The sequence below is a fragment of the Bufo gargarizans genome, chromosome 3 (genome assembly GCF_014858855.1).
Source record: "Bufo gargarizans isolate SCDJY-AF-19 chromosome 3, ASM1485885v1, whole genome shotgun sequence".
NCBI lineage: Eukaryota > Metazoa > Chordata > Amphibia > Anura > Bufonidae > Bufo > Bufo gargarizans.
The window spans coordinates 568,029,953-568,171,605 of NC_058082.1; the positions used below are offsets into that span (position 1 = coordinate 568,029,953).

At 49.1% G+C, this 141,653-nt stretch overlaps 2 protein-coding genes and 1 pseudogene across 2 annotated transcripts; 2 read left to right on the forward strand and 1 right to left on the reverse strand.

Annotated features, from left to right (window-relative positions):
- The window catches only part of LOC122931836, a 12,923-nt pseudogene extending 11,031 nt beyond the window's left edge, over positions 1 to 1,892 (forward strand).
- A 6,875-nt stretch (positions 1,893 to 8,767) lies between these two features.
- Positions 8,768 to 26,871, reverse strand: TRIM45 (tripartite motif containing 45). Its single transcript, XM_044284309.1, has 6 exons — positions 26,267 to 26,871; positions 14,289 to 15,025; positions 14,063 to 14,189; positions 10,710 to 10,824; positions 10,488 to 10,614; positions 8,768 to 10,405 (listed from the first exon to the last, which is right to left on the reverse strand). Exons 1-6 carry the CDS (start codon positions 26,668 to 26,670, stop codon positions 10,260 to 10,262), a joined length of 1,656 nt encoding a protein of 551 aa, XP_044140244.1. The 5' UTR covers positions 26,671 to 26,871; the 3' UTR covers positions 8,768 to 10,259.
- A 15,162-nt stretch (positions 26,872 to 42,033) lies between these two features.
- LOC122930735 lies at positions 42,034 to 102,213 on the forward strand. The gene is made up of 10 exons (XM_044284310.1): positions 42,034 to 42,125; positions 45,625 to 45,909; positions 49,262 to 49,504; positions 50,914 to 51,015; positions 62,821 to 62,883; positions 83,372 to 83,578; positions 88,769 to 88,810; positions 91,441 to 91,695; positions 93,458 to 93,721; positions 99,345 to 102,213. The coding sequence occupies exons 1-10, from the start codon at positions 42,062 to 42,064 to the stop codon at positions 99,350 to 99,352; spliced, it is 1,533 nt and encodes a 510-aa protein (XP_044140245.1). The 5' UTR covers positions 42,034 to 42,061; the 3' UTR covers positions 99,353 to 102,213.
- Positions 102,214 to 141,653: the final 39,440 nt, after the last annotated feature.

Consider the following 141,653-nt stretch of genomic DNA (forward strand, 5'->3'; position numbering starts at 1 on the left):
CTGGGCGGAAGTTACCGCCCGGCAGTGTGTTATTGTAAACACAAGAGCCTGTGCCCTGCGCGATCTAGCGCAGGGCACGGGAGCGCATCGGAGCATGAGATGCTCCGATGCCAGGCTCAGGAGGGCTGCCGGGGTGAAAAATAAGGGTATGTCCGGGTTCAGCTCTGAACCCGGACAACCCCTTTAAGTTCTGACTGCTGGAACACAAAGGGGGAGATGTTACCGCTCCTTAAGGCTAAACTGTACGATGTCCCTAAGGGGTTAACAGTGGCAGTTGTGTCCCCGGAGTCGTGCGCCAACAAGATTTACTGCAAACACATTAAAATCTACGATGATAAAGTGCCATTTTTGGAGGGTTTTTCCCATTTTGATGTGAGGTTAAAGAGCCCTCGGCAGAAGTATGAGCTCCTCTGCGCCGGCGGCCATGTTGGTTGTCACCCAGCCTTACTGGCGTCCTCTCGTCTGCAGCGTCATCGTGTCGCAGTGGGACCAGCATGCTGAGGATTGTGGGCGTCCATCTAAAGCGCATCGGGATGTCTCATGCCACCATCGACGGCTCCGTCAACCCTAAGCTCCGGATGGACCTTGTGGAAGAGTTCAATACCAACCCCCGAGGACCACAGGTAGGAATACGCTGCGGAATTCCCAGCCTGCTCTGCAGTGGTCATGTGACCTCAGGATCTGCGCTCTGTGGACGCGGAAGTGACGTCTTTGCGTCTCCCATGCAGGTCATGCTGTGTCGCTCTGCGCTGGAGGTGTGGGGCTGAACCTGATTGGTGGAATCACCTCTTCCTGATGGACATGCACTGGTAACAACCTCTTGACCCTGGGGGGTGTGGTGTACTGTGGGGGGGGTTACATTAGGGGGCGCTGCACAGCGCAGGCTGAGCTTGTCATGTCCAGCACTGAAACAGTGACTGCAGCTCTGGGTTTGACTGGAGACATGATGGAGCACAGCATTAGAAGAAAGAACGCAAAGGTAAAGTGGGATTAGTCACTGGTAAGTTCTGACCCTGCAGTGTCAGTGTCTACTGCAGTTCTGGCATTCTGTTCATCCTGAGCTGTATGTCCCTCCTAGATGGTCTGAAGCTGAGGATAAACGGCGAGCGGGTCTATGGAGGGGGTGCTATGTAGACCCAACCTCCACTGCTCTGACGCAGAGGAGCAGTGGGGGGGGGGGGGGGGGCGGTGATTTTGGGTCCTGAGGTTTCGCTGAACTCAGCTTCCTGTTATATTGTTCCAGGAATCCGGCTTTGGAGGATCAGGCCTGCGACCGGATCTACCGGGTGGGACAGCACAAGGACGTGGTCATTCACAGGTGAGGAGACATCCGGGGACTTACAGCCTCATCCAGACAGCGGAGATCAGCAGCGCCCTCCAGAGGGTGTCCTTCCCCACATCGTCTCTGCGGACGCTCGCCCCTGTCCCGCTGCCCCCGTCTGGTGCGGACGCTCGCCCCTGTCCCGCTGCCCCAGTCTTGGTGCGGCACGCTCGCCCCTGTCACGCTTGCCCCCGTCTGGTGCGGACGCTCGCCCCCGTTCGGTGCGGACGCTCGCCCCTGTCCCGCTGCCCCCGTTTCTGCGTGCGGCCGCTCGCCCCCCGCTCTGGTGCGGACGCTCGCCCCTGTCCCGCCCTTCCTGCCCGTTCTTTTGCACTGATTGGATTAGGGCATTTCTCTTCTTGGCAGCGTTCGTCTGTCAGGGGACCGTAGAGGGAGAAGATCTCTGCAGCTCCAGGAGAAGAAGAAGGATTTGCCCCAAGAAGGTTCATGCCGACTGGAAATGGCAGCAACGTTCACCAAGCTGACACTGACGGACCTGCGTTCTGCTGTTTCGGGGTCTACGTTAATGTTTCAGGCACCTCCACAAGGTCTCGGGGGCTCTTCTGGCTGACGCGTATATACTGTGCTCAGAGACACTTTATATTTATATGTCCATTGTGTGGCGTTTTCTATATGTTGTCGTGTAATAAAGCAATTTTAGATAGGGTCTTAAGCCCTGACAGTACTGTAGTGGTGAGCGGCGCTGCGCACACATTGTGATCCAGTGTATACAGGAGATCCAGAGGTCCCTGAGCAGGGAGGAGGAGGTGAGCTGTGACCATCACCTATAGACGTCTGAGAGTGTAGAGAGCATACCCTGTGACAGAGGTCCCTGAGCAGGGAGGAGGAGGAGGGTAGCTGTGACTGTAACCTATAGACATCTATGAGAGGTGTAGTGAGCATACCCTGTGACAGGTCCCTGTGCAGGGAGGAGGTGAGCTGTGACCGTCACCTATAGACGTCTGAGAGTGTAGTGAGCATACCCTGTGACAGAGATCCCTGTGCAGGGAGGAGGAGGTGGTGAGCTGTGACCGTCACCTATAGACGTCTGAGAGTGTAGAGAGCATACCCTGTGACAGAGATCCCTGTGCAGGGAGGAGGAGGAGGTGAGCTGTGACCGTCACCTATAGACGTCTGAGAGTGTAGAGAGCATACCCTGTGACAGAGGTCCCTGTGCAAGGAGGAGGAGGAGGTGAGCTGTGACCGTCACCTATAGATGTCTGAGAGTGTAGTGAGCATACCCTGTGACAGAGGTCCCTGTGCAGGGAGGAGGAGGAGGTGAGCTGTGACAGTCACCTATAGACATCTATGAGAGTGTAGTGAGCATACCCTGTGACAGAGGTCCCTGTGCAGGGAGGAGGAGGTGAGCTGTGACCGTCACCTATAGATGTCTGAGAGTGTAGTGAGCATACCCTGTGACAGAGGTCCCTGTGCAGGGAGGAGGAGGTGGTGAGCTGTGACAGTCACCTATAGACATCTATGAGAGTGTAGTGAGCATACCCTGTGACAGAGGTCCCTGTGCAGGGAGGAGGAGGTGAGCTGTGACTGTAACCTATAGACATCTATGAGAGTGTAGTGAGCATACCCTGTGACAGCAGGTCCCTGTGCAGGAGGAGGAGGAGGTGAGCTGTGACCGTCACCTATAGATTGTCTGAGAGAGTGTAGAGAGCATACCCTGTGACAGAGGTCCCTGTGCAGGGAGGAGGAGGTGGTGAGCTGTGACCGTCACCTATAGACATCTATGAGAGTGTAGAGAGCATACCCTGTGACAGAGGTCCCTGTGCAGGGAGGAGGAGGTGAGCTGTGACCGTCACCTATAGACGTCTATGAGAGTGTAGTGAGCATACCCTGTGACAGAGGTCCCTGTGCAGGGAGGAGGAGGTGGTGAGCTGTGACCGTCACCTATAGACATCTATGAGAGTGTAGAGAGCATACCCTGTGACAGAGGTCCCTGTTGCAGGGAGGAGGAGGAGGAGGAGGAGGAGGTGAGCTGTGACCATCACCTATAGACGTCTGAGAGTGTAGAGAGCATACCCTGTGACAGAGGTCCCTGTGCAGGGAGGAGGAGGAGGTGAGCTGTGACCGTCACCTATAGACGTCTATGAGAGTGTAGTGAGCATACCCTGTGACAGAGGTCCCTGTGCAGGGAGGAGGAGGAGGTGAGCTGTGACCGTCACCTATAGATGTCTGAGAGGTGTAGAGCATACCCTGTGACAGAGGTCCCTGTGCAGGGAGGAGATCTATAGTCTTGTAGACTGGAACTGTAGTGAGCATTGTGATCATCCCCTATTGGCTTCGGTGGGAGCGTGTAGTGAGTGTAAGAGCTCCGGAGCCCCCCCTAGTGGAGGCTGCAGGCAGCAGGATCTGTGTACATGGTGTTTAGAATTTTGCAAAAAAAAAAAGCACCAACCCGGCATAAAAGAAGTGACTGCGGAGCGCTGGGTGGAGCGGCGTCCCAATTCATCTTCGTTGACCATTTCCTTCCATCTTGCTGCTTCTGAAGGCTCTCTATGCTCTCCCCATCTTTCTGTCAGCAGGGAGGAGGAGGTTGTACTCAACAACTGGGGGGGACACACACGGATCCAGCCTGTGTTTACTGGGGGGGACACACTGAGTCCAGCACTGTGTTACTGGGGGGGACCAGGAAGCGTGTACTGGGGGGGACGCACGATCCAGCCTGTGTTACTGGGAGGGACGCACGGATCCAGCCTGTGTTACTGGGAGGGAGCACGGATCCAGCCTGTGTTACTGGAAGGACGCACGGATCCAGCTGTGTTTACTGGGAAGGACGCACGGATCCAGCCTGTGTTACTGGGAGGGACGCACGGATCCAGCCTGTGTTACTGGAGGGAGCACGGATCCAGCCTGTGTTACTGGGAGGGACGCACGGATTCCAGCCTGTGTTACTGGGAGGGACGCCCGGATCCAGCCTGTGTTACTGGGAGGGACGCACGGATCCAGCCTGTGTTACTGGGAAGGCGCACGGATCCGCCTGTGTTACTGGGAGGACGCACGGATCCAGCCTGTGTTACTGGGAGGGACGCACGGATCTCAGCCTGTGTTACTGGGAGGGACGCACGGATCCATGCCTGTGTTACTGGGAGGGACACACGGATCCAGCCTGTGTTACTGGGGAGGACACACGGATCCAGCTGTGTTTACTTGGGAAGGACACACGGATCCAGCCTGTGTTACTGGGGGGGGACACAACGGATCCAGCTCTGTGTTACTGGGGTGGGACACACGGATCCAGCCTGTGTTACTGGGGGGGACACACGGATCCAGCCTGTGTTACTGGGGGAGGACACACGGATCCAGCCTGTGTACTGGGGAGGACACACGGATCCAGCCTGTGTTACTGGGGAGGACACACGGATCCAGCCGGTGTTACTGGGGAGGAACACACGGATCCAGCCTGTGTTACTGGGGAGGACACACGGAGCCAGCCTGTGTTACTGGGAGGGGGGGGGGAGACACACACACAGATCCAGGAAAGACCTAGCAGAATTGGTAATGGGAAAGGGGCGGACTACAATACCAAGGATTATCAAAAGTAGTGATTTAGTCTAGAAAAAAAAAGACTGAGGGCATCTAATAACCGTGTGTAATATATCAGGGGGCCGTGCAGAGATCTCTTGTCCAGTCCTGGTATAAATAGATGACGGTAGTGGACGTCCTCTGCCTCTAGAGGAAAGAAAGTTTCTACACATAAAGGGGATTCTTTACTGTAAGAGCAGTGAGACTGTGGACTCTTACTGTAAGAGCAGCGAGACTATGGACTCTATACTGTAAGAGCAGAGACTGGACTCTACTGTAAGAGCAGTGAGACTATGGACTCTATACTGTAAGAGCAGTGAGACTATGGACTCTATACTGTAAGAGCAGTGAGACTATGGACTCTTACTGTAAGAGCAGTGAGACTATGGACTCTACTGTAAGAGCAGTGAGACTATGGACTCTTACTGTAAGAGCAGTGAGACTATGGACTCTTACTGTAAGAGCAGTGAGACTATGGACTCTACTGTAAGAGCAGTGAGACTATGGACTCTACTGTAAGAGCAGTGAGACTATGGACTCTTACTGTAAGAGCAGTGAGACTATGGACTCTACTGTAAGAGCAGTGAGACTATGGACTCTATACTGTAAGAGCAGTGAGACTATGGACTCTATACTGTAAGAGCAGTGAGACTATGGACTTTACTGTAAGAGCAGTGAGACTATGGACTCTTACTGTAAGAGCAGTGAGACTATGGACTCTTACTGTAAGAGCAGTGAGACTATGGACTCTATACTGTAAGAGCAGTGAGACTATGCACTCTATACTGTAAGAGCAGTGAGACTATGGACTCTACTGTAAGAGCAGTGAGACTATGGACTCTACTGTAAGAGCAGTGAGACTATGGACTCTTACTGTAAGAGCAGTGAGACTATGGACTCTATACTGTAAGAGCAGTGAGACTATGGACTCTTTACTGTAAGAGCAGTGAGACTATGGACTCTTACTGTAAGAGCAGTGAGACTATGGACTCTTTACTGTAAGAGCAGTGAGACTATGGACTCTTACTGTAAGAGCAGTGAGACTATGGACTCTATACTGTAAGAGCAGTGAGACTATGGACTCTTTACGTAAGAGCAGTGAGACTATGGCTTTACTGTAAGAGCAGTGAGACTATGGACTCTTACTGTAAGAGCAGTGAGACTATGGACTCTTACTGTAAGAGCAGTGAGACTATGGACTCTTACTGTAAGAGCAGTGAGACTATGGACTCTTACTGTAAGAGCAGTGAGACTATGGACTCTATACTGTAAGAGCAGTGAGACTATGGACTCTTACTGTAAGAGCAGTGAGACTATGGACTCTACTGTAAGAGCAGTGAGACTATGGACTCTTACTGTAAGAGCAGTGAGACTATGGACTCTTTACTGTAAGAGCAGTGAGACTATGGACTCTTACTGTAAGAGCAGTGAGACTATGGACTCTTACTGTAAGAGCAGTGAGACTATGGACTCTTACTGTAAGAGCAGTGAGACTATGGACTCTTACTGTAAGAGCAGTGAGACTATGGACTCTTACTGTAAGAGCAGTGAGACTATGGACTCTTACTGTAAGAGCAGTGAGACTATGGACTCTTACTGTAAGAGCAGTGAGACTATGGACTCTTACTGTAAGAGCAGTGAGACTATGGACTCTTACTGTAAGAGCAGTGAGACTATGGACTCTATACTGTAAGAGCAGTGAGACTATGGACTCTTACTGTAAGAGCAGTGAGACTATGGACTCTATACTGTAAGAGCAGTGAGACTATGGACTCTTACTGTAAGAGCAGTGAGACTATGGACTCTTACTGTAAGAGCAGTGAGACTATGGACTCTTACTGTAAGAGCAGTGAGACTATGGACTTTACTGTAAGAGCAGTGAGACTATGGACTCTTACTGTAAGAGCAGTGAGACTATGGACTCTATACTGTAAGAGCAGTGAGACTATGGACTCTACTGTAAGAGCAGTGAGACTATGGACTCTTACTGTAAGAGCAGTGAGACTATGGACTCTTACTGTAAGAGCAGTGAGACTATGGACTCTATACTGTAAGAGCAGTGAGACTATGGACTTTACTGTAAGAGCAGTGAGACTATGGACTCTTACTGTAAGAGCAGTGAGACTATGGACTCTATACTGTAAGAGCAGTGAGACTATGGACCTCTTTACGTAAGAGCGGTGAGACTATGGACTCTATACTGTAAGCGGTGAGACTATGGACTCTATACTGTAAGAGACAGTGAGACTATGGACTCTTACTGTAAGAGCAGTGAGACTATGGACTCTATACTGTAAGAGCAGTGCGACTATGGACTCTTACTGTAAGAGCAGTGAGACTTGACTGTAGGACTCTTACTGTAAGAGCAGTGAGACTATGGACTCTTACTGTAAGAGCGAGTGAGACCTATGGACTCTTTACTGTAAGAGCAGTGAGACTATGGACTCTATACTGTAAGAGCAGTGAGACTATGGACTCTTACTGTAAGAGCAGTGAGACTATGGACTCTTTACTGTAAGAGCAGTTGAGACTATGGACTCTTTACTGTAAGAGCAGTGAGACTATGGACTCTATACTGTAAGAGCAGGAGACTATGGACTCTTTACTGTAAGAGCTGTGAGACTATGGACTCTATACTGTAAGAGCCGTGAGACTATGGACTCTTTACTGTAAGAGCGTGAACTTGGACTCTATACTGTAAGAGCAGTGAGACTATGGACTCTTACTGTAAGAGCAGTGAGACTATGGACTCTATACTGTGAGACTATGGACTTACTGTAAGAGCAGTGAGACTATGGACTCTTACTGTAAGAGCAGTGAGACTATGGACTCTACTGTAAGAGCAGTGAGACTATGGACTCTACTGTAAGAGCAGTGAGACTATGGACTCTATACTGTAAGAGCAGTGAGACTATGGACTTTACTGTAAGAGCAGTGAGACTATGGACTCTTACTGTAAGAGCAGTGAGACTATGGACTCTATACTGTAAGAGCAGTGAGACTATGGACTCTTACTGTAAGAGCAGTGAGACTATGGACTCTTACTGTAAGAGCAGTGAGACTATGGACTCTATACTGTAAGAGCAGTGAGACTATGGACTCTTACTGTAAGAGCAGTGAGACTATGGACTCTATACTGTGAGCTATGGACTCTACTGTAAGAGCAGTGAGACTATGGACTTTACTGTAAGAGCAGTGAGACTATGGACTCTTTACTGTAAGAGCAGTGAGACTATGGACTCTTACTGTAAGAGCAGTGAGACTATGGACTCTATACTGTAAGAGCAGTGAGACTATGGACTCTTACTGTAAGAGCAGTGAGACTATGGACTCTTTACTGTAAGAGCAGTGAGACTATGGACTCTATACTGTAAGAGCAGTGAGACTATGGACTCTTTACTGTAAGAGCGGTGAGACTTGATTTCTTCTTTATGAGTTGTTTTTTTTTCCCTTCCTCTGGATCAACTTTGCAGGTAACAGGATGAGCTGGATCAATGACTGTCCTTTTTGGCCTATGTTAGGCTATGTTTAATATGTACTTGGGGGAATAGTGAGCTACACTACGCTTTTCATCCTGCAGAGTCCAGCAGGAAAAACTATGGGGCACATTTATTAAGACTGGTGTTTTAGACGCCGGTCTGAATAAAGCCTCTGCGCTGACGGTGGATCCGCCGCAGTTATGTTCAGGCGCCGGCCTCTCCATAACTTCAGCGCATCCAGCGCCAGTTCTAAATGTAAGAAGCTTTTGAGTTGTCTTAAAGTTAGACCATTTTCTATGCCTAAAATGATGAATGAAGCCGGCCCCTCCCCCGCCCCCACCATTACGCCTGAAATACGCCTATATGTTAAAAAGATACTTTTTTATTTATTTTTTATCAATGGATCCTTATGGTGACGGATGCTGTTGTATCTGTCGGAGGCATCCGTTTAATGTGTACGTCACATGTGGGACAAGACAACCGGATGATAAAAGGTGGAGATTCGCTGCAAACTCTTGAAATTCGTCTTTATTTTAAACCGTGCAGTTGATGCCTGGGTGTTATTGTCTCTATGAAAGAAAAATTCTGTGAAAACATTTTTATCTAGAACATTTCTGGAGGTTTGACGTGGAGAACGTTGGAAGACGATGATAATCAATGTCTGGACTGTGCACAAGGAATGAATCCTGAAAAATCCAGCAACTTCGAAAGTTCCTTCATGTGCAGCAGAACCTCCGTCGGGGCGGATTGGCCATAGACCTTACAGGGAAATTTCCCGGGGGGTCGCCTGGTCCCTCCTCACGGCCGGCCAGTCGAAGTTTTTGGGGCAGTATTTTGTGATGGACTGTGGTATTTGTCTCTATTGGGCCACAAAATGGTATTGCTGGCTTCCATCAATTTGGACCGACTACAAAACGGGGCCACTTTAAGTTCCCAGTCTGCCCCTAACCTTCGTACATGAGGATCAGCAGACGAAAGGCCAAGCAGTATTCTCCTCATAGGCCATGGAGATGAACCACTGAGTTCACGTCGACCCCAAGGAGCTCAGACAACAGCAGAAATTTGTTCTGACAAATCCAAATGCAAGATCTTTGGTTCTATCTTCTGTATCTTTGCGGGATGAGGAGATGATGCTCAGGATGTGGTGTTCTCTCTGAAGAATCCTGCGTGACGGTGGGGGTGATAGTTGGTGACACTGTAGGTGATTTATTATAACCGGAGGCACTTGCCTGGCAGGACTGCCAAACACTTCGCCAACCATCCCACGTGTTTTCAGCTCGGTCAGTCCGTTTTACAAGAGGACAATAACTCAAAATTGATGGAGAGTAACAGAGGCGGAATCTGATGCCAAACCTAAACCCCACAGAAAAGCAGCCAGAAAGTTCTCCTTGAATACAGGTGACTGTTCTCAGGTGGCTCCTCGCCACGTTGTGGCACAGAGACAGCTACTGAATGACGGTGATTCTGATCCTGGAGCCTTTGTGTGGTCTCGCTCGGAGCAGTTGGCGGGGAGATGACATCTGAAGAGTTACAATATGGAGGTGTCTACACTGTAGCAGCCCCTTATCTCCCGTTATCTATGAAAGCTGCAGTTTTCACATGGACAATGTGACAACTAAGGTATAAAACACATCTGTAGGACACGACGCACCGTGGGACATAAATACTATTTCCAGCCTGGATCACCAACAGTCTTCTCAGGCTGACATTGTGTAAGGGCTCAAGACCCAATTAATATTGCACAAACTATAGGGCACTTTTCATTTTGATGTGAATTGTCGTCTTATTGCCACCACTTTGACCATAAAGCGTAGTCCAGGGTGCAACCGAATCTGACTAGTACCCCAGAAATGTCTCCTACCATCATGAAATGACGGTCCGGAGCAGATTGCAGGTGCCGAGTCCTTCAACATCTCCAATCATCATAAAGCTACAGTGCGCAGCAGATTGCGGGGGGCCGAGTCCTTCACACCGGTGCACTCGGATGTCTCAGAGGTGGATCCACAACATGACCAGTGGGACTGGCCGGGATGACCTTTGTGCCCATGACCACAACCCTGAAAACCACCTGTAGGGGATGAGAAAGATAAGTGTATAACATACAGTTTATAATGGATAGCCGTATGTTTAGAGAAAGTGAGGGCGCTTACCTGGCATTGAACCACCACATCCACATCGGGCATCCTTCTGGCCACCACTGGAGCAGAATGTGCAGCAGTGATAGACCCCACTATGCTGGCGCGATGTCCCCCTCACGTTCACGGTAAAAGGGGAGCCCTGTGGAAAATAAATTGTCAATACTATAGACCCTAACATCTCCAGGAGAATAAGTGGCAGCACTGCTCCTGGGTGGTGGCCTCTCCACTACTTACCCTGATGTGGCGTCCTTTCATACACACACTTATGGAAACCTGACCCGCCTCAGTTGGGGTGTAGGATATGTGGTATGTGCCATCTTGGTTATCCTGGATGGAGACTGGCACAGATCTGTGTGGCATATAAACTGGTAAATATGAACCAACAATATAAATAGTATAATAAAAAAAAATTATATACTGCCTACAACCAAGAGTGGCCACTATCGGTACTGCAGCCACAAAGCCACCCTACAGTATGTATCTGGAAGAAAGGAAACGCAACCCAGCACCCCAGCATCTACGTATTTTTCGCCCTATAAGACGCACTTTCCCCCCCCCAAAAGTGGGGCGAATGCTGCCATTTAACACTGATACATCGCCGGCCATGATGCTGCACAATGCGGCCAGCAATGTATCAGCGGGGGGGGAGGGGCTGGGGGCCGACAACTGATATTTGAATGGCAGTGGGGCCCGTTGCAGTCACTGTATTCTATTACACCGGGCTAACTGGCAGGAGACCCAACCTACCACCAGGCATGTATTCTGAAGAAATTAGACCCAACCTACCACCAGGTATCTATTATAAAGAAAGGAGACTCAACCTACCACCAGGCATCTAGTTCTGGAGAAAAGAGACCCAATCTACCACCATGCATCTATACTGGAGAAAGGAGATCCAACCTACCACCAAACATCTATTCTGAAGAAATGAGACCCAACCTACCACCATGCATCTATTCTGGAGAAAGGAGACTCAACCTACCACCAGGCATCTAATTCTGGAGAAAGGAGACCCAACCTACCACCATGCATCTATACTGGAGAAAGATGATCCAACCAACCACCAAACATCTATTCTGAAGAGAGCAGAGCCAACCTTTCACCAAGTATCTATTCTAGAGAAAGGAGACCAAACCTACCATCAGGCATCTATTCTGAAGAAATGAGGGCCCACCCTATCACCAGGCATGTATTCTGGAGAAATTAGGGCCCACCCTACCACCAGGCATGTATTCTGGAGAAAGGAGACCCACCCTACCACCAGACATGTATTCTGGAGAAAGGAGACCCACCCTAACACCCTGGAATGTATTCAGGAGAGAGCAGAGCCAACCTATCACCAGGCATCTATACTGGAGAAAGGAGACCCAACCTACCACCCTGACATTCATTCTGGAGAGAACAGACTCAACCTACTGCCCTGATATCTATTCTGTAGAAAGAACATTTGTCCAGTTTGCAAAGAAAGAAATGGGGGGTAAGTCAGCACATTCCAGTGCGCAGGTACAAAAATTATTTGTGCCTGTCCGCCAATGACAAGGTGCTCTCTTTAAGACAGGAACATACACTAAATATTACCTCCTCTGGTGCCATACTGGCCTCCACTAAATTCAGGGAATGCAGGTTCCACATGATAGTAGCCACAGCATCTATTCTGGAGAAAGGAAACCGAACAAACCAAACCTGCAGCTACTCTGGAGAGGAAACCCAACCTATAACTCCAGCATCTATCGTGGAGAGAGGAGACCCAACCTGCAACCATGTCATCTATTCTGTAGAGAGGAGACCCGACCTACCACCATAACATCTATTGTGGAGACAGGAGACCCAACCTACCACCCCAGCATCTAATCTACAGCCCCAGCATCCATGCTGAAGCAATGCACAACCTACCATCCGGACATCTGTTCTGAAGGGAGGAGTCACAACCTACCACACTGGCATCTACTCTGGAAATAGGAGATCCAAACTACCACCCTAGCATCTGTTCTATAGAAAGGAGGCCCAAAATACCACCCCAACATGAGGAGACTTAACCCACCACCCTCAGCATCTATTCTTGAGACAGGAGAAACAGCCTACAACCCCAGAATCTATTCTGGAGAAAGGAGACCCAACCCACCATCCCAGTATCAATTCTACCAATTTACCACCTGGCATCTATTCTTAAAAAAGAAGACCTAACCTACCACTCCGACCTCTATTCTGTAGAGAGCAGACCCAATTACCATCTCAATATGAGTGGACTCAACATATCCCCCGACATCTATTTTGGAGAAAGGAGACCCAACCTACCACCCTGCATTCATTCTGGAGAAAGGATACATAACTCACCACCTACTACCACATACCACCCTAGCATCTATTCTGGAGAGAGGAGACCCAAACTAAAACCCCGACATCTCTTCTGGGGAGACCAGACCTAACCTACCACTCAGACATATACGCAGGAGAAAGGAAACTCAACCTACTCCCCCAGCAACTATTCTGTAGAGAGGAAACACAATCTACCACCCCAGCATGAGGAGACTCAGTCTACCCCCTGGCATCTATTCTGGAGAAAGAAGACCCCATCTATAGCCCCTGCATCTATTCTGAAGAAACGTGACCTAATCTACCACCCTGGCATCTGTTCTGGAGAGAGAATACCCAATCTACAACCCTGGCATCTGCTCTGGAAAGAAGAGACCCAGCATCTATTCTGTAGAGAGGAGACTTAACCTACCAACCAAGCATGAGTAGACCCAACCCACCACCACCATCTATTCTACAGAAAGGTGACCCAGCTTACAAACCAGCATCTATTCTGGAGAAAGAATACCATACACAGCACTCCCACATCTATTCTTCAGAGAGAAGACCCAACCTACCACCCTGACATCAATTCTGGAGAAGACCCAACTACCACCACAGCATGAGGGGACCTAATCTACCAACCAGCAGCAAATTTGGAGAAAGGAGACCCAACCTACAGCTTCAAAATCTATTTAGGAGACCCAACCTACCATCCCTGCATCTATTCTGGAGAAAGGAGACCCAAACCAACACCTCAGCATTTATTCTGGAGAGTAGAGAACCAACCCACCTTCCTATCATGTATTCTGGAGAGAGGGGACCCATCCTTCGACCAAGGCACCAATTCTGAAGAGAGTAAACACAATTAAATGCCAGCTATGTAGTAAGAAGACCCAGCTTTCCACAAAGCCATCTATTATGGGAAAGGGAGACCCTATCAACCACACAGGCATCTATTCAGGAAAGAGAAGACCCAATCCACCACGTGGCATTTACGGTATACTTTAAAGTGAATTGGAGACCCAAGTGGAGTCTCAATCCACCACCAGATCATCTATTCTGGAGAAGAGAGACCAAGCGTACAACCTAGGAGACACAGCCCATGACTACATGATTTATTCTAGAGGAAGCAGCCCCAGCCCACCACCCAGGCATCTTTTTTGAAGAAAGGAGAACCAAAACACCTTCCACCAAACAGTTATCTGTGTCATTATGTAAGACAATAACAGAACTCATGAACCAAGTTTGAGAAGATGTTATGCTCTGAATGTATAAACACTGAGGAGACTGACCTGCCCGATTCCTTATGCAGAATGATGACCCTAGGTGGTGCCCCTTTATGTTCCAGCTGATCTCCAGAGTTAGTGTTACAGATGAGGGTAAAGCTGGAGAGATTTCCCTGCTGCACAGTCTGGAGACCTGAGTACATTTTTGGAGGACACAGGAGATCAGGAAACCTCATCTATGTCATTATATCCCATATCATAAAGGTAATAAGGAAGCTTATAAACAGATTACCTTGTCCTCTGACCTGGCACCTCTCGGGATCCACACCACCTCTTTGCACCAAGCCATACATCTGATAGCCTTGGCATAGTGCTGCCTTCTCGGTGGCATTGAAGATAATCCTGTCAGCCTCTGTTTGTTCCATTTGGCTTTTGTCTCCTTGGTTTAGTTCATTCAAGCGACCAATTACCAAGGCCTTGGCTCGGACAATATGAAGGTCTGGTCCATGGTCTAGCAGGTCTCGAGTGAATGTGGTGGCAGTTCGGACGTCCGCCAGCTGCTGATGTATCCGAGCTCTTTGTAGGCTCAAGGCTTGGTCTTTCCGGCGTACTTCCTCCTCTATGTCTTGGAGGAGCCTCACTTTGTGATCCTGAATTGCGCGTATATAGCCCTCCGTGAAAGCCTCTACCTCCTTTCGCAGAAGGTTCGCACTACTCTTTAAATCTTCTCCCACTTCCTGCACGGTACGAAGTGCATTTTCCAGGGCCTCCAGCTGAGGTCCAGACTTTACTAAAGCTCCATGCAACTGTGCTCGATGCCTCCCTGCAACGTCCACGACCAGACGGATCTCATGTCCCAAGTGCTTGACCAGAGCACAGTCCCGACAGGACGGAAGAGCACAGGACTCGCAGAACAGGCGCAGCTCCTCTAGAGGATGGAGGGTGCAGACTGGAGCTGGAGACAGAGAGGAGCCTGGAGGAAGGTCCTGCAGGGGCAGCAGGGAGTGACCGGCCGTTCGCTTCTGTCGTCTGCACAGGATAACAAGATGAATATGTTACTCATCTGCTCATTTCACCTCCCAGGATCATCACAGCTCTACACTCCTGACATTATATCAGTGATGTCATCAGCAGGAGGCGGGGCTGTGACAACCTCTCAGGCAGGATATACAGGCAGGTTGTCAGCAGTAATAGATGTTCCTGTAGTTTAAGGTGTGTGATCTCATGTCTGATCACATGTCATTATATCAGTGATGTCATCAGCAGGGGGCGGGGCTGTGACTACCTCTCAGGCAGGATATACAGGCAGGTTGTCAGCAGTAATAGATGTTCCTGTAGTTTAAGGTGTGTGATCTCATGTCTGATCACATGTCATTATATCAGTGATGTCATCAGCAGGGGGCGGGGCTGTGACTACCTCTCAGACAGGATATACAGGCAGGTTGTCAGCAGTAATAGATGTTCCTGTAGTATAAGGTGTGTGATCTCATGTCTGATCACATGTCATTATATCAGTGATGTCATCAGCAGGGGGCGGGGCTGTGACTACCTCTCAGACAGGATATACAGGCAGGTTGTCAGCAGTAATAGATGTTCCTGTAGTATAAGGTGTGTGATCTCATGTCTGATCACATGTCATTATATCAGTGATGTCATCAGCAGGGGGCGGGGCAATGACAACCTCTCAGACAGGATATACAGGCAGGTTGTCAGCAGTAATAGATGTTCCTGTAGTATAAGGTGTGTGATCACATGTCTGATCACATGACATTATATCAGTGATGTCATCAGCAGGGGGCAGGGCTGTGACAACCTCTCAGACATGATATACAGGCAGGTTGTCAGCAGTAATAGATGTTCCTGTAGTATAAGGTGTGTGATCACATGTCTGATCACATGTCATTATATCAGTGATGTCATCAGCAGGGGGCAGGGCTGTGACTACCTCTCAGACAGGATATACAGGCAGGTTGTCAGCAGTAATAGATATTCCTGTAGTATAAGGTGTGGATCTCATGTCTGATCACATGTCATTATATCAGTGATGTCATCAGCAGGGGGCAGGGCTGTGACTACCTCTCAGACAGGATATACAGGCAGGTTGTCAGCAGTAATAGATGTTCCTGTAGTATAAGGTGTGGATCTCATGTCTGATCACATGTCATTATATCAGTGATGTCATCAGTAGGGGGCGGGGCTGTGACTACCTCTCAGACAGGATATACAGGCAGGTTGTCAGCAGTAATAGATGTTCCTGTAGTATAAGGTGTGGATCTCATGTCTGATCACATGTCATTATATCAGTGATGTCATCAGCAGGGGGCGGGGCTGTGACTACCTCTCAGACAGGATATGCAGACAGGTTGTCAGCAGTAATAGATGTTCCTGTAGTATAAGGTGTGTGATCTCATGTCTGATCACATGTCATTATATCAGTGATGTCTTCAGCAGGGGGCGGGGCTGTGACTACCTCTCAGACAGGATATACAGGCAGGTTGTCAGCAGTAATAGATGTTCCTGTAGTATAAGGTGTGTGATCTCATGTCTGATCACATGTCATTATATCAGTGATGTCATCAGCAGGGGGCGGGGCTGTGACAACCTCTCAGACAGGATATTCAGGCAGGTTGTCAGCAGTAATAGATGTTCCTGTAGTATAAGGTGTGTGACCTCATGTCTGATCACATGTCATTATATATCAGTGATGTCATCAGCAGGGGGCGGGGCTGTGACTACCTCTCAGACAGGTTGTCAGCAGTAATAGATGTTCCTGTAGTATAAGGTGTGTGATCTCATGTCTGATCACATGTCATTATATCAGTGATGTCTTCAGCAGGGGGCGGGGCTGTGACTACCTCTCAGACAGGATATACAGGCAGGTTGTCAGCAGTAATAGATGTTCCTGTAGTATAAGGTGTGTGATCTCATGTCTGATCACATGTCATTATATCAGTGATGTCATCAGCAGGGGGCGGGGCTGTGACAACCTCTCAGACAGGATATACAGGCAGGTTGTCAGCAGTAATAGATGTTCCTGTAGTATAAGGTGTGTGATCACATGTCAGTATATCAGTGATGTCATCAGCAGGGGGCAGGGCTGTGACTACCTCTCAGACAGGATATACAGGCAGGTTGTCAGCAGTAATAGATGTTCCTGTAGTATAAGGTGTGTGACCTCATGTCTGATCACATGTCATTATATATCAGTGATGTCATCAGCAGGGGGCGGGGCTGTGACTACCTCTCAGACAGGTTGTCAGCAGTAATAGATGTTCCTGTAGTATAAGGTGTGTGACCTCATGTCTGATCACATGTCATTATATATCAGTGATGTCATCAGCAGGGGGCGGGGCTGTGACTACCTCTCAGACAGGTTGTCAGCAGTAATAGATGTTCCTGTAGTATAAGGTGTGTGACCTCATGTCTGATCACATGTCATTATATCAGTGATGTCACCAGCAGGGGGCGGGGCTGTGACTACCTCTCAGACAGGATATACAGGCAGGTTGTCAGCAGTAATAGATGTTCCTGTAGTATAAGGTGTGGATCTCCTGTCTGATCACATGTCATTATATATCAGTGATGTCATCAGCAGGGGGCGGGGCTGTGACTACCTCTCAGACAGGTTGTCAGCAGTAATAGATGTTCCTGTAGTATAAGGTGTGTGACCTCATGTCTGATCACATGTCATTATATCAGTGATGTCACCAGCAGGGGGCGGGGCTGTTACTACCTCTCAGACAGGATATACAGGCAGGTTGTCAGCAGTAATAGATGTTCCTGTAGTATAAGGTGTGGATCTCCTGTCTGATCACATGTCATTATATCAGTGATGTCATCAGCAGGGGGCGGGGCTGTGACTACCTCTCAGACAGGATATACAGGCAGGTTGTCAGCAGTAATAGATGTTCCTGTAGTATAAGGTGTGTGACCTCATGTCTGATCACATGTCATTATATCAGTGATGTCATCAGCGGGGGGCGGGGCTGTGACAACCTCTCAGACAGGATATACAGGCAGGTTGTCAGCAGTAATAGATGTTCCTGTAGTATAAGGTGTGGATCTCATGTCTGATCACATGTCATTATATCAGTGATGTCATCAGCAGGGGGCGGGGCTGTGACTACCTCTCAGACAGGATATACAGGCAGGTTGTCAGCAGTAATAGATGTTCCTGTAGTATAAGGTGTGTGATCTCATGTCTGATCACATGTCATTATATCAGTGATGTCATCAGCAGGGGGCGGGGCTGTGACAACCTCTCAGACAGGATATACAGGCAGGTTGTCAGCAGTAATAGATGTTCCTGTAGTATAAGGTGTGTGACCTCATGTCTGATCACATGTCATTATATCAGTGATGTCATCAGCAGGGGGCGGGGCTGTGACTACCTCTCAGACAGGATATACAGGCAGGTTGTCAGCAGTAATAGATGTTCCTGTAGTATAAGGGGTGTGGCATTATATTACAGGGGGCTCTGATTTCAGGGGGACATCTATCTCTATTTTGGGGGGGTAATCTCATGATTGAGCTTTATAGGGTCGTCTGCTGACATAACACTTCTTTTAACCTGCTGTCTGTGTCCCTTCCCCTATAGATGGGGTCTTTTATGGCGTCCCTATACTCTATTCTTGAATCTGATGGGGGTAGTAGTTGTCTTCTGCAGATACTGGGGGTGATCCTGGCAACTGACTGTGTTAGTGAACTGCGCTGAGACTTTCCAATGACCTCCTGGTGATGCCTCCTGCATGTACTGATAACGTTCACCACAGGCCGGCCGGGGGTGACAGATAAGGAGGCACCAGGCTCCAGCAGCCCGCTTCAGGGTATGGACAACCTACAGAGGGAAACTATATTGGAAAGACGCGTGGTCCTCCTGTGTTTTGGACCCACTCCTGATGACGCTCTGCCCTCTCTGAAGCAGCGGTGGGATCCGAGCTCACACACCCCACTCATGAAACGTGCCAGAGAAAAAAGCAGAAATGAAACCAGTGAAGAAAGTATCGGGAAGATTGAGCAATGTGGTGTATAATGAGGAGGGGAGATGTGCGGGGAGATGAGCGGGTAGATAAGCGGGGAGATGAGCAGGGAGATGTGCGGGGAGATGTGCGGGGAGATCTGCGGGGAGATGAGCGGGGAGATGAGCGGCTAGATGAGTGGGTAGATGAGCGGGTAGATGTGCTGCTACATGGTTGTTGTACCATTATATCCCATAATAATAGAAATACTAATAATAACGGCAGAAATCCCCGAGTCCAGACCCTCCCACCGAGATCCCTGCTGCTCCATCAGTGAGTGCTGGACACCACACAGACCCATAGAGAAGACAGAGGAGCCCCACCACTAATACAGCTCACTGCAATCCAGTGGTCACATGACAGATCACATGATCTCTGGGTTTATGGAGAGGGGCTGCTTTACCCCCTGCTGTGACAGTTAATATGTCCTCATCTCCTACTCCTCTAAACCTCGCCCCTCTCCACACCCTGTGCTCCTCTTCCATCCTCTGTTCTTTCCTCTCTTCACCCTCTGCTTCTCAATCTCTACAGTCTATGCTCTAACATTGGCTCCTCCCTTCACTCTGCGCCTCATCCAGTGCTCCTCCCTTTAGGGTCCATTCACACGTCCGTTTTTTCTTTCCTGATCTGTTCCGTTTTTTCAGGAACAGATCAGGACCAGATCTGGACCCATTCATTTTCAATGGGTCCTGGAAAAAATCGGACAGCACAATGTGTGCTGTCCGTTTCCGTTGTTCCGTTCCGCATGTCCGTTTAAATATAAAACATGTCCTATTCTTGTCCTGAAAAATCGGATCCTGGTACAATGCAAAGTCAATGGATCCGCAAAAAACGGATGACATTCGGATGTCATCCGTTTTTTGCGGATTCCGTTCCTGGAAACACATAACAAATTTTTTTTTTTTTTTTTTTTTTCAATTTTTTTTCAAAGAAATCCAAACAACTTTATTTGATTATTGAAATGTATACATGTTTCCGTTTTTTGCGGATCCGCAAAAAACGGATGACATACGGAAACATTTTCAGGAACAACGGATCCGCAAAAAACGGACCGTTTTTCAGGATGAAAAAAAAACAGGACGTGTGAATGGACCCTTACTCAGTACTTTGCTTCTCTCCCTAGGCTCCTCCCATCACTCAGTACTCTGCTCCTCATCCTGTGCTTCTCCCATCACTCAGTACTCTGCTCCTCATCCTGTGCTTCTCCCATCACTCAGTACTCTGCTCCTCATCCTGTGCTTCTCCCTTCACTCTGTACTCTGCTCCTCATCCTGTGCTCTTCCCATCACTCTGTACTCTGCTCCTCATCCTGTGCTCCTCCCATCACTCTGTACTATGCTACTATGCTCCCTATCCTGTGCTCCTCCCATCACTCTGTACTATGCTCCTCATCCTGTGCTCCTCCCATCACTCTGTACTCTGCTCCTCATCCTGTGCGCCTCCCATCACTCTGTACTCTGCTCCTCATCCTGTGCTCCTCCCATCACTCTGTACTATGCTACTATGCTCCCTATCCTGTGCTCCTCCCATCACTCTGTACTATGCTCCCTATCCTGTGCTCCTCCCATCACTCTGTACTATGCTCCCTATCCTGTGCTCCTCCCATCACTCTGTACTCTGCTCCTCATCCTGTGCTCCTCCCATCAATCTGTACTCTGCTCCTCATCCTGTGCTCCTCCCATCACTCTGTACTCTGCTCCTCATCCTGTGCTCCTCCCATCACTCTGTACTCTGCTCCTCATCCTGTGCTCCTCCCATCACTCTGTACTCTGCTCCTCATCCTGTGCTCCTCCCATCACTCTGTACTCTGCTCCTCATCCTGTGCTCCTCCCATCACTCTGTACTCTGCTCCTCATCCTGTGCTCCTCCCATCACTCTGTACTCTGCTCCTCATCCTGTGCTCCTCCCATCACTCTGTACTCTGCTTCTCTCCCTGGGCTCCTCCCATCACTCAGTACTCTGCTCCTCATCCTGTGCTCCTCCCATCACTCTGTACTCTGCTCCTCATCCTGTGCTCCTCCCATCACTCTGTACTCTGCTCCTCATCCTGTGCTCCTCCCATCACTCTGTACTCTGCTCCTCATCCTGTGCTCCTCCCATCACTCTGTACTCTGCTCCTCATCCTGTGCTCCTCCCATCACTCTGTACTCTGCTCCTCATCCTGTGCTCCTCCCATCACTCTGCACTCTGCTCCTCATCCTGTGCTCCTCCCATCACTCTGTACTCTGCTCCTCATCCTGTGCTCCTCCCATCACTCTGTACTCTGCTCCTCATCCTGTGCTCCTCCCATCACTCTGTACTATGCCCCCCATCCTGTGCTCTTTCCATCACTCTGTACTATGCCCCCCATCCTGTGCTCTTTCCATCACTCTGTACTCTGCTCCTCATCCTGTGCTCCTCCCATCACTCTGCTTCTCTCCCTGGGCTCCTCCCATCACTCTGTACTCTGCTCCTCATCATGTGCTCCTCCCATCACTCTGTACTCTGCTCCTCATCCTGTGCTCCTCCCATCACTCAGTACTCTGCTCCTCATCCTGTGCTCCTCCCATCACTCTGCTTCTCTCCCTGGGCTCCCCCCATCACTCTGTACTCTGCTCCTCATCCTGTGCTCCTCCCATCACTCAGTACTCTGCTCCTCATCCTGTGCTCCTCCCATCACTCTGCTTCTCTCCCTGGGCTCCCCCCATCACTCTGTACTCTGCTCCTCATCATGTGCTCCTCCCATCACTCTGTACTCTGCTCCTCATCCTGTGCTCCTCCCATCACTCTGTACTCTGCTCCTCATCATGTGCTCCTCCCATCACTCTGTACTCTGCTCCTCATCCTGTGCTCCTCCCATCACTCAGTACTCTGCTCCTCATCCTGTGCTCCTTCCATCACTCTGCTTCTCTCCCTGGGCTCCTCCCATCACTCTGTACTCTGCTCCTCATCATGTGCTCCTCCCATCACTCTGTACTCTGCTCCTCATCCTGGGCTCCTCCCATCACTCTGTACTCTGCTCCTCATCATGTGCTCCTCCCATCACTCCTGTGCTCTTTCCATCACTCTGTAATAATAATAATATTTATTTATATAGCGCCACAATATTCCGCAGCGCTTTACAAGTTCATAGGGTTCATATACAAAACAAAAATAACTGCATAATATGCAACTGAAACACTAGGAGTCAGGGCCCTGCTCGCAAGAGCTTGCAATCTATGAGGAATTCGGGGTGACACATCAGGTAGTTGATTGTGATAAGTAGGATTTGAGCCATTATTGAAATGACAGTAGTGGTGCCGGCCGATCTGCTTTGGGTTTGGGGGGGAAGTTTAGTTGGGGAATAGTCAGTTTAGGTAGCTTGATAAGCCTGCCTGAAAAGATATGTTTTTAAGGCATGTTTGAAGGTGGAGAAGTTGTGGATTGATCTAGTATTCCGGGGCAGGGTATTCCAGAGAGTAGGTGCAGCTCGAGAAAAGTCTTGAAGACGGGAGTGAGAGGTACGAATTATGGAGGTTATTAATCTTAGGTCACTAACAGAACGGAGAGCATGAGTAGGGTGGTAGATGGAGATGAGGGAGGAGATATAGGAGGTGCAGCACTGTGGAGAGCACGAGTAGGGTGGTAGATGGAGATGAGGGAGGAGATATAGGAGGTGCAGCATTGTGGAGAGCACGAGTAGGGTGGTAGATGGAGATGAGGGAGGAGATGTATGGAGGTGCAGCACTGTGGAGAGCACGAGTAGGGTGGTAGATGGAGATGAGGGAGGAGATATAGGAGGTGCAGCACTGTGGAGAGCACGAGTAGGGTGGTAGACAGAGATGAGGAGGAGGTGTATGGAGGTGCAGCACTGTGGAGAGCACGAGTAGGGTGGTAGACAGATGAGGAGGAGGTGTATGGAGGTGCAGCACTGTGGAGAGCACGAGTAGGGTGGTAGACAGAGATGAGGAGGAGGTGTATGGAGGTGCAGCACTGTGGAGAGCACGAGTAGGGTGGTAGACAGAGATGAGGAGGAGGTGTATGGAGGTGCAGCACTGTGGAGAGCACGAGTAGGGTGGTAGACAGAGATGAGGAGGTGTATGGAGGTGTAGCACTGTGGAGAGCACGAGTAGGGTGGTAGACAGAGATGAGGAGGAGGTGTATGGAGGTGCAGCACTGTGGAGAGCAGGAGTAGGGTGGTAGATGGAGATGAGGGAGGAGATGTATGGAGGTGCAGCACTGTGGAGAGCACGAGTAGGGTGCTAGATGGAGATGAGGGGGGAGATGTATGAAGGTGCAGCACTGTGGAGAGCACGAGTAGGGTGGTAGATGGAGGTGAGGGAGGAGATGTATGGAGGTGCAGCACTGTGGAGAGCACGAGTAGGGTGGTAGATGGAGATGAGGAGGAGATTTATGGAGGTGCAGCACTGTGGAGAGCACGAGTAGGGTGGTAGATGGAGATAAGGGAGGGAGGAGATATATGGAGGTGCAGCTCTGTGGAGAGCTTTGTGGGTGAGAAGTTTGAACTGTATTCTGTGGTGGATGGGCATCCAGTGAAGTGACTGGCAGAGACTAGTAGCATCAGTGTAGCGGTTGGATGGATAGATGAGCCTGGCTGCACCATTTAGTACAGGCTGAAGGGGGGAGAGTTTAGTGAGAGGGAGACCGATCAGTAATGCGTTGCAGTAGTCAAGACGAGAATGAATCAAGGCAACAACAAGAGTTTTTGCCATTTCCACCGTAAGAAAAGGGCGGATTCTGGCGATATTCTTGAGATGCAGACAACAAGACCGTGTAAGTGATTGAATATGGGGAACAAAGGAAAGATCGGAGTCAAATGTGGCCCCAAGACAGCAGGCATGCTGCACAGGAGTTATGATAGTGCTGCAGACCGAAATTGAAATATCAAGTTTAGGTGGGTTAGTAGATGGGGGAAAGACGAGAAGTTCAGTTTTTGAGAGGTTCAGTTTTAGATACAGAGAGGACATGATGTTAGAGACGACTGCCAGACAATTACTGGTGTTTTGGAGTAAAGCAGGGGTGATGTCAGGGGATGAAGTGTATAGTTGGGTGTCTTCAGTATAGAGATGGTATCGAAAGCCAAATCTACTGATGGGGGCTGTATAGAGGGAGAAGAGTAGAGGACCTAGTACTGAGCCCTGAGGAACGCCGACATCAAGAGGAAGAGGAGAAGAAGAAGAGCTGTACTCTGCTCCTCCCCGTTCCAGCCCATCTTCTCCACTGACAGGGCCAAGTGACATGACTATGCAGGAACCTGACCCTATCTATAAAAGGAGAGAAAGAGAAATGAAGGGGAAGGAGCGAGGATGCACAGAGTGGCTTGGACCTGCCCTCGGTGCACTTGCTCATTGGCAGATGGATTAACAGTACTTGTTATCCATAATGAAGCAATAGATTGTTCCGCTGAGCTAGCCCTACGGGCACTGTGCTGGGTGTAACAGGGAATTTCCTGCTGACAGACTCTGTTCACAGAAGAAGAGGAAATGAAATATTAAAGGTGTTGTGTCATCTCAGTCTGTGATGGCTTATTATTACTATAGCACCATATAGGTCGAGGAGGGTAGAGTAATATACTAGATGGAGGACAGCTCCAGAAGGAGGAGGACAGAGTAATGTAAAATGTGAAAAACAGGTCCAAGAGGAAGAGGGCAGAGTAAGGTAATAGGTGAAGAAAAGGTCTAGGGGGAGGAGGACAGAGTAGTGTAGAAGGCAGAGGACAAGTCTAGAAGGAGAGGACAGAGTAATGTCGAAGGCAGAGGAGAGGTCCAGGAGGAGGAGGAGGACAAAGAAATGTAGAAGGCAGAGGAAAGGTCTAGAACAGGGTTTCTCAACTCCAGTCCACAGGACCCACTTACCGGTCAGGATTTGATAATATCCCACTGAATAAATACCTGTGGTAAGTCCTGATGCATGGATACTAATTATATCACCTGCTCAATGCTAAGGAGAGCGCCGAGACAGCAGTAGTGGCATGTACTAGTGATATATGGCTTCCAACCCCAACATTCAACTGAAAACTGCTACTACCAAAGTCGCCAACAACTTGATAACTGCAAAAAGCCAAATGACATTACTCTGTCCTCTTTCTCCTGGAACTTTCCTCTGCCTTCTTCATTACTCTGTCCTCCTCCCTATAGGCCTGTCTTCTGCCTTCTACATTACTCTGATCTCCCCCTTCTGGACCTGTCCTCCGCCTTCTACATTACTGTCTTCCTCCTTCTGGACCTGTCCTCTGCCTTCTACATTACTCTGTCCTCCTCCTTCTGGACCTGTCCTTTGCCTTCTACATTACTCTGTCCTCCTCCTTCTGGACCTGTCCTCTGCCTTCTACATTACTCTGTCCTCCTCCTTCTAAACCTGTCCTTTGCCTTCTACATTACTCTGTCCTCCTCCTTCTGGACCTGTCCTCTGCCTTCTGCATTACTCTGTCCTCCTCCTTCTAAACCTGTCCTTTGCCTTCTACATTACTCTGTGCTCCTCCTTCTAAACCTGTCCTCTGCCTTCTACATTACTCTGTCCTCCTCCTTCTGGACCTGTCCTCTGCCTTCTACATTACTCTGTCATCCTCCTTCCAAACCCGTCCTCTGCCTTCTACATTACTCTGTCCTCCTCCTTCTGGACCTGTCCTCTGCCTTCTACATTACTCTGTCATCCTCCTTCTAAACCCGTCCTCTGCCTTCTACATTACTCTGTCCTCCTCCTTCTGGACCTGTCCTCTGCCTTCTACATTACTCTGCCCTCTTCCTCTTATGGATATTAACAGAGTCTGTCGGCAGGAGATTCCCTGTTACACCCAGCACCGTGCCCGTAGGGCTAGCTCAGCAGAACCATCTATTGCTTCATTCTGGATAACAAGTCCTGTTACTCCATCTGCCAGTGAGCAGTAAGTGAAATGAGGGCGGCCTGCACTGTGTGGCTGGTCTCCACTCACTTCGGGGTTCCCGTTCTGGAGACAGGTGGTGGACCCGTAGGTGGTACCCTCACTTATCTGACACTGGTGGCCTATCCTGGCGATATGCCACCAAAGGCTAAGATAAGACAACCCCTTTAATTCTTGGCGAGGATTCAATACAGAAATCGTGGCAGATGGCCGACTGGACGAGCTGAAATCCAAGTTCTGATCCATGGCATGTCAAACTGAAAATCTGCGGCAGAGATCTGAAGGTCAGCTTCAGGTTATTGCCGCGGATTAAACTGGATTTTTGCAACGGAAAAAGTGGTAGACTGCTCTTGCGGTGTTCCTCCCGTCATCCCTAGCACCCCCGGGTCTCACCTGTGTGCCAGGCAGCAGAACTCGCACATGGTCACCCTGCAGTCCAGGCATCGCCTCTCTCCCTTTCCGTCTCCGCACAGATCACATGGCATCTCATCCCCACCGCGCCGCAGACGCTCAAGCAGCACTTCTGTTTGTGCCAGTAGGTCCGGTATTAAATCTGGGATTCCTCCGGGCGGTAGCGATACTTCGGAGTCGCACACTGGGCATAGGACGCTTTGCTGGGTCGCCGGCTTCTGCCCTCTTTCCTGCATGCTGAAGGGCTCCAGGCTCTGGAGGCAGCTCATACACAGAGTGTGTAGACAGGGCAGGACTCGGGGGTCCGAGAACGACTCTTGGCATTGTGGACAGCGAGACCTGCACATGATGGCCGCAGTATCCCCCACAGGTCCGATCTGCGCCATGAATCCCAAAAACAGCTCCTGAAAGGTCTGCGGTTCTAGACACTCCTAGATCCAGAGCACAGTTCTAGACTGCAGTGGGATCAGAGCCATGAGCAGACACAGGATCACAGGCCCGTCCCGGCCGGAGTGAGAGCAGAGTCCCAGGCCTCAGTCCCTCGGAGCCTCCTCCTCTCCCAGGAAGTGTAAGGAATGTGCAGGAGGCTGGCTCAGGACACGGCTGCACACACTCCTCTGACCGGTGCTGCGGTGCCGCATGGCGGCCAAGTCCTGTGCACATTCCCAGAATTCCAGAAAGTACTCACCCTGCCCCCACCCTGTGCTGGAGGTCACCCAACTGCACAAGTACCTGCAGCGCCCCAGAGCAAGTATACAGAAGTCATGTGACCAGTGAACCCAGAACCGTATACACCATGTATAGATCTATATACACAGCGTATACCGATCTATATACACATCGTATACCGATCTATATACACATCATACAGACACAGCGTATACAGATCTATATACACATCATATAGACACAGCGTATACCGATCTATATACACATCATATAGATACAGCGTATACAGATCTATATACACATCATATAGACACAGCGTATACCGATCTATATACACATCATATAGACACAGCGTATACCGATCTATATACACATCATATAGACACAGCGTATACCGATCTATATACACATCGTATAGACACAGCGTATACCGATCTATATACACATCGTATAGACACAGCGTATACCGATCTATATACACATCGTACAGACACAGCGTATACAGATCTATATACACATCGTACAGACACAGCGTATACAGATCTATATACACATCATATAGACACAGCGTATACAGATCTATATACACATCATATAGACACAGCGTATACCGATCTATATACACATCGTATAGACACAGCGTATACAGATCTATATACACATCGTATAGACACAGCGTATACAGATCTATATACACATCATACAGACACAGCATATACAGATCTATATACACATCATACAGACACAGCGTATACCGATCTATATACACATCATATAGACACAGCGTATACCGATCTATATACACATCATATAGACACAGCGTATACAGATCTATATACACATCATATAGACACAGCGTATACCGATCTATATACACATCATACAGACACAGCGTATACCGATCTATATACACATCATATAGACACAGCGTATACAGATCTATATACACATCATATAGACACAGCGTATACAGATCTATATACACATCATACAGACACAGCGTATACCGATCTATATACACATCGTATACCGATCTATATACACATCATACAGACACAGCGTATACAGATCTATATACACATCATATAGACACAGCGTATACAGATCTATATACACATCATATAGACACAGCGTATACAGATCTATATACACATCGTATAGACACAGCGTATACCGATCTATATACACATCATACAGACACAGCGTATACAGATCTATATACACATCATATAGACACAGCGTATATAGATCTATATACACATCATATAGACACAGCGTATACCGATCTATATACACATCATACAGACACAGCGTATACAGATCTATATACACATCATATAGACACAGCGTATATAGATCTATATACACATCGTATAGACACAGCGTATACAGATCTATATACACATCATATAGACACAGCGTATACAGATCTATATACACATCGTATAGACACAGCGTATACCGATCTATATACACATCGTATAGACACAGCGTATACAGATCTATATACACATCGTATAGACACAGCGTATACCGATCTATATACACATCATACAGACACAGCGTATACAGATCTATATACACATCATATAGACACAGCGTATACCGATCTATATACACATCATACAGACACAGCGTATACAGATCTATATACACATCATATAGACACAGCGTATACAGATCTATATACACATCATACAGACACAGCGTATACCGATCTATATACACATCATATAGACACAGCGTATACAGATTATTATTATAGCGCCATTCCTTCCATGGCGCTGTACATATGATGAGCGGTGCACATACATAATACAGACAATTGCGCTAAGCAGGAACAAGAGGAGTTACAGACTGGTACAGAAGGAGAGAGGGCCCTGCCCGCGAGGCTTACAATCTACATGGTATGGGAGAAGGACACAGTAGGTGCGGGTGAAGCGGGTCATGGCGGTATAGAGGCAGCAGGGTCTATATACACAGCGTATACAGATCTATATACACATATACAGGGCACAGTATATAGCAGTATGTAGGGGGCACAGTATATTTCCCTTATCGTCCTCGGCAGCACAGAATGGGTTAACGTTGACCTCTTTTAGTTTCATAGGACCGCCCACCTAGATTTAAACAATCAAACAATTAGTCAATCACATAATCAGTACACCTATAAGGTCTGGTGAATGCAACTGCCCCTTGTATTTTTTTTATGTCCTCATTTCTGAGGAATCTGCCCACCTGTCTGGTGTGTGAAGATCGGCCACCTATGCCGTGGGGTGTGTCCCAGGCTCCAGGCCAAGTGTCCAGCAGTGCCACGGGTGTGTCCTTGGCGCTGGCACTATGCCGCATCCACGATGTGCGCGCCGGCAGGAGGGATCCATTGCGGTCTGATAGCCGCTACCCTGCCGATGATTCGCGCGTGTGCATTTAACATCCCCAGCATGCCTCTTCTAGGATCGGAGGCCGCCGCACTTCCGGGTTCGGGCAGCGTCTGACGTCATCAGTCAGCGTGCCCTCTGGGGCCAATGGGAAGCCGCAGGAGCGGCTGACGTCACCAGGCGGCGTCCAGGGCGCCAAATTCAAATATTTAAGGTGGATGCAGGCTGGAGCAAGCTGCCATAAGTGCCTGGCAGCCGAGCTCCTGTGAATTTAAGGTATTGTGTCAGCTGGGGTCCCTTCTGACTAGTTTGCCTTGCTGGTTTTTGCTCATGATATGTCTGTTTGTCTGTTCCAGATGTCTGGGCTTCCTGGTTCAGGGAGAAAGAAGTCTAAGAAGCACAGACACAGATATTGCCTGTCATGTGAGCAGCCCCTATCTGATGAGCAGCGGGAGGACTACTGTGACAACTGTACGGCGGCAGATTCCGTCCATTCTCATAGATCGTCTGGATCCAAGAGATCAAGGAGGAAGCAATCCCGCTGCATTTCTTGCATTCAGCCCTTACCTGAGGATTCGCGGTCCAATATCTGCGCTTCCTGTACTCAGCCGGAAGTCGAGTCTGACGCAGAGTCCAGAAGGCTAATGAGCCTCTTTAAGTCCTTTCTGACAAAGCAGAAACAGAAGGCCAAAAAGAGAAAGCGCGATCCTGTCTCCTCATCCTCTGACGAGTCTCTGACGGCTGAGAGCGAATATTCAGACTCCGATTGGGAAGTCTCTAAAATGGAGGAAAATTTCCTTTTTGATAGGAAGAATGCGAATCGCTTAATCAAAGAAGCAAAGGGAATAATGGAGACTAAGGAAGACCCTGTTGCCGCACAGGACAAGGAGAGTCTCTTCTATTTTCCAAAGAAAAAAGCCTCAGTCCTTCCAAGCCATCCAGTTCTGGACTCCATATTCCAGAAGGAATGTAAATGTCCCCTGAGGAAAATGGATCCGGGCTCAAGATTCCGTTCCGTTTATAAGATCGACTCCTCTGAGTCCTCAAGCTGGGAGGCTCCCTCCAGAGTTGATCCTGCGGTAACGAGGCTGGCTAAAAGGTCCTTCTTTCCTGCAGATGACTCCGCGCTGCTAAGGGACCCGATGGACAGAAAGGCGGATAACTTGCTAAAGAGACTGCATTCTTACTTGGCCACATTAAGTAAGGCAGCCATGGCCGCAGTACCAGTGGCTCGAGCCCTCAGAATCTGGCTAAGTCACCTAGGAAGGGATATCGAGGACGGAGTCTCCAGAGAAGACCTGCTCCTTCAACTGCCGTCCCTGAAAACGGCCGCTTAATTTTTGTGCGACTTTCCAGTAGATTCGCTGAGATTTCTGGCTAAAGATATGGCCCTCTCAAATTCAATAAGAAGGACCTTGTGGCTCAAGCTATGGGCAGGAGATGTTGCATCAAAGACCAACCTCTGCGCTCTACCCTTTGAGCCTGGGAGACTGTTCGGCTCTCAGCTAGACAAGCTGTTAGAAGCCAATTCGGATGAAAAATCTCTGAAGTTCCCTCAGTTTAAAACCAAGAATCGTCCAAGGAATTTTCGTCCCTTTGGTAGGCAGCCTTACCGCAGAACAAGCTATCGTGGGCGATCTAGCAGAGGCCGGTCAGACAGAAGAGTCCTTCCCAGTTCTGCTGAAAAAGCAAGAGGAAAGGAAGACATCAGTAAAAACTCCAAGGCTGATTTCTGACGTCGAAAGCCGGTCTGTCGGAGGTCTCTTATCCTACTTCTACAACTGGGAGAGAATCACTACAGACAAATGGGTTCTGGATCTAATAAGAGACGGATACTCGCTAGAGTTTCTTCATCAGCCAAGAAGCAGATTTCTGTTTCTTTTTTTTGAATCAAATCATTTTTATTGAAAATTTTTAAAGAAGGCAATATCAGGGTTCACAATCACATTATGCCATTACCACCATCACAATACTATTCCATCATAGAACTCACAATTGGCAAGCAGATTTCTGTTTCAAAGAGAAGACCCTCGTATAGATCACCTGGTGGACCAATTCCTAAAGAAAGGAGCTTTAGAACGGGTACCAAGAGGTCAAGAAAAAAAGGTTGTTTTTAGTCCCAAAAGCAAGCGGGGATTGGCGTCTCGTTATAGACCTCAGATACTTAAATCATTTTCTGAGAAAAATCCATTTCAAGATGGAAACATTAAGATCGGTTTTGTCCACTCTTCAGCGAGATCAGTTCATGGCCTCCCTGGACTTGGAGGACGCCTACCTGCATGTGCCCATAAGATCTTCCTCAAGGAAATTCCTAAGAGTGGCCGTCAGAAGAGCAGGGAGAATCCTGCACTTTCAATTCAGAGCGTTGCCCTTCGGGCTGACGTCCGCACCCAGAATTTTTACCAAGATATCAGTGGTGGCAGCAGTGCATCTACGCTTACAGGCCATTCAAGTCTATCCTTACTTCGACGACTGGCTAGTGGCAGCAGCAACGGAGGAACAGTTACAGCTTCATCTCCGTACAGTCATCTCGCTTCTCCAGTCCCTCGGTTTCATAATGAGTTGGAAGAAATCTCAGCTATCCCCAACGAAGTCAAAAAGATTCTTGGGGATGGTGATAGACACCCGTTACATGAAAGTTTTCCTTCCTTCAGACAAGAATCAGAAGATCAGAGAGGAAGTGAGAACCTTGAGATCCATTCACAAGCCTTCCGTACGCAGAGTGATGAAGACCTTGGGTCATCTGACTTCTACCATAGATGCGGTCCCCTGGGCGAAGATCCATATGCGAGACCTTCAATGGAATATGATACAGGCAAGACGCACCAGTCATTGCGATTTGGAAAGAAGAATCAGCCTGAGGCCATCTGTTATTCAGAGTCTGAACTGGTGGTTACAGACAGAGAAGCTCACAGTAGGGAAATCATTTCAGTATCTGTCACCGATAATAATGACCACGGATGCCTCAGCCAGAGGCTGGGGAGCTCATGTGCAGAACAGATGGATCCAAGGGAAATGGTCTCCCCAGGATCTGCGACAGTCCTCGAACTTCAAGGAAATGAAGGCTGTTCTGGAATCGCTAGTCCATTTTCAAACTCTCCTGGAAGGAAAATCGGTGCTGGTTCGCTCAGACAACCTCTCCACGGTGTTCTATCTGAACAAACAGGGAGGAACGAGGAGCCCGTCCTTAATGAAATTATGCAAACTGATTTTCACCTGGGCAGAATCTCATCTTTTACAATTAAGAGCGATTCATATAAGAGGCTGTTACAATATACAAGCAGATCGTCTGAGTCGGATGACAATCAGTCCGAGCGAGTGGGGTTTGAATCCGATTTACTTCAAGCAAATCATAGCCAGATGGGGTTGTCCAACCTGGGATCTGATGGCCTCCAGACAAAATCGGAAACTCCAGAAGTTCTGTTCCCTGAGCAAGCACGACGGGCCGACAGTGGTAGACGCCTTCTCGATGTCTTGGAGTCACCTATTCGTCTACCTATTTCCACCAGCACCCCTCATACCGAGGGTTCTACAGAAGATTGCGGTAGAAAGACCCAAAGTAATATTAATAGCACCATTTTGGCCCCGGAGGTCATGGTTTCCTCTTCTTCTCCAACTGTCCGAAGGGAACTATTGGAAGCTTCCATGTGCCCCCGACCTTCTCCTCCAGCAGGGGCTATTCCATCAGAACCTAGACAGGTTACACCTCACGGCCTGGATGTTGAGAGAAGCAGATTAGAGGAAGAGGGCCTACCAGCTTCGGTCATTGACACACTAATGAATTCCCGCAAGCGTTCTACCAATGTGAAATATGCCAAAGTATTAGGAAAATTCCGGTCTTGGTTGTCGGGGAAAGGATATACGGAAATAAACATCTCCAATATTCTTCAGTTCCTTCAAGAAGGATTTGATATGGGCTTGAAGCCGAATACCTTAAAATCCCAGATGACTGCCATTAATATCTTGACAGAGAATAAATATCTGTTCCATCCTCTGATAGTCAGATTCTTCAAGGCCTTGAATAGGCTAAGACCGGTGATTCACGAACCCTTTCCTGTGTGGGACTTATCCCTAGTACTAAGGGGACTCACAAAACCACCCTTTGAACCGTTGGAACAGGTGGACATCAAATATCTCTCCTGCAAAGTTCTGTTTCTTGTAGCCATTACTTCGGCGAAAAGATTGGGGGAACTACGAGCGTTATCTTCCAGACATCCATATATACGAATCCTTCCCGATGGGATATTGATTAGAACCATACCTTCCTTTCAACCAAAGGTTCCTTCCATTATGAATATTAATAGGGAAACCTTCTTGCCTACATTTTTCCCAAATCCGGCGGATGAAGAACAGGAGCAATTACATATGCTGGATGTAAAAAGAGCAGTAGAAACATATTTGCGAAGAACGGAAGAGTTCCGGTTAGACGAAAGTCTTTTTTTGCTTTATTCTGGACCGAGAAGAGGGCGAACGCCATCCAAAGATTCTCTCGCCCGGTGGATAAAGAACACCATCACAGAAACCTACTTGTTAGAGGGGGAAACTCCACCACTTTCCATCAAGGCTCATTCCACAAGATCGACAGCAGCCTCTTGGGCGGAATATGGCCAGGTGTCTATACAAGAAATCTGCAGCGCAGCCTCCTGGTCCACTCCTTCCACCTTCGCAAAGCATTATCGCCTCGACATCGAGTCCAGGAGCTCAGCCTTTGGCACAGGCATTCTAAGTTCAGCTTCAGTATAATCCCCCCCTTTGGAATCTATAAAAATCCCATTCTGTGCTGCCGAGGACGATAAGGGAAAGTAGAAAATTGGTACCTGGAATTTTACTTTCCTTGAGTCCGAAGGCAGCACAGGCGTACCCTCCCTAATAAACTGTATTTTTTTTGTTCTGCAACTGTGTGGATCTATTTTTTAATACAAGGGGCAGTTGCATTCACCAGACCTTTATAGGTGGACTGATTATGTGATTGACTAATTGTTTGATTGTTTAAATCTAGGTGGGCGGTCCTAGGAAACTAAAGAGGTCAACGTTAACCCATTCTGTGCTGCCGAGGACTCAAGGAAAGTAGAATTCCAGGTACCAATTTTCTACTATACACAGGGCACAGTATACAGCAGTATATATACACAGGGCACAGTATATATACACAGGGCACAGTATATAGCAGTATATATACACAGGGCACAGTATATAGCAGTATATATACACACAGGGCACAGTATATAGGGGGTACAGTATATATACACGGGGCACAGTATACAGCAGTATATACACACAGGGCACAGTATACAGCAGTATATATACACACAGGGCACAGTATACAGCAGTATATATATACACAGGGCACAGTATACAGCAGTATATAGGGGGCACAGTATATATACACAGGGTACAGTATACAGCAGTATATAGGGGGTACAATATATATACACAGGGCACAGTATACAGCAGTATATAGGGGGCACAGTATATATACACAGGGCACAGTATATAGCCGTATATAGGGGCACAGTATATATATATATATATATATACACAGGGCACAGTATACAGCAGTATATATATACATATACAAAGGGCACAGTATACAGCGGGCACAGTATATATACACAGGGCACAGTATACAGCAGTATATAGGGGCACAGTATATATACACAGGGCACAGTATATACCCGTATATAGGGGCACAGTATATATATATATATATATATATATATACACAGGGCACAGTATACAGCAGTATATATACACACAGGGCACAGTATACAGCAGTATATATATACACAGGGCACAGTATACAGCAGTATATACACACAGGGCACAGTATACAGCAGTATATATACACACAGGGCACAGTATACAGCAGTATATACACACAGGGCACAGTATACAGCAGTATATATACACACAGGGCACAGTATACAGCAGTATATATACACAGGGTACAGTATACAGCAGTATATATACACAGGGTACAGTATACAGCAGTATATATACACAGGGTACAGTATACAGCAGTATATACACACAGGGCACAGTATACAGCAGTATATACACACAGGGCACAGTATACAGCAGTATATACACACAGGGCACAGTATACAGCAGTATATATATACACACAGGGCACAGTATACAGCAGTATATATACACAGGGCACAGTATACAGCAGTATATATACACAGGGTACAGTATACAGCAGTATATATACACAGGGTACAGTATACAGCAGTATATACACACAGGGCACAGTATAGTAGAAAATTGGTACCTGGAATTTTACTTTCCTTGAGTCCGAAGGCAGCACAGAATGGGTTAACGTTGACCTCTTTAGTTTCCTAGGACCGCCCACCTAGATTTAAACAATCAAACAATTAGTCAATCACATAATCAGTACACCTATAAAGGTCTGGTGAATGCAACTGCCCCTTGTATTAAAAAATAGATCCACACAGTTGCAGAACAAAAAAATACAATTTATTAGGGAGGGTACGCCTGTGCTGCCTTCGGACTCAAGGAAAGTAAAATTCCAGGTACCAATTTTCTACTTTCCCTTATCGTCCTCGGCAGCACAGAATGGGATTTTTATAGATTCCAAAGGGGGGGATTATACTGAAGCTGAACTTAGAATGCCTGTGCCAAAGGCTGAGCTCCTGGACTCGATGTCGAGGCGATAATGCTTTGCGAAGGTGGAAGGAGTGGACCAGGAGGCTGCGCTGCAGATTTCTTGTATAGACACCTGCCCATATTTCACCCAAGAGGCTGCTGTCGATCTTGTGGAATGAGCCTTGATGGAAAGTGGTGGAGTTTCCCCCTCTAACAAGTAGGTTTCTGTGATGGTGTTCTTTATCCACCGGGCGAGAGAATCTTTGGATGGCGTTCGCCCTCTTCTCGGTCCAGAATAAAGCAAAAAAAAAAAAGACTTTCGTCTAACCGGAACTCTTCCGTTCTTCGCAAATATGTTTCCACTGCTCTCTTTACATCCAGCATATGTAACTGCTCCTGTTCTTCATCCGCCGGATTTGGAAAAAATGTAGGCAAGAAGGTTTCCCTATTAATATTCATAGTGGAAGGAACCTTTGGTTGAAAGGAAGGTATGGTTCTAATCAATATCCCATCGGGAAGGATTCGTATATATGGATGTCTGGAAGATAACGCTCGTAGTTCCCCCAATCTTTTCGCCGACGTAATGGCTACAAGAAACAGAACTTTGCAGGAGAGATATCTGATGTCCACCTGTTCCAACGGTTCAAAAGGTGGTTTTGTGAGTCCCCTTAGTACTAGGGATAAGTCCCACACAGGAAAGGGTTCGTGAATCACCGGTCTTAGCCTCTTCAAGGCCTTGAAGAATCTGACTATCAAAGGATGGAATAGATATTTATTCTCTGTCAAGATATTAATGGCAGTCATCTGGGATTTTAAGGTATTCGGCTTCAAGCCCATATCAAATCCGTCTTGAAGGAACTGAAGAATACTGGAGATGTTTATTTCCGCATATCCTTTCCCAGACAACCAAGACCGGAATTTTCCCAATACTTTGGCATATTTCACGTTGGTAGCACGCTTGCGGGAATTCATTAGTGTGTCAATGACCGAAGCTGGTAGGCCCTCTTCTTCTAATCTGCTTCTCTCAACATCCAGGCCGTGAGGTGTAACCTGTCTAGGTTCTGATGGAATAGCCCCTGCTGGAGGAGAAGGTCGGGGGCACATGGAAGCTTCCAATAGTTCCCTTCGGACAGCTGGAGAAGAAGAGGAAACCATGACCTCCGGGGCCAAAATGGTGCTATCAATATTACTTTGGGTCTTTCTACCGCAATCTTCTGTAGAACCCTCGGTATGAGGGGTACTGGTGGAAATAGGTAGACGAATAGGTGACTCCAAGACATCGAGAAGGCGTCTACCACTGTCGGCCCGTCGTGCTTGCTCAGGGAACAGAACTTATGGAGTTTCCGATTTTGTCTGGAGGCCATCAGATCCCAGGTTGGACAACCCCATCTGGCTATGATTTGCTTGAAGTAAATCGGATTCAAACCCCACTCGCTCGGACTGACTGTCATCCGACTCAGACGATCCGCTTGTATATTGTAACAGCCTCTTATATGAATCGCTCTTAATTGCAAAAGATGTGATTCTGCCCAGTTGAAAATCCGTTTGCATAAATTTCATTAAGGACGGGCTCCTCGTTCCTCCCTGTTTGTTCAGGTAGAACACAGTGGAGAGGTTGTCTGAGCGAACCAGCACCGATTTTCCTTCCAGGAGAGTCTGAAAATGGACCAGCGATTCCAGAACAGCCTTCATCTCCTTGAAGTTTGAGGACTGTTGCAGATCCTGGGGAGACCATTTCCCTTGGATCCATCTGTTCTGTACATGAGCTTCCCAGCCTCTGGCTGACGCATCTGTGGTGATTACTATCGGCGACAGATACTGAAACGATTTTCCTACTGTAAGCTTCTCCGTCTGCAACCACCAGTCCAGACTCTGAATAACGGATGGCCTCAGGCTGACTCTTCTCTCCAAGTCGCAATGACTGGTGCGTCTTGCCTGTATCATATTCCATTGAAGGTCTCGCATATGGATCTTTGCCCAGGGGACCGCATCTATGGTAGAAGTCAGATGACCCAAGGTCTTCATTACTCTGCGTACAGATGGCTTGTGAATGGATCTCAAGGTTCTCACTTCCTCTCTGATCTTCTGACTCTTGTCTGAAGGAAGGAAAACTTTCATGCAGCGGGTGTCTATCACCATCCCCAAGAATCTTTTTGACGTCGTAGGGGAGAGCTGAGACTTCTTCCAACTCATTATGAAACCGAGGGACTGGAGAAGAAAGATGACTGTACGGAGATGAAGTTGTAGCTGTTCCTCCGTTGCTGCTGCTACTAGCCAGTCGTCCAAGTAAGGGTAGACTTGAATGGCCTGTAAGCGTAGATGTACTGCTGCCACCACTGATATCTTGGTAAAGATTCTGGGCGCGGATGTCAGCCCGAAGGGCAATGCTCTGAATTGAAAGTGCAGGATTTTCCCTGCTCTCCTGACGGCTACTCTTAGGCTTTTGGGACTAGAAACAACCTGGAGTAGACTCCCTTTTTTTTCTTGACCTCTTGGTACCCGTTCTAAAGCTCCCTTCTTTAGAAATTGGTCCACCAGGTGATCTATACGAGGGTCTTCTCTTTGATACAGAAATCTGCTTCTTGGCTGATGAAGAAACTCTAGCGAGTATCCGTCTCTTACTAGATCCAGAACCCATTTGTCTGTAGTGATTCTCTCCCAGTTGTTGTAGAAGTAGGATAAGCGCCCTCCTACAGACTGGCTTTCGACGTCAGAAATCAGTCTTGGAGTTTTTACTGATGTCTTCCTTTCCTCTCGCTTTTTCAGCAGAACTGGGAAGGATTCTTCTGTCCGACCGGCCTCTGCTAGATCGCCCACGATAGCCTGTTCTGCAGTAAGGCTGCCTGCCAAAGGGACGAAAATTCCTCGGACGATTCTTGGTCTTAAACTGAGGGAACTTCAGGGATTTCTCATCCGAATTGGATTCTAACAGCTTGTCTAGCTGAGAGCCGAACAATCTCCCAGGCTCAAAGGGTAAAGCGCAGAGGTTGGTCTTAGAGGCAACATCTCCTGCCCATAGCTTGAGCCACAAGGTTCTTCTTATTGAATTTGAGAGAGCCATCTCTTTAGCCAGGAATCTCAGCGAATCCACTGGAAAGTCGCACAAAAATTCAGCGGCCATTTTAAGGGACGGCAGTTGAAGAAGCAGGTCTTCTCTGGAGACTCCGTCCTCAATGTCCCTTCCTAGGTGACTTAGCCAGATTCTGAGGGCCCGAGCCACTGGTACTGCGGCCATGGCTGCCTTACTTAACGTGGCCAAGTAAGAATGCAGTCTCTTTAACAAGTTATCCGCTTTTCTGTCCATCGGATCCCTCAGCAATGCGGAGTCATCTGCAGGAAAAAAGGACCTTTTAGCCAGCCTTGTTACCGCAGGATCAACTCTGGAGGGAGCCTCCCAGCTTGAGGACTCAGAGGAGTCGATTTTATAGACCGAGCGGAACCTTGAGCCAGGATCCATCTTTTTCAGGGGACCTTTACATTCCTTCTGGAATATGGAGTCCAGCACTGGATGGCTTGGGAGGACTGAAGCTTTTTTCTTTGGAAAATAGAAGAGACTCTCCTTGTCCTGTGCAGCGACAGGGTCTTCCTTAGTCTCCATTATTCCTTTTACTTCTTTAATTAAGCGATTCGCATTCTTCCTATCAAAAAGGAAATTTTCCTCCATTTTAGAGACTTCCCAATCGGAGTCTGAATATTCGCTCTCAGCCGTCAGAGACTCGTCAGAGGATGAGGAGACAGGATCGCGCTTTCTCTTTTTGGCCTTCTGTTTCTGCTTTGTCAGAAAGGACTTAAAGAGGCTCATTAGCCTTCTGGACTCTGCGTCAGACTCGACCTCCGGCTGAGTACAGGAAGCGCAGATATTGGACCGCGAATCCTCAGGTAAGGGCTGAATGCAAGAGATGCAGCGGGACTGCTTCCTCCTAGACCTCTTGGATCCAGACGATCTATGAGAATGGACAGAATCAGCCGCAGCACAGTTGTCACAGTAGTCCTCTCGCTGCTCATCAGGTAGGGGCTGCTCACATGACAGGCAATATCTGTGTCTGTGCTTCTTAGCCTTCTTTCTCCCTGAACCAGGAAGCCCAGACATCTGGAACAGACAAAACAGACATATCATGAGCAAAAACCAGCAAGGCAAACTAGTCAGAAGGGACCCAGCTGACACAATACCTTAAATTCACAGGAGCTCGGCTGCCAGGCACTTATGGCAGCTTGCTCCAGCCTGCATCCACTTTAAATATTCGAATCCGGCGCCCTGGACGCCGCATGGTGACGACAGCCGCTCCTGCGGCTCCCCATTGGCCCCAGAGGGCGCGCTGACTGATGACGTCAGACGCTGCCCGAACCCGGAAGTGCGGCATGGGGCGGCCTCCTGATGGAAGGAGCGGCATGCTGGGGATGACAGCGTCGGGCGCCACGCGCAAATCCACGGCAGGGAAGCGGCTTAGCAGACCGCAATGGAGGACCTCCTGCCGGAGCGCGCATCGTGGATGCGGCATAGTGCCAGCGCCAAGGACACACCCGTGGCACTGCTGGACACTTGGCCTGGAGCCTGGGACACACCCCACGGCATAGGTGGCCGATCTTCACACACCAGACAGGTGGGCAGATTCCTCAGAAATGAGGACATAAAAAAAATACAAGGGGCAGTTGCATTCACCAGACCTTATAGGTGGACTGATTATGTGATTGACTAATTGTTTGATTGTTTAAATCTAGGTGGGCGGTCCTAGGAAACTAAAGAGGTCAACGTTAACCCATTCTGTGCTGCCGAGGACGATAAGGGAAACAGCAGTATATACACACAGGGCACAGTATACAGCAGTATATACACACAGGGCACAGTATACAGCAGTATATATACACAGGGCACAGTATACAGCAGTATATATATACACAGGGCACAGTATACAGCAGTATATATATACACAGGGCACAGTATACAGCAGTATATATACACACAGGGCACAGTATATATACACAGGGTACAGTATACAGCAGTATATACACACAGGGCACAGTATACAGCAGTATATAGGGGGTACGGTATATACACACAGGGCACAGTATACAGCAGTATATAGGGGGTACGGTATATACACACAGGGCACAGTATACAGCAGTATATAGGGGGTACGGTATATACACACAGGGCACAGTATACAGCAGTATATAGGGGGTACGGTATATACACACAGGGCACAGTATACAGCAGTATATAGGGGGTACGGTATATATACACAGGGCACAGTATACAGCAGTATATATATACACAGGGCACAGTATACAGCAGTATATACACACAGGGCACAGTATACAGCAGTATATATACACAGGGCACAGTATACAGCAGTATATATATATACACAGGGCACAGTATACAGCAGTATATATATACACAGGGCACAGTATACAGCAGTATATATACACAGGGCACAGTATACAGCAGTATATACACACAGGGCACAGTATACAACAGTATATATACACAGGGTACAGTATACAGCAGTATATATACACAGGGTACAGTATATAGCAGTATATACACACAGGGCACAGTATACAGCAGTATATAGGGGGTACGGTATATACACACAGGGCACAGTATACAGCAGTATATAGGGGGTACGGTATATACACACAGGGCACAGTATACAGCAGTATATAGGGGGTACGGTATACACACAGGGCACAGTATACAGCAGTATATAGGGGGTACGGTATATACACACAGGGCACAGTATACAGCAGTATATAGGGGGTACGGTATATACACACAGGGTACAGTATACAGTAGTATATAGGGGGTACGGTATATACACACAGGGTACAGTATACAGCAGTATATACACACAGGGCACAGTATACAGCAGTATATAGGGGGTACGGTATATACACACAGGGCACAGTATACAGCAGTATATATATATATATATACACAGGGCACAGTATATAGCAGTATGTAGGGGGCACAGTATATATACACAGGGCACAGTATATACACACACAGGGTACGGTATACAGCAGTATGTAGGGGGCACGGGTTACATCCGGGTTATGGCTGCTCTTTTAGTTTCGGTTTCCCTCAGAGCCGACGCCTCTTCCCGCCGCTGTCCACACGATGCGGGTGTCGGGCTCCGGGGCCGCGGTTCTCCTGTTCTTCGGCCTCGTCTCCTGGAGCCGGGGTAAGTGATGGGGAACACCGGGGGATCTGAGGAGAGAAGCGGCCTGCGGAAGGGGTGACACCGCGGAGGGGCGGCCGGGCCTGTACATGGAGAGCTCGGACATTGGGAGGACTGACAGCGGCCACCGCGCCCGGACATAGGGAGGACCGACACCGGCCACCGCGCCCGGACATGGGGAGGACTGACAGCGGCCACCGCGCCCGGACATGGGGAGGACTGACAGCGGCCACCGCGCCCGGACATGGGGAGGACTGACAGCGGCCACCGCGCCCGGACATGGGGAGGACCGACAGCGGCCACCGTGCCCGGACATGGGGAGGACTGACAGCGGCCACCGCGCCCGGACATGGGGAGGACTGACAGCGGCCACCGCGCCCGGACATGGGGAGGACTGACAGCGGCCACCGCGCCCGGACATGGGGAGGACTGACAGCGGCCACCGCGCCCGGACCGCCCGTATATCACTAGATGTGTGTGGGGCCCCTACTAGGACTGGTGGAGGGGCCTAGTAGGGGGGTGTGTGTGTGTGGGGCCCCCACTAGGACTGGTGGAGGGGCCTAGTAGGGGTGTGTGTGTGTGTGTGGGGCCCCCACTAGGACTGGTGGAGGGGCCTAGTAGGGGTGTGTGTGTGTGTGTGGGGCCCCCACTAGGACTGGTGGAGGGGCCTAGTAGGGGGGGGTGTGTGTGTGGGGCCCCCACTAGGACTGGTGGAGGGGCCTAGTAGGGGGGTGTGTGTGTGTGGGGCCCCCACTAGGACTGGTGGAGGGGCCTAGTAGGGGGGTGTGTGTGTGTGGGGCCCCCACTAGGACTGGTGGAGGGGCCTAGTGGGTGTGTGTGTGTGGGGCCCCCACTAGGACTGGTGGAGGGGCCTAGTAGGGGGGTGTGTGTGTGTGTGGCCCCCACTAGGACTGGTGGAGGGGCCTAGTAGGGGGGTGTGTGTGTGTGTGTGTGTGGCCCCCACTAGGACTGGTGGAGGGGCCTAGTAGGGGTGTGTGTGTGTGTGTGTGGCCCCCACTAGGACTGGTGGAGGGGCCTAGTAGGGGTGTGTGTGTGGGGCCCCTGCATGGTGTCAGGGCCCCTTCAGTCTCCTCACGGCACCGGACTGCCTCCATGTTGCTCAGATGTTTTTTCTCTGGGGTCTGTTCACATAGGACACAGTTTTGCAGCGCACCTTCAGCCCCTGATCCGGGGGCCCGTCTCCCAGTCACCAGCGGTCCGCAGTGAGGTGGTTTTCCTCCGCTGAAGTAATCACCAGTCACCTACTTGTGGGGGTGCGAGGGTTGGCCCCTTGGGTGACAGAGGCGCTGACAGAATATTGTGTCATGTCGCGTGTTAAGTGCGGGGCCACAGCGGACGGCGCCGTGCACGGGTCAGGTGGAGCTCTGCGTGTCCATGACATTTGGCTGCTCTAGCTGATCCCTGAGAAAACGGTTCTAGTGTCTAAACATGGTGTGAACAGGGCCTTACTCTGCTTCATGTCAGTGAATAGCTCCCCCACCCCCAGGTGCTCGTCCAGCACAGTCTGGCTCTCTCCTTAGTCCACACGCGGTCTTCTGTGGTGGTCGCGCCTCTTCTCCGTACGCCTCGTGCCGTGAGGACCAGAATTTCTCACTTCTGTCCGTTATCCGGCCTCCACAACCGGGTGAATCCGAATCCCTCCGCCGCCACGAAGAGAGCGGAATTGTGCAGAGGCGACCACGTTCCCCTCTAGTCTATTGTACTGGCTAGTGGAAACCGTAAAACAGCCCCCCCCCATGAGGAGCCCGCCCGCCACCTCGCGGCTCTCGCCGGCTTCACCTGGATTGTCGTATTTTGGCAGTTTTGCGCACATGTTGTGGCGTCCTGCCGGTCACAACGGGAATATTTGGGTTTGTACAATGAGGGTTTTCTGGGATCGACCCGTATTGGGGTCCGAGGACTCCTCGTGGGGGGTCCACAAAACCCCACCGTGCCTGCCAACACGGGGTTAATACGTTGTTTTTATTTTGGCTGTTATGTGTGAAGAGGTTCCTGATGGCGTCACTAGTAATGTGAGGCACACGGATAAAACCACTACCCCCATCATGTATTACCTCACGTAATGGACAACATGGGGTTAACACGTTCTGAGAGCCACAGTTATTTTATTCTTTGGGCGATTATCTTAAGTAGGGGCTCGGTTTTTGCCAGATGAGGTGACGGTTTTATTGATACCATTTTGGTGGGGAAACGCCTTTAAAGGGGTTGTCCAGGGATTGATCCTCAGGATCGGTCATCGTTATCACATGGGTGGGGGTCTGAGTCTCCGATCAGCGGTTACAGGGAGCTCTGGTGAGCGCTGCGGGCAGCTTTCCAAGCACAGCGCCGTGCAGAGTATAGGGGCAGTGTTTGGTACTGCAGCTAGGCCATGTGACCGATGTATGGTGATGACATCACACGGCCAAAAGGCCTAGGAAGACACCGCAGAGCTCCCGGAGCGCCGGCCCCAGCTGATCTGTAGTGGTCCTGGGTATTGGACCAGAGGATAGGTTATCGGACAACCCCTTTAAGGCTAGAATATGGGACGGCGGTCCTAATACTGTACCGTGTGTTGTGATGACATCATGTGCCGCACTGAGTATTCTACGGGCTGCGGCAGGATGTACACTTTCCTAAGTAGTCTTGTGGGGTGGATGCCGATTCCGTGACGTCAACCATCTAGAACTGCGATTTCTCTCCAGATGGACCAGGACTGGGCCTCTCGCTCTAATGTCTGTGTGGCAGCTTGATGGAGTTGGCATGCATCCCTCACGCCATCCCTACAGTGACTTGCCATTTGGCACTTTCTATGGGGACTTTTCACTTTAACCAGCATGGAGCCACCTTGCCTATCACCTGGGGGTCACCGACAACCCCTCTTCTCTAAAAATGCAATGACTTAGAGAGGTTGTCGTGACCCGCAGGTGATGGGCAAGGTAGCTCCATGCTGGTTAAAGTGAAAAGTCCCCATAGAAGGTGCTTCTAGCAGGTCTGGGCGACAGGCCCTGGATGAGGACCTCCTCTACAGCCTACCTCATAGACCTGCTGGATACATTCTTCCTACCTCCTTTTAAATCTGAGATATTTGGGGGAGGGTACCCCAAATACCTCGGAGATATATGAAGAAGGCTGCAGATAAGATGAGGGGTATCCTGGGTGGGATGAGACGTCTGGAGGTAGGTGCCACCAGGTAGGTAGGCCCTAGTGCTGCTGGTGGCCTGGGTTTCCTAGTAGTGGTGTGCCCAGACTGTGAGGTCAGGTAGGGGTGTCCTAAGCTTCAGGGACCAGATATGACAGTCCCACCACAACGGGGCTGTTTCAGTTAGTTTTAGATAAAAGAATAATAAAAAAATTCATGATTTTGTCCGCACGCAGGGAGGGGGGGGGGGATGACGTGAGTTTGGTCACTCGCCCGGTCGTGAGCCGCACTTTTCCTGCTCATTCTTCTGAGGTCGGTATATTTTTTTTATTTCATTAATATTTCTGAACTCTGTTTTATTAGGTCAAGAGACGATTAAGAAACTCTCTGGCAGCAATGTGACATTTAAAGTAGACGTGACAGCCGGCCCCACGGAAATCGCCTGGTACCAGCGTACCGATAAGATCGTAGACCTGGAGGTAGGGTCGGAGCCGTTCTTCTACAGTTTGAAGAATAGGACTGTCCCAGATCTATCAAAAGGGACTCTGCTTCTCATGGATGTGTCTCCGGCAGACAGCGGATCATACAGAGCTCAGCTTTTGATTGGAGGTTCATATAAAAACGTATATTTCAGCCTGCAGGTGTTCGGTGAGTGCGGGGATCCTGAGCTGAGGTCTTGGGGGTTCATATTCATACATACACTTCAGCCTGCAGGTGTTCTGTGACTGCGGGGATCCTGAGATAGGGTCTTGGGGGTTCATATTCATACATACACTTCAGACTGCAGGTGTTCGGTGAGTGCAGGGATCCTGAGCTGAGGTCTTGGGGGTTCATATTAATACATACACTTCAGCCTACAGGTGTTCTGTGACTGCGGGGATCCTGAGATAGGGTCTTGGGGGTTCATATTAATACATACACTTCAGCCTGCAGGTGTTCTGTGACTGCGGGGATCCTGAGATAGGGTCTTGGGGGTTCATATTCATACATACACTTCAGCCTGCAGGTGTTCGGTGAGTGCGGGGATCCTGAGCTGAGGTCTTGGGGGTTCATATTCATACATACACTTCAGCCTACAGGTGTTCTGTGACTGCGGGGATCCTGAGATAGGGTCTTGGGGGTTCATATTCATACATACACTTCAGCCTGCAGGTGTTCTGTGACTGCGGGGATCCTGAGATAGGGTCTTGGGGGTTCATAGTCATACATACACTTCAGCCTGCAGGTGTTCGGTGAGTGCGGGGATCCTGAGCTGAGGTCTTGGGGGTTCATATTCATACATACACTTCAGCCTACAGGTGTTCTGTGACTGCGGGGATCCTGAGATAGGGTCTTGGGGGTTCATAGTCATACATACACTTCAGCCTGCAGGTTTTTGGTGAGTGCGGGGATCCTGAGCTGGGGTCTTGGGGGTTCATAGTCATACATACACTTCAGCCTACAGGTGTTCTGTGACTGCGTGGATCCTGAGCTGAGGTCTTGGGGGTTCATATATAAACATACACTTCAGCCTGCAGGTTTTTGGTGAGTGCAGGGATCCTGAGCTGGGGTCTTGGGGGGTTCATATTCATACACTTCAGCCTGCAGGTTTTTGGTGAGTGCACACATCATCCAGAGTAGAGACAGCACAGCACTTTCCTGTTTACGCTGGGTTCACACCTGAGCCTTTTACAGCGCGTTCAAACGCGCTGTAAAACGCTCAAGACATGAAAACCAATGCTTCCCTATGGGAATGGTTCACACCTGGGCGTTTTACAGCGCGTACGAACGCGCTGTAAAACGCCCGACGCTCAAACAAGTACTTGAGCTTCTTTGGGGCGTTTTGACGCGCGTTTGTGGCCATAGGACACTGCAGTCAATGACACAAACGCGCGTCAAACGCGCGTTTACTATTACAAAAAACGCGTAAAACGCGCGTTTGAGAAACGCTCAGGTGTGAACCCAGCGTTAAGGTTTGTTAGAGAACCCGCTTCTGCATAGCAATATTTCTAGCGGATTCAGGGCCCTTCTTCAGACTGGAATTTCAGCTGCCAATCCCTGCACTGCAGCAGTCAAGCCTGAAGAAGGCGCTAGTGTCATGTTGGCCACAAGTGCTGTCCGTACTCTGGATGACCCAAGGCAGATGGTTAAAGGACAAGAACCTGAGCTTTCGGTAGCAGTCCTGACAACCTTGTGGTGCATGACCACTGCGTCGATGTGGTGTGACCGGGATCAATGATACAGGACCAGGGACAATATCCGGGGGCAGGAAAATTAAAGGTCATTAGTTTGGTCGTTGTGTACACAGAGGGTTTTTACTGCAGAATTTTAGTGCCAACAGCCAAGCTGAAATTTTGCCGAAATCCTTCCAGCAGCCGCGTCCTTTCTGCCTCCCATTCATTTCAGCCGGAGTGAGCGCTGAGGATGACCGCTGGACCCGCTGTCGGGGATGTAAAGCAAAGGCTTTATATCGAAGGAAAAATGTCTAAACACAGAACAGGAGCCGATCGTCCCCTTATTCCTGATCTCTGTGGAGGCTCCAGTCCTGGTTTTAGTCACAATCACTGACCAAACACTGATGTGTGAATGAGGCCTAATACTGCCACCTATTACCTGATGAATGAGAAAACGCTCGATCATCAGGCATACGGTGAAAGAGACCCCAGCCGGCAGACGGTGGAGGAGATTGCTGCATGTAATAGCAATGATCTCCTCCGCTAGCGAGCAGGCAGGAACACCTTCATCCTGACAGTCGCAGTCTAATACAGCCTTTAGGCCGCATTCACATGACCATATTTTTAGCCCACATCCGATCTGCATTTTTGCGAATCGCACACAGACCCATTCTTTTCTTTGGATCTGCAAAAAATCCATAGGTCCGTTCCACAGTCCTGCAAAAAAAAAAGATAGAGCATGTCCTAGTCTTCTCCGTTTTGCTGACAGGAATAGACATTATTACAACGCGGACGTCATCCGTATTTTTTGTGCACCCTGAGGCGGTGGAGCTGGCCGCTGTATTGCAGGAGCAGTGGTCTCCACACACACACTATGAAGATGGCTGCTCCTGGCTCCGTACCTCGTCCTGGTGGACATGGTCCTCCCTTCCATCCTGTGACCCACAGTCTGACAACCCAGTCCTACAGACTGTGCTTTGTCAGGCGGAAGGAAACCGCTGCATGCAAGGCAATGAAGCGCCCCCTAGTGTGAGTCTCATGGGCTTCCGTGAGGTCCACAAAGTAGAAACCGAGGGCCACGGGATGTAATGGCGGACCTGGAACACGACCGTTCAACTTTTTTTTTTCTTTTTTATTTTTTTTTCCCCATAAAGTGGCCGGTGCCCTATCCCTCATGTAGTTTACACATGGGGCAACCGTAAAAAACTGTGAAGGCCAGGTCATGTGACACCTCCCCCCACACATACACCTAGGTCATGTGACACCTCCATCTCCCTCCCCCCACAAATACCTAGGTCATGTGACACCTTGATCTCTCCACCCCCCCCCCCCCCCCCCATACACACCTATACGCCTTGGTCATATCCTCTGCCACCCATGTCACTAGATAATTATCTGGTCATTTATAACATACCCAGCGGGATTTGCTGATTTTTAAAAAAAAAAAAAATTTCTTATCTGCCACCAATTTTATTTTATTTTTTTATAAAAAGTGCTAAAAAAAACCCCACTGTGTTCCCCAAAAATGATCCCTGATAAGACTCCAGCCCTCGCTCCGTAGAAAGAGTAACCCTTTCTAGGTCTTGGCATTCGGCAATGCAGAAACATCTTAAAAAGAAAAAAAAATTATTGTGCAAAAGTAGTAAAACGTGAAAACCGCTCTGTCGGGGGCATCACCGGAGAGGAGCTCTCACGTCACGCGCAAAGTGAATGCCGCAAAATTTACAACGTAAAGATTGAGATTGTCGTGTCTGATGCTCGGCCCTCTGATGTGCCGGGGGAGGGGTGGACATCGATAATTGTGCACATGCTCTGTAGTCGCTATCTAACGGCGCTCTCTTCTACAGACCGCGTTTGTCAGGTTGTCATCCGGAACAGCACACAGGAGAACAATGTGACGCTGTGGTGTACGTGCTCCGCCCCCAGCGCCGCGCCTCCCACCAGGTATCAGTGGTCCAACGAGAGCAGCCGCAGTGTGTCTGACCTTCAGAAGATCACCGTGCAAAGAGCAGACAAGGAGCAGCTCCTCCGGTGTAACGCCAGCAATGAGGTCTCCTGGACTGACGCCACCATCACCGTGCCCGCCAAAGGTGAGTGCGTCCTGTGCAGGCGGGGTGCTGCCACAGCTCCATTATTACCAATGGGGGTCTGACGGGTTCTCATGCTGTAAATTATTCTGATAGAGCCGGGGCTCATCCACTGCTGTCCGCTGAGAGGACACGCCCCCTCTGCCTGCCTCAGCTCCTGTCCTCAGGTATCAGCCCCAGCACACTGCTGTCTGCTGAGAGGACACGACCCCTCTGCCTGCCTCAGCTCCTGGCCTCAGGTATCAGCCCCAGCACACTGCTGTCTGCTGAGAGGACACGACCCCCTCTGCCTGCCTCAGCTCCTGTCCTCAGGTATCAGCCCCAGCACACTGCTGTCTGCTGAAAGGACACGCCCCCCCTCTGTCTGCCTCAGCTCCTGGCCTCAGGTATCAGCCCCAGCACACTGCTGTCTGCTGAGAGGACACGACCCCCTCTGCCTGCCTCAGCTCCTGGCCTCAGGTATCAGCCCCAGCACACTGCTGTCCGCTGTGAGGACACGCCCCCCTCTGCCTGCCTCAGCTCCTGTCCTCAGGTATCAGCCCCAGCACACTGCTGTCCGCTGTGAGGACACGACCCCCTCTGCCTGCCTCAGCTCCTGTCCTCAGGTATCAGCCCCAGCACACTGCTGTCCGCTGAGAGGACACGACCCCCTCAGCCTGCCTCAGCTCCTGTCCTCAGGTATCAGCCCCAGCACACTGCTGTCCGCCGAGAGGACATGACCCCCTCTGCCTGCCTCAGCTCCTGTCCTCAGGTATCAGCCCCAGCACACTGCTGTCCGCTGTGAGGACACGCCCCCCTCTGCTTGCCTCAGCTCCTGTCCTCAGGTATCAGCCCCAGCACACTGCTGTCCGCCGAGAGGACATGACCCCCTCTGCCTGCCTTGTCCTCAGGTATCAGCCCCAGCATCCATGCATCCAGAGAAGAAAGAAATGGGGCAAAACGGAAGTCCTCCGACGCGGCGTGTTCAGATTGCCAGTCCCTTCTGACAGCACTGATGTGACCGATCCAGGCTTGATACTATACACGTCTGTGCTGAACCGGAGCCCTCCATGTACATGTGGTGGGTGACCTGTATGATAAGCGGCCGCCCGTCACTGACACATCGCCCTCTCATAAGGGAGGCCATGACACCGCCATCAGTGTGATGGGCGGCAAGTCTACAAGTCACCTACTCGTCTGGAATACACTTTCTTAACCTAACACTTCTCACAGCTGAGGGTCTGTTACACTTGTATGTGGAGTAGATAATCCCTGTGCACACATTATATACACGTACTGTACATATCTGTAAGATCAGTGATACACCCCCCATAATCGCATAGTACTAGCTCTCTGTACCGGACATGTAATATCAGGACAGTGATGTATAAGCCTCATCATCTCTGATCTGTCTGCTCTGATTTATCCTACAGCTAACAATGGGAGGTCACATATAGCTGCTATTATCTGTGCAATCGTGGGGGTGATCATCATCATCATCGCCATCATCCTGCTTTACTTCCGCTGCAGAAAACGTAAGTACATTATACATCTCCAGTATCTGCTCCCTGTAATAAAATAATAATATATATATTATGGTAACGAAGCCTCCTTGATGTCGGTAGATGTAGTCTGCCATTACCACAGGTGTATAACATCCAGCCTCTAGCCGTGCAGTCTACCATTACCACAGTGTATAACATCCAGCCTCTAGCCATGCAGTCTACCATTACCACAGGTGTATAACATCCAGCCTCTAGCCGTGCAGTCTACCATTACCACAGGTGTATAACATCCAGCCTCTAGCTATGCAGTCTACCATTACCACAGGTGTATAACATCCAGCCTCTAGCCGTGCAGTCTACCATTACCACAGGTGTATAACATCCAGCCTCTAGCCGTGCAGTCTACCATTACCACAGTGTATAACATCCAGCCTCTAGCCGTGCAGTCTACCATTACCACAGGTGTATAACATCCAGCCTCTAGCCGTGCAGTCTACCATTACCACAGGTGTATAACATCCAGCCTCTAGCCGTGCAGTCTACCATTACCACAGGTGTATAACATCCAGCCTCTAGCCGTGCAGTCTACCATTACCACAGTGTATAACATCCAGCCTCTAGCCGTGCAGTCTACCATTACCACAGTGTATAACATCCAGCCTCTAGCCGTGCAGTCTACCATTACCACAGGTGTATAACATCCAGCCTCTAGCCGTGCAGTCTACCATTACCACAGGTGTATAACATCCAGCCTCTAGCCGTGCAGTCTACCATTATCACAGGTGTATAACATCCAGCCTCTAGCCGTGCAGTCTGCCATTACCACAGGTGTATAACATCCAGCCTCTAGCCGTGCAGTCTGCGTGTATAACATCCAGCCTCTAGCCGTGCAGTCTGCGTGTATAACATCCAGCCTCTAGCCGTGCAGTCTGCGTGTATAACATCCAGCCTCTAGCCGTGCAGTCTGCGTGTATAACATCCAGCCTCTAGCCATGCAGTCTGCCATTACCACAGTGTATAACATCCAGCCTCTAGCCGTGCAGTCTACCATTATCACAGGTGTATAACATCCAGCCTCTAGCCGTGCAGTCTACCATTATCACAGGTGTATAACATCCAGCCTCTAGCCGTGCAGTCTGCCATTACCACAGGTGTATAACATCCAGCCTCTAGCCGTGCAGTCTGCGTGTATAACATCCAGCCTCTAGCCGTGCAGTCTGCGTGTATAACATCCAGCCTCTAGCCGTGCAGTCTGCGTGTATAACATCCAGCCTCTAGCTATGCAGTCTACCATTACCACAGTGTATAACATCCAGCCTCTGCCGTGCAGTCTACCATTACCACAGTGTATAACATCCAGCCTCTAGCCGTGCAGTCTGCCATTACCACAGGTGTATAACATCCAGCCTCTAGCCGTGCAGTCTGCCATTACCACTAGGGGTGGACGATATGGCCTAAAATCTATATTGCGATATATTATTTTCTTCTGTATGTATACAAAAAATGCAAATTAATAAACTTTGCAAGATTTTTTTTAATATGTGTATTGTGTAACACATCTGTTTCCAAACAATGTAAAGATGAAGTGTTAGTAAATCACAAATTTCTTGAAAATAAATTGCAAAATGTAAAATAATAAATAACATCACATTTCTTCCTCCTATCCTGATTACTTGTTTCCCCTCCATTCACATCACCGTTTCTCCTTTTTGGCTCGGTTGAGGAGCAGGAGAACGGAAAGGACGGATTCGGCACATAACTGAGCGTAACGGAGCCTAAAGACCCCATAGACTATAATGGGGTCCGCTCAGAACATGATTTTTGAGCGGAGACAAAAGTAGTGCATGCAGGACTTTCGTCTCCGCTAAAAAATCATGTTCTGAGCGGACACGGAACGGGCCCCATTATAGTCTATGCGGTCTTTAGGCTCCGTTACGCTCAGTTAGGTGTGTCGGTTATCTGCAGAATCCGTCCTTTCCGTTCTCCTGCTCCTTAACGGAGCTGGTGATCGGAAAGGAGAAACGGGGATGTGTGAACGAGCCCTTAACCACCTCCGGACCGCCTAACGCACATGTGCGTTCCGGAGGTGGCAGGCTGGCGCACAGTCACGCATATACGCGTCATCTCGCGATACGCGAGATTTCCTGTGAACGCGCGCACACAGGCGCGCGCGCTCACAGGAACGGAAGGTAAGCGAGTGGATCTCCAGCATGCCAGCGGCGATCGTTCGCTGGCAGGCTGGAGATCCGAATTTTTTAACCCCTAACAGGTATATTAGACGCTGTTTTCATAACAGCGTCTAATATACCTCCTACCTGGTCCTCTGGTGGTCCCTTTTGTTAGGATCGACCACCAGAGGACTCAGGTAGGTCAGTACAGTCCCACCAAACACCACACTACACTACACCCCCCCCCCCCCCCGTCACTTATTAACCCCTTATAAACCCCTGATCACCCATGATCACCCCATATAAACTCCCTGATCACCCCCCTGTCATTGATCACCGCCCTGTCATTGATCACCCTCCTGTCAGGCTCCGTTCAGACGTCCGTATGATTTTTACGGATCCACGGATACATGGATCGGATCCGCAAAACGCATACGGACGTCTAAATGGAGCCTTACAGGGGGGTGATCAATGACAGGCGGGTGATCACCCATATACACTCCCTGATCACCCCCTGTCATTGATCACCCCCCTGTCATTGATCACCCCCCTGTAAGGCTCCATTCAGACGTCCGCATGATTTTTACGGATCCATGGATACATGGATCGGATCCGCAAAGCACATGCGGACGTCTGAATGGAGCCTTACAGGGGGGTGATCACCCATATACACTCCCTGATCACCCCCTGTCATTGATCACCCCCCTGTCACTGATCACCCCCCCTGTAAGGCTCCATTCAGACGTCCGCATGATTTTTACGGATCCATGGATACATGGATCGGATCCGCAAAACACATGCGGACGTCTGAATGGAGCCTTACAGGGGGTGATCAATGACAGGCGGGTGATCACCCATATACACTCCCTGATCACCCCCCTGTCATTGATCACCCCCCTGTAAGGCTCCATTCAGACGTCCGCATGTTTTTTGTTGATCCGATCCATGTATCCATGGATCCGTAAAAAATCATGCGGATGTCTGAATGGAGCCTTACAGGGGGGGTGATCAATGACAGGGGGGTGATCAGGGAGTCTATATGGGTGATTACCCCCCTGTCATTGATCACCCCCCCTGTCATTGATCACCCCCCCCCCCCCCCCCCCCCCTGTAAGGCTCCATTCAGACATTTTTTTGGCACAAGTTAGCGGAAATTTTTTTTTTTGTTTTTTCTTACAAAGTCTCATATTCCACTAACTTGTGTCAAAAAATAAAATCTCACATGAACTCGCCATACCCCTCACGGAATCCAAATGCGTAAACATTTTTAGACATTTATATTCCAGACTTCTTCTCACGCTTTAGGGCCCCTAAAAAGCCAGGGCAGTATAAATACCCCACATGTGACCCCATTTCGGAAAGAAGACACCCCAAGGTATTCCGTGAGGGGCATATTGAGTCCATGAAAGATTGAAATTTTTGTCCTAAGTTAGCGGAAAGTGAGACTTTGTGAGAAAAAAACCAAAAAAATCAATTTCCGCTAACTTATGCAAAAAATAAAAAATTTCTAGGAACTCGCCATGCCCCTCATTGAATACCTTGGGGTGTCTTCTTTCCAAAGTGGGGTCACATGTGGGGTATTTATACTGCCCTGGCTTTTTAGGGGCCCGAAAGTGTGAGAAGAAGTCTGGGATCCAAATGTCTAAAAATGCCCTCCTAAAAGGAATTTGGGCCCCTTTGCGCATCTAGGCTGCAAAAAAGTGTGACACATCTGGTATCGCCGTACTCAGGAGAAGTTGGGGAATGTGTTTTGGGGTGTCATTTTACATATACCCATGCTGGGTGAGAGAAATATCTTGGTCAAATGCCAACTTTGTATAAAAAAATGGGAAAAGTTGTCTTTTGCCAAGATATTTCTCTCACCCAGCATGGGTATATGTAAAATGACACCCCAAAACACATTGCCCAACTTCTCCTGAGTACGGCGATACCAGATGTGTCACACTTTTTTGCTGCCAAGGTGGGCAAAGGGGCACATATTCCAAAGTGCACCTTTCGGATTTCACCGGTCATTTTTTACACATTTTGATTGCAAAGTTCTTTTCACACATTTGGGCCCCTAAATTGCCAGGGCAGTATAACTACGCCACAAGTGACCCCATTTTGGAAAGAAGACACCCCAAGGTATTCCGTGAGGGGCATGGCGAGTTCCTAGAATTTTTTTATTTTTTGTCGCAAGTTAGTGGAATATGAGACTTTGTAAGAAAAAAATAAAAATAAAAAAATCATCATCATTTTCCGCTAACTTGTGACAAAAAATAAAAAGTTCTATGAACTCACTATGCCCATCAGCGAATACCTTAGGGTGTCTACTTTCCGAAATGGGGTCATTTGTGGGGTTTTTCTACTGTTTGGGCATTGTAGAACCTCAGGAAACATGACAGGTGCTCAGAAAGTCAGAGCTGCTTCAAAAAGCGGAAATTCACATTTTTGTACCATAGTTTGTAAATGCTATAACTTTTACCCAAACCATTTTTTTTTTTGCCCAAACATTTTTTTTTTAATCAAAGACATGTAGAACAATAAATTTGGCGAAAAATTTATATATGGATGTCGTTTTTTTTGCAAAATTTTACAGCTGAAAGTGAAAAATGTCATTTTTTTGCAAAAAAATCGTGAAATTTTGATTAATAACAAAAAAAGTAAAAATGTCAGCAGCAATAAAATCCCACCAAATGAAAGCTCCATTAGTGAGAAGAAAAGGAGGTAAAATTCATTTGGGTGGTAAGTTGCATGACCGAGCGATAAACGGTGAAAGTAGTGTAGTGCCGAAGTGTAAAAAGTGCTCTGGTCATGAAGGGGGTTTCACCTAGCGGGGCTGAAGTGGTTAAATAAAAAGCTGCACATATTAGAAGGAAAAAGCCTTCAAGTTCAACAGGTTTCTTAACGGTAAACAGTTAAAGGGAACTTGACGCCTGTCATCAACTTTATGCTGCCCAGACTAACAGCAGCATAAAGTAAGGACGGGTGAGTTGATTTCATCAGTCTGTGTAGTTTAAAAGTAAGTGGTTGCCCGAGAACCAACATCACACTGATTGCAGACTGGGCCTGGAAGAGAGTCCTGGATATTCCTGAAGTCCTGCCCGCCTGCTGATGACTGACCGGCTTCTGCCTAGCCCCTTTCTGTCTAGGAGAGAACTGCCAATCATCAGCAGGTGGTGGAGAGCAGGAGATTATAATAACCAGGACTCTTCCCGGGTAGATTTGACTCTTCAGGGCCTGGGCTGCAATGTTTACGATGCTGGTTCTCAGCAACCACTTTCTGCTAGGTAATGACACACACACCGCTGACATCAGCATTTTTGTCATTATTTTATGCTGCGGTCAGTGAGGTCAGCATACAGGGGATGACAGGACAGGTTCCCTTTAAATATATAACAAATTGCAAACTTGCAAATCAATATGTAGTGCGAGTGCGACTGAACATCAGCCTTGCTGCCGTCATTCCATTTAATATCGCCTTATTGGTCCAGAGGACCTGAGCGTTACCTTCGCACACTCGCTGAATAGTTTTATTAAAATTCTACTTTATTGATATATCCTTTAAAATCACTTCATGTTAGACGAGGAACTCAAAAATGTTATTACAATGACTCAGGGAGGCCACGTCCCTTCCCTATAACCTGAACTCCCTGAGTAATTTTAATCACATTTTTAAGGTTCCTTGTCTAACACTAAGTGATTTTAAAGGATATATATATCAATATCGATAAAGTAGAATCTCAATAAAACTATTCAGTGAGGGTGCGAAAGTAACCCCAATAAGGAGATGATACAGGAGAATAGCGCTGCACGCCTCCTGAGGGGTCCTGTCATTACATAATGCACTTCAGCCAAGGGTTTTCGCCAGGAACACAAGTTTGTCCACAGTCTCAAGCTTCAGTGCAGATCGGTGGCGTGTTACTATATTGCCACTGGTGCTGAATGCCCTTTCTGAAGGGGCACTTGTGGCAGGAATGCAAAGATGTTTCTTGGCTTGGCTTGCCACCCTGGGAAAATTAGCCTGGTGCAACCTCCACCACTCCAGTGGGGCAGCTTCTACATCCAGTGCCTGCAGGTAACTCTTAAGCTTTAATCGCTTCTCTGTCAGTGAGGGCAGCTGGGCCAGGTGAGCAGATGCATTTTTTATAAAGCTGCCCAGACTTCGTTTACTCCTGTTGGGTTCTCTCTGGGCTTCTGCAGCAGCTCCTGTGCTGGTGTGTGATGGTGACTCTGTGGCAGACACGGCTTGCGTCTCTAGCAGTGCCTGAATTTCTGCTGCTGCCTTTGTGAAGATGAACTCTCTTCGGTCTGAAACGTGGGTCGAGCAAGGAGGCCATATCCAGGTGGTCGCAACGGCCGAGTACTTCTCATTTAAATACTTGTGGATGGCCGTCTTCATGTCCTTAGTCAGTTCTGTGTCAATGTCCTCATCAGCTAGAGGAAGAACTGTGGTGTTTAGAAGGTGGAGCACAGGTTTGACAGTCGACACACTCACATAGTCTTCTCCAGGCAGAGCATCTGTGAACTCCAACAGGGGACTGAGGGTCTTGTCCATAGATTCTAGCACATCAATGTCCTGCCAAGTTGGTGCCAGGTGCCTGGCTTTCCTGTCTGCTTTCAGGACCTGTGATATGGCCTTCTCTTGTTCGAGCAGCCGCTGAATCATCTGTTGTCGAGACCCCCATCTTGTTGGTGTTTCGGTGAGGAGGCAGCTCAGCCTGGGCATTAGCCATTTCTCTCTTCACTCACTATTTTCTTGCATTTGCCAATTGCATGTTAAACACGGGCGTCTTTCACACTTCTCTCTAAGGACAAAATTGGAAAATATCATTAGCACATCAACCCCTGCATAATGTAACTAGTCTAGGACTAAAAGAAACGTCTATCTACCGATGGCGAGGTGGAGCCTGTGACCAAAGCACTGCAGTCTTGTCCAGCCCTTAATTTCCACTGCTTTCACAATATTTGCGCCATTGTCGGTGGTTATGCAGACTTGTAACTCTTCTTTAAGTCCCCATGACTCGAGCGCTTCCTTCAATCCCTGTGATATCAGTTCACCTGTATGATCCTTGGGAAAATAAGATGTCTGTAGGCATCTGCTGCACAACTTCCACCCGTCATTGATGAAGTGGATTGTGAGACTAATGTAAGGCTCCATTGTGCGACTCGACCACAAGTCCGTAGTAGTTGCATAGTATTTTATGCTCCGGAGTTCGTTCTTTACTTGCTCACGGACTTTGTCATACAGTTTGGGCACTTCAGTTTGGCTAAAGTATTTGCGGCTAGGTACCTCGTACCGTGGATCGAGTGTCTTAATCATGTTCTAAAAGCCGTTTTTCTCCACTGTAAGAAACGGCACCATGTCCTTACACAGGTACAGGGTAATGGCATTTGTAATATAATCCACCGCCGATCTTTTGTCATACGGAGTGCCTTTAGAAAATGCTTTCACAATACTGGTCTGCTGGTGGGCAGGAGCAGGGCCACCTTTTTTCTTTCCACTAGACTGACTGGCCGTTTGTGGAGGAGGGCGCAGTTTTTGGCTATCTTGGTATTCCACAACGTGCTTCATTTTGAGGCGATGAAACAAATTGGTTGTATTCCCTCTCTTCGCTATTATTGTCGCCCGGCATAGTTTGCAGATTATATTTTTCTGCTCCACATCCGACTCCTTAAACCCAAACCAGGTCCATATGACAGACGTCGCACCGGTCTTCTTTATGAGCACCTCCTCCTCTTCCTCCTCCCCACATGCTGTAAGCTCCTCCATGAAGTTGACCAAAACAGGCACAACTTAAGTTGATCTTGATGACCTATAGGGCGCCTGCAGGAAACGATTATTTTAGCAATCGAGTACTCGTCTCTAATAAGACAAACCTTCTCTTAAACGATTACTAACGTATTGCTAATTGCTTTTTAAAACCAATATTTTTATGTGGTATAGCACATCATCAGCCCCATGCCATTTGCTGTCAGTCAGCGTCAGACAAACCTATGGCATTTGCCAATTGCCATCATCAGACATGTCCCCCAGAGCCAGTGCCATCAGCCCCATGGCATTTGCCATCATCTATCAGACTGTGTGATGATGGCAAATGCCATTAGGCTAATCTGATGGCACTTGCTCACTGCTGGGTGACACATGTCTGATGACTGCAAATGCCATGGGGCGCTGATCTGATGGCACTGGCTCACTGGGGGACACATGGCCCCCCCAGCATTAGAGCCAGTGCAATCAGATCAGCCCCATGTGTCATTTGCCATCATCAGCCATGTGTCCCCTTGAAGTGAGTCAGTGCCAGAGTGACTTGAGCTCAACCCCATGTGGCATTTGCCATCAGACATGTGTCCCCCAGCAGTGAGCCAGTGCCATCAGATAATGTGGCATGTGCCATCATCAGACTACATGTGTCTCCTCCCCTGCTATACATTCAGAGAGCATGGTCTCAGACTCTGTGCCATCAGAAGATGATCACTGCAGCATCAGCCCCCATGGCCATCCTTTCCTTATCCACTCCCCCCCCCTCCGATCCTCAAGACGGAGTCCCCCTCCGATCCTCCAGCAAGAGTCCCAGACAGTCCCCCTACAAGAGTGAGAGCAGCTTATAAAACGTACCTTTCCTGCAGGTTGCTCGCCAGCGGCTGGCTAATGGAGTCCGCGGTGTGGCGTCGTCTTCCAGCACTGGCGGAACCTCACGGACGTCGCACACAGCGTCAGCAAAGCGGCCTGACGCTGTGCGCACGCCGGCCCTGGCCAGTACAGCGGTATTGCAGAGTCGGGAGGCCAAAAGAAGCTTCTGGGTAATGATTCAGGTGGTCATATCGCAGTCCGGCGATATGGCGAAAATCCATATTGTGGCCCAAATTTATATCGCATATCACCTATATCACCCACCCCTAATTACCACAGTGTATACTATCCAGCCTCTAGCCGTGCAGTCTACCATTACCACAGTGTATAACATCCAGCCTCTAGCCGTGCAGTCTACCATTACCACAGTGTATAACATCCATCCTCTAGCCATGCAGTCTACCATTACCACAGTGTATAACATCCAGCCTCTAGCCATGCAGTCTACCATTACCACAGTGTATAACATCCAGCCTCTAGCCGTGCAGTCTACCATTACCACAGTGTATAACATCCAGCCTCTAGCCATGCAGTCTACCATTACCACAGTGTATAACATCCAGCCTCTAGCCGTGCAGTCTACCATTACCACAGTGTATAACATCCAGCCTCTAGCCGTGCAGTCTACCATTACCACAGTGTATACCATCCAGCCTCTAGCCGTGCAGTCTACCATTACCACAGTGTATACCATCCAGCCTCTAGCCGTGCAGTCTACCATTACCACAGTGTATACCATCCAGCCTCTAGCCGTGCAGTCTACCATTACCACAGTGTATCACATCCATCTCCCGCCCATGCACCCACCTTTACAGACACTGGTGACAGATTGGCTCATAATAAAGACCTCCCTTAATCCCAGTGTGGTCCTGTAATTGAAGCCACCGCTTCCACAATTCACTTCCTGTAACATATTCCCTCCTAGATATCCCTCTATCACCTGTGAGCGGTTTTATTGTAAAGTGGAAAGAACCGCGGTGACTCCATAACTGCAGAGTCCAGAACTCCTCTGCCATTAACATCACAAAAATCCGGGAGCCTAATGGCATGGGTCCCCATGGCCACTACATGCCAGTCTTCCATCACCAAGCATAATGCCAGGCGTGGGATGGAGGGTGTAAAGCCACCACTGGTGGCTTTACACCCTCTATGACCTCACTTCTGTATCTGGCATCTGGGCGAGTCTGATGAATGCCAGGAGAACGTTACCTGCCTGCATTGTGCCCGCTGTACAGTCTGGTGGAGGAGGGGTAATCCTATGGTGGGTCTTCAGGGTGTACAGTCTGGTGGAGGAGGGGTGATGGTATGGGGGGGGTCTTCAGGGTGTACAGTCTGGTGGAGGAGGGGTGATGGTATGGGGGGGGTCTTCAGGGTGTACAGTCTGGTGGAGGAGGGGTGATGGTATGGGGAGTCTTCAGGGTGTACAGTCTGGTGGAGGAGGGGTGATGGTATGGGGGGGTCTTCAGGGTGTACAGTCTGGTGGAGGAGGGGTGATGGTATGGGGGGGTCTTCAGGGTGTACAGTCTGGTGGAGGAGGGGTGATGGTATGGGGGGGTCTTCAGGGTGTACAGTCTGGTGGCGGAGGGGTGATGGTATGGGGGGGTCTTCAGGGTGTACAGTCTGGTGGAGGAGGGGTAATCCTATGGTGGGTCTTCAGGGTGTACAGTCTGGTGGAGGAGGGGTGATGTTATGGGGGGTCTTCAGGGTGTACAGTCTGGTGGAGGAGGGGTGATGGTATGGGGGGTCTTCAGGGTGTACAGTCTGGTGGAGGAGGGGTGGTGATATGGGGGGGTCTTCAGGGTGTACAGTCTGGTGGAGGAGGGGTGATGGTATGGGGGGGTCTTCAGGGTGTACAGTCTGGTGGAGGAGGGGTGATGGTATGGGGTCTTCAGGGTGTACAGTCTGGTGGAGGAGGGGTGATGGTATGGGGAGTCTTCAGGGTGTACAGTCTGGTGGAGGAGGGGTAATGCTACGGGGGGTCTTCAGGGTGTACAGTCTGGTGGAGGAGGGGTAATGCTACGGGGGGTCTTCAGGGTGTACAGTCTGGTGGAGGAGGGGTAATGCTACGGGGGGTCTTCAGGGTGTACAGTCTGGTGGAGGAGGGGTAATGCTATGGGGGGTCTTCAGGGTGTACAGTCTGGTGGAGGAGGGGTAATGCTACGGGGGGTCTTCAGGGTGTACAGTCTGGTGGAGGAGGGGTAAAGCTATGGTGGGTCTTCAGGACGAACAGTCTGGTGGAGGATGGGTAATGCTATGGGAGGTCTTTAGGGTTTACAGTCTGGTGGGGGAGGGGTAATGCTACGGGGGTCTTCAGGGGTCGGCCTTGGACCCTTATGTCCAGTGAAGGGAACTCTTAATACTTCATTAGACAAGACATTGTGGGCAGTTGTTTGGTGACAGCTTTGTGGAAACAGTTTGGGCAAGGCCCTTCTCTGCTCCTCCATGACTGCGCCCTGATGCACAAGCTCCATAAAGACATAAGACATGGTTGGGGGTTAGGGTTAGAAAGACCTGACCGGCCGCACATAGTTCTGACCTCAACCCCATCCAACACCAGAACAGAAACTGCCAGCCCGGCCTTCTCCTCCAACATGAGGGTCTGACCTCACAAAGGTCTTCTGAAGCAAAGCCTTCCCAGAGGAGTAAAGGAGGGACCTTCTCCATATTAATGCTTATGGATGTAGAATGGAAAGTCCTAACAGTTCCTAGAAGTGGAATGTGGAGGGTTCACATACTTTTCTCCATATAGTTTGTGTATGTATATGTGTGTATGTATATGTGTGTATATATATATATGTGTGTGTATATATATATATATATATATATATATATATATATATATATAATCCTGTAATAGGACTGAGTGCCCCTCTGAGGCCTGTGGACTCCTTTTATACATCCTGTGGTTTATTTTTCTCCTATATATATTGTACAGTAAGATATATGTAAGGACGGGGGGGGGGTCCAGCTGTTACCAGAATAATTGAAAACCGCTCTTTGTATGGTAATTACTGACTGTACTTCACCTCTGCATCTCTGTTTGTCACCTTCCAGGCGCTACGTTTTCTGTCCAAAATCAAGAAGACACTGTGAAACTTCTCCAGGAGCCTACAGGAGGTAAGTGATGATCAGCATGTTGTCCCCTGACCATATGTACTGATCTACTGGACCAACCAGACTTCCTGTCTGAAATGTGCCCTTGGGTAGCTGTCCTGTTCGGGATACACCCTGTAGTTGATCCTTCAGTCAGATGTTCAGTTTTTTTTCTTTTTAGTAAAGTTCTAATGAGTGGTAATTGAACACTGCCGTCATGCTTCCTGATCAGGAGAGACCATGTTGTCACCACTCTGCCTCTCTCTAAGCTGTACGCTGGCGGCGCTGATCACTGGCATCGCTGCTCTCCTGTTATTACCTACATGTAGAGGCTGGCTAAGAAGTCTGCACATAGCCACCCTCAGCCAGGAGCTTAGCTATAGGAAGTGGCTGCTATGGGGGCCTGAACTCAGAAGGGGCCCACCCAGGAGGAGGACTAGAAGACATTACTGTCAGAGCCCCCTCGACAGTATCATACAGTGACATGACATAGAGTATATACGTGTAGGAAATAGAGCTGCTGTCGGGCCTGGTCTGAGAGAGCGACTAGCCGCAGGAGTGAGGGTTGCATTGGAGTTGCTGGGGGAGGGGATGTGCCCATTCAAAAATTTGCTGTGGGGCACCACTGTCCGCAGCGTATACTATATGCTGCAGATGGACCTCTGTCACATCCAAGTTAGAGGATGTCATAAGTAAATCAAAACGCTAAACTCGGCAAATGGACGTCAGAATCCACAAGATGCAAGCTGCACCGACGGCGGAGAAAGTGCAGGGAAGGAGGAGGATTCTGGTTATACACGCTTAATGGTTATGTACAGCCCTAGGGGCAGTTTTTATTTTAATATTGCATTGTCATTTTTTTTAGCTAAAAATTAGTTTTTTCATTTGGTCTTTATTATTTTACCCACTGTTGAAGACTGGTAGTTACGCCCCGGGTTTATTAGATGACCGGCACAATGTGAAAGTACCAGTCACACAGCTAGAAAAACTGTAACTCTTTGTGACAGAATGGCTCAATATTTGTAATAAAGACTAATTTCAAAAATTTATTTTTAGCCCAAAATGAGTAAAATGTAATCATAAAAAACTGCCTTAGAAGGTGTAGATAGCCTTTAAGGCACCCACCACAGAGTAGACAGGAGATGAGACAACAGGGCAATCCCTCCTGCTCGTACTGTACCCTTCCCCCTTGAGGAGTTCTTAATCCTGTGTTTGTATGAATGGCTCCGATCCCTCTGTCAACGTGGACCTTTCTTCTGGGCCATAACCGTTCCAGTCCATGAGATGACGGACCTATGTACCCCACCAGGATCTTCTCATCTACATACTCCGGGTGACCATGCTTTTCATAAAAGCGACTTTTTACACAAACCACCACATAAGCAAATTGTCTACAGCAATGTCAGCCATTTCTGCTGGTAAGAGGATGATCAATGAGGCGCAATATGCGCCAATTTAGTGGCCCCGACCTCTTTGACATTTCTTTGACTCATTTCTGGCGTGGTGCATTCTTTATGGAGAAAAATCTGGAGAAAACTGTTGATATATTTGGCACAAAGCAAAATGCCATTCTTTTTGGTGCATTTTACGCCATAATTCTGGCGCAACTTGATTAGTAGACGTGAGCAGTGAAAGGTCTTTGGTATTCTCATGGCCGTGGTTGTGGTCCACATAAAATGAGAATGCATAGACCTGCTCCGCGCCGCAGGGTTCCACCGCCGAGGCTCCATTCAGTGATTCATCTGGTCCCCGTCCTGTAAACCTTTGGCCAGTGTCGCACGTGCCCCTTCATCCACTCACCGGCCTCAGCAATGGCCTGTCCTCATGCGACCAGTGACCCAGGACATGTCACTGCTGAGGCCAGTGTCTGGCTGCAGAGACCTTACTTACAAGGTCCGTAGCATAGGGTCGGCTCCTCTTCAATGATGTAACTGGAGCCGCTGTAGAAGAAAAGGATCTAATAAACCCCCTGCAGTCATCGGCAGATCCTGGATGACGCGCGCCTTGGCTGGATCCATCTAATAAACCCCCTGCAGTCATCGGCAGATCCTCGACGACGCGCGCCTTGGCTGGATCCATCTAATAAACCCCCTGCAGTCATCGGCAGATCCTCGACGACGCGCGCCTTGGCTGGATCCATCTAATAAACCCCCTGCAGTCATCGGCAGATCCTGGATGACGCGCGCCTTGGCTGGATCCATCTAATAAACCCCCTGCAGTCATCGGCAGATCCTGGACGACGCGCACCTTGGCTGGATCCATCTAATAAACCCCCTGCAGTCATCGGCAGATCCTGGACGACGCGCACCTTGGCTGGATCCATCTAATAAACGCCCTGCAGTCATCGGCAGATCCTGGACGACGCGCACCTTGGCTGGATCTATCTAATAAACCCCCTGCAGTCATCGGCAGATCCTGGACGACGCGCACCTTGGCTGGATCCATCTAATAAACCCCCTGCAGTCATCGGCAGATCCTGGACGACGCGCACCTTGGCTGGATCCATCTAATTAAACCCCCCTGCAGTCATCGGACGCGCACCTTGGCTGGATCCATCTAATAAACCCCCTGCAGTCATTGGCAGATCCTGGACGACGCGCACCTTGGCTAGATCCATCTAATAAACCCCCTGCAGTCATCGGACGCGCACCTTGGCTGGATCCATCTAATAAACCCCCTGCCGTCATCGGACGCGCACCTTGGCTGGATCCATCTAATAAACCCCCTGCAGTCATCGGCAGATCCTGGACGACGCGCACCTTGGCTGGATCCATCTAATAAACCCCCTGCAGTCATCGGACGCGCACCTTGGCTGGATCCATCTAATAAACCCCCTGCAGTCATCGGCAGATCCTGGACGACGCGCACCTTGGCTGGATCCATCTAATAAACCCCCTGCAGTCATCGGCAGATCCTGGACGACGCGCACCTTGGCTGGATCCATCTGATGTGCCCCAGAGACGCTCACCTTCTCCATCTTGGAGGCAGGACTTTCTTGACAAGAACACAATGGGGGTCATTTACTAACTAGAAATATGCGATCTGCTACCTTTTCTTTCTCACGCCATTTCAAAAAAAATAACGAAAAAAAGGGGCATGTCATTGGCGGGGAAGGGGCCGGGCAGCCCCTCTCATTTATCGTTTTCTACACCTGTTTTAGGTGTAGAAAATGGCGTAGCCAGGGAGTGTGGTGGGAGCTGACGTAGATTTCTACAGGTGAGGATACATTGAGCCGGCGCCTCTTCATAACTCTGCGGCTATAGATGACCCCCAGTGTTCCTCCAGAGAGACAAAGTACTCTCTGAACACACCATTCATGAATGTTAGACAAGGCGACCTCCGTATTGGTCGGCTGGATAAGTCTGAGACGAGGGGTAGAGGATGGTGGTTACGTCTGGTGACCTCATGAAGTCCTCCGTAGCCTATATAAGGATGAAGATCTTCTCTTTCTTGGCCAACAGCAGCCGGGGACCTGGGACGGACGGACAAATCCCTTCTCCAGGTTCTCCTTGATATTCTGCCCCAACACTGGCATCTCAGGAGCAGACCTGAAGGAAGTCCCTCCTTGGGAGCAAAGTCCGTGGAAAAATCCTGTTCTTTGAGGGGGAAGAACATGAACATTCAAAAACATCGGCAAAATCAGAACAGTGGATACTCCCTGCTGACAACTTAAAGGGGTGCTCTGACTCCGGCAAAGAGCATTTGTCATGTAGATGCAGTGAATACAAGGCACTTCCTAATGTACAGTGATTCTCCATATTGCTTCGTAGCTGGACTAATTTTTCAATCGCATTGTACACTGCTCATTTCCATGATTACGGCCACCCTGTAATCCAGCAGCAGTGGTCGTGTAAGGAAAAAGTGCCCTCCTCTCTGGTGGCGGGGACCACAGGAGCGTGCATAGGCCGATTTACTTTTTACGACCGTGTGCAAGCATGACCACCGGTGCTGGATTGCAGGGTGATCGTAACCATGGAAACGAGCATTGTATAAAGTGATGGAAAAATTTATCAAAACTGCAAAGGAGGCAATATGGAAAATCACAATACATTAGTAAGTGCCTGGTATTAACTGCATCTACATGATAAATGCCATCTGCTGAAGCAGGACCACCCCTTGAAGACCAGATGTGTGGAGTATTGACCATCCTCCAGATAAAGAACTGCCATCTAAAAGAAGGAATGCCTGTGGGTGTCTCTTGAGGGACGGGGTGAATACACAGTTATTGTTATGGGCAAATCAAAATCTAAAACGTCTGCACCAGCAAAGATGGCATCGCAAATGTCACCTAACCCCTAGGCCGGGAAGGTTCCTCCCCAGAGGCTACAGTCCTGGGCTCCGTGCCACCCAAGTGTCTCCTCCTGGCCTTCTCTCAGTGTCTCAGGGGAACGGTTCCTATAATTCTGCGCAGGATCGGTGTCAGCCCAGCAACATGAAGCGGCCTTCCTCATCTGCAGTGCTGGCCCCAGAAAGAAAACCAGAAGGCTGTAGGACCCAGAGACAAGAAAATCCCAAAAGCAAGCAGAATCCACGGGAAAACAACAAATGGTAAGGTAAGGGGCAGGAGGACTACAAGAACCAGGCTACACTGACAAGACACAGATCTAGGATGGATACAAATCTACACTCCGCTCCGGGCGTGTCTGTCACTTGAGATGACAATTCTGAAGTATCTATTCTTATCACTCTGTGTGGTGCCGTTCCTCTATTATTCCTGCTAGAAGTTTAAGAGTAACTGTACAGGTGCGTTCTACCAGTGGGCTGGTGTCCCCGGTGTCGTACTGTGTACAGAGACCCCCAACTGCTAACACCCTGGTGTACGTTTATTTGTAAACTTCTAGTAAGAATAATAGAGGAACAGCACAACATAGCGTCATAAGAACAGGTGTTATAGGCTTATTACCTGGGGAAGGTAATAAAACAGACATGTCAGGAGAGGTGAGAGGTCCTCTGTAAAGGAAGGCTGACCCGTCAGGAACTTCACCATGAGCTGCCCAGGCTGAGTAATGTGGTGAGATGACCTAAACCTCCGCCCAAGGCGATACTAATAGACAGGAGAAGACGAGACAGCAGAGGGATCCCTGCTCCTTACAAACCTATAGAACCTCAAGAGATGGTCTGCTGGGTACAAGTGGCGCCATCCCTCAGGACGTGTCCCTGCCATCCATCCCATGAATAATGAGGTGTCTGTCGTCACAGTGGACCCCCTTAGTTATGTTGTAAACCGCTGTCATTAGACCTGTTGGAGGACTCAAGGTAATTGTTTTATCCAGGGTAATATTCTGGCATGGCCGCCCTCTGACATTAAACAACAATGGATGTGGGGGCACACTACAATGAAAGGGGAGCGCCCTGACGGTTCAAATACAATACAAAGATACCCAAAAATAGTCACATGGCCCAAGAGAACCGCAACAATGTGCACATCCACAGAATGTAACCTCAATAAAGCAATTTTATTAGGCTACATAGACAAACAGACATTATCTAAACTGTATACAATGAATCATGTGCTGGTACAAAATAAGAGCAAACACAGCGTCCACCAAAGCCCACAAATAGGGACACAAGGTGTATGGTCCGAGACAAAGTCACAAACAATGCAAAACCGAGAGTCCGCAGTGAAGAAGTAATAATGTGGCATCAAAGTAACCTCAAATAATACCCCAAAAAAGGAATAAAGATGTAAGGCTTGGACTATATGGGTGGACCCGAGGACGTAAAATGACGCCCCATGCGTATCACCGGTGAAGTCCGGCTTCCTCAGGGGTAAATGTCTGTGTGTAACATAGTCCTATGTATATATATACACCAATATCGGTAGTAATAGCCAATGATTAGAGATAGTCATCTGTGTAGAAAAAAGAAATCATGATGTACTCATGGCGTCCCAGGATATGTGCCGCGCCTGTGCAAGATGGCCGCAAACAGGAAGTATAAAAAAACATGTGATCACAGATAAGAGACTTCACTCGTGCGTTTCAAGCAGTACACAATATTATATTCATAATGGCAAAGGCCGTACGCTAAATCTAGACAAGATGTCCACAAACCGGAAGTCCCACAGATCATGTGATCACAAACCGGAAATGCGCATCTTCGAATTGGAACGCAAACGCATTCCGTGCACAGCGCCAACGCATCCTACTATGACAAATAATGTGACTTGTTTAAACATGATTAATCAATAAATATAGAGTAAATCCTTAAATAAGAACATGGTTATAATAATGACAAATAATAAACATGTAAAAAAGAAGGATTGGTCACTCTTATATGGAAATATAGGATGTTGGTTTTATTAATATTACTAATATAAGTTAAAATACAAAAACAATAATAAAATAGAAACAATCTCCTATATATATTCTCTATGTATAACAGTAAAACCGCATCTGCGTCTTTTGTAATAAGGTGCGTTTTTTGTAAGTGAAGTGTGTTTTCTCAATGAAAGGAAGATTCAAATGAAGGATGAATAAATCCTCTAAAAAAGCTTTGGAATAACAGACTTGAGTATGTTTGGTATTATTTATATTTTTATATATTTTTAAAGTGTATTTTTATTATATGTTTAAAATAAGGAAATGAAATATCAATACCTGATATGATACCCTATATCTGTAGACCAAAATGATAGGTACAAAATATGACAATGACTCAGATCGAGACATGAAAACAATGCATTAAAATAACATCTAAAAATGCTATATTGACCCTGAATAAAACACTCCAGAGTCCAGTCCGGACCTTGGTGACAACCAACACTAGTATAAATTACGAGGCTTTACAAGATGGGAGTATGCTACTGAGGAAGGGGACAGTGTTTCCCCGAAACGCGTCTAGCGTCACACCTTTGGACGAATACCCCATCTTCTACCAAGTGCACTATAAAGGAAAAGAAAAAGAAAAAGAAACCTTTGGATCCATTGTTGAAATCATCGGAATACGTCATTCATCAGCGCTGATAGAGAAGGACTTTGCATATCCGGTTCAAATTTCCCGCGGAGAACACGTGGGACGCGACTAGCCCTGCAGCCGGGACGCCGGCCGATTCAGCTAAGCAGGGTCTCGCATTTAAGCCCTTACCTCCATCCGACGGCTTCAACCAAGGTAAGCCCACTATTTTAGTGGGTATAACATTCAGCCAACACCGATTAAATACATTGCCTGTGAAGACTGGAACTATCGATACAGCGATATTTCTTACAAAAATAGCGCATCAGTCAGCAGGCACATACGGTGCAGCATTGGCCTATAGCGGTCAATTCGTTTATACCTATTGTGTTTAAAAGCATTTTGCACGGAATATCAGTGCTATATATCATAACATCAAGAAAAGGAGTTGAAACAAACAAAGAGTGGGATTTCGTTCATATATATGGACTTTGATACAAGTACTAGAAACTTATTTTCCACCATCATACAGCTGATTTATCTATCCAACTGAAACTGTATCTAAACCACTGGGTGAATACTTGTGTCAATTTGTCTTCCACATAACAGACTATCGAATCCAGGTGGAGACACTGTAACACTGTTTTCTGTCCAGCATTGAAATTATTGTCTTTTCTGTTATACATAGAGAATATATATAGGAGATTGTTTCTATTTTATTATTGTTTTTGTATTTTAACTTATATTAGTAATATTAATAAAACCAACATCCTATATTTCCATATAAGAGTGACCAATCCTTCTTTTTTACATATTTACTTACCATTTTGAGGGGTGACTCATTTTTGGATTGGAGCACCTGTCCTGAGGGAAACAGAAGTGAGCGGATCCCCTTGTTTTTTGCCAAATAATAAACATGATTACCTATATAAAATTGTGTCAAATACATGACCTATAAATACACTATATATGAAAAAGCCCCAAATAACAAGACCCTAATGGAATGGAAAGAATAATACATATATTAGTGAAAAATATATAATAAAGCACAATATCATAAAATATAAAAATGTGTAAATTTCCTATACTATGATTTATTACCCAATAAATACAATAATATCCTATAGACTCATATTATCGATATACATATAATAAGTCACATATTAAAGGAAACCGGTCGACTCTCGGAGTGCAGGTGCACACACACTGTGAAGGAGCCCAGCACCGCCCCGCGTCCTCCCAATCTCCTCCATGCTTCAGAGAGGAGTCCAGCGTTCTCCGACTCTCGGAGTGCAGGTGCACACACACTGTGAAGGAGCCCAGCACCGCCCCGCGTCCTCCTAATCTCCTCCATGCTTCAGAGAGGAGTCCAGCGTTCTCTGACTCTCGGAGTGCAGGCACACACACTGTGAAGGAGCCCAGCACCGCCCCGGTCCTCCTAATCTCCTCCATGCTTCAGAGAGGAGTCCAGTGTTCTCTGACTCTCGGAGTGCAGCCACACACACTGTGAAGGAGCCCAGCACCGCCCTGTGTCCTCCTAATCTCCTCCATGCTTCAGAGAGGAGTCCAGCGTTCTCTGACTCTCGGAGTGCAGGTGCACACACACTGTGAAGGAGCCCAGCACCGCCCCGCGTTCTCCTAATCTCCTTGCTTCAGAGAGGAGTCCAGCGTTCTCTGACTCTCGGAGTGCAGGCACACACACACTGTGAAGGAGCCCAGCACCGCCCCGCGTCCTCCCAATCTCCTCCATGCTTCAGAGAGGAGTCCAGCGTTCTCTGACTCTCGGAGTGCAGGCGCACACACTGTGAAGGAGCCCAGCACCGCCCTGCGTCCTCCCAATCTCCTCCATGCTTCAGAGAGGAGTCCAGCGTTCTCTGGCTCTCGGAGTGCAGGCGCACACACACTGTGAAGGAGCCCAGCACCGCCCCGCGTCCTCCTAATCTCCTCCTTGCTTCAGAGAGGAGTCCAGCGTTCTCCGAGAGTCAGAGTGCAGCCACACACACTGTGAAGGAGCCCAGCACCGCCCTGCGTCCTCCCAATCTCCTCCATGCTTCAGAGAGGAGTCCAGCGTTCTCTGACTCTCGGAGTGCAGGCGCACACACTGTGAAGGAGCCCAGCACCGCCCCGCATCCTCCTAATCTCCTCCTTGCTTCAGAGAGGAGTCCAGCGTTCTCTGGCTCTCGGAGTGCAGGCACACACACTGTGAAGGAGCCCAGCACCGCCCCGCGTCCTCCTAATCTCCTCCTTGCTTCAGAGAGGAGTCCAGCGTTCTCCGAGAGTCAGAGTGCAGCCACACACACTGTGAAGGAGCCCAGCACCGCCCCGCATCCTCCCAATCTCCTCCATGCTTCAGAGAGGAGTCCAGCGTTCTCCGAGAGTCAGAGTGCAGGCACACACACTGTGAAGGAGCCCAGCACCGCCCCGCATCCTCCCAATCTCCTCCATGCTTCAGAGAGGAGTCCAGCGTTCTCTGACTCTCGGAGTGCAGGCGCACACACTGTGAAGGAGCCCAGCACCGCCCTGCGTCCTCCCAATCTCCTCCATGCTTCAGAGAGGAGTCCAGCGTTCTCTGACTCTCGGAGTGCAGGCGCACACACACTGTGAAGGAGCCCAGCACCGCCCCGCGTCCTCCTAATCTCCTCCTTGCTTCAGAGAGGAGTCCAGCGTTCTCCGAGAGTCAGAGTGCAGCCACACACACTGTGAAGGAGCCCAGCACCGCCCTGCGTCCTCCCAATCTCCTCCATGCTTCAGAGAGGAGTCCAGCGTTCTCTGACTCTCGGAGTGCAGGCGCACACACTGTGAAGGAGCCCAGCACCGCCCCGCATCCTCCTAATCTCCTCCTTGCTTCAGAGAGGAGTCCAGCGTTCTCTGGCTCTCGGAGTGCAGGCACACACACTGTGAAGGAGCCCAGCACCGCCCCGCATCCTCCTAATCTCCTCCTTGCTTCAGAGAGGAGTCCAGCGTTCTCCGAGAGTCAGAGTGCAGGCACACACACTGTGAAGGAGCCCAGCACCGCCCCGCATCCTCCCAATCTCCTCCATGCTTCAGAGAGGAGTCCAGCGTTCTCTGACTCTCGGAGTGCAGGCGCACACACTGTGAAGGAGCCCAGCACCGCCCCGCATCCTCCTAATCTCCTCCTTGCTTCAGAGAGGAGTCCAGCGTTCTCCGAGAGTCAGAGTGCAGGCACACACACTGTGAAGGAGCCCAGCACCGCCCCGCATCCTCCCAATCTCCTCCATGCTTCAGAGAGGAGTCCAGCGTTCTCTGACTCTCGGAGTGCAGGCGCACACACTGTGAAGGAGCCCAGCACCGCCCTGCGTCCTCCCAATCTCCTCCATGCTTCAGAGAGGAGTCCAGCGTTCTCTGACTCTCGGAGTGCAGGCGCACACACACTGTGAAGGAGCCCAGCACCGCCCCGCGTCCTCCTAATCTCCTCCTTGCTTCAGAGAGGAGTCCAGCGTTCTCCGAGAGTCAGAGTGCAGCCACACACACTGTGAAGGAGCCCAGCACCGCCCTGCGTCCTCCCAATCTCCTCCATGCTTCAGAGAGGAGTCCAGCGTTCTCTGACTCTCGGAGTGCAGGCGCACACACTGTGAAGGAGCCCAGCACCGCCCCGCATCCTCCTAATCTCCTCCTTGCTTCAGAGAGGAGTCCAGCGTTCTCTGGCTCTCGGAGTGCAGGCACACACACTGTGAAGGAGCCCAGCACCGCCCCGCGTCCTCCTAATCTCCTCCTTGCTTCAGAGAGGAGTCCAGCGTTCTCCGAGAGTCAGAGTGCAGGCACACACACTGTGAAGGAGCCCAGCACCGCCCCGCATCCTCCCAATCTCCTCCATGCTTCAGAGAGGAGTCCAGCGTTCTCTGACTCTCGGAGTGCAGGCGCACACACTGTGAAGGAGCCCAGCACCGCCCCGCGTCCTCCTAATCTCCTTCATGCTTCAGAGATGAGTCCAGCGTTCTCTGACTCTCGGAGTGCAGCCGCACACACTGTGAAGGAGCCCAGCACCGCCCCGCGTCCTTCCAATCTCCTCCATGCTTCAGAGAGGAGTCCAGCGTTCTCTGACTCTCGGAGTGCAGGCGCACACACTGTGAAGGAGCCCAGCACCGCCCCGCATCCTCCTAATCTCCTCCTTGCTTCAGAGAGGAGTCCAGCGTTCTCCGAGAGTCAGAGTGCAGGCACACACACTGTGAAGGAGCCCAGCACCGCCCCGCATCCTCCCAATCTCCTCCATGCTTCAGAGAGGAGTCCAGCGTTCTCTGACTCTCGGAGTGCAGGCACACACACTGTGGAGTCCAGCACCGCCCCGCGTCCTCCCAATCTCCTCCATGCTTCAGAGAGGAGTCCAGCGTTCTCTGACTCTCGGAGTGCAGGCACACACACTGTGGAGTCCAGCACTGCCCCGCGTCCTCCTAATCTCCTCCATGATTCAGAGATGAGTCCAGCGTTCTCTGGCTCTCGGAGTGCAGGCACACACACTGTGAAGGAGCCCAGCACCGCCCCGTGTCCTCCTAATCTCCTCCATGCTTCAGAGATGAGTCCAGCGTTCTCTGACTCTCGGAGTGCAGCCACACACACTGTGAAGGAGCCCAGCACCGCCCCGCGTCCTCCTAATCTCCTCCATGCTTCAGAGAGGAGTCCAGCGTTCTCTGACTCTCGGAGTGCAGGCGCACACACTGTGAAGGAGCCCAGCACCGCCCCGCGTCCTCCTAATCTCCTCCTTGCTTCAGAGAGGAGTCCAGCGTTCTCTGACTCTCGGAGTGCAGCCACACACACTGTGAAGGAGCCCAGCACCGCCCCGCGTCCTCCTAATCTCCTCCATGCTTCAGAGATGAGTCCAGCGTTCTCTGACTCTCGGAGTGCAGGCACACACACTGTGAAGGAGCCCAGCACCGCCCCGCGTCCTCCCAATCTCCTCCATGCTTCAGAGAGGAGTCCAGCGTTCTCTGACTCTCGGAGTGCAGCCACACACACTGTGAAGGAGCCCAGCACCGCCCCGGTCCTCCTAATCTCCTCCATGCTTCAGAGAGGAGTCCAGCGTTCTCTGACTCTCGGAGTGCAGGCACACACACTGTGAAGGAGCCCAGCACCGCCCCGCGTCCTCCTAATCTCCTCCATGCTTCAGAGAGGAGTCCAGCGTTCTCTGACTCTCGGAGTGCAGCCACACACACTGTGAAGGAGCCCAGCACCGCCCCGCGTCCTCCTAATCTCCTCCATGCTTCAGAGAGGAGTCCAGTGTTCTCTGACTCTCGGAGTGCAGCCACACACACTGTGAAGGAGCCCAGCACCGCCCCGCGTCCTCCTAATCTCCTCCATGCTTCAGAGAGGAGTCCAGCGTTCTCTGACTCTCGGAGTGCAGCCACACACACTGTGAAGGAGCCCAGCACCGCCCCGCGTCCTCCTAATCTCCTCCTTGCTTCAGAGAGGAGTCCAGTGTTCTCTGACTCTCGGAGTGCAGGCGCACACACTGTGAAGGAGCCCAGCACCGCCCTGCGTCCTCCTAATCTCCTCCTTGCTTCAGAGAGGAGTCCAGTGTTCTCTGACTCTCGGAGTGCAGGCACACACACTGTGAAGGAGCCCAGCACCGCCCCGCGTCCTCCTAATCTCCTCCTCTGCTCCCTGACGTCACAAAGCTAGAGCGCATGCGCAGTTCGTTCCCTGAGGCTGATGCCAGCACTGGGAAGGAACATTATGCCGACACTGCGCATGCGCTAGCTCGTGCATCGCGGGATTACGGCGCTCTAGCTTTGTGACGTCGGGGAGCAAGGAGGAGATTGGGAGGATGCAGGGCAGTGCTGGGCTCCTTCACAGTGGGCGTGGCTGGGCTCTGGAAACGTTAGTAGACTAATTTGCATATATATAAAATCATTTATTTATTTTTTAGACAATAAAAGCACACAGAGCTATGGGGACTGGGTATTGCAGATGTGCTAGCGGCGATCTAGCAACCCATGTCCTCAGCTCTATACACAAAATCCCGATGACATATTCTCTTTAAGTGCATCCATAGTAAATACTATAAAGAATCCCCAAAAAATTCATACGAAGAATACTACACAAAAAGACCTGGGACGCCAGGAGTTAACACAGAAATAAAAAATTTCTATTGTTGAGCTACTATAATTAATACATAATATCAGAACATCAAGAATATAAAAAATTCCAACGAACCCATTATAGGGTAGAGAAAGGGACTGGTAAGGATGGGTTGACGTCCATCATGATGCTGGGCATGTGCCCACAAATAGTAACCAGCCGTGGAGCAGAACATCGGATCTATAGAGGTTCCGGTGGATCCATTATACAGTGGATATGGTGACGATGGGGTGATGTGCCCATAGAAACCCGTGAAAGTGAATTCTTCATTCATCCCATTTGGTGCCACAGAATCGAGATCAAAGATCCATCTGGATTCAAGACTAAGGCGCTGTGGAGTGGTGGCACCCCCCTCAAGTTGTTGTTGCGCACCCATCCCAGTCCAACGACTTGTAAGCCAGTAATATCACGTTAATGATGATCCAAAAAACGTGCAGTTACAGAAGTCAATGGTTTTTCTCCCTTGTCCTGTCACGATGTTCCAAAGGAATGTTTGATAAATGCTTCTGAATACGTTTGCAGAGTTCTTGGCCATAGATGAGGTTTTGGGTGCGACAATTGATGTAGTGTTTGAGGCGAATCTTTCTGGAGTCCCTTGGATTAACAAAGAAGTCAGAGGCAATCCTGAATGGACATATCTTGCAATTGCCCCAGGGATAGGTACCCTCTAGTCTGGGGTCTGTAATCTCTGGGTAGGTCACTGACGATGGCTACCCACCACCCGTAAATTAGGGGCTCTGCCTGCAATGATCTTAGGTTGTGGATCAACATGGTTTCCAAGTTTGGAGTCGGAAAGTAAAATGCGTATTCGGTAATTGATATAGATCATCCCACTGGGTGTTGAATCTAGTGACGATTTGCTTTTTGAGCGATTTCAAATGCCTGAGACGCCACTTTTTTAGGGTATCCCCTAGAACGAAAACGCGAGGTACGGCCTTTGCTATTATGATCATAATATTGCGCACTGCTTGGAACGCACGTGTGTAGGAGTGAAGTCTCTGATCTGTGATCACATGTTTTTTGATACTTCCTGTTTGCGGCCATCTTGTGCAGGCGCGGCGCATATCCTGGGACGCCATGAGTACATCAGGATTTCTTTTTTCTACACAGGTGACTATCTCTAATAATTGGCTATTACTACCGATATTGGTGTATATATATATACATAGGACTATGTTACACACAGACATTTACCCCTGAGGAAGCTGGACTTCACCGGTGATACGCATGGTGCGTCATTTTCCGGACTCGGGTCCACCCATATAGTCCAAGCCTTACATCTTTATTCCTTTTTTGGGGTGTTATTTGAGGTTACTTTGATGCCACATTATTACTTCTTCACTGCGGACTCTCGGTTTTGCATTGTTTGTGACTTTTTTTTTTAAATCAGATCATTTTTTATTGAACATTTTACAATGTAGCTACACGTTTTATCATATTACGTACAAGGATGACATAGAGACATGCTGTCCATACGGCTAATAACGAAAAGGACGCCAAGCTACGTGCAGTAAACAGATTACAATCCAACCCCCCCCCCCCCTCCCATCCCACCCCACCCAACCTGCAAGATTCAAAAGGCACATTGTTAAACACCTCTATTCAGACGTCGAAACGACAGCCATGGATCCCACAATTTTTCAAATTTCGCTGGACATCCACGCTTCTGGTATACCATCCGTTCATAACTCAGCATCACGTCAACCGCACCTAAGAATTCACCTAGCGTTGGCGGCGCTGTCTGTATCCAATGTAAGGCGATTAATTTCCTAGCAACATACAACACTCTACCTATAGCTATTTTATGCACCTGACCGGTGGCCAATTCAGAGACATATCCCAACACACACACTTTCGGGTCAGAGGGAATTCGTACTTTGTAAACGTCCTGTGTCGTCTGACGTACCAACTCCCAGTATCTCCCCAACCTTTCGCACGTCCACATCATATGCAACAAATCTGCAGACACCACAGAGCATCTTGGACATTCATCCGTGGGTCTAAACCCTATACGGAACAAAAAAACCGGTGTTTTGTAGACTCTATGGACAATAAACAGCTGTGAGAGTTTACGCCCTTCACTCAAGGAAGAGAGAGGTATCGCCTCCAGTATGTCAGACCACTGGCTGTCAGTTAATTCGCCAACATCCTTTTCCCATTTACTTTTAGCCGCAAGCGGGTGTGACCTTAGAAACTTATCAAGCAACATCTTGTATATACAGGAAATCATACCTCTCCTCGCCCCCCTGGACAGAATCAGGTGCAATGCAGCATCTCTCCCCGCCACCATAGTTGTACCTTTAAATGTGGAGTTGTAAGCATGTCTCACCTGAAGGTACTTATAAAAGTGAGTTCTAGGCAGTTCATACTTCTCCTGAAATCTGGCAAATGACATGAACTTCTTTTCCTCCAAAAGATGTCCCAACCTCAGAATACCCTTCCCTTTCCATGCCCCGAACTCAGACAGGGAGAGGAATTCCGGCAGCACGGGATTATCCCACAGTGGAGTGTATTCCGTATTGCCGAAAACCCCCCTCAGGAGCTTGACCTTACTCCACACGGACTGCATCAAATGTCCCAAATCACCCATCGGACCACTCCTTCCAGCCCCCTTAGTCTCAAGGATTAGCAGTAGGTCACTAGAGGACAAGCAATACTTAAACAACTGACACGACATCTCACTCGACTCCAGTTCCAGCCACCCCTTAAAATGTTGGCATTGAGCCGCCAGGAAGTACACCCAGGGGTTTGGCACTGCGAGGCCCCCTTCCGTTTTAGGATATTGCAACGTTTCCAGCTTAATTCTCGGATGCCCCTTCCGCCATATGAGCTCCCTGAAAGTAGCATTGATTGGAGCAAATTTGGACTTTGACAGCCAGACCGGGGAATTATGTAGAACATAGAGTAGCTGGGGCATCAACACCATTTTAATGAGATTGGCTCTTCCCGCCACTGACAGATATAATTTACACCATGCCTTAGTTTTATTACGAAATTTAACAACCAGCGGGTCAAAATTAAGGCGCCCAAAGTCTCGTATTCTCGGGGATATATGGATACCCAAGTACTTAAAGGTCGCTACACATGGAATACTTCTGTCTCGCACTGTCTGTGATTGCACTTGCCCGTCAAGCAGCATAATCGCCGACTTACTCCAGTTAATAGTCAGACCCGACAGATCCCTGAAGCAATCAATGATTTTCATAGCCGCTTCCAACGATGGACCAGTATCCCCCAGAAAAAGCAAAGTGTCGTCTGCATACATCGCCACTTTATTATCAACTGTCCCATATTGGAACCCCCGAATGTCCGTTGATTTCCGAATTGCTGCGGCCAATGGCTCAATCGCAACTGCAAATAGCAGAGGCGACAACGGGCACCCCTGTCTAGTACCCCGGCCCAGGCAGAACTTGGGGGACACTCCTCCATTCGCCCTGATACATGCTTTGGGTTTAGAATATAGCACCCGGACCCAGGATATATATTCATCTCCAAATCCCATATACGCCATAACTCTCCACAAGAATCGCCACTCAATGCTGTCAAAGGCCTTGGCCGCATCTAAAGAAAGGATAGCTCTATCTCCAACATTATCAGCTGGAAGTTGAATACTGGCAAACACTCTTCTAATATTAATTGACGTTGACTTCTGAGGCATGAAGCCAGTCTGGTCAGAGTGTATGATAGACAAAATCACTTTAGACAGACGCATGGCCAAGACCTTTGCAAGCAACTTAACATCAGCGGAGAGCAACGATATCGGTCTATATGAGTCAGGGAGAGAGTGATCCTTGTCTGGCTTAGGAATGACTACTATTACCGCCTCCTGCATGGACGGAGGCAACTCCCCCCTCTCCTTGGAATAATTTAATACCTTCAGAAGTTCCGGGAGCAGCACTTCCGAAAAGGACTTATAAACTTCCGCCGGAAGCCCATCTAAACCTGGAGCCTTGTCATTAGCCATAGCAGCTAATGCCGCCCTCAATTCTTCCAACTCAATCGGCTCCTCTAATCGCATACTGTCTTCCCTGGAAAGCCTAGGGAGATTTAATGTGGCTAAAAAGGTGTCAATATCCTCATCCGAGCATGTCACCCTGGAAGTATACAGAGAGGAATAAAAATTATTCAGTATATTCAAAATGTTATCCGTATCGCGCCTGAGGACGCCGCCAGCATCTAACAGGCCAGATATACATTGTGACCCTTGCTGCGCTTTTGCGATAACCGAGAGCATATGGCCTACACTCTCACCCTCAGTAAAAAATTGCTGCTTGTAAAACAGTCGTTTCCTCTCTGCTACCTCCAAAAGGTGACACCTCAACTCCTCCTGCCTAGCCTTCAAGGTATTGCTTGTCATGATAGAAGGATTTAACACAAAAGCTTCCTCCGCTATCCTCATATTATCCTGCTTCTGCCGATCAAGCTCTCTAGATTTAGATTTAATCCGACTGACTGTTTTAATAAAGGATCCTCTGAGGAAGGCCTTCATTGCATCCCAGACGACTGACGGAGACGCAGTCCCTTCATTTATACAAAAATATTCCCTAAGGGATTGAAGCATATCAGTCGGCTCACCCATCAGTTTTAACCAAAAGGCATTCAATCGCCAGCAACTAACCCCCGGCCTGGCTGTCACAGAGATGTCGAGGGCGATGCTAAATAAGGAGTGGTCAGATAGGGTCCTAGCAAGATATTCTGAGTTCTGTACAAACGGGAACATATGCGCATTTACCAGACCCAGATCTATACGCGACAGGGAGCCATAAGTCGAGGAGCAACACGAGTATTTCCTGTCCAGGGGGTGGGTCTCTCTCCATACATCCATCAGACCCAGTTCCCTCAGTATTCTTGCAAACAAGGTTTCACCCGCATTACTACCACTAGGTGTGATCTGGCATCTATCGAGCGAACTGTCAAGTACATTATTAAAATCTCCCACTATCAACATTGGAAGTTCAGAGAATTCTGCCATAAACTCCATAAGTTTCCTTAAAGGCACTGAGGAAAATGGTGGGGGTATATAGATTGTCGCTAGCACCATTCTTATCCCTTGGACCACACAATGCATTCCTATAAACCTTCCCTCTTCATCCACACATTCCCTGAGACATTCAAATATGATATTCTTATGGACTAGGATACTAACCCCTCTGGAATGCGAGGAGAAGACGGAATGCACAGAATAACCCAGCCACGGCTTTTGCATGACATGTATAGATTGTTTGGTCACATGCGTTTCTTGCAAGCATATTATTGCCGGCTGATATCTAGATAGGTACCGGAACAGACCGTGTCTCTTCGTAGCATCCGCCATTCCCCTCACATTCCAGCTAAGTATTCTCGTAACAGGTCCCATAAGAATGCATGCATATATAAAAGTACATTTGAGAGCTACACCTTTCCACCTCCCAACCGCTGCGGGAAAAAACACTGTTAATCATCAGATTACAGACTCCCATCTCTTCCCTATTTTCCCCAACAGAATATACAAGGACTGTACGTTTCAGCATTTTAGAATAGCCAACAATAGCACCTTTGACAGTATTAACCCCCGCTAACCCCTTCCCCCCTCCCTCCCCCCACCCAACTAACCCTCCCCAGACAGTAAACATATGCAGCATAATTAGATTCAGTAATGAACTCGGGGCCAACATTGTGAACCTGGCCCAACAGCGCCTGAAGCAGCACAGCATCCAGCACGATACCGTACACAGGCACATTGAGAAGGTGGGGAGCAACCACGGGCGTATGCTCTACCCACAAGATGTCTCCAGCAACCGGCTAAAGACAAAAGAAAATGTCCACAACGGTGGGTGGACAGTCCCTGGGACTTCAAAACTTCAATCAGGAGCAGGAATGTCCAACAGTCTCAGGTGTCTGTTGATGGAATCCTAAGGCGACGCTCATTTTGATCCAGCCACTTGACCGCAGCATCCGAGTCCTCAAAGAACACCGCGGATCCAAACGCCACCACCCTGAGCCTGGCCGGGAACATCATGGAGTACTGTACTTGCAAATCTCTCAGCCTCCGTTTAATCTCCACAAAGCGAGCTCTCTTTTTCTGTACATCCGACGAATAGTCAGGGAACAGGGACACCTGAACTCCATTAATTTTTAAATCAGGATGAGACCTTGCAGCCCTCAGTATAGTGTCCCTGTCTCGATAGTGCAGGATTTTAGCCAGTATTGGACGTGGCGGACGTCCTGGCGGCAAAGGCCTGGTGGGGACCCTATGCGCTCGTTCAACAGCGTAAAGTGCAGAAAGTCCTCTATCGCGGAATTTTTCCGCGAGCCATTTCTCAATAAAATCAGTGGCCTCTGGGCCCTCAGACTTCTCAGGAATGCCCACCAGCCTTATATTATTGCGTCGAGAACGGTTTTCGAGGTCGTCGGTTTTAGCGTAGAGCGCCGCTATATCCTTTGACGCAGCCCGGCTCTCTCTCTGTAGGGTAACAGCCCCATCTTCCAGATCCGAGACCCTCCTCTCCACTTCTGAGGTGCGTTCAGCCACCTTATGCAGGTCATGACGGATAATGGACATGTCCGCTTTTAGACTTCCAATATTGATATTCATATTCTGGAGGGTGGCGTTACAGCTAGCAATAGCTGCCATCACATCTTTCAGGGTGGGCTCAGGGGCAATGATTACAGGCAGACACTTTCCAGTGCTGCACAGGCTAGCACTCGCCCCCTCCTCATGCTGAACTGGGGACTGCTGATCTTCTTTACAGGGGTTATCTTGCTCCCCTGAGCCTTCCTCCCCCTGTGACAGGGTGCCCTCTCCTTCTCCCCACACAGGGCTGGGGAACTGGTGTGGCTTGTGAGCGAAGCGCTCCAGCCGCGCTGCCGCTCCCTGACTCACCGCCGCCCCCAGGTCAGGCCACTCTTCCTCCTCAGCGCCATCTTGGGACCGTGCCTCTCTGTCCTGCCGGCTCGGCGTTTTGCCTCTCTTTGCAGGCATGCTTATATTTTTCCGCACCGGACCGCTTCCTGGCTATGTCCCCTGCTCCTCTGGATGTGTGGAGGGTATATCGCCACCGTCGTGGGTATTTTAGTCAGGATTCTTGCCGGAGCTAGTGCGGCGTGCGTCCTACTCCATGCGCCGCTAGGCTCCGCCCCCTCCATTGTTTGTGACTTTGTCTAGGACCATACACGTTGTGTCCCTATTTGTGGACTTTGGTGGACGCTGTGTTTGCTCTTATTTTGTACCAGCACATGATTCATTGTATACAGTTTATAATAATGTCTGTTTGTCTATGCAGCCTAATAAAATTGCTTTATTGAGGTTACATTCTGTGGATGTGCCCATTGTTGCGGTTCTCTTGGGCCATGTGGCTATTTTTGGGCCCTCTGATGGCATGTCGCCAGCTCTCCGTCCTGCGTGGTACTGGAGGGTCCTGACCTGAAAGTCACCCTCTGTCTCCATATGCACTAGAAGGGACTTCTTACAAGGGGATGTCTATAGCAGGAGATCTCTTTCCTGTGAATTTCCTCCTCATCAGTCTCCATCTTCCTGTGTCCTCAGAGTCTCTCACACCTTCAGAGATCGTCTTTAAGAAAGATGGAGAAGTCGTGATGTCGATCTTACTGCAGTCACCAGTACTGTGTCTGGAAAGGCTGAGTGTACAGCCACACTTGCTGAAGATTATGGATGTGAAGGAGGAAGACTTTGCGCAGTACAAGGCCAAGGTTCACCTCGGAGAAAACACCACCACCCACACGTTTCTCTGTAGTACGTATCTGCTGTTCTTCATTATTGTAGAATGCCTAACGATGAACTTGGTGCAATAAACATGAACTGAGTGACAGAGGGGCCCAGAGGGAGAGGTTCCTGCCACACTGGGGCCCACACTTTACGAGACAGTATCTGAGGCTTTCGGGGATAGAGGGATAGACTTTCATGAAGAGATGGAGTCAGGTTGTTTTCAACAGTTTGGATGGTGGAGTAGAGTCTTATGTGCTAAGGTAGTGAGTTCTGGAACATGGGGAATGCATGGGAGAAATCTAGGAGATGATTGTATGAGGAGCAGACATGTTGTGGACTGGAGATTATATGTGAGGAGGTATCAGGAGATTAGGTCAGAGATGTATGGAGAGGACAGGTTGTGGACTGGAGATTATATGTGACCAGGTATCAGGACATTGGGTCAGAGATGTAGGTAGGGGACAGGTTGTAGACTGGAGATTATATGTGAGGAGGTGTCAGGAGATTGGGTCAGAGATGTATGGAGAGGACAGGTTGTAGACTGGAGATTATATGTGAGGAGGTGTCAGGAGATTGGGTCAGAGATGTATGGAGGGGACAGGTTGTGGACTGGAGATTATATGTGAGGAGGTGTCAGGAGATTGGGTCAGAGATGTATGGAGAGGACAGGTTGTAGACTGGAGATTATATGTGAGGAGGTATCAGGAGATTAGGTCAGAGATGTATGGAGAGGACAGGCTGTGGACTGGAGATTATATGTGACCAGGTATCAGGACATTGGGTCAGAGATGTATGGAGAGGACAGGTTGTGGACTGGAGATTATATGTGAGGAGGTATCAGGAGATTAGGTCAGAGATGTATGGAGAGGACAGGTTGTGGACTGGAGATTATATGTGAGGAGGTATCAGGAGATTAGGTCAGAGATGTATGGAGAGGACAGGTTGTGGACTGGAGATTATATGTGAGGAGGTATCAGGAGATTAGGTCAGAGATGTATGGAGAGGACAGGTTGTGGACTGGAGATTATATGTGACCAGGTATCAGGACATTGGGTCAGAGATGTAGGTAGGGGACAGGTTGTGGACTGGAGATTATATGTGAGGAGGGGTCAGGAGATTAGGTCAGAGATGTATGGAGAGGACAGGCTGTGGACTGGAGATTATATGTGAGGAGGGGTCAGGAGATTAGGTCCGAGATGTATGGAGAGGACAGGCTGTGGACTGGAGATTATGTGTCAGGAGGTGTCAGGAGATTAGGTCAGAGATGTATGGAGAGGACAGGATGTGGACTGGAGAAATGAGGCAACAGGTTGATTTAGGCTACTTTCACACTTGCGTTCGGGGCTCCGCTTGTGAGCTCCGTTTGAAGGCTCTCACAAGCGGCCCCGAACGGATCCGTCCAGCCCTAATGCATTCTGAGTGGATACGGATCCGCTCAGAATGCATCAGTCTGGCACCGTTTGTCCTCCGCTCCGCTCAGCAGGCGGACACCTGAACGCTGCTTGCAGCGTTCGGGTGTCCGCCTGGCTGTGCGGAGGCAAACTGATCCGTCCAGACTTACAATGTAAGTCAATGGGGACGGATCCGTTTGAAGTTGACACAGTATGGCTCAATTTTCAAACGGATCCGTCCCCCATTGACTTTCAATGTAAAGTCAAAACGGATCCGTTTGCACTATCATGAACAAAAAAAAATTTTTTTTTTTTTTGTTCATGGTAATGCAAACGGATCCGTTCTGAACGGAGCCACCGTCTGCATTAATATGAGCGGATCCGTTCAGAACGGATCCGATCGAACGCTAGTGTGAAAGTAGCCTTACCTGACAGCATAATTGAGGATGGATTTCTCATGCTTACTCCCCTCTTCTCGGGCTACCAGCTTATGAGCCGTATGCTCGCCCTCGGGCAGTGACTGCGACTGCCCCATGGATTTAACACCTACAACAAAGACAGAAGCAGGCACCTTGTCCTCCACACTCCCAAGCAGAGCTCACCCCTACGCAGTATATACACTCTGGCTCCCACGTCTGGGCCGCCAGCCGAGACTAATCCACCTGCCGCCTCCTAAGGCGAGATCTGCTAAGATGCCCCAGTGCAGGTCTGCCGCCTCCTAAGGGGAGATCTGTTAAGATGTCACAGTCCAGGTCCTGCAGGTCTGCTGCCTCCTAAAGGGAGATCTGTGAAGATGCCACAGTCCAGGTCCTGCAGGTCTGCCGCCTCCTAAGGGGAGATCTGTTAAGATGCCACAGTCCAGGTCATGCAGGTCTGCTGCCTCCTAAGGGGAGATCTGTTAAGATGCCCCAGTCCAGGTCCTGCAGGTCTGCTGCCTCCTAAGGGGAGATCTGTTAAGATGCCCCAGTCCAGGTCCTGCAGGTCTGCCGCCTCCTAAGGCGAGATCTGCTAAGATGCCACAGTCCAGGTCATGCAGGTCTGCTGCCTCCTAAGGGGAGATCTGTTAAGATGCCCCAGTCCAGGTCCTGCAGGTCTGCTGCCTCCTAAGGGGAGATCTGTTAAGATGCCCCAGTCCAGGTCCTGCAGGTCTGCTGCCTCCTAAGGGGAGATCTGTGAAGATGCCCCAGTCCAGGTCCTGCAGGTCTGCTGCCTCCTAAGGGGAGATCTGTGAAGATGCCCCAGTCCAGGTCCTGCAGGTCTGCTGCCTCCTAAGGGGACATCTGTGAAGATGCCCCAGTCCAGGTCCTGCAGGTCTGCTGCCTCCTAAGGGGAGATCTGTGAAGATGCCCCAGTCCAGGTCCTGCAGGTCTGCCGCCTCCTAAGGGGAGATCTGTTAAGATGCCCCAGTCCAGGTCCTGCAGGTCTGCTGCCTCCTAAGGGGAGATCTGTTAAGATGCCCCAGTCCAGGTCCTGCAGGTCTGCTGCCTCCTAAGGGGAGATCTGTGAAGATGCCCCAGTCCAGGTCCTGCAGGTCTGCTGCCTCCTAAGGGGACATCTGTGAAGATGCCCCAGTCCAGGTCCTGCAGGTCTGCTGCCTCCTAAGGGGACATCTGTGAAGATGCCCCAGTCCAGGTCCTGCAGGTCTGCTGCCTCCTAAGGGGAGATCTGTTAAGATGCCCCAGTCCAGGTCCTGCAGGTCTGCTGCCTCCTAAGGGGAGATCTGTGAAGATGCCCCAGTCCAGGTCCTGCAGGTCTGCTGCCTCCTAAGGGGACATCTGTGAAGATGCCCCAGTCCAGGTCCTGCAGGTCTGCTGCCTCCTAAGGGGACATCTGTGAAGATGCCCCAGTCCAGGTCCTGCAGGTCTGCTGCCTCCTAAGGGGAGATCTGTTAAGATGCCCCAGTCCAGGTCCTGCAGGTCTGCTGCCTCCTAAGGGGAGATCTGTTAAGATGCCCCAGTCCAGGTCCTGCAGGTCTGCCGCCTCTTAAGGGGAGATCTGTTAAGATGCCCCAGTCCAGGTCCTGCAGGTCTGCTGCCTCCTAAGGGGAGATCTGTTAAGATGCCCCAGTCCAGGTCCTGCAGGTCTGCTGCCTCCTAAGGGGAGATCTGTGAAGATGCCCCAGTCCAGGTCCAGCAGAAATCAACTGTAGCCACCCCTGCCAGTGAAATCTGTTGCTCTGCTTCGGCACACTTGCGGCAGTGTGATCCGGCGGGCAGTTCAGTCATCGGAACTGCCCGCTGGATCCGCCGATTTGGATGTGACTGAAAGCATTTGTGAGACGGATCCGTCTCACAAATGCATTGCAAGAATGTATCCATCTCTCCACTTGTCATGCGGACAGACGGATCTGTCCTGTATTTTTTTTTCACATTTTTACCGGTCTGTGCATGCGCAGGCAGGAAGGACGGATCCGGCATTCCGGTATTTTGAATGCTGGATCCGGCACTAATACATTCCTATGGGGAAAAATGCCGGATCCGGCATTCCGGCAAGTCTTCAGTTTTTTTTCGCCGGAGATAATACTGTAGCATGCTGCGGTTTTCTCTTTTGCCTGATCAGTCAAAAAGACTGAACTGAAGACGTCCTGATGCATCCTGAGCGGATCGCTCTCCATTCAGAATGCACGGGGCTATGCCTGATCAGTTCTTTTCCGGTATTGAGCCTCTAGGACGGAACTCAGCGCCGGAAAAGAAAAACGCAAGTGTGAAAGTAGCCTAAATCATTAACTGTGAAGGTGCCTGACACAAACCACACAGACAAAACTCAAACACAGGAGAGCAAACTCAAAATATGGATTCTAGGAACTCTGGATTTTATATCAACCGAAGTTGCTACTACGTAGGTAACCTCAATAGCAGAGCAGAGGAGCAGCGAGAGGCAGGTGAGGTAAGTACATGTTCTCACCTTGTCTCTGAGGCTGCAGTCCTCCTCCTCAAGCGTGGTCCACCGTGCTCTGGGAACCCCAAACTTCAGCTAGCGACGTTACTTCTCCCGAGCCCCCACATATCGGGCGCCAACTGTTAAAGATGCCCCTAATCAGGGCCGATCACGTTTGCTTTACTGCTCCAAATTAGTGGTAACCCAATAACTATGACACACACCATGGAGTCAAAGCGAATTCTTGGCGCCCCCCTGAGGCATGTGGCATGGTTACATTGGCTGACATATCAAAATAAGAAAAGAGATAAGACTTGGCATCTGCGCAGTGGGCATTGTTTTACTAACTGCGGTATGTAAATATCTAGCTATAGCGGCCATCTTGTAATGGAGTTCTGTGACGCAGCAAGGAGGCGCGTTCCTTTGGGCTCTGGAGAAGATAAGGTGTTGTCTGAGAGCTAAAGTATCTGGCAGCTTTCTTAGCTGAACCGAAGAATGCAGTCCACATCTGTATCAGTGGCAGAGAAGTGTTCGAGGACACAGGAGAAGGTTGCTGTAGTCTAGGCAGGAGATGACGAGGGCTTTCATGGACATTCTTGTTGCTGTGAGGTTGTGTGTCAGCCATGTTTTGGTCAGGCATGTAGGACAGTTTGTAGATATAGTCCTTGCCCACAATATTGTGGAATAGGGATTATAGAAAGGCATTTGAGATTTGAGGGGGTTTCTGGTAGTTGATTGGTGAAGGTGAGATGAGGTTGTGGGGATTTGCTGAGGGTTTGTGGGTAAGAAGGATGAGATGTTCAGGTGAGAAAAGGAGGGATTCTTAGATAGAAAGGAGGTCTTCCCTCTTGTATGGTCGGAGGTCCTTGTGGAACTTGTCAGCCAATATCTGAATCGGGATCGTCTCTGCTATGTCTGACTTATTTTTCCCTTTCTCTTCCCTCTTAAGAATCAGCACAAAATGGGAAGATCGGAGAGGATGATGATCCAGGTGAGTGAGAATGACGGGATGACACGGGTGAGTGAGAATGACGTGGTGACACGGGTGAGTGAGAATGACGTGATGACACGGGTGAGTGAGAATGACGTGATGACACGGGTGAGTGAGAATGACGTGATGACACGGGTGAGTGAGAATGACGAGATGAGACTGGTGAGTGACAATGACGTGATGACACGGGTGAGTGAGAATGACGTGATCACACGGGTGAGAGAGAATGACGTGATGACACGGGTGAGCGAGAATGACGTGATGACACGGGTGAGCGAGAATGACGTGATGACACGGGTGAGCGAGAATGACGTGATGACACGGGTGAGCGAGAATGACGTGATGACACGGGTGAGCGAGAATGACGAGATGACACGGGTGAGTGAGAATGACGTGGTGACACGGGTGAGTGAGAATGACGTGGTGACACGGGTGAGTGAGAATGACGTGGTGACACGGGTGAGTGAGAATGACGTGGTGACACGGGTGAGTGAGAATGACGTGGTGACACGGGTGAGTGAGAATGACGAGATGACACGGGTGAGTGAGAATGACGAGATGACACGGGTGAGTGAGAATGACGAGATGACACGGGTGAGTGAGAATGACGAGATGACACGGGTGAGTGAGAATGACGTGGTGACACGGGTGAGCGAGAATGACGAGATGACACGGGTGAGTGAGAATGACGAGATGACACGGGTGAGTGAGAATGACGAGATGACACGGGTGAGTGAGAATGACGAGATGACACGGGTGAGTGAGAATGACGGGATGACACGGGTGAGTGAGAATGACGTGGTGACACGGGTGAGCGCTTCTTGAGGTTCTATCTGATGCCCGGGATCACAGGCCGGGCCTCTGTCGCATACACTGCTGCCATATTGTCTGTTACCCTGTGGAGCCTGTGTGTGGCGGCAGGGACTGTCCACTGCTCCTTCCCGGCTCGGCTGCACGGCACGTCCATCTCACAGAGATCTCAGGTGTGGAGTGTGCAGAGGATGAGGCAGTGGGAACACTGGTATTCTGTGTGACAAATAATGGTGCCAATGTTAGTGCACTGGTTGATGCATGCACCGTATATATCAGCGGTGCTCAGCTTTACACCGCAGTATACGGACAGCACGGTTGTTAGATACAGCGTGTCCTAGGCAGACTGGGAGCCTAACATGGCGCTGGAAAAAACCTAAAAGTGACCCCATGTTCTTGCTGGGTCCAAATTGACAGAAGGTGGGGCAGCATAAGTGGGCAGGGCCTGCAATACTGCAGCGCAGCAAATTATACCGCCCCAGCAGAACCAGACACCACAGTGCAGCACAATATACCGCCCCAGCAGAACCAGATACCACCGTTCAGCACAATATACCGCCCCAGCAGAACCAGATACCACAGTGCAGCACAATATACTGCCCCAGCAGAACCAGATACCACAGTTCAGCACAATATACCGCCCCAGCAGAACCAGATACCACAGTGCAGCACAATATACTGCCCCAGCAGAACCAGATACCACAGTGCAGCACAATATACCGCCCCAGCAGAACCAGATACCACAGTGCAGCACAATATACCACCCCAGCAGAACCAGATACCACCGTTTAGCACAATATACCGCCCCAGCAGAACCAGATACCACAGTGCAGCACAATATACCGCCCCAGCAGAACCAGATACCACAGTGCAGCACAATATACTGCCCCAGCAGAACCAGATACCACAGTGCAGCACAATATACCGCCCCAGCAGAACCAGATACCACAGTGCAGCACAATATACTGCCCCAGCAGAACCAGATACCACAGTGCAGCACAATATACCGCCCCGGCAGAACCAGATACCACCGTTTAGCACAATATACCGCCCCAGCAGAACCAGATACCACAGTGCAGCACAATATACCGCCCCAGCAGAACCAGATACCACAGTGCAGCACAATATACCGCCCCAGCAGAACCAGATACCACAGTGCAGCACAATATACTGCCCCAGCAGAACCAGATACCACAGTGCAGCACAATATACCGCCCCAGCAGAACCAGATACCACCGTTTAGCACAATATACCGCCCCAGCAGAACCAGATACCACAGTGCAGCACAATATACCGCCCCAGCAGAACCAGATACCACAGTGCAGCACAATATACTGCCCCAGCAGAACCAGATACCACAGTGCAGCACAATATACTGCCCCAGCAGAATCAGATACCACAGTGCAGCACAATATACCGCCCCAGCAGAACCAGATACCACAGTGCAGCACAATATACTGCCCCAGCAGAACCAGATACCACAGTGCAGCACAATATACCGCCCCAGCAGAGCCAGATACCACAGTGCAGCACAATATACCGCACCAGCAGAACTATATACCAAAGTGCAGCACAATATACCGCCCCAGCAGAACCAGACACCTGCATGTTTTGCAGTGAAGTGAGAGAGTGTAACGAAGTGTGAGTGCAGGGCCTCACTTGCAGCTCAGGGTTGAGGCACTTCTGTCTGATGTCTCGTGCCTCCTCTGATTGTGCAGCGCTGTGGATTATGTTGGAGTCATATGGTCCATTATTCTGCTCCAGCACCAGGTTCTGTGCAGCGCCCCGTCTGTTAACCCTGTGTGATCTCCCGTCCTCAGAGACTGGACTGGTTTATCCTGAAAATGGAGAGCTGACGATGGAGATCCCCAACGCTGAGAACGCTGAACGTATCGTCTGGAGTAAAGATGGCGCTGAGATCCTGGCGGTGACCTGCAGCCCCCTGTCCTCTGAGCGACCGGTCTTATATAAGGGGGCTCTGTCTACAGATCTTGTATGGGACGGGGATAAGACGCACTGGGATGATGTCGCTCGCCCCCCCGGGGCTTCTGTCGAGTATATCTTCTGTCTGAATGGTGCGTACATGTCTGGGAGCAGGGCGGGCTGCTCGGCCTCGGACAGTTACCGTCACTCCTTCAGTGTTTTTATGACATGGTAAAAAGTTGCAGATTATAGCGCACGCCATATTTGCTCTATAATTTGGGACTTTTTAGCGCCTTGACACTTTTTAAATGTGCTGAGAAAGGGGCGGGGAATCTGGGAGGGGCGGGGCCTACGACCTCCTACTGGATTTATTAGAACTAACGCCAGAAACTGTAGCCGCAATCTACAGCCCCTCCGAGCTGGAGGAGGTATCGGACCTGGTGCCTGGAAGGCCAGAAGAGGCACCAAGTTTACTGAGGGGTCTGTGCCTCCATACACTTGGCGCACTTTTTATAAAGGCCGGTGTGGGAATTGGCAGCTCCAAGTGCGCCAAACTTACTGTGCGGTCTACAACCAGGGTGGTCTCATCCGCGGAGGTGTCTCAGCTAGCAGCGTGTGTTGCTGTGCAGTCTACAACCAGGGTGGTCTCATCCGCGGAGGTGTCTCAGCTAGCAGCTTGTGTTGCTGTGCAGTCTACAACCAGGGTGGTCTCATCCGCGGAGGTGTCTCAGCTAGCAGCGTGTGTTGCTGTGCAGTCTACAACCAGGGTGGTCTCATCCGCGGAGGTGTCTCAGCTAGCAGCGTGTGTTGCTGTGCAGTCTACAACCAGGGTGGTCTCATCCGCGGAGGTGTCTCAGCTAGCAGCGTGTGTTGCTGTGCAGTCTACAACCAGGGTGGTCTCATCCGCGGAGGTGTCTCAGCTAGCAGCTTGTGTTGCTGTGCAGTCTACAACCAGGGTGGTCTCATCCGCGGAGGTGTCTCAGCTAGCAGCGTGTGTTGCTGTGCAGTCTACAACCAGGGTGGTCTCATCCGCGGAGGTGTCTCAGCTAGCAGCGTGTGTTGCTGTGCAGTCTACAACCAGGGTGGTCTCATCCGCGGAGGTGTCTCAGCTAGCAGCTTGTGTTGCTGTGCAGTCTACAACCAGGGTGGTCTCATCCGCGGAGGTGTCTCAGCTAGCAGCGTGTGTTGCTGTGCAGTCTACAACCAGGGTGGTCTCATCCGCGGAGGTGTCTCAGCTAGCAGCGTGTGTTGCTGTGCAGTCTACAACCAGGGTGGTCTCATCCGCGGAGGTGTCTCAGCTAGCAGCGTGTGTTGCTTTGCAGTCTACAACCAGGGTGGTCTCATCCGCGGAGGTGTCTCAGCTAGCAGCGTGTGTTGCTGTGCAGTCTACAACCAGGGTGGTCTCATCCGCGGAGGTGTCTCAGCTAGCAGCGTGTGTTGCTGTGCAGTCTACAACCAGGGTAGTCTCATCCACGGAGGTGTCTCAGCTAGCAGCGTGTGTTGCTGTGCAGTCTACAACCAGGGTAGTCTCATCCACGGAGGTGTCTCAGCTAGCAGCGTGTGTTGCTGTGCAGTCTACAACCAGGGTGGTCTCATCCGCGGAGGTGTCTCAGCTAGCAGCGTGTGTTGCTGTGCAGTCTACAACCAGGGTAGTCTCATCCGCGGAGGTGTCTCAGCTAGCAGCGTGTGTTGCTGTGCAGTCTATAACTGGGGCAGTCTCATCCGAGGAGATGTCTCGATTAGCAGCGGGGGTGGTTGGGGCTGAGCAGCAGCTGCTATGAGGTCCCTCCAGGACGTCGCTCTACACAGGGAAGGTTTATGGCTTCCTGCGGCGGTTGCGCTGCGGTCGGTATGAGCTCAGCGCGGTTATTTCCCCAGATCTCACTGACATCATCCGTGTGTTTCCGTCTCCAGATGCCGCACGGAACTCCGGAAGCATCACATTGTATCCGGTGATTGTGGAGAATGAAGAGCGAATCACCTGGACGAAGGACGGGAAACGGCTGGCGAGCTGCAAGGCGGGCGAGAGTCCGGAATATTCCAGAGGTGGAGCCTTCTACCTAAAGTCCGGGCGCCTGACCCTGAGCAACCTGAAGGAGGACTGCAGTGGACAGTACATCATGGAGGCACAGGGCCCCAAGACATCCCGGCAGGAGTTCAGCCTGACCATCTGTCCAGGTCAGTAACACTGCTTGCTGCGCGGCTGCAGAAGGTGCTCATACATTGCAAGGAAATAGCGGGGTTTACCACAATTGTACACAAATTATGCATCACATAATAATTGTAAGTAAAACAGCCCTGACCTCTCACAGCTGAAGGTTTGGTACAATGTATCAGTGCAGAGAGTTTCTGATAACACTTCCCTATGCTTGTACATGGAGTACCCCTCACAGCTGAAGGTTTGGTACAATGTATCAGTGCAGAGAGTTTCTGATAACACTTCCCTATGCTTGTACACTGAGTACCTCTCACAGCTGAAGGTTTGGTACAATGTATCAGTGCAGAGAGTTTCTGATAACACTTCCCTATGCTTGTACACGGAGTACCTCTCACAGCTGAAGGTTTGGTACAATGTATCAGTGCAGAGAGTTTCTGATAACACTTCCCTATGCTTGTACACGGAGTACCCCTCACAGCTGAAGGTTTGGTACAATGTATCAGTGCAGAGAGTTTCTGATAACACTTCCCTATGCTTGTACACGGAGTACCTCTCACAGCTGAAGGTTTGGTACAATGTATCAGTGCAGAGAGTTTCTGATAACACTTCCCTATGCTTGTACACGGAGTACCCCTCACAGCTGAAGGTTTGGTACAATGTATCAGTGCAGAGAGTTTCTGATAACACTTCCCTATGCTTGTACACAGAGTACCTCTCACAGCGGAAGGTTTGGTACAATGTATCAGTGCAGAGAGTTTTTGATAACACTTCCCTGTGCTTGTACACGGAGTACCTCTCACAGCTGAAGGTTTGGTACAATGTATCAGTGCAGAGAGTTTCTGATAACACTTCCCTATGCTTGTACACGGAGTACCCCTCACAGCGGAAGGTTTGGTACAATGTATCAGTGCAGAGAGTTTCTGATAACACTTCCCTGTGCTTGTACACGGAGTACCTCTCACAGCTGGAGGGTTGTTAGTCACAACAGGATTTCAACTTTTGTATTTAAAAATGTTTGTTCACTGACAGCAAGCATAGATCTTGAAAATGATGATGAATTGAACAAAGTCCACTCTGAATCTGTAGAGGTTTTACGAGGTTCAGCTCAATTTCCTGCAGTTTTGATCTTGTTTCCACACCATTATTTTGTGTATTGTGTGAATGGGGTTTTGTGGGGCCCCTTTCAGCGCCGCGCTCTCCTCTGTGTGTGCACATTACCCTAGGGCAGTGGTGGCAAACCGTTTAGAGGCCGAGTGCCCAAACTGCAACCCAAAACACACACAATTATCACAAAGTGCCAACACGGCAATTTACTCTGATTACTACAGTCCAATATAGTGTATCATTATCATTTAGCTATAATAGCCTGCCTACATTCAGTGCGCTGCCTGTGCTGTTCATAGTGCGCCCTGCGCTGCCTGTGCTGTTCATAGTGTGTCCTGCGCTGCCTGTGCTGTACATAGTGAGCCCTGCGCTGCCTGTGCTGTTCATAGTGCGCCCTGCGCTGCCTGTGCTGTACATAGTGCGCCCTGCGCTGCCTGTGCTGTTCATAGTGCGCCCTGCGCTGCCTGTGCTGTTCATAGTGCGCCCTGCGCTGCCTGTGCTGTTCATAGTGCGCCCTGCGCTGCCTGTGCTGTACATAATGAGCCCTGCGCTGCCTGTGCTGTTCATAGTGCGCCCTGCGCTGCCTGTGCTGTTCATAGTGCGCCCTGCGCTGCCTGTGCTGTACATAGTGAGCCCTGCGCTGCCTGTGCTGTTCATAGTGCGCCCTGCGCTGCCTGTGCTGTACATAGTGCGCCCTGCGCTGCCTGTGCTGTTCATAGTGCGCCCTGCGCTGCCTGTGCTGTTCATAGTGAGCCCTGCGCTGCCTGTGCTGTTCATAGTGCGCCCTGCGCTGCCTGTGCTGTACATAGTGCGCCCTGCGCTGCCTGTGCTGTACATAGTGAGCCCTGCGCTGCCTGTGCTGTTCATAGTGCGCCCTGCGCTGCCTGTGCTGTACATAGTGCGCCCTGCGCTGCCTGTGCTGTACATAGTGAGCCCTGCGCTGCCTGTGCTGTTCATAGTGCGCCCTGCGCTGCCTGTGCTGTACATAGTGCGCCCTGCGCTGCCTGTGCTGTTCATAGTGCGCCCTGCGCTGCCTGTGCTGTTCATAGTGTGTCCTGCGCTGCCTGTGGTGTTCATAGTGTGTCCTGCGCTGCCTGTGCTGTTCATAGTGTGTCCTGCGCTGCCTGTGCTGTTCATAGTGTGTCCTGCGCTGCCTGTGCTGTTCATAGTGCGTCCTGCGCTGCCTGTGCTGTTCATAGTGCGCCCTGCGCTGCCTGTGCTGTTCATAGTGCGCCCTGCGCTGCCTGTGCTGTTCATAGTGCGCCCTGCGCTGCCTGTGCTGTTCATAGTGAGTCCTGCGCTGCCTGTGCCGTTCATAGTGTGTCCTGCGCTGCCTGTGCTGTTCATAGTGCGCCCTGCGCTGCCTGTGCTGTTCATAGTGAGTCCTGCGCTGCCTGTGCCGTTCATAGTGTGTCCTGCGCTGCCTGTGCTGTTCATAGTGTGTCCTGCGCTGCCTGTGCTGTTCATAGTGCGCCCTGCGCTGCCTGTGCTGTTCATAGTGTGTCCTGCGCTGCCTGTGCTGTACATAGTGCGTCCTGCGCTGCCTGTGCTGTTCATAGTGCGCCCTGCGCTGCCTGTGCTGTTCATAGTGCGCCCTGCGCTGCCTGTGCTGTTCATAGTGCGCCCTGCGCTGCCTGTGCTGTACATAGTGAGCCCTGCGCTGCCTGTGCTGTACATAGTGCGCCCTGCGCTGCCTGTGCTGTACATAGTGCGCCCTGCGCTGCCTGTGCTGTACATAGTGCGCCCTGCGCTGCCTGTGCTGTTCATAGTGCGTCCTGCGCTGCCTGTGCTGTTCATAGTGCGCCCTGCGCTGCCTGTGCTGTACATAGTGCGCCCTGCGCTGCCTGTGCTGTACATAGTGCGCCCTGCGCTGCCTGTGCTGTTCATAGTGTGTCCTGCGCTGCCTGTGCTGTTCATAGTGTGCCCTGCGCTGCCTGTGCTGTTCATAGTGTGTCCTGCGCTGCCTGTGCTGTTCATAGTGAGCCCTGCGCTGCCTGTGCTGTTCATAGTGCGCCCTGCGCTGCCTGTGCTGTACATAGTGCGCCCTGCGCTGCCTGTGCTGTACATAGTGCGCCCTGCGCTGCCTGTGCTGTTCATAGTGCGTCCTGCGCTGCCTGTGCTGTTCATAGTGCGCCCTGCGCTGCCTGTGCTGTACATAGTGCGCCCTGCGCTGCCTGTGCTGTTCATAGTGCGCCCTGCGCTGCCTGTGCTGTTCATAGTGTGTCCTGCGCTGCCTGTGCTGTTCATAGTGTGCCCTGCGCTGCCTGTGCTGTTCATAGTGTGGCCTGCGCTGCCTGTGCTGTTCATAGTGCGCCCTGCGCTGCCTGTGCTGTTCATAGTGCGTCCTGCGCTGCCTGTGCTGTTCATAGTGTGTCCTGCGCTGCCTGTGCTGTTCATAGTGTGTCCTGCGCTGCCTGTGCTGTTCATAGTGTGTCCTGCGCTGCCTGTGCTGTTCATAGTGCGTCCTGCGCTGCCTGTGCTGTTCATAGTGCGCCCTGCGCTGCCTGTGCTGTACATGGTGCGTCCTGTGCTGTTCATAGTGCGTCCTGTGCTGTACATAGTGCGCCCTGTGCTGTTCATAGTGCGCCCTGTGCTGCCTGTGCTGTACATAGTGTGTCCTGCGCTGTTCATAGTGCGTCCTGTGCTGTTCATAGTGCGCCCTGCGCTGCCTGTGCTGTTCATAGTGCGCCCTGCGCTGCCTGTGCTGTTCATAGTGCGCCCTGCACTGCCTGTGCTGTACATAGTGTGTCCTGCGCTGTTCATAGTGCGTCCTGTGCTGTTCATAGTGCGCCCTGCGCTGCCTGTGCTGTACATAGTGCGCCCTGCGCTGCCTGTGCTGTACATAGTGCGCCCTGCGCTGCCTGTGCTGTTCATAGTGCGCCCTGCGCTGCCTGTGCTGTTCATAGTGTGTCCTGCGCTGCCTGTGCTGTACATAGTGCGCCCTGCGCTGCCTGTGCTGTTCATAGTGCGCCCTGCGCTGCCTGTGCTGTTCATAGTGTGTCCTGCGCTGCCTGTGCTGTTCATAGTGCGCCCTGCGCTGCCTGTGCTGTTCATAGTGCGCCCTGCGCTGCTTGTGCTGTTCATAGTGCGCCCTGCGCTGCCTGTGCTGTTCATAGTGTGTCCTGCGCTGCCTGTGCTGTTCATAGTGTGTCCTGCGCTGCCTGTGCTGTTCATAGTGCGTCCTGCGCTGCCTGTGCTTTTCATAGTGTGTCCTGCGCTGCCTGTGCTGTTCATAGTGCGTCCTGCGCTGCCTGTGCTGTTCATAGTGAGCCCTGCGCTGCCTGTGCTGTTCATAGTGCGCCCTGCGCTGCCTGTGCTGTTCATAGTGTGTCCTGCGCTGCCTGTGCTGTACATAGTGTGTCCTGTGCTGTACACAGTGCCCCCTGCGCTGCCTGTGCTGTTCACAGTGAGCCCTGCGCTGCCTGTGCTTTTCATAGTGTGCCCTGCGCTGCCTGTGCTGTTCATAGTGAGCCCTGCGCTGCCTGTGCTGTTCATAGTGCGCCCTGCGCTGCCTGTGCTGTTCATAGTGCGCCCTGCGCTGCCTGTGCTGTTCATAGTGCGCCCTGCGCTGCCTGTGCTGTTCATAGTGTGTCCTGCGCTGCCTGTGCTGTTCATAGTGCGCCCTGCGCTGCCTGTGCTGTACATAGTGCGCCCTGCGCTGCCTGTGCTGTTCACAGTGAGCCCTGCGCTGCCTGTGCTGTACATAGTGCGCCCTGCGCTGCCTGTGCTGTTCACAGTGCGCCCTGAGCTGCCTGTGCTGTTCACAGTGCGCCCTGCGCTGCCTGTGCTGTTCATAGTGCGCCCTGCGCTGCCTGTGCTGTTCATAGTGCGCCCTGCGCTGCCTGTGCTGTACATAGTGCGCCCTGCGCTGCCTGTGCTGTTCATAGTGCGCCCTGCGCTGCCTGTGCTGTACATAGTGCGCCCTGCGCTGCCTGTGCTGATCATAGTGCGCCCTGCGCTGCCTGTGCTGTTCATAGTGCGCCCTGCGCTGCCTGTGCTGTTCATAGTGTGTCCTGCGCTGCCTGTGCTGTTCATAGTGCGCCCTGCGCTGCCTGTGCTGTTCATAGTGCGCCCTGCGCTGCCTGTGCTGTTCATAGTGTGTCCTGCGCTGCCTGTGCTGTTCATAGTGCGCCCTGCGCTGCTTGTGCTGTTCATAGAGCGCCTGCGCTGATGAATGGCAGGAAAAGTCTAAGACATATTGGTACACCATAGACTTTTTCCAGGGTGTGGGTGCCCACAGAGAGTGCTCTGAGTGCCGCCTCTGGCACCTGTGCCATAGGTTCGCCACCACTGCCCTAGGGATTGACCAGCATGCCTCTCACGGTCCTGAGCTTCAGTTAATGCCTGGGTACCAGGGGGGAGGAGCCAGTGCCTAGGGTGGTCATGTGACTGATCATGTGACCACAGTGATGAGGCACATTGCTTTATGACTAGATGCCCGGACCTTGTGATTTCCTGCGGCTGGGCTCCTGTATACAGGGTGTATTACTAGTGGAAGATAATGGCTGCCCTTAACCCGTCCCTGTGTTTTCTCCCCAGCTTTCTGATCGCTCTGCTCTGGAGGATCGCTCATCGCTCTCTTCGGACGCCGCAGCCCGGCACTATGTATATTGCAGCCTCCTGCAGTCGGGGGAGGGGATGTGACTGTTCAGATCTTGGAGCCTGGACCTCCTGAGCGGCTCTTCACCTCTGCGCACAGTCCTCGGACCTCGCGTCCGTGCTTCTCCATGCATGTCTGTGGGCCTTACATGACCATACTATAACGCTCTCCTGTGCTTTGTACACAAATTTTTGGGATTTATTTTTTTTATACCAATTTCATTTACCATTTTCTTACATATTTTTTTTATACTTAAAAACAATGAAGGAATCCTGTGATACACGTGGCGACAGCAGCTCGGTCACCTGGGGACACTGATCTCAGTATGTGGTGGTCCTGGGGAGAGTATGGGGACCCCCTGCTTCTGCAATCCATCGAGGCTGCAACAACTCTTCATTGTAGTTCAGCACAAGGAACGCAACCTCAGCAGGCGCAGTGATCCCTAAAAAGGGCTCTTCCGGGGCCCCACAGTGGTTATTACAGGAAGTGATGACCCGTCCTCATAATAGAGTGGTCACAGCTCTCCGCTGCACAGTGGCTGGATGGGAGCGCTGCTGTGAAGGCACCTCAGCCTCTTTGTTGTTGAGATGGAGGGTCCTAGAGGTCAGAGGCATATGCTAGTATTATAAGAGGGATACCCCATGTAATTATTGGATCATGTTCTGCATGTGCCTACCGGACACTGCTTCGATTCCTCATCGTTATCAAGATCTCTGCTTGCCGTCAGTGAATGTGAAAATTATTTATATCCATAAATCGAAAAGCCATCCTGACCTAATACTGCTCACGTCGGAGGGTTTGTCAAAGTTGTGTCAGGTCTGTTTAGGAGAGGATTTTAATGTTTCATGCCATATCGCATGGGTGATGTTATTATTGGGGGTCTTAGGCGGGGTACCGACTGTTCCTTAAAGGTTATGTACACCTTCACGGTCTTATGATTGCATTTTACCCATTTTGGGCTAAAAAAAAGTATATTAAAAATATTGAGCCATTCTGTCACAAAGCGTTAACTGTTTGCTCAGCTGTGTGAATCGGTGTCATGTAATAAACCTGATCTCTAAGATAGTAAAATGTCATAAACACTTATTAAAGCCACTTTCTTATCACTGAGCTATAACGAGTGTTTATAAGATCAGAGATAAGGAGCCGTCAGCTGAGCTGCCTGACGGAACAGAGTGAAAATTCAGAGCCTGCTACTAGATAAACTCAAGGCTGCACACAGACAGTGGTTCACAGCTGAAAAATGTTTTTAGCTCGAAATGAGTACAATGCAATAATAAAATAAATGTCCACAAAGGTGTGCATGGCCTTTAAAGAGACTGGCTGTGAAGGGAGACTTTTTGGCAATGTTCCATGGGAAAATAATCTCCCAAGAAAGAGAACCATCTGACTAGCGCCACCTTCTGGAAGTGGCTCCCTCTGAGTCAAAGTCCACCCTTTTAACTAAGCCTAAGGATAAATAGCCAAGCCATTGATCCGTCCGTAGACAGCTGTTTCGGATGCTCCCCTCATCAGGCCGGAGTGGGATTTGCACTCAGCCAGACAGAATCCTACTGATGCGCTGATGTCCGGCAGCTCCCCACATGCATGCTCTGCTGGGCATTCCTGTGTATGGGGTGGATCGGCACAGTCATCTCATCAATAAGACCAGGGGTAAGAGGGGGAGAATGTAATGGGACCAGTACCAGACAGTACAGAAGGTCATCTTCAGGGCTGGGAGAAGTATTTGCCCCCTTCCCAGTGACTTCTAGTTCACCATGTTTGTCAGACATTTCAGATCATCAGATGACTATTAACGTCAGACACCGAGAACCTGAGATCACAGCAGATTTTATATAAACCTGGCCCCATGTGAGGAAGTAATTGCCCCCTTATAGTGACTCTGTAGACAGTTGGTTTGTGTTTCCGCATCCCGGCATGAATCAGGAGATCACTTTCATAGAGCCTGCCTGGTGATGTGAAGCAGCTGGAAGTTCTCCTAAACCCCTACATGATACAGCTATGTACTAAAGACATTCATATACAGATGCCAAGCAAAGTCTTCGACAGCGTTACACCGCCATCGCTGAGGCTCTGGTGAACTATAGTGCCACTAATGGTGAAAACCTTCCCGGAGCGACCAGTCTACCAAAATCCATCAAGAGCATCAGCAACTCAAGGAGGTCACAGAAGAACCTAGAGGAACATTTGTAGACCTGGAGATCTCAGCTGCCCCAGGAAAGGTCAATATACTTGTTTTGAATTTGCCAAACATCGAGATGACGCCTAACCCTTTTGGGATAATATTCTGAAGTCTTATGAGTCAAAGGTGGAACGTTATGGAAGACATGGTTCCTGTTACATCCCATTCCACTGTAAGAACATCATAGCAACAGTCAAACGTGATGGTCGTGTAATGATCTGGAGCAGGACCTGGATGACTTGTCATCATAGATGGAACCTTGAATTGTGCTTCATCGGAAATCATCAGGAGAACCCATTAGTTCATGACCCGAAGCTCCAGCACAGTTGGGTTATGTGGCAAGACAAAGACCCAGAGCGCACAAGTCACCTCGAAAGGGCTAAGAAGAATCAAGATGACAGTTCTTGAGGTGCTGGGTCAAAGTCCTGACCTCGGTCCCATTGAGATGTGTCAAAACCTTAATGAGGCTGTTCATTCTGGGCATCCCTCTAGTGTAGGCAAAATAATAGCAGTCAGACATCACTAACCTGATCAATCACAGTTTTTTGGTAGAAATGATATTTCTGCATAGCAAATAATTTACTAGCAGGTGTAGTAGAGTAATAGAAACCCAACATGACATGCATGCTGCGGATTCTGTGTAATTGAATCACTAATTGAAAGGGGCATGTTCAAAATAATAGCAGTGTGGAGTTCAATGAGTGAGGTCATTCATTCTTTGGAAAGCTGGTGGCAATTATTGCCCTTATTTAAGGAAGAAAGGCAGCAAGTGTTGTCCATGCCGGTTACAGTGCATTTCTCTCTGAAATTCTGAGGAATATGGGTCTTTCCAGACATTGTTCAGAAGAACAGCGTGCCTTGATTAAAAAGTTGATCGGAGAGGGGAAAACATAAAGAAGTGCAGAAAATGATGGGCTGCTCAGCTAAAATGATCGCAAATGCTTTAAAATGGCAACCAAAACCGGAAAGACGTGGAAGAAAGCGAAAAACTACCATTGGAAGGGATAGAAGAATAGCCAAAATGGCAAGGACTTGGCCAACCATCAGCTCCAGGAAGATGAAAGAAGGTGTAAAGTTCCCTGTGAGTCCTGTTACAATGAGAAGACGCCGATGTGAGGCCGAGCGATCTGCGAGAAGCCCCCGCAAAGTCCCACTGCTGGAATAAAGACGTGGGCTGAAGAGCTTACAATCTGCCAAAAAGCCCATTGACGGCCTGAAGAGACATTCTGTGGACTGATGGAAGTGAGATGGTTCTAGTGGCCGGAGACAGTTTGTCAGACGACCCCCAAACACTGAATTCAGCCCCAGTGTGAAGACAGTAAAGCATGGTGGACAAGCATCATGATATGGGGATGTGTCTCAGACTACGGTGTTGGGCCTATTTACCGCAGACCAGGAATCATGGATCAGTCTGAATCCATCAGAATACTGGAAGAGGTCATGCTGCCTTATGCTGGAGAGGAAATGCCCTTGACATGGGTGTTCAACAAGACAACGACCCCAAACACACCAGTAAACGGGCAACATCTCGGCTCCAGACCAACAAGATTGACGTTATGGAGCGGCCGGCCCGATCCCCGGATCTTAATCCAATAGGAAACTTGTGGGTGACATCAAACATGCAGTTTCTGAGGAAAAACCAAGAAATAGAGAAGAACTGTGGAATGTGGTCCGATCCTCCTGGGCTGGAATACCTGGTCACAGGGCCCCGACGGTGGTGACGCCGAGCAGCACAGACGTCCAGCAGGTCTCAGAGACAGCAGCGGGTATACAACCGAGTATCAGTGACGGGATTCGGAGGAGAGAAAAGCTTCAGACATTTCTCAGTTTATAGAGTGAAGGTTTGTAAAGTAGAAGACAAACACAGGGGGCAACTACTTTTTCACATGGGGATATAGGTTTAGAATAAATCCATCATGTAATCGCTGCAATGTGCGTTTCCTCGTCTTCGTGTTGTGAAGTGTCATGATATTGAGGACCTGTCATCAGGGTCTGACACCCCAGCGATCAGCTGTTTGACGAGGCTGCGGTGTCTTCAGTGTTCACTCTCAGGCGGCCCTGATTGTATCGGGGGTGCGGTATAATCAGAGCTGACCAGGTTCAGACGCTGCACAACCCCTTAACGTAGCTGGACAATCAGAAGCATGTATGGGGGGGGGGGGGGGCTAGATACTCCTCCTCTGCGCTCCATGTGTGTACATACAGTTGCAAGAAAAAGTATGTGAACCCTTTGGAATGATATGGATTTCTGCACAAATTGGTCATAAAATGTGATCTGATCTTCATCTAAGTCACAACAGTAGACACACAAAGAGTTAAATGTTACCATGTTTTTATTGAACACACCATGTAAACATTCACAGTGCAGGTGAAAAAAGTATGTGAACCCTTGGATTTAATAACTGGTTGAACCTCCTTTGGCAGCAATAACTTCCACCAAACGTTCCCTGTAGTTGCAGATCAGACGTGCACAACGGTCAGGAGTAATTCTTGGCCATTCCTCTTTACAGAACGGTTTCAGTTCAGCAATATTCTTAGGATGTCTAGTGCAGTGATGGCGAACCTATGGCACGGGTGCCAGAGGCGGCACTCGGAGCCCTCTCTGTGGGCACCCGCACCCTGGAAAAAGTCTATGGTGTACCAATATGCCTTAGACTTTTCCTGCAATTCATTCAGCGCAGGCGCACTATGAACAGCACAGGCAGTGCACTGAATGTAGGCAAGCTATTATAGCTAAATAATAAAGTACATGCAAGATAGACTATACTGGACTGTAGTATTCAGGGTAAATTGCTGTGTTGGCACTTTGTGATAAATAATTGGGTTTTGGGTTGCAGTTTGGGCACTCGGTCTCTAAAAGGTTCGCCATCACTGGTCTAGTGTGAATCGCTTTCTTGAGGTCCTGCCACAGCATCTCCATCGGGTTGAGGTCAGGACTCTGACTGGGCCGCTCCAGAAGGCGGATTTTCTTCTGTTTGAGCCATTCTGTTGTTGATTTACTTCTATGCTTTGGGTCGTTGTCCTGTTGCAGCACCCATCTTCTGTTGAGCTTCAGCTGGTGGACAGATGGCCTTAAGTTCTCCTGCAAAATGTCTTGATAAACTTGGGAATTCATCTTCCTTCGATGATAGCAATCCGTCCAGGCCCTGACGCAGCAAAGCAGCCCCAAACCATGATGCCCCCACCACCATACCTCACAGTTGGGATGAGGTTTTGAGGTTGGTGTGCTGTGCCTCTTTTTCTCCACACATAGTGTTGTGTGTTTCTTCCAAACAACTCCACTTTGGTTTCCTCTGTCCACAGAATATTTTGCCAGTACTGCTGTGGAACATCCAGGTGCTCTTGTGCAAACGGTAAACGTGCAGCAATGTTTTTTTGGACAGCAGTGGCTTCCTCTGTGGTGTCCTCCCATGAAATCCACTCTTGTTTAGTGTTTTACGTATCGTAGATTCGCTAACAGGGATGTTAGCATATGCCAGAGACTTCTGTAAGTCTTTAGCTGACACTCTAGGATTCTTCTTCACCTCATTGAGCAGTCTGGGCTGTGCTCTTGCAGTAATCTTTACAGGACGGACACTCCTAGGGAGAGTAGCAGCAGGGCTGGACTTTCTCCATTTATAGACAATGTGTCTTACCGTGGACTGATGAACAGCAAGGCTTTTGGAGACACTTTTATAACCCTTTCCAGCTTTATGCAAGTCAACAATTCTTAATCGTAGGTCTTCTGAGAGCTCTTTTGTGCGAGGCATCATTCACATCAGGCAATGCTTTCGGTGAAAAGCAAACCCAGAACTGGTGTGTTTTTTATAGGGCAGGGCAGCTGTAACCAACACCTCCAATCTCATCTCATTGATTGGACTCCAGTTGGCTGACACCTCACTCCAATTAGCTCTTGGAGATGTCATTAGTCTAGGGGTTCACATACTTTCTCCACCTGCGCTGTGAATGTTTACATGGTGTGTTCAATAAAAACATGGTGACCTTTAACTCTTTGTGTGTTATTAGGTTAAGCTGACTGTGATTGTCTATTGTGCAGAAATCCATATCATTCCAAAGGGTTCACATACTTTTTCTTGCAACTGTATGTTGTGGATTCATTTATAATGACATATATAACCTGTGAGGCTGAAAATGGCCGTAAGTTATTGAACCGTACCGTCTTATTATGTGCTTTATCTGTGTCTTCAATAAAAAGATCAAATGTATCCAAGCCCCCTACTGATACATTGTAACAAACCACCCGGACAGCATCTGATCTCAAACTGGGGAAATAAGTTTAACTAATCCATAGACTTTTATAGAAAAATCCACGCCAAGATTGTCTGCCGCTTTGTTGTCTGTTTTCCGTTCCTGTCAGGTTTTGTTTGTGGCTGGGAAGATGTCAGCGCGTTTCCATCCGGCAAAAAACTGATGTGACGCTTTCAGATACAATCCAGCCAACAACTCACTTGAAAGTAATAGGAGCATCAGGTAAACTGATTTCCCACAATGTTGTCCGATTGTCCTCCCATTGATAGACCTTTTGTCTGAAAATCCAACCAATCACAGGTCACCTGCCTCGTCTCCAGGTAAAAACGGATGCAAACTTTACATCAAATTATATTTTATGAGTCAAATCCTGCAGCTTTAATAAAATAACGTAGTAAGTCAATCGAGGGGGGCCCTCCTGCTTCCAGCAACTCGTCACCAAGATCCTAGCTGAAGCCAATAGTTTCTGAATTAGGGTTTAATGGGTCAAGAAGCCTTACCACCAGGCCGGGGACACAGGAAAAGATAGATTACACAGTTTGGCCAATGTTGCACAGATGTCCAGAAGTCCCTAATTTTGGAACATTGCCACCAAATGTGATAATACAGTAGGTGCCCTCCTCTGTCCCAAACCTCCAACACATAGGATCGGCACCCAGGAAGAGGATGTGCAGCTTAACAGGTGTAATGCCATCTGGTAATTTTCACACATCGAGAGACCTTTAGCTGAGAAGAATAAAAGCTGTGCAGCCCCCCCCTCAAAAAACCTCTCCCCAAGATCATGTTCCCAATGAGAGAGGAACCACTTTCGGTAGTATTAGCTCATGTATAAGGCAGAGATTTTCTTCTTAGGCTCATTCCTTTGTAGAACAAGTGTCTGAAAAGTAGAGAGATTGGGAGGGGTAGATACGATGGAGACCAGGCTCGATACAGACAGTGAGATGATGCACATGAAGGAGAGGTCTTTCAGTAGAGGTTGTTTCGAAGGACCTTAACATCTGAGAGCATAAATCTAATGGAGGAAGGCGCATATCATGAACGGCTTTTGGCAAGGTGTCCCTACAGGCTCGAGGGAAGTCAAGAAGTATATCTTGAACTTGTGTGAGAGAACGGTGATTAGGGGTCTCAATCCTTATCACGCCAGGTTCATGCCAGACATTCAAGGTATTCCTAGAAGGTATGGTAGTGATGTTCTTCAGGTGACGAGGAGCTGAGCAGCGCTGAACGCAGCAGAACCTCGCTCATTGCATTTCCAGCATCAATTTCTAATCTATCCCTAGGGTCTCGCAACCAGTCTAAACATCCAGAGCCCTGGATCGCTGTATAATGGGATTTTGGGGGCCCACACCTCCTCGTTTAACATGCTGCACCAGGTATTTACGAGCTAATCTTCGGGGAAAAATCCATAAGAGGACAAAATGGATGTTAGTTTTTGGAAAAATAAATTTGTAATGTTGATGAGTAAAACATCTAATACCTTGGGGAGAATTACTGTATCGCTGAGCAAGCGCTCTGTGGGGGAGGGTGGTAGCGAAGAGGCTCAGGAAAGTGAGGTAGCTAGCTGGGTAACAGAAAGCAGGAGGGAGGCTAGCCCTGATCTGACACAAGGTTGTCAGAACTCATTTTCTTTACCAAGGAAGGATCCCGATCCCATGGGTTCTGCACTTTGTTTACACTAATGATCTATCCTCTGGATAGATCATCATCATCTGATCGGCGGGGGTCCGACCCCCGGGACCCCCGCCGATCAGCTGTTTGAAAAGGCAGCAGTGCTCCAGGAGCGCCGCTGCCTTCTCACTGTTTACCGCTGGCCCAGTGACGTCACAACTAGGGACTGGGGGGTAATTACATTATAGGAGGGGAGGATAGTACAGATAGAGACCGGGGGCAGGTAGTGGGACTGGGGGGTAATTACACTATAGGAGGGGAGGATAGTACAGATAGAGACCGGGGGCAGGTAGTGGGACTGGGGGAGGAATGGAAGGAGGGACTAGAACAGCTCAGAAGGAAAGGTGTAGGGTAAAAAATATACATAAACCTCTCACATGTATGTCTACTAATGGCAGAAGCCTGACTAATAAACCGGGGAACTGGAATTAGTGATGTGTGAGGAGGACTATGACAGTGGGAATAACTGAGACACGGCTGGATGATAGCTATGACAGTGGGAATAACTGAGACACGGCTGGATGATGGCTATGACAGTGGGAATAACTGAGACACGGCTGGATGATGGCTATGACAGTGGGAATAACAGACACGGCTGGATGATAGCTATGACAGTGGGAATAACTGAGACACGGCTGGATGATAGCTATGACAGGGGGAATAACTGAGACACGGCTGGATGATAGCTATGACAGTGGGAATAACTGAGACACGGCTGGATGATAGCTATGACAGCGGGAATAACTGAGACACGGCTGGATGATAGCTATGACAGTGGGAATAACAGACACGGCTGGATGATGGCTATGACAGGGGGAATAACTGAGACACGGCTGGATGATAGCTATGACAGTGGGAATAACTGAGACACGGCTGGATGATAGCTATGACAGTGGGAATAACAGACACGGCTGGATGATGGCTATGACAGTGGGAATAACTGAGACACGGCTGGATGATGGCTATGACAGTGGGAATAACTGAGACACGGCTGGATGATGGCTATGACAGTGGGAATAACTGAGACACGGCTGGATGATAGCTATGACAGTGGGAATAACTGAGACACGGCTGGATGATAGCTATGACAGTGGGAATAACAGACACGGCTGGATGATGGCTATGACAGGGGGAATAACTGAGACACGGCTGGATGATGGCTATGACAGTGGGAATAACTGAGACACGGCTGGATGATGGCTATGACAGTGGGAATAACTGAGACACGGCTGGATGATAGCTATGACAGTGGGAATAACTGAGACACGGCTGGATGATGGCTATGACAGTGGGAATAACTGAGACACGGCTGGATGATAGCTATGACAGTGGGAATAACTGAGACACGGCTGGATGATAGCTATGACAGTGGGAATAACTGAGACACGGCTGGATGATAGCTATGACAGTGGGAATAACTGAGGCACGTCTGGATGATATCTATGACAGTGGGAATAACTGAGACACGGCTGGAGGATAGCTATGACAGTGGGAATAACTGAGACACGGCTGGAGGATAGCTATGACAGTGGGAATAACTGAGACACGGCTGGATGATAGCTATGACAGGGGGAATAACTGAGACACGGCTGGAGGATAGCTATGACAGTGGGAATAACTGAGACACGGCTGGATGATAGCTATGACAGTGGGAATAACTGAGACACGGCTGGATGATAGCTATGACAGTGGGAATAACTGAGACACGGCTGGATGATAGCTATGACAGTGGGAATAACTGAGACACGGCTGGATGATGGCTATGACAGTGGGAATAACTGAGACACGGCTGGATGATAGCTATGACAGGGGGAATAACTGAGACACGGCTGGATGATAGCTATGACAGTGGGAATAACTGAGACACGGCTGGATGATAGCTATGACAGGGGGAATAACTGAGACACGGCTGGATGATAGCTATGACTGGGCGGTTAATAATGAACAGAAAATCTACTACTAAACGAGATAGACGAGGCGGCAAATCATAATGAGGTGGTTATTATGGGGGAACTCCGCAGATATAGACTGGGAAACTGAGACCTTTACATCTCATAAAGGAAACAGGTTCTTGGCAATAACCAAAGACAATTACCTCTCGCAACTGGTTCAGGACCCGACTAGAGGGACGGCCATACTGGACTTAGTACTAACCAATAGACCTGACAGAACAACAGACGTGCAGGTCGGGTCCCGGGGGACACCTGGGAAATAGTGACCAGAAAGTAATAACCTTCCAATTATCATTCAAGAGAGCGTTTCTACAGGGAGGAACAAAAATACCAAACTTCAAAACAGCTAAATTTAGCCAACTAAGAGAAGCCATAGGCCAAACTAACTGGGACAAAGTCCTCAAAAATAAAAAATTGCCACAAAATGGGATATTTTTAAAAGCATCCTAAAATCTCATTGTGAGAGGTACATACCGTATGGGAATAAAGGGTTAATGAACAAAAAGAAACCAATGTGGATAAACAGAACTGTAAAGAAAGCAATAAATGACAAAAATAAAGCATATAAATCACTAAAACAGGAGGGGAGCACGGAAGCACTGAAAAACTATAAGGAAAAAATTTAATAAAAAACAAATAAAAGCGGCCAAACTAGAGACTGAGAGATTATTTGCCAAAGAGAGTAAAACTAACCCTAAAATGTTTTTCATTTATATAAATGGTAAAAAGTATGAATCTGAAGGTGTCGGCCTCTACAGAGTGATGAGGGGGGAGTCGCAGAGAGCGACGAGGAGAAAGCAAAGCTGTTAAATATTTTTTCTCCAATGTATTCACTGAGGACAATAAACAGATGAAATGCCGAATGTAAAGTAAGTAAATTCCCCATTAAAAGTGTCCTGTCTGACCCAGGAAGAAGTGCAGCGGCGTCTAAAAAAGATTAAAATAGACAAATCGCCGGGACCAAACCTGAAAAATTTAGGAGCCAAATTTAAAATAGATATAATTACGGTATAATTAAAAAAGAACAAAAAAACACATGTCTTAATAGGGTTGTCACAATACCAAAATTTTGACTCGATTTCGATACCATAAAAAAGTATTGCGATACTCGATTCCACGTGAAAAAAATAAAATGCCAAAAAAGCCGCGTGCATTCCACATTTTATGGAACGCCTGGACCATAATAGAACAGTCTGATCCTAATGTTTGTCGGGACAAGGTGACAAAAAAATGGCAAATTGCACGCTTTTTTTGGTTTTTTTCTTCTGTTTTTATGTTACGGCATTCACCGCATAGGAGATATCGGGCGTGGTGATATGTAATATTTATTTATTGTTTATATATTTTATATGTAAAATTGGGCAAGGGGGTGATTTAAACTTAAAATTTTGGTGTTTGTTTTTTTTTTTACTTTTTATTTACCGTAATAACTATTTACCCCCTTAGGGGCCAGACCCTGGAATCTTTTCATCCCTTGTCCTATTCACCCTGTCAGGGTAAATAGGACTTTACACCCCCTGCTGCTCTGTGGCAGCCAGGGCTTCAGTAGCGTCCTGGCTGCCATAGTAACCAATCGGAGCCCCAGGCTTACACTGCTAGGGCTCCTATCGGAACTGCCACCAATGATGGGGGGGACACTGTGGCCACTGTCACCAATGATTATAATGGTTATAATACTGGGGGGCGCACTGCGCCACCAATGATTCTACTTTATATTACTTGGGGGGGGGGGGGCGGGTGCGGTGCACTGCACCACCAATGAATAAAGTTTATGCCTAATACAAACGCAGGCTGCACTGCGGGTGCCGGCCATATCCCATACCCGTGCAGCACCCGAGGGGTTAATTGTGGTGGATCGCAGTGCGCAGTCATAAAGGCCGGGTATGGGATATGGCCGTCACCCACTGCCTGAGTTTGTATTAAGCATAAACTATATTCATTGGTGGTGCAGTGCACCGCACCCGCCCCCCAGTAATATAAAGTAGAATCATTGGTGGTGCAGTGGCCACAGCCCCTCCCCTCCTCCTCCCTGCTATCAGCCCATTGGTGGTAGCGGCACAGAGGGGAGGGACTGCCTCCTTCTCCCCTGTGCTGTTGAGAAGAACACGGCAAGCACTGACAGCAGCGGGTGCCATGTCAGTTCCTCCTGTGAGAGGCAGAGCAGTGGGGGGTCTAGGGTCAAATGGCAACAAGACTACAAAGTCTTGTCGCCATTTAGCAATTCTAAGTCACATTGGCGACCATTTTGGGCGCCATCTGGCGCCCTGAATATTCAAAAAGGGTCCAAAAACAGAGCCCGGAAACTATAGGCCACTAAGTGTAACATCTGTCGTGGGTAAACTGTTTGAAGGTTTTCTAAGAGATGCTATCTTGGAGGACCTCAATGAAAATAAGCAAATACCGCCATATCAGCATGGCTTCATGAGGGATCCGTCATGTCAGACTAATTTAACCAGTTTCTATAAGGAGGTAAGTTCTAGACTTGACCGCGCGAAATCAAATAGGATAGTATACTGTGTATATATATACTACATAGGACAGTATACTGTATGTATATATACTACAGAGGACAGTATACTGCTACAGAGGGATCTGGATAGATTGGAGGCATGGGCAGAGAAATGGCAGATGAGGTTTAACACTGACAAATATAAGGTTATGCACATGGGAAGGAATAATGCAAGTCACCGTACATACTAAATGGTAAAAGACTCTGTAACACTGACATGGAAAAGGACCTAGGAATTTTAGTGAACAGCAAACTAAGCTGTAGAAACCAGTGAAACCCCAGGACTGTGACTGTTACAAGGGTAAGGGGGGGGGGGGGGGAGTTTGTACACAAACATAGAAGAGGATTCTTTACTGTAAGAGCAGCGAGACAATGGACTCTATACTGTAAGAGCAGTGAGACTATGGACTCTTTACTGTAAGAGCAGTGAGACTATGGACTCTATACTGTAAGAGCAGTAAGACTATGGACTCTATACTGTCAGAGCAGTGAGACTATGGACTCTTTACTGTAAGAGCAGTGAGACTATGGACTCTTTACTGTAAGAGCAGTGAGACTATGGACTCTATACTGTAAGATCAGTGAGACTATGGACTCTATACTGTAAGAGCAGTGAGACTATGGACTCTATACTGTAAGAGCAGTGAGACTATGGACTCTTTACTGTAAGAGCAGTGAGACTATGGACTCTTTACTGTAAGAGCAGTGAGACAATGGACTCTTTACTGTAAGAGCAGTGAGACTATGGACTCTACTGTAAGAGCAGTGAGACTATGGACTCTGTACTGTAAGAGCAGTGAGACTATGGACTCTTTACTGTAAGAGCAGTGAGACTATGGACTCTTTACTGTAAGAGCAGTGAGACAATGGACTCTTTACTGTAAGAGCAGTGAGACTATGGACTCTATACTGTAAGAGCAGTGAGACTATGGACTCTGTACTGTAAGAGCAGTGAGACTATGGACTCTATACTGTAAGAGCGGTGAGACTATGGACTCTGTACTGTAAGAGCAGTGAGACTATGGACTCTTTACTGTAAGAGCAGTGAGACTATGGACTCTATACTGTAAGAGCAGTGAGACTATGGACTCTTTACTGTAAGAGCAGTGAGACTATGGACTCTTTACTGTAAGAGCAGCGAGACTATGGACTCTTTACTGTAAGAGCAGTGAGACTATGGACTCTATACTGTAAGAGCAGTGAGACTATGGACTCTTTACTGTAAGAGCAGTGAGACTATGGACTCTGTACTGTAAGAGCAGTGAGACTATGGACTCTTTACTGTAAGAGCAGTGAGACTATGGACTCTATACTGTAAGAGCAGTGAGACTATGGACTCTTTACTGTAAGAGCAGTGAGACTATGGACTCTATACTGTAAGAGCGGCGAGACTATGGACTCTTTACTGTAAGAGCGGTGAGACTATGGACTCTATACTGTAAGAGCAGTGAGACTATGGACTCTTTACTGTAAGAGCAGTGAGACTATGGACTCTATACTGTAAGAGCAGTGAGAGTATGGACTCTATACTGTAAGAGCAGTGAGACTATGGACTCTATACTGTAAGAGCAGTGAGACTATGGACTCTTTACTGTAAGAGCAGTGAGACTATGGACTCTATACTGTAAGAGCAGTGAGACTATGGACTCTATACTGTAAGAGCAGTGAGACTATGGACTCTTTACTGTAAGAGCAGTGAGACTATGGACTCTATACTGTAAGAGCAGTGAGACTATGGAACTCTCTGCCTGAGGAGGTGGTGATGCTGCGTTCACTAAAAGAGTTCAGGAGGGGCCTGGATGTATTTCTGGAGTGTAATAATATTACAGGTTATAGCTACTAGAGAGGGGTCGTTGATCCAGGGAGTTTTTCTCATTGAAGTCAGGAAGGAAATTTTTTTTCCCCTAAAGTTGGGAAAATTGGCTTCTACCTCACAGTTTTTTTTTTCCTTCCTCTGGTTTAACTTGCAGGATAACAGGCCTGGATGGACGGAGGGCTTATTTCGTCCTTATATACCGTATTTTTCGCTTTATAAGACGCACCTAGGTTTTTGAGGAAGAAAATAAAAAAATATATATATATTTTGAACCAAAAGGTGTGCTTTTGGTAGGTTTTGAACTAATGGTGGTCTGTGGATGACGCACTGTTATGGGGGATCTGTGGATGACACACTGTTATGGGGAATTGTCATGCCCTGCTCTGACTATGTGCGGAGGTCGGCCAGATTAGCAGCACATGTTTAGTGTTTTGTTTTGGAGTCGTGCTAGATCCGCCTCCCTTCAGGTGCACTGGGTGGGGTCATTGGCTTAAATTACACTCACTCCCAGTGTTCCGTGCGGGTTATAGAAATCAGTCTGGCCTTGTAAGCAAGCAATGAAGGAAGGATTGTCTGTTCCGGCTCAGATAAGATAAGTTTGGTTTCTGTTTTTGTGGTTTGCTGTCTAGGCTGTTTGTGTGACGTCTGTCCCCTCCAGGTTCTGAGGGAGCAGGCTGCCCCTATTCCCCTTTCACCATCTCAGGGATTCTAGGGTATTTTCAGCCCAGGCACGAGGACACATTATTCCCACCTTTAGGGTCTGAATGTGGGCTTAGCAGTATAGGGAGAGCTGTTAGGGATTTGCTAGGAGGTGACCTTATCCCCAGCTTCTCGCCTAGAAACTTGTTTGTTGGTTGATCTGTGTATCTGAGATCCTGTCCACCATGACAGGAATCTGTGGATGACGCACTGTTATGGGGGATCTGTGGATTACGCACTGTTATGGGGATCTGTGGATGACGCACTGTTATGGGGGATCTGTGGATGACGCACTGTTATGGGGGATCTGTGGATGACGCACTGTTATGGGGGATCTGTGGATGACGCACTGTTATGGGGGATCTGTGGATGACGCACTGTTATGGGGGATCTGTGGATAACGCACTGTTATGGGGGATCTGTGGATGATGCACTGTTATGGGGGGATCTGTGAATGACACTGATGGGAGATCTCTGAATGACACTGAGGGGGGAATCTGTGGATTACACTGAGGGGGATCTGTGGATGACACTTACGGGGCTCTGTGGATGACACTTATGTCATCCACAGATCCCCATAAGTGTCATCTACAGATCCCCCATCAGATGCATCAGTGTGGAGGGAGGAGACTGGGACACTCATGGCGGGGCCCGGGGCAGTGACTCTAATACACCGGGCCCCGCAACTATTAAATACATTCAATCTGATCTTTATTTAATTGTATATGCTCTGACGGTACTTACTGTAGTACCGTAGGTATAGCATTAAGACGGCGCAGACCGGCATCTTCTTCGGTCATGCGCCGCCTGCCCCAGCTCCCTCCTCATGCGCCGCCTGCCCCAGCTCCCTCCTCATGCGCCGCCTGCCCCAGCTCCCTCTGTCATGCGCTGCCTGCCCCAGCTCCCTCTGTCATGCGCCTCATGCCCCAGCTCCCTCTGTCATGCGCCTCATGCCCCAGCTCCCTCTGTCATGCGCCTCCTGCCCCAGCTCCCTCTGTCATGCGCCTCCTGCCCCAGCTCCCTCTGTCATGCGCCTCCTGCCCCAGCTCCCTCTGTCATGCGCCTCCTGCCCCAGCTCCCTCTGTCATGCGCCTCCTGCCCCAGCTCCCTCTGTCATGCGCCTCCTGCCCCAGCTCCCTCTGTCATGCGCCTCCTGCCCCATCTCCCTCTGTCATGCGCCTCCTGCCCCAGCTCCCTCTGTCATGTGCCTCCTGCCCCATCTCCCTCTGTCATGTGCCTCCTGCCCCATCTCCCTCTGTCATGCGCCGCCTGCCCCATCTCCCTCTGTCATGCGCCGCCTGCCCCAGCTCCCTCTGTCATGCGCCGCCTGCCTGTTCATTCATAAAGTGAGATAAGCAGGAAGGCGGCGCATGACAGAGGGAGCTGGGGCAGGCGGCGCATGAGGAGGGAGCTGCGGCAGGCGGCGCATGAGGAGGGAGCTGCGGCAGGCGGCGCATGACCGAGGGAGATGCCGGTCTGCGCCGTCTTAATGCTATACGTACGGTACTACAGTAAGTACCGTCAGAGCATATACAATTAAAGATCAGATTGAATGTATTTAACAGTTGCGAGGCCCGGTGTATTAGGGTAGAGTCACTGCACTGGGCCCCGCCATGAGTGTCCCCGCCTCCTCCCTCCACACTGATACTTCGCTGGCCGCGCTGTGCAGCATAGCGGCCAGCGAAGTATTCGCTATATAAGACGCACGGCCACTTTATAAGTGCGTCTTATAAAGTGAAAAATACGGTAGTCTGCCGCAGACGAGCTCCTGGACGGAGTCAAGTGTGAACGCGTTTCCCCTGAGGAGGATGGCAACCCCAGCCGACTTACAGTCGCCACCACCAGACCAGTAGAAGGGGACGTGGGATCACTCCCTGGCCAGATGGTTGTATGACCTAGAGGGGGAAGTACACTCATGCAACATAAACACGTCGGTGACCTGTTCAGTAAGAAAGGTTAGTACCGTCTGATGTCTGAACCTGTCCCTGATGCTCCTAACATTGATGGAAAAAAGGTTAAAATTTGCCATCATGTAAGAGAAAGAAAGAGGTTAGCGGAAACGATGCATCTTAGTTACCACTCCGGACGTCCGGCGGCTTCTCTTCATCTTGCCCGCTATCCTTGAGTGACTTCTCCAACAGCCACACTGCTCTGCGATCTCGTCGAGAGCTTCGGTTTTCTGGGGGACTTCTTGCGGCTCAGTGGTTTCCCCGCTGGCCACTGTTACCTCCACATTCGTCTCGTCCAGGCTTTCTGTGGTGTGGAGGCTTTGCTGTTCGGGGGCCTCGTTGGTGGCTATCGGGTCTTCCGCCTGCTTCTCCATTTCTTCTTCTTCTTCGTCAGACAGGGAGATTTCCACTGCCTCGACCATCTTTTTCTTGGAGTGGTCGGCGGCTGGGCTGTCCCTGTCCTTTCTTTTCCCCTTTCTTTGGGCGACACCTGGGGATTCAAGAGGGGGCAAATCCTCCAAAGAGAGGGCTGCAGCAGCTGGAGGAGAGGTTAGTGCTGCTGCAGTGGTGGCAATGGGGCGGGTTGGGCTGGGGGCGGTGGAAGGTGCCACTGAGGTAATGGGCAGTTGGATATGGGAATCCTCAGTGGTAGTAACGACACGGCGGGAGGGGGGCCGGGAGAGGGGGGTGGTGGGAGCATGGCCTAGGGCAGGTGTCTGCTTACCCTCCTTCTTTATGGACTCCTTCACTTTGGGTCTTGTTGCTGCTGGAGGAGCGGCTGCGGTGGGGTTCCCTATGGCCGGTGCTCTGGCTGCGCCCGCTGCCCAGGTGCGTATACTTTGTGGGCAGTCCTTGTAGATATGTGAAGCCAGTCCGCATAGGTTGCATGCCGTCTTCTAAGGTTTCGTGCCCTGCCACACGACAGATCCAGCAGGCCGCCTCCTTGCAGTCGCTCAGCCTGTGCCCCTTCTTGCCACATTTCCTGCAGGTCTGCGGCATGTCGGAGTAATAGATGAGCGCTTGAGAGTTGCCCAGTGAGAAGGTCGGGGGCAGGTGTTGCACGCCATCCGTGTCTGTGGGGTCCCTGTTCAGGCGGAGGATGACTGACCACTTGCCGGTCCAGAAGCCGTTTCCGTCCAAGATGTGGGTGGGGTCCCTCACCACGGTGCAGAAACGCTTCAGGTAGGTGACGATATTCTTACCTGGATACCATGCCATGCTCGCAAAGACGATTGTAAGTAATTTATTAAGTGCTGATCTGTGGTTTGTGCTGCGTCACAGTACTAAAGTATGTATGTATGACGACTGATTGTAATAAAGGTGTTTCAACAAAAAAAAATGGGCTGATGAGAGGGCCCATAATCCTGGGGCAAGAGGCTGGCAACCAAGCTTCTCCACCACCCAGTGACAATGTGCAGGGAGAGCAGCATTACAGACCTGGAGGAGATGGGGCAGAAGCGTCCTATAATACGGGATAGGCAGTCCGTCAGGGCCAGGTGATCTATCAAACTACTGGAGGGTAAAGGGCCTGGTCCGATGTAAAGCTTGCTGGTCAGTAATAGATTGCAGTGTGAGGGAATGCAACCGCGACTATATCGGGGATTTGGATTTAGGAGATGTGGAGGGGGAAGGCAGAGCCCTAAGATTACCTCACTCATTGTAATAAGTGCTGAATTGCTTCGCATTTAGCTCACTAATACACAACGAATGTGCCGAAGATGTTTAAAGCATCTTAATCTGAGCTAGAAGTTTGGAGGCTTTGTTCCCAGCTGCATAATATGTAGATTGTGTGGATAGAAGATGTTCTTTAATCCAGTGCACAACTGATCCACCTGGTGAAGAACATCCAGGGATAAGTGAGATTTGTGTCGAGATTCCAACTTCTCTTCAAGTTCCACCATTGACATCTGTCTAGCTTCGTTGAGGTAAGCACACAGGGCTATCAAATGGCCCCTAATGACTGGTTTATGGGCCCCCCAGATTAAGGGCCCTTTACACGGGCCAAGAATAGCACAGATTATCGCTAACGAGCGTTCATAATGGCACTTGATCAGGCAAAGTAAATGTGCCGCCGATTACCCAATGAAAGAGCTAAACGCTTGTTCATCATGTTAATTCGTATGTTGTGCGCATGCAAAAATGATTGTTTAGCGGCAGCAGATTACGCAGTGTGAGCACCACCTCCTGCCGCCAAACAACGAGTTCTTATTGGGAAGAGCAGTGGCATACTCTGAAGGAGATCGCTGCATGTAAATGTGTCTCCTCCACTAGTGATCCACAGATTGTCGGCAAGGAACGCTTCTTCCCCATTATCTGCTTTAATATTGTCCCTTTTTTCCGCTCGTGAAGAATTCTGTCCCTAGTATTCTGGAAGAACTCCCTCAATTAGTTTAACAGGGTAAAGTTCAGACACCATCTGTGAGGGAGACCTAAAAACCTGGATCCATCACCCATTGACTTTCAATGTATTTAGTGACGGATCCTTTTTTGTTTTGTTTTTTCATTTTGATTTCACACAACCGCACTCTAACAGAATGGCTGCATCCTGATGTGCAAAATCAAAACGTTCAATTTCCGTTCAATTTCGGTATTGAGATCCTCTGCCGGATCTCAATACCGGATTTAACAACGCAAGTGTGAAAGTAGTCTAAGTCAAAAAGTAACCAGCATTTAGAACGCAGCTTCCTCATTCCAAGCAGAACAAAAATCCAAAAAACAAAACAACAAAAAAGTAAACAATATTGAGACCAACAGTGGTCGTGAGGGAAGGAACTTTGCATCCACACGGCCTACGGCTTCATCCGGGACAGCAATATCAGAGGCTATGTCAGACCAAAACATGGGCAACTAGATAAACTTTGCCATTCTTCGGATTCCATTTACAGTATTTTGCCAAAGTAGAGCCAAGAAGCAATCGTCCAAGGTCCTTTCCAGATCAGAATGGAGCTTCTGTGGTGTAATCCGGCTGGTCCTCGCTTTCAGGCTCTTGTTACTTGACTGAGGTCACCGACGTCCAAGGAATTACTAACAGTAGCTGAGAGAGAGTGGCGATATTTTGGGCCTGGCACTAATCGACTATGGCCAAAGCCTCTATCTCATGGGCATCATAAATACGCTGTAAATCTGCATGCGCTCCGATCACCACCTTCTGGCCAGGAGTGTTGACCAGCAACCGAAAGGGATGCAGCCGCCGGTGAGTCATTTTCCTGCTCCTAAGTATGTCCAACAAAGGACCCAAATGGTTCTGCTTACCCAAAGTCATAGGGGCCGGATCTTGGAGGGGCTTATGCTGGAAGTCTTGCTTGATATCTTTTAGTTCAAGAACCAGAGGCTCCAGGGATTGTGAAAGAAGCTTCTTGAGAAATGACTTAAAGGGGTTCTCCAGGAATAAAAAAAATGAAAATACTTAAATATTATTTTATGATAAATCTATTCACAAATACCTTTCGTTACTTAGAATGGCTTGTTTTGTCTGGGGAGCAATCATTAGGAGAAATAAAATGGCCGCCGTCCTATCAGTACACACAAAACCTGTCCTAATCACAAAGGAGGAGAAGTTATTTCCCCACAATGAGTCATAGAGCTGCCTCATCCTCCTCTCTGCTCTGCTCGTCAGGAATCATGATCCTGAATACAGGTGAATCTCTGTGGGAATGGAGATGGAGGAGACATGAGAGGCGGGTGGGGGTAATGAGGAGCAGCTCTTGTATGCAGTCTCCATTACCACAGCCTATCCTGTCCGTCCTCTCTGTACTTCATGTCTCCTCATGAACTAAATTCCCCAGAGATTCAGCTAAAGTTCTTATCATCTGTATTCAGGATCATAATCCCTGACAAGCAGAGAGGAGGATGAGGCAGCTCTTTACCTCAGTGTTGTAAAGTAATTTGTCCTCATGTGTCATCAATTATAACAAATGAAAGGTATTTAAGAATAAATTTATAATAAAGTAATATTTAAGTATTTTCATTTTCTTAATTCATGGAGAACCCCTTTAACCTGCTCAGGACCGCCGTACGCAGGATTGCGTCTTTGCGGCGGTCCTGTTTCTCTGGGCGGACGCGCCGGTGCGTCCTCTCGCGAGACGCGAGATTTCGTGGCAAAATTTAAAAGACAAGTTCGTCATCAACCTGCCAGCCAATGATCGCGGCTGGCAGGTTGTTGATTTTCAAAAAAACAAATCAGCAGCCAGATACCACATCATATTAGTAAATATGATGGGGTTATATGGCTGCTGTGCTCCTCTGCGCCTTCTTTTGGTCGGTTGGTTCCAGCAGAGGAGCACACATCACAGTGAGTAGCACCAACACTACACTTAGCCCCCAGATCACCCCCCTGCACCCCAATTAACCCCTTGATCACCCCTTTGATCGCCCCTGTCAATCACTAGTGAAAGGAAAAAAGTGATCAGTGTAAACTGTCACTTTTTTTTTTCACTGGTATTGACCGTTAGGTTTTAGGATAGTTTAGGCCCCTTGGTTAGGTAGTTAGCGATCAGTTAGCGCCCAGCCCACCGCACCGCAGTCACTGATTCGCTGATTAGCGTATCGCTAATCAGCATTTGTACTTTTATAGGATAAACAAAAATGACCCAGGGTATCCCCAGGGCGGGTAAGGGACAGTGCCCACCCTCGATAGCCACAGGGGATACACCTAAAGTGTAACTCGGTAAAAGCTCCCGAGTGAAATAGCAGAAACAAATAAGAAGAGAGCTCATATTACCAAAAATATATAAATTTTATTACAATAAGTTAAAAATAACAGAAAAAAGAGAGAGGTAGATTAGTACATGAGATTATCACTGCACATTCACTTTACAAGCGCTGCGGCGATAAAAAAATCAGTTTTGATATTTTTTATCCACCGCAGCGGCCTCCGGTACTTCGCTAGCCTCCCCTTTGTAAGACAGGCTTGCTTTTTTTTCTTGGGTAGTCTCAGGGAATACCCCTAAATTTAGTTGCCCACATGTCTAACAGGGGGTATTCCTCTGAAGAGGCCTACAGGCTTCTGACCCAGTCGGATGAGGAATGGGAACCCTCATCTGATGAATCTAGCGGGTCAGAATACGAACCTGTAGAAAGCAGTGGCAGTCTGACCCAAAGTTCGGACGAGGAGGCTGAGGTCCCTGACACCACCAGGCGTACCCGGCCCCGTGTCGCTAGACCGCAGGATCCGCTTCAAGAGCAGCAGAGTGGGGCTGGTGCTGTCGGATTACGTGGTGAGGCATACACCAGCAGCGCAGCCCATCCTGGACCTAGTACCAGCACTGCCGTACAACATGGTGAAGTAGCGAGCACCAGAAGGGCAGTTGAAGCTGGTACGGTGGCACGTGCAGTAGTTACCCCGTCGCAGCCACCGCACAGACAGGCCCGTAGAGCCCCTAGAATCCCTGAGGTGCTGGCAAACCCTGATTGGCAGTCCCCAACTTCAGCCGCACCTGTAGTTCCCCCTTTCACTGCCCAGTCTGGAGTTCGGGTTGAGACTCAGATCGGTTCGGCCCTAGGATTTTTTGAGCTGTTCTTGACTGCGGAGCTCTTGGACATAGTTGTGGCAGAAACAAATCGGTATGCCACACAATTTATCACCGCTAACCCGGGAAGCTATTATGCCCAGTCTTTTCGGTGGAAACCAGTCCAAGTTTCCGAAATTAAAACCTTTCTGGGCCTTCTCCTCAACATGGGTCTAACTAAAAAGCATGAATTGCGGTCATATTGGTCCACGAACCCGATTCATCACATGCCCATGTTCTCTGCTGCCATGTCCAGGGCACGTTTTGAGGCCATCCTGCGTTTCCTGCACTTTAGCGACAACACCGCCTCCCGTCCCAGAGGCCACCCTGCTTTTGACCGGCTCCACAAAATTCGGCCCCTCATAGACCACTTCAACCAGAAATTTGCAGATTTGTATACCCCTGAGCAAAACATCTGCGTAGACGAGTCCCTGATACATTTTACCGGGCGCCTTGGCTTCAAACAATACATCCCAAGCAAGCGCGCCCGGTATGGGGTCAAATTGTATAAGCTCTGTGAAAGGGCCACAGGCTATACCCACAAATTTCAGATCTATGAGGGAAAAGATCAGACCCTGGAGCCGGTCGGTTGCCCTGACTACCTGGGGAGCAGTGGGAAGACAGTCTGGGACTTGGTGTCACCCTTATTCGGCAAGGGGTACCATCTTTATGTGGACAATTTCTACACAAGTGTGGCCCTCTTCAGGCATTTGTTCCTAGAACAGATTGGCTGCTGTGGCACCGCGTGAACTAGTCGCGCGGGCTTCCCCCAACGGCTCGCTACCACCCGTCTTGCAATGCGGCAGAGGGCCGCACTGTGTAACGAAGAACTGCTCGCGGTGAAATGGAGAGACAAGCGTGACGTTTACATGCTCTCCTCCATTCACGCAGACACGACAATACAAATAGAATGAGCAACCCGTGTCATTGAAAAGCCCCTCTCAGTCCACGACTATAACCTTCACATGGGGGGGTGGACTTCAATGACCAGATGTCTCCGTATTTAGTTTCCCGACGCACCAGACGCTGGTATAAGAAGGTATCTGTATATTTGATTAAATTGGCTGCATATAATAGTTTTGTTCTCTACAGTAAGGCTGGGAGAACTGGATCCTTCCTCAAATTTCAGGAAGAGATCATCGCGAACCTCCTGTACCCAGGAGGTTCCGTGGCCCCATCCACCAGTGTAGTGAGCCGTCTACACGAGCGACATTTCCCCAATGTCGTTCCTGGTACCTCAAACCGACCGCCACCCCGAAAAAGGTGTTGTGTCTGTAGCAGGAGTGGAATAAGGCGTGACACCCGCTATTTCTGTCCTGACTGCCCTGACCACCCTGCCCTATGCTTAGGGGAGTGTTTCTGGAAGTACCACACACAGGTACACCTAGCATAGGGATCACATCTCACCAGGACAGGCACACAGGGCTATTAGGGCCCATTCACACACAGCTGCTGCAAACGTCTCCTTTCACCTGGGACAAAGTGCATAATGTACTTCGCCACATCTTTGGGCGATTTGCGCTTTGCACATTGACCCATGGAGAAGGAGAGGTTTGTTCTATAAAGGTAAAAAAAATATAAAAAAACACCAGTAAGCAAAAAGGTTAATGTTTAGTTCAAAAAGTTAAAGTTTATATGTTCTGTTCCAAAGTTAATAAAATTATTGCGTTGCGGCCTGGTTTTTTCTTTTTTTACCCTCCAGGTGGACCAACCGATCGACTAGCTGCAGCACTGATGTGCATTCTGACAGAAGCATTGCACTGCTGTCAGATTACACGCAAGTCGGTGTATGCGGCGCTGCAAGACGAGATTTCTCCTCTGCAGTAACAGGTACGTTTGCCGAGGCATATGAGCTGAGGAGGAGGCGGCGTTCCTATGCTTTGGCAAACACTTTGTATGTAAAAAAAAAATTCTGGCAATGATTTATTCATCCACATCGATTGATGTGAATGGAGAAATCTGGTTTGCCAGGGCATACGAGCTGAGTGGGTATGGATGTTGGGCGGAGCTCCTATGTCCTGGCAGACGCCTTTCCCCTCCTTTTTTTTTTTTGGGCAGAGATTTTTTCATCCACATTGATCGATGCGAATGAAGAAATCTGTGCCGTTCATTTTTTTCTTTCAGCCCAGAGGCTGAATGAACAAAAAATCTCATTACCTGTATGCTCAATATAAGGAGGATAGCAGGAGCCCCGCGGAGTAATATCACCCTGCAGAGTGTACACTGACCATACAGAGGTCAAATACCAGGTGTACACAGGAGCCCTGCGGAGTAATATCACCCTGCAGAGTGTACACTGACCACACAGAGGTCAGATACCAGGTGTACACAGGAGCCCTGCGGAGTAATATCACCCTGCAGAGTATACACTGACCATACAGAGGTCAGATACCAGGTGTACACAGGAGCCCTGCGGAGTAATATCACCCTGCAGAGTGTACACTGACCACACAGAGGTCAGATACCAGGTGTACACAGGAGCCCTGCGGAGTAATATCACCCTGCAGAGTATACACTGACCACACAGAGGTCAGATACCAGGTGTACACAGGAGCCCTGCGGAGTAATATCACCCTGCAGAGTATACACTGACCATACAGAGGTCAGATACCAGGTGTACACAGGAGCCCTGCGGAGTAATATCACCCTGCAGAGTATACACTGACCACACAGAGGTCAGATACCAGATGTACACAGGAGCCCTGCGGAGTAATATCACCCTGCAGAGTATACACTGACCACACAGAGGTCAGATACCAGGTGTACACAGGAGCCCTGCGGAGTAATATCACCCTGCAGAGTATAAACTGACCACACAGAGGTCAGATACCAGGTGTACACAGGAGCCCTGCGGAGTAATATCACCCTGCAGAGTATACACTGACCATACAGAGGTCAGATACCAGGTGTACACAGGAGCCCTGCGGAGTACTATCACCCTGCAGAGTATACACTGACCACACAGAGGTCAGATACCAGGTGTACACAGGAGCCCTGCGGAGTAATATCACCCTGCAGAGTATACACTGACCATACAGAGGTCAGATACCAGGTGTACACAGGAGCCCTGCGGAGTAATATCACCCTGCAGAGTATACACTGACTATACAGAGGTCAGATACCAGGTGTACACAGGAGCCCTGCGGAGTAATATCACCCTGCAGAGTATACACTGACCACACAGAGGTCAGATACCAGGTGTACACAGGAGCCCTGCAGAGTAATATCACCCTGCAGAGTATACACTGACCATACAGAGGTCAGATACCAGGTGTACACAGGAGCCCTGCGGAGTAATATCACCCTGCAGAGTATACACTGACCATACAGAGGTCAGATACCAGGTGTACACAGGAGCCCTGCGGAGTAATATCACCCTGCAGAGTATACACTGACCATACAGAGGTCAGATACCAGGTGTACACAGGAGCTCTGCAGAGTAATATCACCCTGCAGAGTATACACTGACCACACAGAGGTCAGATACCAGGTGTACACAGGAGCCCTGCGGAGTAATATCACCCTGCAGAGTATACACTGACTATACAGAGGTCAGATACCAGGTGTACACAGGAGCCCTGCGGAGTAATATCACCCTGCAGAGTATACACTGACCACACAGAGGTCAGATACCAGGTGTACACAGGAGCCCTGCGGAGTAATATCACCCTGCAGAGTATACACTGACCACACAGAGGTCAGATACCAGGTGTACACAGGAGCCCTGCGGAGTAATATCACCCTGCAGAGTATACACTGACCACACAGAGGTCAGATACCAGGTGTACACAGGAGCCCTGCAGAGTAATATCACCCTGCAGAGTATACACTGACCATACAGAGGTCAGATACCAGGTGTACACAGGAGCCCTGCGGAGTAATATCACCCTGCAGAGTATACACTGACCATACAGAGGTCAGATACCAGGTGTACACAGGAGCCCTGCTGCGGAGTAATATCACCCTGCAGAGTATACACTGACCATACAGAGGTCAGATACCAGGTGTACACAGGAGCCCTGCGGAGTAATATCACCCTGCAGAGTATACACTGACCACACAGAGGTCAGATACCAGGTGTACACAGGAGCCCTGCGGAGTAATATCACCCTGCAGAGTATACACTGACCATACAGAGGTCAGATACCAGGTGTATACAGGAGCCCTGCGGAGTAATATCACCCTGCAGAGTATACACTGACCATACAGAGGTCAGATACCAGGTGTACACAGGAGCCCTGCGGAGTAATATCACCCTGCAGAGTATACACTGACCACACAGAGGTCAGATACCAGGTGTACACAGGAGCCCTGCGGAGTAATATCACCCTGCAGAGTATACACTGACCACACAGAGGTCAGATACCAGGTGTACACAGGAGCCCTGCGGAGTAATATCACCCTGCAGAGTATATACTGACCATACAGAGGTCAGATACCAGGTGTACACAGGAGCCCTGCGGAGTAATATCACCCTGCAGAGTATACACTGACCATACAGAGGTCAGATACCAGGTGTACACAGGAGCCCTGCGGAGTAATATCACCCTGCAGAGTATACACTGACCATACAGAGGTCAGATACCAGGTGTACACAGGAGCCCTGCGGAGTAATATCACCCTGCAGAGTATACACTGACCATACAGAGGTCAGATACCAGGTGTACACAGGAGCCCTGCGGAGTAATATCACCCTGCAGAGTATACACTGACCACACAGAGGTCAGATACCAGGTGTACACAGGAGCCCTGCGGAGTAATATCACCCTGCAGAGTATACACTGACCATAGAGAGGTCAGATACCAGGTGTACACAGGAGCCCTGCGGAGTAATATCACCCTGCAGAGTATACACTGACCATACAGAGGTCAGATACCAGGTGTACACAGGAGCCCTGCGGAGTAATATCACCCTGCAGAGTATACACTGACCATACAGAAGTCAGATACCAGGTGTACACAGGAGCCCTGCGGAGTAATATCACCCTGCAGAGTATACACAGACCATACAGAGGTCAGATACCAGGTGTACACAGGAGCCCTGCGGAGTAATATCACCCTGCAGAGTATACACTGACCATACAGAGGTCAGATACCAGGTGTATACAGGAGCCCTGCGGAGTAATATCACCCTGCAGAGTATACACTGACCACACAGAGGTCAGATACCAGGTGTACACAGGAGCCCTGCGGAGTAATATCACCCTGCAGAGTATACACTGACCACACAGAGGTCAGATACCAGGTGTATACAGGAGCCCTGCGGAGTAATATATCCCTGCAGAGTATACACTGACCATACAGAGGTCAGATACCAGGTGTACACAGGAGCCCTGCGGAGTAATATCACCCTGCAGAGTATACACTGACCATACAGAGGTCAGATACCAGGTGTACACAGGAGCCCTGCGGAGTAATATCACCCTGCAGAGTATACACTGACCACACAGAGGTCAGATACCAGGTGTACACAGGAGCCCTGCGGAGTAATATCACCCTGCAGAGTATACACTGACCATACAGAGGTCAGATACCAGGTGTACACAGGAGCCCTGCGGAGTAATATCACCCTGCAGAGTATACACTGACCACACAGAGGTCAGATACCAGGTGTACACAGGAGCCCTGCGGAGTAATATCACCCTGCAGAGTATACACTGACCACACAGAGGTCAGATACCAGGTGTACACAGGAGCCCTGCGGAGTAATATCACCCTGCAGAGTATACACTGACCATACAGAGGTCAGATACCAGGTGTATACAGGAGCCCTGCGGAGTAATATCACCCTGCAGAGTGTACACTGACCATATAGAGGTCAGATACCAGGTGTACACAGGAGCCCTGCGGAGTAATATCACCCTGCAGAGTATACACTGACCATAGAGAGGTCAGATACCAGGTGTACACAGGAGCCCTGCGGAGTAATATCACCCTGCAGAGTATACACTGACCATACAGAGGTCAGATACCAGGTGTACACAGGAGCCCTGCGGAGTAATATCACCCTGCAGAGTATACACTGACCATACAGAGGTCAGATACCAGGTGTACACAGGAGCCCTGCGGAGTAATATCACCCTGCAGAGTATACACTGACCATACAGAGGTCAGATACCAGGTGTCTACAGGAGCCCTGCGGAGTAATATCACCCTGCAGAGTATACACTGACCATACAGAGGTCAGATACCAGGTGTATACAGGAGCCCTGCGGAGTAATATCACCCTGCAGAGTATACACTGACCACACAGAGGTCAGATACCAGGTGTACACAGGAGCCCTGCGGAGTAATATCACCCTGCAGAGTATACACTGACCACACAGAGGTCAGATACCAGGTGTACACAGGAGCCCTGCGGAGTAATATCACCCTGCAGAGTATACACTGACCATACAGAGGTCAGATACCAGGTGTACACAGGAGCCCTGCGGAGTAATATCACCCTGCAGAGTATACACTGACCATACAGAGGTCAGATACCAGGTGTACACAGGAGCCCCGCGGAGTAATATCACCCTGCAGAGTATACACTGACCATAGAGAGGTCAGATACCAGGTGTACACAGGAGCCCTGCGGAGTAATATCACCCTGCAGAGTATACACTGACCATACAGAGGTCAGATACCAGGTGTACACAGGAGCCCTGCGGAGTAATATCACCCTGCAGAGTATACACTGACCACACAGAGGTCAGATACCAGGTGTACACAGGAGCCCTGCGGAGTAATATCACCCTGCAGAGTATACACTGACCACACAGAGGTCAGATACCAGGTGTACACAGGAGCCCTGCGGAGTAATATCACCCTGCAGAGTATACACTGACCACACAGAGGTCAGATACCAGGTGTACACAGGAGCCCTGCGTAGTAATATCACCCTGCAGAGTATACACTGACCACACAGAGGTCAGATACCAGGTGTACACAGGAGCCCTGCAGAGTAATATCACCCTGCAGAGTATACACTGACCATACAGAGGTCAGATACCAGGTGTACACAGGAGCCCTGCAGAGTAATATCACCCTGCAGAGTATACACTGACCACACAGAGGTCAGATACCAGGTGTACACAGGAGCCCTGCGGAGTAATATCACCCTGCAGAGTATACACTGACCACACAGAGGTCAGATACCAGGTGTACACAGGAGCCCCGCGGAGTAATATCACCCTGCAGAGTATATACTGACCATACAGAGGTCAGATACCAGGTGTATACAGGAGCCCTGCGGAGTAATATCACCCTGCAGAGTATACACTGACCATACAGAGGTCAGATACCAGGTGTACACAGGAGCCCTGCGGAGTAATATCACCCTGCAGAGTATACACTGACCATACAGAGGTCAGATACCAGGTGTATACAGGAGCCCTGCGGAGTAATATCACCCTGCAGAGTATACACTGACCATACAGAGGTCAGATACCAGGTGTACACAGGAGCCCTGCGGAGTAATATCACCCTGCAGAGTATACACTGACCATACAGAGGTCAGATACCAGGTGTACACAGGAGCCCTGCAGAGTAATATCACCCTGCAGAGTATATACTGACCATACAGAGGTCAGATACCAGGTGTATACAGGAGCCCTGCGGAGTAATATCACCCTGCAGAGTATACACTGACCACACAGAGGTCAGATACCAGGTGTACACAGGAGCCCTGCGGAGTAATATCACCCTGCAGAGTATACACTGACCACACAGAGGTCAGATACCAGGTGTATACAGGAGCCCTGCGGAGTAATATCACCCTGCAGAGTATACACTGACCATACAGAGGTCAGATACCAGGTGTACACAGGAGCCCTGCGGAGTATTCAAGGGAACACAGCGCTGATCATACGCCGTCACAGACAGAATATATGACTTTTACATTCAGTGATGTAGAACATTCTCATCACCCCCCCCCCCTCCACCCCCAAAAAAAGAAAAAATTCAAAAAAGAAAAAAAAAAGTGCATATGATCCATGGTCTTTACCCCACAATGGTACCAACGAGAACCACATCCCACCCGCAGGAAACAAGCCCCAGTGCGGCCACATTGATGGGAAGAAGTCTGGAGTCTGAAATGTGGAAATGAAAAACACAGATTTGCTGCGTCCTTATGGTCTAAACACTGCTGCACACAAGGGGTTAACTTGCACAGTTGTATGAGGCAGTGACTGATCTTTGTGTTGTTTTCTAGACGCGGATCTGATATCGTACAGCGCCGGCTCCCGCACCATGGTAAGTGTCCGCTGACGATGCTCTTCGCCCGCGCCCGGGTCTAGGAGAGCATTTGGCATTTTTCACCTTCCTCCTGATTTCTATTGCATCGCCAGATGTTACCGTCTACGCGGCGTCATGAAATGCAGGACAGAAAAGTATTTTCATGTTGTTTTTTCGCCTTGTTTTGTGTTGGGCGGCTGCTCCTGGTATAAGGGGATGGCAATCCATAATATACAGGTCCAGCGCCCACCATCCATTAATGTGCAAAACTATGTGCCCCCCATGAATCCATATATACAAGTGCCCCCCATTAATCCATACATACAAGTGCCCCCCATGAATCCATACATCTAAGTGCCCCCCATGAATCCATACATCTAAGTGCCCCCCATGAATCCATACATCTAAGTGCCCCCCATGAATCCATACATACAAGTGCCCCCCATGAATCCATATATACAAGTGCCCCCCATGAATCCATATATACAAGTGCCCCCCATGAATCCATACATCTAAGTGCCCCCCATGAATCCATACATCTAAGTGCCCCCCATGAATCCATACATCTAAGTGCCCCCCATGAATCCATACATCTAAGTGCCCCCCATGTATCCATATATACAAGTGCCCCCCATGAATCCATACATACAAGTGCCCCCCATGAATCCATATATACAAGTGCCCCCCATTAATCCATATATACAAGTGCCCCCTATGAATCCATACATATAAGTGCCCCCCATGAATCCATACATACAAGTGCCCCCCATGAATCCACATACAAGTGCCCCCCATGAATCCATACATACAAGTGCCCCCCATGAATCCACATACAAGTGCCCCCCATGAATCCATACATATAAGTGCCCCCCATGAATCCATACATACAAGTGCCCCCCATGAATCCACATACAAGTGCCCCCCATGAATCCATACATACAAGTGCCCCTCCATACATACAAGTGCCCCCCATGAATCCACATACAAGTGCCCCCCATGAATCCACATACAAGTGCCCCCCATGAATCCACATACAAGTGCCCCCCATGAATCCACATACAAGTGCCCCCCATGAATCCATATATACAAGTGCCCCCCATGAATCCATATATACAAGTGCCCCCCATGAATCCATATATACAAGTGCCCCCCATGAATCCATACATACAAGTGCCCCCCATGAATCCATATATACAAGTGCCCCCCATGAATCCATATACAAGTGCCCCCCATGAATCCATATACAAGTGCCCCATGAATCCATATATACAAGTGCCCCCCATGAATCCATACATACAAGTGCCCCCCATGAATCCATACATACAAGTGCCCCCCATGAATCCATATATACAAGTGCCCCCCATGAATCCATACATACAAGTGCCCCCCATGAATCCATATATACAAGTGCCCCCCATGAATCCATACATCTAAGTGCCCCCATGAATCCACATACAAGTGCCCCCCGTGAATCCATACAAGTGCCCCCCATGAATCCATATATACAAGTGCCCCCCATGAATCCATACATACAAGTGCCCCCCATGAATCCATACATACAAGTGCCCCTCCATACATACAAGTGCCCCCCATGAATCCACATACAAGTGCCCCCCATGAATCCACATACAAGTGCCCCCCATGAATCCACATACAAGTGCCCCCCATGAATCCATATACAAGTTCCCCCCATGAATCATACATACAAGTGCCCCCCATGAATCCATATATACAAGTGCCCCCCATGAATCCATATATACAAGTGCCCCCCATGAATCCATATATACAAGTGCCCCCATGAATCCATACATACAAGTGCCCCCCATGAATCCATATACAAGTGCCCCCATGAATCCATATATACAAGTGCCCCCCATGAATCCATATATACAAGTGCCCCCCATGAATCCATACATACAAGTGCCCCCCATGTATCCATATATACAAGTGCCCCCCCTGAATCCATATATACAAGTGCCCCCCATGAATCCATATATACAAGTGCCCCCATGAATCCATACATACAAGTGCCCCCCATGAATCCATATACAAGTGCCCCCATGAATCCATATATACAAGTGCCCCCCATGAATCCATACATACAAGTGCCCCCATGAATCCATACATACAAGTGCCCCCCATGTATCCATATATACAAGTGCCCCCCATGAATCCATATATACAAGTGCCCCCCATGTATCCATACATACAAGTACCCCCCATAAATACATATATACAAGTGCCCCCCATGAATCCATATACAAGTGCCCCCCATGAATCCATATACAAGTGCCCCCCATGAATCCATATATACAAGTGCCCCCCATGAATCCATACATACAAGTGCCCCCCATGAATCCATATATACAAGTGCCCCCCATGAATCCATATATACAAGTGCCCCCCATGAATCCATACATACAAGTGCCCCCCATGTATCCATATATACAAGTGCCCCCCCTGAATCCATATATACAAGTGCCCCCCATGAATCCATATATACAAGTGCCCCCATGAATCCATATACAAGTGCCCCCCATGAATCCATATATACAAGTGCCCCCCATGAATCCATATACAAGTGCCCCCCATGAATCCATATATACAAGTGCCCCCCATGTATCCATATATACAAGTGCCCCCCCCTGAATCCATATATACAAGTGCCCCCCATGAATCCATATATACAAGTGCCCCCATGAATCCATATATACAAGTGCCCCCCATGAATCCATACATACAAGTGCCCCCCATGTATCCATATATACAAGTGCCCCCCATGAATCCATATATACAAGTGCCCCCCATGTATCCATACATACAAGTACCCCCCATAAATACATATATACAAGTGCCCCCCATGAATCCATATACAAGTGCCCCCCATGAATCCATATACAAGTGCCCCCATGAATCCATATATACAAGTGCCCCCCATGAATCCATACATACAAGTGCCCCCCATGAATCCATATATACAAGTGCCCCCCATGTATCCATATATACAAGTGCCCCCATGAATCCATATATACAAGTACCCCCCATAAATACATATATACAAGTGCCCCCCATGAATCCACATACAAGTGCCCCCATGAATCCATACATACAAGTGCCCCCCATGAATCCATATAAACAAGTGCCCCCCATGAATCCATACATACAAGTGCCCCCCATGAATCCATACATCCAAGTGCCCCCCATGAATCCATACATACAAGTGCCCCCCATGAATCCATATATACAAGTGCCCCCATGAATCCATACATACAAGTGCCCCCCATGAATCCATATATACAAGTGCCCCCATGAATCCACATACAAGTGCCCCCATGAATCCATATATACAAGTGCCCCCATGAATCCATATATACAAGTGCCCCCCATGAATCCATACATCCAAGTGCCCCCCATGAATCCATATATACAAGTGCCCCCCGTGAATACATTTGCAACATTTCACCCCCACGGCTGATCGTGTGTCAGGTTTTTAGGAATGCTGAGTGGTGATTGGCCTTATTAGTTTTGTGTGTCACGGTGCTCCTACCTGGATACCGTCGCTCCCCAGGGTTAGGCTCCAAAGCAATAAAGGGGAAGTTATAGTGAGAGGAGTAACAGTCCAGACTTGGTAAAAGTTCAACAGCTTTACTTATAGTTTATAAGGCTAAAATACGTCCTCCGTCCATCCAGTCCGGCCTGTTATCCTGCAAGTTGATCCAAAGGAAGGCAAAAAAACAACAACTGTGAGGTAGAAACCAATTTTCCGCACTTTAGGGGAAAAAATTTCCTTCCCAACTTCAATCTGAATAAATCCCTGGATCAACGACCCCTCTCTAGTAACTATAACCTGTAATATTATTACACTCCAGAAATACATCCAGACCCCTCCTGAACTCTTTTAGTGACTCCACCATCACCACCTCCTCAGGGAGAGAGCTCCATAGTCTCACCGCTCTTACCGTAAAGAGTCCATAGTCTCACTGCTCTTACCGTATAGAGTCCATAGTCTCACTGCTCTTACAGTATAGAGTCCATAGTCTCACCGCTCTTACCGTATAGAGTCCATAGTCTCACTGCTCTTACCGTATAGAGTCCATAGTCTCACCGCTCTTACAGTAAAGAGTCCATAGTCTCACTGCTCTTACAGTATAGAGTCCATAGTCTCACTGCTCTTACAGTATAGAGTCCATAGTCTCACTGCTCCTACCGTACAGAGTCCTAGTCTCACTGCTCTTACAGTAAGAGTCCTATCTCACTGCTCTTACAGTAAAGAGGTATCCATAGCTCCTCTTACGTAAGAGTCCATCTTACAGTAAAGAGTCCATAGTCTCACTGCTCTTACAGTATAGAGTCCATAGTCTCACTGCTCTTACAGTAAGAGTCCATAGTCTCACTGCTCTTACAGTAAGAGTCCATAGTCTCACTGCTCTTACAGTAAGAGTCCATAGTCTCACTGCTCTTACAGTAAGAGTCCATAGTCTCACTGCTCTTACAGTAGAGTCCATAGTCTCACTGCTCTTACAGTAGAGTCCATAGTCTCACTGCTCTTACAGTAAAGTCCATAGTCTCACTGCTCTTACAGTAAAGAGTCCATAGTCTCACTGCTCTTACAGTATAGAGTCCATAGTCTCACTGCTCTTACAGTAAGAGTCCATAGTCTCACTGCTCTTACAGTAAGAGTCCATAGTCTCACTGCTCTTACAGTATAGAGTCCATAGTCTCACTGCTCTTACAGTAAGAGTCCATAGTCTCACTGCTCTTACAGTAAGAGTCCATAGTCTCACTGCTCTTACAGTAAGAGTCCATAGTCTCACTGCTCTTACAGTAAAGAGTCCATAGTCCTCACTGCTCTTACAGTATAAGCGTCCATAGTCTCACTTGCTCTTACAGTATAGAGTCCATAGTTCTCACTGCTCTTACAGTAAGAGTCCATAGTCTCACGCTCTTACAGTATAGAGTCATATTCTCACTGCTCTTACAGTAAAGAGTCCATAGTCTCACTGCTCTTACAGTAAAGAGTCCATAGTCTCACTGCTCTTACAGTAAGAGTCCATAGTCTCACTGCTCTTACAGTAAAGAGTCCATAGTCTCACTGCTCTTACCAGTAAAAGAGTCCATAGTCTCACTGCTCTTACAGAAGAGTCCATAGTCTCACTGCTCTTACAGTAAAGAGTCCATAGTCTCCACTGCTCTTACAGTAAAGAGTCCATAGGTCTCACTGCTCTTACAGTAAAGAGTACATAGTCTCACTGCTCTTACAGTAAAGAGTCCATAGTCTCACTGCTCTTACAGTATAGAGTCCATAGTCTCCACTGCTCTTACAGTAAGAGTCCATAGTCTCACTGCTCTACAGTAAGAGTCCATAGTCTCACTGCTCTTACAGTATAGAGTCCATAGTCTCACTGCTCTTACAGTAAAGAGGTACATAGTCTCACTGCTCTTACAGTAAAGAGTCCATAGTCTCACTGCTCTTACAGTATAGAGTCATAGTCTCACTGCTCTTACAGTAAAGAGGTCCATAGTCTCACTGCTCTTACAGTAAAGAGTCCATAGTCTCACTGCTCTTACAGTAAAGAGTCCCATAGTCTCACTGCTCTTACAGTACAAGAGTCCATGTCTCACCTGCTCTTACAGTAAGAGTCCATAGTCCTCACTGCTCTTACAGTACAGAGTCCATAGTCTCACTGCTCTTACAGTAAAGAGTCCATAGTCTCACTGCTCTTACAGTATAGAGTCCATAGTCTCACGCTCTTACAGTACAGAGTCCATAGTCCTCACTGCTCTTACAGTAAAGAGTCATAGTCTCACCTGCTCTACCAGTAACGAGTCCATAGTCTCACTGCTCTTACAGTACTAGAGTCCATAGTCTCAATGCTCTTACAGTATAGAGTCCATAGTCTCACTGCTCTTACAGTAAAGTCCATAGTCTCACTGCTCTTACAGTAAGAGTCCATAGTCTCACTGCTCTTACAGTAAGAGTCCATAGTCTCACTGCTCTTACAGTAAAGTCCATAGTCTCACTGCTCTTACAGTAAGAGTCCATAGTCTCACTGCTCTTACAGTAGAGTCCATAGTCTCACTGCTCTTACAGTAAGAGTCCATAGTCTCACTGCTCTTACAGTATAGAGTCCATAGTCTCACTGCTCTTACAGTATAGAGTCCATAGTCTCACTGCTCTTACAGTAAAGTCCATAGTCTCACTGCTCTTACAGTAAAGTCCATAGTCTCACTGCTCTTACAGTAAGAGTCCATAGTCTCACTGCTCTTACAGTAAGAGTCCATAGTCTCACTGCTCTTACAGTAGAGTCCATAGTCTCACTGCTCTTACAGTAAGAGTCCATAGTCTCACTGCTCTTACAGTAAGAGTCCATAGTCTCACTGCTCTTACAGTAAGAGTCCATAGTCTCACTGCTCTTACAGTAAGAGTCCATAGTCTCACTGCTCTTACAGTATAGAGTCCATAGTCTCACTGCTCTTACAGTAAGAGTCCATAGTCTCACTGCTCTTACAGTAAGAGTCCATAGTCTCACTGCTCTTACAGTATAGAGTCCATAGTCTCACTGCTCTTACAGTATAGAGTCCATAGTCTCACTGCTCTTACAGTAGAGTCCATAGTCTCACTGCTCTTACAGTAAGAGTCCATAGTCTCACTGCTCTTACAGTAAGAGTCCATAGTCTCACTGCTCTTACAGTATAGAGTCCATAGTCTCACTGCTCTTACAGTAAGAGTCCATAGTCTCACTGCTCTTACAGTAAGAGTCCATAGTCTCACTGCTCTTACAGTAAGAGTCCATAGTCTCACTGCTCTTACAGTAAGAGTCCATAGTCTCACTGCTCTTACAGTAAAGTCCATAGTCTCACTGCTCTTACAGTAAAGAGTCCATAGTCTCACTGCTCTTACAGTAAGAGTCCATAGTCTCACTGCCTTACAGTATAGAGTCCATTAGTGTCTCACTGCTCTACAGTATAGAATCCATAGTCTCACCGCTCTTACAGTAAAGAGTCCATCAGTCTACACCGCTCTTACAGTTATAGAGTCCATAGTCTCACTGTTCTTACAGTATAGAGTCCATAGTCTCACTGTTCTTACAGTATAGAGTCCAAGTCTCACTGCTCTACAGTAAAGAGCTCATAGTCTCACTGCTCTTACAGTAAAGAGTCCATAGTCTCACTGCTTATTCAGTAAAGACGAAAGTGTAGACCGGCACTCTATATATGGAATCAGTAGATATTTATTCAAGACTAAAAATGCACAGAATAAAAAGTGCTTTTCACAATAAAATAGTGTCAAAATATAAAAATATAGTACGGATATAAAAACACAAAAATGATTACTAAAATAGAGAATAGAAAATAGGGGGAGTCAAACGATGTACGAGCCACCCATCAAGAACGTGGTGTCCAGGTTACAGGACTATAGATCCTGGATTAGATCAGGTAGAGCGGTGAAACAAATATAAGCTGGACACTGTGTTGATGAGAAGTGATTCAGATATCCAGATATGACCTATGAGGGTAAAGCATAAGTCAGCTGGATATAATAATGAAGTATTACAGTAGTTCACTGGCTCCTTTATATTTCATAAAATCGTGCAGTTGCGTCTGATGCGATACCAATGTGGCTCAATACATGTACAGTTGTGGTTACAGACCCAAAGAATTTTCAAGCCAGAAGGAATCACCATTATTCTGATTGGACTGCTCAGCTTCAATGTCTTGTATCATGCACCGTCAAATTTCTCAGCCAGTGAGTTGACTTAATATTTAATTAAGTGCCAAGTCCTGGACATTTGACCATAGATAGTTTGTCAAATGTGTGCAAATACGCAAATGGGAGTAAAGTACATATATAAAGTGCGGTATAGTAGAAAAATATATAGCGGACCAGTGGCGTCCCACCAGCTCTAGGCGTATTGGCCGCTGTTACCTTACTTAATGATCGCTTGGTTGGTGTCTCATATCCCGGTCTGTCAGTGTTTGCGCTGGTCCGTGGTAGCAATAGTATGGTACAGTTCCCATGTTCGCTGCTGGGTAGGAGAACTCCTCTCTGTTCGGCGTCCCACGTGTGTAGCGCTACTGGATAAGAGAACTCCTCTCTGTTCGGCGTCCCACGTGTCTAGCGTTGCATGTACTAGCGTGTTGTTTGGACTTTTCGAGTTGGACTGAACGGGAGTAGTTTGAGATTTGAAGATAATGGAAGCGCTTCCAAGACATAGATATGTCTATATTGATATGCAGATTTCTTAATGTCTTTGGTGTCAGTATAGAGTCCTTAAATATCAGAAATAAGGGTCTGGCTATGACATTACTTACTTCTCTTAGGATACGGGGGGTGTGCCATCTGGTCCCAGTGATTTGACTATTTTAATCTTCTCTTGACTGCAGCAGGTTTGGGGGTAAACTGGCAGGTGAACTTGGATACCTTGCTCTATCTTTCTCTTCTGTGCTAGACTCTGACTTCGGTCTGGTTCTTGGACTCTGTAGCAGTTCAGGTAGCTTTGGAGTGGGGTGCCTTTGGCTGTTGACCTCCTTGTGGTACTCTGTCTCTTAATCTGTAAGGAGTCAAGGTGCTCTTTGAGCTGCTTCCCTTGGAAAACTCCTGTGACAGGAGGGGGTCCACTGTTGAATCTCTTATGTCTTTTCAGCTCCACTGTCGAATCTAAACTGAAGTACTAGCTCACTACTGTTCAAGAAATGGGGAGAATGGAATGGGAAGTTCCATTCTATCTAAAGATGTCTCTCTCTCTGCCAGATACACCGCCACCTGCTGGTGAACCAGGCACAGTGCATGAACATAACAGTTTCATAACAATACTATTAATGCACAGTATAGGAGGACCTGGAATAAATGCAGAGATTACATTATTTTTAGCCATTAGAGATAGTAGCAGTAGGAATGTTAGTGCCCGTTCTGGGGTACTACACATATATAAGTGTCCCCTGTGAATACATATACCAGTGCCCCCATGAATCTATATTCAAGTGCCCCCCTGAATCAAGATACAAGTGCCCCCCATTTGGCTGCTAATCTTTACAACATTCTTTGGTAGCTGAGGTTTTTGGGCTTCACTTTGCTCTCTTTTGGTCTCCTCACAGGTTTTCTATGGGGTTGAGATCTGGATTTTTGGCCATTGAGCCCCCTAATTCTCTTCTTTCTCGGACGTTCTGCTGTAGATTTCCTGCTGCGCTCGGGATCGTTGTCCGGTTCCAGGACCCGGTTTCGGCAGAGCTTTAGCTGTGGGATGGATGCCTCTCACTTGACTCTAGAATACTTTGAGTACACGGCAGTTCATTGAACAGTAGACAAACCGGCACTCGGGCATCTTAATAAAATCCACAGGCTTTATTGCAAAAAGATAAAATACATCATGAAGCTCGATATCGCATGTCTAGCCTACGCGTTTCTAACACAAAAGTTCTTAATCACAAAGTTACAGAGTTCAGTGAGATTCTCCGTCATTAGAAGTGCTCGTCCGTGCTCCAGGCTCCAGGTCGGTTTGTCTCTTGTGTTTCTGGGGCATTTCTTCTGATGGTCCGGCAGTATCTGCCATCATCGCTGGCTCCATCATCTCATCCCGAGGAGAACGCTCCACATGTTTGCCACTGAGTGCAGCACAGTTAATGGGAGGACATATAAACGGGAATAGAGGACGCAGGTTCAGGGGTGCTCTGCAGCCCCTTCTCTTGGACGCCGTTAGACGTTCATCTACAAACTGATGGAATCTTTCAGCTCTGACATTTCCTAACAAACCAGCAGACGCCATTCTGACAGCCTTCTCTATTGCTGTCCTTCAGCCGACAGTCTTCTGATCTGGAGACCAATACATTTGCCCTCCTAGATTTCCTTTGTTGTGATCCTAGGAGATCAGTGAATGCATGACTTTCCAATGGATAGCCTTATAAACTGCACCATGAGCCTGAGTTTAATGAGCAGGGGTGGAAGTGACAAGCGTCTGGTGCACTCCATTCTTCTGGCTTTGTGCAAGTGATGGGGGAGGAGGCCCGCCTAATGATCTCATCTGTCATGGCACCCTGTTCACAGGTAACAGGATCTGCGTAGTCCCACTGCAATAACTCTAAAGTCACTGCATGCACTGCTCATGACTCGTGGATTGTATATGGAAGGTTCTCCAAGACTGTAGAGGTTTCCTCAAATTGTATTGAGCAGTGGAGCTAAAGACAGCAAAAGCCATTGCCCTTAAAAGCCATTCATTGTGACTGTATGTGGTGCCCCGAGCTGCCATAACGTCATGATCATGGAAGGTGAGATCCCTCAGAACTGCACAGAGGAAGGAAGCGACTTCCACATTCAGCGAGGAGATTCCATTGCTTCAACCTGGAGGCCGATGGTTCTGCTTTATTCTTGGGCAGTTCCAGATGCCACTTCTCATAAATTCACAATCAATTGATGATGGTCCTGCCAATCACTTCATGTCTGGTTCAACTCACCTCACGTGTTCTCCACTGCGGACCGGCACGTTGCATCCACTCTTGGGAAGGTTGTCAGCTATCCTGAATGTTCTCCACTGTAGAAAGATGGAGTTCAGATGGTTTGGAAATGGCCGTATAACCTTCCCAGATCGATGGGTAGCAATAACAGCTTCACCAAGATCCCTGCTGATGTCTTTCATTCTCAGCCTGAATTCTCCAGACCAGCAAACTTCCAAAACTCCTACTCTTATCGAGGTAGTCACACTTGCTGTGGGTCATATGATCAGCAGCACACAGCGACTACTTTTCTCTTAATTTCTATGGATGCAATAAGGAGGCATTTATTTTACACACCTGTGGAATAGATAATGATCTGGTGGAAGAGTTATGTGCTGTGTGACATCTGAGGCCGCATTTACCTCATTATAAGGCTGTAACACATGTAGGTAGGGACAGTCACGGACAGTGAGCCCTAACCTCGAACCCAGTCCGCATTCCCTACCTACCTGCAGTGCAAGACCTAGGTAGCAAGACTGCAACTGGTCAACGGCCCCTATGCTACTAAGGTGCAGAGACAGATAAACACCCAGAGGCAAACGACACAAAGACACTTAAATGGGTCAGAACCAGGAGGACAATGCAGTACAAAAACGAGATAAAGAGAATAGTTGAAAGACGAGTCTAGGTCAGAACCAGACGGGATGCACAGTATAAATCATGAAAGACAGAGGTTGGTCAAAGGACCAAGACCCAAAACACGAACAATCCAAATTAGCATAGGAACAAGAATCAGCAACCTAGTAGTGAGCCCAAACAAGACTATCACTGGCTCTGATGTATGGCCAGGAAGGGGTTTAAACCGAGCACCGAGTCCCTGGATTAGATCTTATTCACACAGTCAGTGTTTGGTCAGTGATTTCCATCAGTGATTTTGAGCCAGAACCATGTGCGGCTCTAAACACAGAACAGATGCAGATCTTCCCCTTACTCCTTATCTCTGTGGAGGCTCCGCTCCTGGTTTTGCTCACAATCACTGATGGAAATCACGACCAAACACTGACGTGTGAATA

Bases quoted from the DNA above. Each gene is read 5' to 3' on its own strand.
- LOC122930735 (XM_044284310.1), top strand. From the start codon at position 42,062: ATGCGGGTGTCGGGCTCCGGGGCCGCGGTTCTCCTGTTCTTCGGCCTC. The intron at 62,884-83,371 runs GTAAGTGATGAT...CTGTGTCCTCAG, and splicing joins TCTCCAGGAGCCTACAGGAG to AGTCTCTCACACCTTCAGAG. The intron at 88,811-91,440 runs GTGAGTGAGAAT...TCCCGTCCTCAG, and splicing joins CGGAGAGGATGATGATCCAG to AGACTGGACTGGTTTATCCT.
- TRIM45 (XM_044284309.1), bottom strand. From the start codon at position 26,670: ATGGCGCAGATCGGACCTGTGGGGGATACTGCGGCCATCATGTGCAGG. The intron at 15,026-26,266 runs GTGAGACCCGGG...TATCCTGTGCAG, and splicing joins TTCTGCTGCCTGGCACACAG to ACGACAGAAGCGAACGGCCG. The intron at 10,406-10,487 runs GTAAGCGCCCTC...CATCCCCTACAG, and splicing joins ATGTGGTGGTTCAATGCCAG to GTGGTTTTCAGGGTTGTGGT.